The sequence below is a fragment of the Patagioenas fasciata genome, chromosome 12, assembly GCF_037038585.1.
Source record: "Patagioenas fasciata isolate bPatFas1 chromosome 12, bPatFas1.hap1, whole genome shotgun sequence".
Taxonomy (NCBI): Eukaryota; Metazoa; Chordata; class Aves; order Columbiformes; family Columbidae; genus Patagioenas; species Patagioenas fasciata.
The window spans coordinates 18,056,739-18,178,634 of NC_092531.1; the positions used below are offsets into that span (position 1 = coordinate 18,056,739).

Consider the following 121,896-nt stretch of genomic DNA (forward strand, 5'->3'; position numbering starts at 1 on the left):
CTGTTCTAACTGGTATGGATGTCCCCACCTCTGTCCCCCTAATTCTCACCATAGGACCAAAGCACCTGCTCCAGAAATATTTCCCTGGAAGACGCTTTTATAGCAAAAACAGTACGTCTATATGACTACGTGGAAAGTACTAAACCATACATACCATGACATTAAGGAAGGTGTTTTTTTCATCTAGAAAGCAAAATGTTTTCTTTCATTCTTCAAATCGTAAGTCATAAATAGTAGATTGAATAGATGTTTATTAATTATTCCCTTTCCAAATGTCCACCAGTGGAGTAAACTGAAACTGATGGATTTATTTGAGGGAATATTTTTTAATATTCTTTTACATTTGTTGGTTTTAATAAAGTTTAATTTCAAAATTGCTTTAGATTAAAGACGGAAAATAATGCTCTATAACAGATTTCAATCTGTGCAGGATTTTTGAAGTATCCTAACAAACAAAGAAATTTCAATCTTCCAAAATACATTTTTGTAACAACACAGAGCAGATCATTTTTCCAGATGTTGTGTTTTACATGGCTTTAATTCAAACAAGCAAGACTGCTGCAGGTACTCACATGAAGAGTATATAGAACACAGCCAACTCCCAGCCTCACTTACCATTTATGAATGTTATTATCACAAAGGTGTTGGGAGATGAGCCACAGCCCTGTTCTTCCATGGGGTTTAGTGAGGAACTGCCATGTGGTGGAAGATGTTGTTTATATTTTTATGGTTTGGTGCTGTTTGGTGGCCTATGCAAAATGCACTGCTCAGTCCATTTTGTAGAAATCAATGACTGGACACACTGGGGATATCACACATAAAAATTAATTCTCCTGTGCACACTGTTAAAATGATAGTAGGATATTTTACTGTAACATATACTGTAATCACACTAAAAAATTCTGACATGAGATGTTACAAATAGAGTTTGAGCTCCAGATTGTCAAAGCTAACAATAATTTCTGTAATTATTTTCTATTAATTATAGGTCATCTACTAATATCTTTAATTAATTAATGATGTGATACGATTATGTAATTTATAGTCACTGTTGAAAAAGGTTAATTTGTCAAGAAAGAAACAAGATAAACAGAAATGTTTTTAAAGCCCCATATAAACACTCAGTTCAAAGCTTGAACTAAATATAAAGAAACATTATAAAGAAATAAATGCCTAAACATATATGTATTCACACGCATGTATCTACTGCAAGTTCATAAAATAGTTGGATTTCTAATAGGTTGTTTACTCACAAATGAGACAACTGCAATTTTTTTTGTTTGTTTCAATGAGAACTTTAAGCTAAAAAAAATAATTTTCTGGTCTCTTGGAGGAAATCATTCCTTTCTGCAATATTATAGCAAAAGGAATTATCTTTAGTTATGTTTAAATTATTACTGCGATTTGAGATACATGGAAAATTGTTCTCATTGAGGACAAATATAAATTAAAAGATAAATAGTTCCACAAACACATCAGTAACATTTTTATAAACACAGTTTATAATTAAAGTGTTCAAAATGTAAGCAACTTTTTCTTTAAATCATGTATGTTTTCAAAGATTTTTCAATTTGCTTTGTTATCAGCCCTTAAGAAGTATATTTACAACTTCCTTGGCTGAATTTCCTAATGTCACAGGGCTTAGAAAGCAAGAGTTACCTTCAGCAAGACTCAGGGTTGATTCACAGAGCTCCTCTCCATGCTTGGGCTGGGCAAAGGGGGCTTCAAGCCTCCAAAATCCTTCAGATCCCGGCTCTCCCAGGGCACCTTAGAGCAACTGTCAGGTTTCTTACATCTCTACTTGCTGCTGGATCTCACAGACTATTTTATGCCTGAGAAACTTTGTTCAGCAGAGTATTTTTTTTTTCCTGAATTCACTGGAATTGCTCTTCTTTATCAAAGAGCTGACAGTTGCTGAAGTTCTTGGTGGTTCCTTGAGGCACGTTGTGTTTGTGCAGAACCAAGGGCTTTTTTGAGTTGGAATCATCATCTAAACCATGATGAACGGGGCAAATAACTGACAAAAATCATGTAATGGAAAGCCACAATGTTAAAGAGGTGTAGTGAGATCAGAATCCATCCCTAGTGCTCATCACTGGCATATGCTATAATAGTATGAAATTATTTCAGCAACCTGATGTGAGAATGGGTGTGGGGTAGAAATTTGCAGATGGTAACAAGGGTAACAAATGCAGAATGAATTTTAAATCTGTGCAGCATAACATTTTAGAATCAAAGTGAGCATTTAGTACCAAATACCATTAATTAACATTTCCATGGGCTTTTTATTAAATGCTTGCTCAGCAAGTCAAGTGTCTTTCAAGCTTGGAACAGCTGTGAATGTATAAAAATATATTGACACAGATATATTCATGCATGCAAATAAATGGATTTCTTTCATTTGTTGTGAATGATTGTTATTATATTACAGGTTTTTAACAAGTTGGAAACTAATTTGCATTATCAACTTGAGCAGCTGAAAAGGGGTCACACGTTACTACCTGCCTACCTGTTTGTAATCACTCTGTAGCATCTGGTCCCAGCTAATCCTCTGTTTCTTACTTGTTAGCAACTCACTCCAAGGAAAGGGGTACAGACCCTAACTCACATTTCACTTCCAGCATCTCCTTTAAGGCTACTCAGGTACTCGGTGGCTTTAAACCCAGAAAAAAGGCGATCAATGCCAAACAACAAAGGTATAAATTAAGTTTAAAATAATGCATTGCAATAAATGTTTCTGCAACTCTGCAGGTTTACAGCTTAATCATCATATAGCTTGCTAATTGCCAGAGCCAGTTAGCAGTCACCTGATAGCTTTTGTTTTTACCCTGTGCTAGCAACTAAATTAATTTGTTTCCTAATAAAATAATTCAGGATGTTGAGAAAATACAGATAAGTAGAGAGAATCCTTATTAGGATCATCAGTATTATCATAAAATCCTTTTGTGCTCATTAAAGAAAATACAGTCAATTTAATTAATACACATTAATCCCTAGATGACATTAAAATCAGCTAAAAAACAACACTGATATAGATTATTAAAATGAGACCAAAAAAAGTGTACAAGGTGGCCCCTATAAGAAGAAAATCATTACTGAGGACCTACGTTTCCTATATTTTTTTAATGGAAATCGTAATCCATCTGGAGCCACAGTTGCCTGCCCATCACTCTAAGGAAAGTTTGCACCTACCAGTCATTTGCCTGTGGGACTCAGGAGCAGAAAAGTACAATGGAAATGAAAATGTGTTCCATGTAGTAGTGATGTGGGGAAGCCCTGGTCATTCCTACACTAGTCCTTGTTGGAAGCAAAGTGATAAGTTTTGCACAGGACACTGTGCTGCGTTATTTTTGAGGCTATTGCTAAGCTTGAGAAACTGCTCTTCACCCTCTTTACCCCATGCTTGCTTTTTGCACTTACATTGCCTTGTCCATGATTTGGCAGCATGTTAAGACATTGCATGATCTCTAAGTGGGTGAGTGATCTCATCCCTGTTCAGAAAAGCCCTCCATCTCATATTTTATTTTAGATACAAAATGTCTCAATGAAATCTATGAGATCCCCCATATGGCACCAGTTAAGCAGGTGCTTAAGAGTAGCATTATAAAAAAATGCCTGAGTGATTCAGGCACGCAAGACTTATTTTCCAAAGCATTGCAGGTGTTTAGGCACCCAAATCCTGTAAGCCTTATATTTGAGTTCAAATGTGTCCTATGTGTGCACATCAAATGCACTTGCTTTGGGAACAATGCAGGTATTTGAGCCCCACATGATTAGGAGCTGTTTGCTGGCACAGGGCTGTGCTGGCGTGACCGTACCAACCATGGGATGGGAGTTCTTGTTTGCTCAGGGACTTCTAAACTCAGCCCTGTGGAAAAGCTATGCCAAGATTAGGCTTCCCTGGGTGAATTTCCAGTCCATCCTTGGGAATCTACCCTGCTGCCCAACATGCAGTGGGAATCAAGAAGGGAATCAACAGCCTGTCTCCTTCCCTTATAAGCTGAAACATCAGAAATTGCAGAGTTTAGAGACTGGGTGCCTGACACCAGAGGTGATCCTGGATTTACCAAGTTCACCCAAGAGCTACATTTCCTCCTCTGCTTCTCTGGTCCCTGCTCTAGCCACAGAGATACAGAGCAATGCTCGTACTTGCACGTTCTCTCTGGCACAATTTTACTGCAAAATGGAACCACTTGAGGAGGAACTGATGAAAACATGGTCCATTTCTCCCGTTTATCTCCCAGCAGAGTTGGGGCAGGGGTTAGGACCTCTCAGGTGGAGGAGGACCTTGAGCACAGATCACCATCCCTTTGGGGCTACTCTAATCCCTGGAGGGTTGATGGAAGGGCAGGGAAAGCAGACTTTCCAGGAGGGAAAAGACAACAGGTCAGTCCTCTTTCTTCACCCAGTTCATTTTCTCTTTTAAAGCCCTGGGAATTCCCTCTCGATAAGACCCCTTGAGCAAGCACAGAGGCCTCACTTGTGAAGGTATCAGAGAAAAAGCAGAAAACACCAAGCTGTTCAGCACTGCCAAGGGACAGACAACCCTTGACCTGCCCACAGGCAAATTCTAGGCTCTTGCCAGGCACCAAGGAGAAAAGCTGCAGTACTTACAAACTCTGGGCTAATTTTGACCTGCAGCTGCACAGACATTTTGAGAAATCACATTTTGGACATAGGTGTGTAAGTGCCTTTGTACACCTACCCTAAGTCACCTTTGAAAATTGGTTTTAGATGGCTCTGCAAATATTATCTTACTATTACTTTGTTGAATGGGGACTGAAATCATTCGCTTGTGGAAGGTGTGTGTTGACGAGAGATTGATCTTCAATGTGTAGCTTAGATTTCAACTGAAGATGGCAGAAATGTTTCCTGAAAGAAAAATGTAATAAGTTCTGATTTAGAATTCTTGTGTATATAGCAAAAACCAATTCATTTTTATAGAATGTAGGATCAATAATATGTATCTGAGCTCCTGGACACCAGTATTTCTAAAATACCATTCAAGTCACGGCAGGTCTTATTTAAGTTAATGAGAGTTTTGCCATTGATTGTTTGGTTACATTTCACTTTATATTTCTTCATCGCTACCTGGTGTTTTTATTTTGCACAGATTTTAACGCCAGAGTGACTTTTTTTTCTTTTCCTCCACGATTTCTGTCCTCTGTTAAAATCCTGTGTAGTCCCTTCACTATTGATTACACTCACAGGCTCTTATCTTCAGCTTATAACTTATTTGATTCACTATTTAGAAAGTGAAGATAGAATAATAAAAAATGAAAAAGGGAGTTGTGTAATTATCCCATTAATAGCGTGAGGTATTTGAGAACATATCTAGTTGCTAACAAAATAGATTTTTTTTTTCTTTTAATGGCATGACATGTTCCAAACTATGATAAGGTTTGGGGCTAATTAAATAAGAGGTAAGGTTTGTTAATGTACAGTTTTTATGATAGATGTTAGCATGTCAAGTCTTTGCTCTTTTTTTTCTTCATATTTTAAAGTTTCCTTTTATGTGTGTGAAAAATGAGTAAAAATGTCAAGTCTTATCACACCTGACCTTGCTTTTTGGCTAGCCTCTTTCCCTTATCTATCAAACACATTACTCTCCCCATCATAACGTGGCAGTGCAAACATCGCAACTGGCCAGCAAACATGACCAAAGCTACCTTTAAACTACCTCTAGACTCTTTAAACTCAACTAAAAGGCTGATTAGGTTCCACCTCTTTGGTCATTATCTCATTTCGATAGCCACGCAATGAAAAAGCAATCTAGTAAAAAGCTGTCTCATAGGAAAACTAGTTAAAGTGTGTGCTTGCCTAGGACGGTGTACTTAAAGAAAACAATTTATTCGTTCGTCAAAACCAACTGTGTAAACTAGTTTAGCTGTTTGCCGAGGCTTGGAATGAACAAACGTTGTTGTTTTCCTCCCAGAGCTCCTCGGGGAGGGGCGGGGGGAACCACCGGGTGCTCGGCGGGTCAGGCCCTGCGCAGCCCCGGCGCTCCCGGAGCACCGGGAACCGGCTCGGCACCTCGCCAAGGGCAAAATCCACATCCAGCCCCGCCACAGCCCACCAGCGGGATGTCTTATCCCCTTCCCTGGGCAGGTAGAAACAGCCCCTCAACGGGAAAAGCGATGGGAACACCCGATCGCGCTCCATCTCTTGATTACGGCAAGGGGACCCCTGCACCGCGATTGCCTGGGAGGTGTATTAAACACCCCCACCTCCCTTGTTGTTTGATCCATTCTCCCTGCCCACCTTCCTTGCAATTATTTTTTACTCCCCCCTTATCCAAACAAATTTAAAAGACAGAGATTAGGAAGGGGAGGGAGCGGCTGGCTGCGAGGGGCAGGGTGGGGTACGAGGCTGCAGCCGGCATGTGGAGGAAAACCGCAAACCTCTCTCGGGTGGTGTTTGCTCGAGTTTCTTTTGCAAGCGCGGCACAATGGCAACAATTCAGGAATCAGTCGATATGACCTGGCACTAGCAAGCCCTAAAAACATATATGCTTCATTCGCACAGAGCCCAGGAATCATGTTTTTAAGTGAGATTAACTTCACTTTGTCAACACAACAGGTAATGTGGGGAGTCCCTGTTGTGTAGAGTCAAAGCGTTCACCGTCCCTTCCTCCAAAACAGACTTTTGGACCATAAACCCAACTTTCCCGGACAGCTAAAGAGGTTCCAGTACAGGTCGCCCCTAAGTAACAGGATTTCCCCAGAGCAAAAATAAGCAGGAAAGGAGAAATGTCCTGGAAAATGCCAAGGCGAATCAGCCGGACTCCCTCGGGAAGTGAGGGGAGGGGATTCGCGCTGGGCATCACCCGCCGGAGGCTTCCCAAAGGGTGAGTGGGGCGGGAGGATGGGCAGGTAGAGGGGGTGCTGGCCATGAAAGGGTTATGAGCAACTGAAGCTATTTGTCAGCGACACCCAACAGGAAAAAAAAAATTACTGATTAACGTGATCTGTCAATACGCCTTTGCCCCGCGGGACTGGAACCGATCTATTACCTGGCACCTCTTTTGCCATCTCCCTCACCTTGCTAAGCCTTTGCATCCCTCACCTGGCCCTGAGTCACGGGTAAACACCGCGGGGTGCCAGGCTGCGCCCGGGGTACCTGCCCGGGGCCGGGAGAACCTACCTGCCCCGGGCCCGAGTCACGGGCTCGGCCTCACATCGAGCGTGGGCTTTAGGTAGGGTTTGGAAGACAGAAGGGCAGCTTTCAGAGAGCAAATGACTGAGCTCCCCACCTCTCCAAAGCGCACATACGGGGCAGAGGGAAGGAAAAAAAAAGTCACCCCAGGCACGGAGAACCGGCTGCGGGGGTGAGAAGGGCGAGAACTTGCCCTGGAGCTCATTCCTGAATCTGCAGGAGGAAGCGGGGGGAGGATAAAAATAATAATAATATCTTAGAAAAAAAAGGCAGGTGGAAAAGTTTGTTCCCCGTAGCAGAGCGTGACTACACGAAGGGGAAACACGCAAAGTAATAATAAAAAAGTAGTACCTTAGTTAAACCTGCCCCAGATTAACGGCAGCGAGGCTGCACAGGGGGCTGGGGGCTGCAGCAACACGGACCCCGCCCGGGGCCGCCCCCCTCGCTACCGCCGCTCACGGGCTGCCCGGGATGGGACCAGCAGCCCTGCTGCGGGGAACAGCCGCCAGGAAACCGACCTCCTTGCGCAAATTAATTCATCACAGAGCTTGTTAAACAATTTGCAGGGCGGGAATGTAGTGGGCTGGGGTGATCTTTCTTTTTTTTTTTTTTTCTTTGGGGGGAGGGAATGTTTTTTACTCCCCTCTAGGGGCAAACAGCAGCTGGCAGCCAAAAGACTTTCTGAACTGTTTCATCTGGGGAAAGTGAGGAGAAAACTGACGTCTGACTCTCTCCGCCTTTTAAATATGCTTGAATATAATTGACGGAGCGTCGTTATTAAGCATTTGACGTGGCTGATGGTGCTGTAATCAGGTGTTTCAGAAGTCCCAGAAAATGCTCATTTGCAGGAAGAACTTGTTAAAAATAAAGGACTTGGATTAAATTAGGAGGGTAAAGGTATTTGTTTATGCGACCGTTCGCGTCATGCTTCTGTAGTCACTCCTCCAACTCTCCCCGTATTTCAAATTTTTAGTTCAGAAACGCCTAGTAGCTGTGCGGTACCAGTTCACAGAAACTCCTCACTGTAATTCCCGAAAACCTCGTCTGTGCTGTAGGACCTGCTGTGTTAAATTATGATCCAAAGGCTGTGGGGTGGGAACAATCAATCAGAATACCTGGGGTAGTGTGTAATGTGTGTGCTCTTGCCAGCGGGAGCAAGCGGCCCCTGAACACAGTCCCCCAGCAGGTTAAATAAATATGATACTATAGACAAACCGAGAGGATCACATGGCCGCATCAATCAGCTGTTGATAAAATACAATCTTCCTTTAATACACGCTGGGAAAGTTATTTAACACTTACAAAACCTGAATCCAGTGCTGTTTCTTTTAGCAAAGGGGGAGAAAAATATTCTTTGAAAGTGCAACTCTTCTTAAAAGGCGAGGAGAGGTGACAGTTGAATTTTCCTGCGGGATATAATAGAAAGCTTTTAATGAAGCCACAGACACTGTACAAAGTACATGAGCCACGATGCTGGAAAAATACAAAAGCTGTTAAAAGAACAAGTCTATGTACAAGTGGCCGGAGTCGATTCCAGGCTGCGCATTAGGATTTATTTCATTTTCGTTCATGATTTCACAACCCGGGTGGCCGAAAGGCTCCCAAGGACTGTTTCTTCTTGACATGAAGTGAGGAACGAGCACCTCCAAGGAGGAAGCGACCGGGGGCTCTTCCGTCCCAGTTCAGCTTTTGCCGAAGCTGCTGGACAGTTCGAGCATTTGAAAGAACAGAAGAGACACTGATGCTTTTTAGTTTTTTAAGAGTTTGTCATAGAAATAATAAAATATTAGAATTTCCTAAAATAAATCAGTTCTCCAATGTATTTGTTGAAACAAAAAGTTTTTGGTAGTGACTGATCGCGGGGGATTTGGGGTGGAATTTATTTTTTCACCTCCGGTAGGAAGGAGTGGGGTTATTGGGGTGCAATGAGCTTTCCCCGTCTCAGGCGAGGGAAAATGGAAGAAGTTTTGCCTACTGAAATAAAAAGGGTTGTCGTCCAAGCACGCTTTGGGATTCTCACCCGTTCGTTGTCTTCCCCTTTTCCACTCACTTAAACGCGCCCCTTTTTCAATTTTCATCCCGGTGCCTTGTGCCACTTTTACCCCGTGGCAGGCCCCGATCCTATCCGGTCACCCCGGTGGGTTGCAAAGCCCCCAACATGTTTGTGAGGATGTCGGCAGCAGTTCGGGGTTGAACACCTTTCCCCGGACATCGAATCTCTCTCCCGCCTACCTGAAGCTTCTCAAGATACACAAAGAGTCAGCGCCAAACCTCGGGGAGATAAGGCATAAATCACTAGGCAGCCGAGACCTCTAAGGGGAAAGGCGGGAGGAAATTCTGACAAAGCTTCCCCTAACAAATGAAGATCAATGCCCACTGTAAAAAAGGAAACGGTTGAAAATGATGTTCATACAAGTGAAATCCTGGAAATGAGGGAAAGAGGGGAAAATACAAGCCAGGGCGGCTGGCAGTGCCTGTATGATGTCATCCCAGGAGCTGAAATTTGGGGCTGATGAGCCAAAATAGGCGTTTGACCCCCTGTCCTTTCCAAGGTGCGGCCGCCAGTGCTTTGCAGCCGGGAAGGACCAGCGGGTCTGCCACGCCCGGCGCCGCGGGGATGCCCGGAGCTCCGCGGAGCGCTCGGGACACCGCGGGGAGGCACGAAAGCGCCGGGAAAGCGCGGCCGGGGACACGGACAATCCACGCGTGGGCGCTGGGACCGGGAGGGGGCGAGGAGAGGCAGCAGGGTCCCCGCAGCCGGCCCTGGAGGAGCTGCGGGTGCCTCCGCTCCTCTAATCTGTTTGGAAAGTTGCGCTAAAGAGGCTCTTTACCTGCAACAGACACCCTTAAGCACTCTCCAGGGGCTTGTTGGGCAGATGTAATGGCGAGGCCAGGGGGTCTTGTTTGGCTAGACGTAGGGACATTTGTCATGGCTGACCTGTGAACTTCAGCTTCTGAGCCCAGAACTGTAAGGAGAGGCTCGGGCTAATGTAATAAAGCGAGAGAGACAAGAGGAAAGGCCTATCTTGCCCCAGGGCCACCACATGTTCACTCCGTTTTACTGTCAGTGCTACATGGAAGCTGTGGCTTCATTTCATATTCCATTAATATTTACAGCGGCGATTGAATTTCCCATTACAAAGTTCAACGTACACACAGTGCTAATATGAAATATTAATAGTATTGTGCACATTATGAAAATTCTTACTATTAAAAAATATATCTACTGGGCAATTCGCACGGGTAAATTCATTTACTGCGTCCACCCGCATCAGAGGATCCGCAGCCCCGGCAGCGCAGGGGTGTGCGGGGGTTGCGCGGCGAACCGCGGGGCAGCGCAGGTGACACCGCAGGAAGCAACACGCCCCTCACAGTGCCACCTCCATCCACAGCGTTGGGTCGTTTGCTTTTGAAGGGTCACGTTTTCCATCTGGTCTGGGGCATCCTGAGGACAGGAGATGTTTTTTCCCGCAAAGGGATGGGGCTAGAGGCTTGTCGGGTGGATCCGATGGGGCCATGAGGAGCTGCAGATCTTTTACCCGTCTCCCCTCAGCTCGACTTTTCGAGCTGGTTTGAAGCACAAGCAAACCCTGTGCGTCTAAAAGATGAGTAATCGGGCATCAACTTACTTTGCAGACTGCAGCTGAGTCACTTCTTAGGGCTGATAGAGAAACCCTATCTCCTGTGAAAGGAAAATTGGCCGCCAGAGTCCCAAAAGTGCCCCGAGGATCAACTGAAATGAAAGTAAACCGATAATTTCCAGATCGCGTGGAAAACAGAGCAGTATTGAATTTAACCGGTGCAAACTTAGACCGACATGAGGAGCCTCTCTTGGAGCACTTTATGTGCTTCCATTTTAGAGAGGGGCTACCCAGCATCGTTCTGCTATTTTTTCTTTCTTATTCCGAGTACAAACAGCCCTTCCTTTTAATCTATCGCAAATCCACACGTCCTTGGAAAAATATAAATTTGCCACTTGTATGTGAGCAAGGTGCAGGGAGAGAAAGGAGCAGATTTGGGAGAAGCCGAGATGCAGCGCTGGCCAGGGTGGCTGTCGGCTCTTCACCCAAGTCCGAGTGCCTTAGGGACCCCGCATTTAACAGCTGCAGGTGTTAAATGATTAGGAAAAAAGCTGGCATGACCTGGGATTTTTATAGCTTCCCCCACCTCGTGTGTCCCCCCCTCACCCCGCCCGATAATTAATTACATAGATGCCGATCTGCAACTCAGATTCCTAAAAAAAAAAAAAAAAAAAAAGAAAGAAAAAAAAAAGAAAAATAGGAAAAAATCAACCTTGTTTTCCGTCAGGAACTATATTGACTACACGGGTATTTACTTTCTGCTGATTGCAGTAAGTAAAAGCCGCTGTAAAGTCACTCTCTTCACCTTGAATCTTTAGTGAAGGTTGTGTTTGAACTTCGCTGTGTGTTTCACCTCCCTGCTCGGCCAGATTTAACGGTTTCCTATAGTTCTGGGCCCTGGCTAAACTGTACCTAGAGCTGATTTTTCCCTGCCGTGTTTTGACTACGGAGAGTAATCAAAGCCAGAAGGAAGTCCCTGGCCAGCTATAGGTGCTGCAGATGTGGGTATAGATCGTGGTGGCTCCTCTGTTTTCCCAAAGCTTCCCCCACGCACAAGGAATAAACGCTATTCATGACTCGTAATAGATTTGGATTAAGGTAATTTACGAATCCTTAGGTTCGTCTCTCAGCTCGGGGAGATGACAGGCTCTAGGAGGTACGGATGGGTGACATTTCCACCATGAGATCCGTCCTTCCCCCCTCCCCGCTCCCCGCTCCGCGTCCCCTCCTTCCAGCCCTAAATGTGTCATGCTTTGTCACATCCTCTGCGTGTGTGTTTTTAGAGAACATTTGAATAAAAGGCTCTATGCCAGGTATTGGTGACACAGTGGGTGGAATTTGCAGCCTTTCCACAAAGAGTTGGAAGCCTCCATTTGCATAAGGTCAGGGTACAGCTTCTCACAGAACTTTAGCAGCATCTCTGTCTCTTAGCAACACTCTTGCACTCTTGGTCCCTGCATTAAATTGACTGGTCCTTTCCTTTTCTTCCTTTCATAGGGAGGCTTACAATAAAATGTCACCCTTCCAACCTGTGCCTGTCACCCAGTAGGTCATCTGTTTCTCTTACACCTCCTTCCCCCCCACACTTCATCTCCAATTAGGGGATGAGATTATTCATTTGGTGGATTCCCAAAACTGCTTCATTTTTTATTTTGTTAATTAATATTAATAACATTTCTCCTTTTGTATTAATAAAAAGGAGCCCTCATAAACAGCGAGGAGATAAGGAGCAAATTGCAGGCACCTGCAAAACAATGGGATTGGAGAGGGGTAATAAGGCGAGTGGAGATAGAGAGAGCAAGGCTTAGGTCATCCTCTCCACCCATTTAGTTGATGCAGGGTTGAACTCAGCATGGAAGCCTTCAATGTGCTCAGAATATTAGAGTCACCCCTCTTGGCTCCGGCATGGGAATTGGTGACAGAATACAGATGCTGATAGGTGGTGTTAATGGAGGGTCAGGCTTGGACAATAGTATCCATCACTTGCCTCATGGCTCTGCTGTCAGATGGAGTCATTTCTGACTGCTCTATCACCAAGATTTGGGAGAGATTCAATTATTACATTCAGCTTGGCAGCGGTAGATACAAATCTATGCCCAAAGGACCGGAAAAATCATCCCCTCTGTCTCTCTCCCAGAGTGGGTTTTTCCCCTTTCTAAATTAAAAATAAACAAATAAATAGATAAATAATAATCACACCTCACCACCACCCCCTCCCAGAGTGGGTTTTTTCCCATGTCTAAATTAAATATAAATAAATAAATGATAAAATATCCGTGCCATTCAATATGCCCCTCTGCAAGCAGTTCCTGGAAGAAAAGAAATCAGCCCCCGTACTGCCCGGCCTGTTACATGGGCACTGTGAAACTCTTGTAGAGAAAATTATCGCTGGTCCTCTGAACGTTGAAACCTGTAACGATAGTTTGTGCCTTTCCTCACAGGACTTCGGGCTCTGCATTCCTGCCAGGGAGGTGAATAATGTCTCTGGGTGTCGAAGGCTGAGCAGGACCCACTGCAGAGCTCTGCTTCACCCGGGGCGGATTGGGAGATTATTTGTCAAACGCCCAGAAAGTGCCCTCATTAACTTTAAGGACGAGGCTAAAGGACAAACTTTAACCACAAAAAGCTCTCCATTTCCCCCTTCCTACTTTTGAAAGTATTTAAGTGGAGATAGCCCTTTTAAATTCAGTTCGGATTTTATTCCCCGGCTCCCTGCGGCGAACTGATCCGCTTCTAAGGAGGAATGGCTTGTTTTCTCTAACACGTTATCCATCTCTTGAGTGGTGCAAATGCTAAGGTGAAACCTGGTGCTTTTCAGCGGCATTTCTTCAAAACTCTTATTCAAACGCCCCTCTCCCTCCTCGCTGCTCCTCCCAAAGCTTTCAGACACTGTAATTCCTGCAAGATAAATTCTCAGGTAATGGGTTCTGAGAAAAAGCAACAGAGGTTAGGAGTCAACTGCCTCCTCTTTAATAATTCACATGTCATATTTCTTCCACTTTGTCAAGTTGGCTAAAGAAGATGGGCAGGACTGAGACAGGCAGACACTTGAGTTTATTATTCGACGGATGGGGGGACCCAGAGAAGGGTAATTCCCTCTTTTCCTCTCGAAGAGGGGCAAATCCTGCTGCTTGGCTCCCGGGTTGCCATCTGCTCGCCCATCGCCCAGCCACTTCGCAAAGAAACCCTTGTTTTCCATCAGATGCACTCCTGCCCAGCTTTCCTCTTCCTAGGACGCCCCGTTCTCCTCTCCTATTTACCTTTAACGATGGTAATCGTCCCTTCGCTTCTTTTACTACCATTAATAAACGACAACTTGCAGATAAACTTGAGAGAGAGCTCATACCGTAGTTTATTATTATTTTTGTTTTATTTTATTTTTTTTTTTAACCAATGTAGCGTGATATGTTTCCCTGAGTTATAACACCCTTTCGCATGGGACGTTTCTCTGCTCGTGTGTAGAAGTTTTGAGGCTCCCTAGCTCAGATGTAAGCAGTTCTGAGTAACCGAAGGGAAGCTGGAGTTTGTCGGTCAGGTGAGGAAGCTCGGGGCTGGATTGTGTTCTCCAAAGCAGCAACGCAACAAAGTACCAGCGACTGAAAACGCAGGCAAAAACTTGTCGCTGAAGTGGAAGATGTAAACAGTTGAGTTCTCCGAAATTTGTCACCCTTCTTTACATGATACAGGTCCCTGAGAAGAGTATAAAATCAATAAATTATAATCCCAGGAGTCCCCGCTAATTTGTCTTTTCAGAGCGCTTTTAGAAAAAAACTTCCAGGATTTTCTACGTTTTCCACTTTCTTGCCCCATCCTTAACGCATATTTCCACCACATTCTCCCAAACCTATCTTCTAGTGTGAGTGCGGCATAATGCCGTGTACTTGTGAAGGTGTCGGTTGCATTTTGAAATAAAACACAAGAAAAAGAGAAGACAAGCGGCTCCCTGAGCCACACCGCATGCTCTAGAAAGCACAGATACAGGTGAAAACGCGAGTGACAGCAGAGCTGAGAATGTCTTTATTCTTCTGGGAGCTGCCTCTTTACTCTACTTACTTTATTATTATTTTCCTCATGCTGTGGTTTAAAGCAAAAACCTTTTTCAACAGTCTTTCATTGGAGCAGCAACACCGTTTAACTGATCTTTCGCAGTGTGGTTTCTTATGTGTGGCTACAGGTCTTATTCAGAAACAGTAAAGGCACACGTCTATATCTGTCAGATTTCGGTAACTTAATACATGAAACCGAAGAGCAAGCAACTTTGGGGGATTTAGTGAAAAAAAAAAAAAAAAAATCAGTGTAAGTAAGGATAAGAGTAAACCCTGAGGCCCATGTGAAGTTTGCCCTTGTGATACTGGCCAGGGTTTGTTACATTTTTGGTTAGAGGCTCATGACTTTCACCCTTTCTGCAAGCAGCATTTCCAGAAACAGGCAGCTCCAGTTCGCGGTGCAGATCGTTCTGGGACTTCGTTGGGGTTTGTTTTTCCTTCGGAGGAAACCTCTCATGTTACTGGGGGTTCAACACTTTAAAAATAATTATACACCCGGAATAAGAGCGTCAGATTTTGACAGTCACCTGACGGACATGCTGGGGAGGACTGGAAGGAGCATCATTTAGCGGGGAAAGGGATGCAGAGGTGCTGTGCGCTGTGACTTGTGCCGAGTGTTTCTGCCTTCAGTTCTTCCGATGGAATATTATGTGGCTCATGGCTTGACAGGGGTGACAGGCTTGCGCAGGGGTCACACTTGGGCTCATAAAGTACACGCCTGTCCTCATACTGTCTTTGCGACTGTCGCGTTTCTCCCTGCCCTGAGGAGGATGAGGGGCTCCCCGGGCGGTGCTTACCTGCCATAAGGCATAAAGTTATCCCGGCCGAAACTCTGAAATTTAGACTCTTTGACACTTCGAAACTACTTTAAAAAAAAAAAAAATCCAGACGGAACACCTTTTTTTTTCTTTTTCTTTTTTTCCTGGGCTCCCGAGATGTGAGTTTATTTTGCCGGTGCCAAACCGCTCCCAGAGACACCCGGCAGGCGCCGAGTGGGACTTGTAGGGAGAGACTGAGCCGTCCTCCGTTGGCAATCGGCAATGAAAAGCACTTGAAAAGTTGCCAGGGAGAATTAGGATGGTAGCCCTATCCCGCAAAATCAGATGGTTTAAAGTGTCCCTGAGCAGCTGTTAAGCTTGTTGGGTTTATTATTATTATTATTTTCCGGCATATTTCTTTTTTTAACACCTGCGAAGTTTGTCTAGGAGGATGCCACCAAAGACAGAAGTACTGAGTGCTTGACAGACTCCATAAAGTCCTTGGCATCCTTTTAACGACGTGACAGGTCCAAGGACCAGGATCCGGGAGCCGGGATGGGAGCCGCTCCCCGGGCCGGGCACGGCCTGGGCGCTGGCGGTGCCACATCTCTGCAGATGGGCAGCAGATGCCCTCCTGCCCTCAAATCCGAAAGAGATGGAGGATTTGGGGTGGGGAACCCGATTGCAGCTGGTTCCTCCTGCCTCAGTTACAACCAGCCTGTTCCGCACGGCGCAAACGGGGAGAAAAGCTCTCTAGATATTTATACAGCCTCTATTAAGTAGGAAAAAAAATAATCTGGAAGATCTGGTGTTTTCTCGTTCTTGTTTTCCGAGGAGGACATGGCGCTGGTACCTTGGTACCGGGACAGCCTCCCCGCAGCTCCCGCCGCTGCGGAGGATGCCCTGCGCCGGCGGCCGCCTATCGCATCCGGGTTTCTGCTCACACCGATCATTTGAAGTCATCTTCGCTCTGTCTTCCAAACATCTGGAGCATTTCTCTCCCCCCTGCCCCCCTCCTGCTTTGATTCCACTTGCTGTTTCTTCTTATTGAGTTCTCCACGTCTCTCTGCAACTTGTCATAACCTGTAATAAAATGCCCTTTTCGCCGGGAGTTAAAAGTCCAGAGGGCATCAGATCCATTTCCAGCTGACAGCAGAGAAGCGAGGCAGGACAGCGGCTGGAGGATCGCTTTTGTCTGCCTCCAGGGCTTTAACCATTTCACAGCGAGGCACCCCGAGGGCAGCCGGACCCCGGTGTCCCGACCTGGAACCCCCGCAGCCCCCCCGGGGCAGTACTTTGCAACCTGTCGTGGTCTCCCAGCATCACTGGGACCCGGGGTCCTGGGCAGCCTCTGCCCCAGTGGGGCCAGCAGGTCCCTCACAGGGAGGACATAAAACAGCAGAACGTCCTCATCTCCCCGTGGCCCAGCTCAGCTATGAGAATTCTTTCTCTTCTCCTTCTTCTTCTTCTTCTCCTTCTTCTTCTTCTTCTTTCTCTTCTCCCTCTTACCCTTATTCTTTATTACTATCACTATTACTAATATCATTAGCATACCCTGGAAAAAACATGGCTGCTATACGCTATATATACTGTTATATATTATATAGAAGGCAACATCAGACAAGTGTGATGAAAATGTGATCCTTTTATGTTTGCATTCACATGCATTGAGAATAGTGCACAACCGTAAATATGAAAATCTATAAATGTGTGCTATATATGTATGCTTATACACATATGCACATTTACAAACTGTATATATGTGTGTGTACACGCACAGAGTAAGTATATGTACATAGACAGATAAAGACAGGTTTTACATGTGTTATACTACACAAGAAACTGTGCATCCTGCCCAGTCTGTTACCTACTTTGTTTACAGAGGTTTGTGTAGGACCAGAAAACTACACCAGTGTATAAGACATGTGAGGTCAATGAGCCCTTAAGTGGATCCATGTGATTTAATATTTTTTTTAAAGACCAGGCACACAAATAACAACCAAGAGGTGGCTTAAAAATACTCCCAGCAAGGTGCACTGTAACCCCAGTGCTGCACGGCGTGTCCTGGCAAGGGGTCAGGCTGCAGGGCTGTGCCTCTGATCAAGTATTTATGGCCGCTGCATCTTTGCATAACATTTACTTTGCTTTCTTTAATGGTTTCCTCCACTCCGTTCCCCGCTCCTCACTGCAAACAGCCTCGGTTCAGCCCCAGCCCCTTGATGATATCAAGAAAGGTTTTTCTTTTTTTTTATGGTCAAGCCAAAGCGAGGTCATTCTAATAATACCCAAGGTCACTGGTGGGAGCCACGGAGTCTCCCAGTCATTTTTCATTTGCTTGCAACAGTTAATGACAGTCACAGGGATGGAGCTGGGAGCTGATGGCCATGTGATGTCACCAGCACATGCTAGGGGATTATAAGGGCAGGTACAGGGCAGGGTTGTGGATTAAAAACGATGGAAAAAAAAAAAAAGTCACGATTAACTGCTTCACTCGAGCGGCTTGGTGGAAGAAAAAAAAAAAAAAGAAAAAAAAAAGGTGCAGACAAAGGAGGGGTTTTTTCCTTCCTCCCTTCCAAATCAGTCCTCCAAAGTGCCAGCTCAAGTGCTCCATTTTTTTTCCTGGTTTAGTGACTCAGCTGGAAAAGATCTGCAAAGCGTGTGAGAGGAGGCACTGCCTACTGTACCAGCTGCTGGACAAGAGGTTGCAAAAGCAACTTTGCAATTACCCGGGGGCATTCCTCTCCCTCCCTCTCAAATCAAAGCTCTCACCCCTTTCCTCCTGCCACCAAGGGCAAAGCCTGTGGTAACACCAGCAGGAGTCAGACCTGGACAAGTTTTTTGACCTAGAAAGATATGTTATGGTGGTGATGGTTTAACTTAATATTTCTATTTTAACTGTCCACTTGGGGGAAAAAAAAAAAAAAAAGAAAAAAAAGGAGAAATGGAAGCAGACCTCCCAGTTAGATCAGTCCCTGCTCGGGCTGCTATGATCCTGGCTGGAGGAGCCCTAGGGAAGGTAGGTATTGATTTAACCACGTGCATCAGCTGCGAAGTTCACCCTGCAAAGTGCCCCTCACACAGCCACACTCACACCAGACCTGCCCCTCGCCTCAAGCAGCCACCGCAGAGATCCCAGTCCTCACATGTGACCCATCACTTAAATCCACGTGCTCAAACACAACACACCCAAAAAACCATGAATTTGTACCAGCCTGCAAGGACCAGAGGAAGAAGCTACAGAAACCAACTAGATTCCAAGTTTCCTTACAGTTTAAAAAATCAAATCATATTCTGCTCCAACAGATGCAGAAGTAACAAGTTTTTGACCTGTAGGATAACTAATAGTTTGGACAAAGTATTCTTTCTCACTGGGAAACAAACCAAAAGAAAGATAAATTGCATATTAATCTTCACTCAGTCTCTCATCATTGCACTATTTTGTCTAACTTGTCTCATCTTATTGCATTTATTTATGAAACATGCCCATCCCATAGCCTTTATTTCTGTGCTTTTCTGACATATTAACTGTGTAGTGACCGTCAGCTTCATTGTTCATCATTGTCATCACATATGTATTAGAAAAGGAATTACATGAAGAAAGTTGGATATCAGTTGAAATTGTTGTCCAATAACATGTTTTTTAATCATTCAATCTACAAAAGCAAAAAAGACCCATTGAAATGCGGCAGTCCAGAATAAAACAGGACAGAAAACAAGTGATGCTCTGGCTTATGTGAACACCTAAATACTAGGTTTGTTTCACAGTCTACAACCAGTTATGAAAGTTTTGCCATTGAGGTAATTTGACTTCAGATCAACTCCTATCTAAGACACCATGGATATATGTATAAAAAGACAAATTCAAACTGATATCATTGTCCCAAATACACTGGGATGTGTAAAACCTGTGCCTGGTTTTCTGTGTCTGTTTTCTTCCCTTAACGTTCATTCCTGCAGATAGCTTTTCCTTCAAATGCTGTGTCTCTTTTGAACGAAGAGGGAGAAACAGATGCAGATGGGAGCTGAATTTTTGAGCCAAATCACACTGTTGTAAACAGTCATGGCTGCAGTGAAGCCTTCTGAAGGATGCTGAGCTATGGCAGTCTGATTTTTGCTCTGAGACATCTTGTTAAGGATCTTAAGGTGTTACCTGGTATTTACTTCAGCAGTTCTGTCAGAATCAAAGACCAATTTATTTATTTTTTTCCCCTGAGAAGATGCAAACCTATGTGCTGCTCCACAGACAAAAAGAATGTGGTGTGTTCTTCCTATCTGCCTGTTTTTCACAAAACGTGAATGATGTCCCATTTACATTTAGGTCCAACTTTGATTTATCATAGTTAATAGGATTAGAGTGTCAGCCTCTCTCAAGAATACTCAAATGCACGGCAAGAGCGGTACCGAGTTGCTGGAGTCTTTCTTCTCCTCCTGTGATGGGCACAATGACACCTCCAAGCAGAGGGGATTTGTCTGGTGGGAGCAGGCAGATTATCTGTATCTCGTGAAACAAGGCGTGCATGGCAACCTTTGCCAAGGCTCAAAGCCAGAACCTACTCACTATAAAATAATTGTGTCACTACCTAACCAAGACACTCTTCATGTTTCATTTATCTTTTGACCGTAATTGAATGGTTGAAAAGCAAAAAATGTAGACAAATTCCAGCTGTATTGAGATCTGTTTCTTTCTCTGCTACCATGGCCCATCATTAGATAGTTTCCCTTTCTGTACAGAAGGTCAGAGAGTATAAATATAAATTGCATTTTGCATTACTTCTAGATGAGTGAAGCTGTCAAAGCAATAATATAAGCTTTCAGTCCCACATTCTACCACTTCTTTCCCATTTTTTGGCCAGGAGGTCATGTGCAAATTGAACGTGACAGCCCAGACGACATGTCCAACAGACTTATATTGTTAGACTGTTCTGCCATGGCACTCATCACAACATTAAACCCACATCAGACTTAGAGCTCTTCAGTAGCTGCTAACAGTAGCTCAGACTTCTTGCAAAAAAAAGTTTGTGTCTATGTCAAGCTTACATAAGAATAAAAACTCTTTTGGAGGATCTTGTTGAAAATACAGAAAACAGGAAAAAAAATCTCACAGGAAAACCTGAAAGAACTGATCATAACAATGCAAACTTTCATTTGTTTGAAATCTGGATACATTTATAGTCTGTATATATGTGTGTAATCTTCACTTTTGTAAAATCTTGCCCCTCCCTGAAGTTTAGGTGAACATTCTATTATCTTATAGGAAGCAATAGTTCAGTATTTAGTGGATATTTTTGCTACCAGTATTCAAAAGAGGGAGAACAATCCCCTAATTGTCAGCCTCGTTTCATGCTAACAAAGTTATCTTCATGTCTGCTGGAGAAAACTGTGTGTATGCCAGATAATAGCATTGAAGGTTTGGAAATAAATACATATTTATGGCATTAAAATCTGCATGGGCAGTCGCAACTATCAGCTACTTGAATGACGTAGTCTGAATTAATTTGTGAAAATAAATGCTACTGAATATTGTATTTTATATTAATTCAGAGCAAAGTCTGGCTACAGAACACCAAAAGAGCGAGACTGAAGTTGTTGTCATCAGCTGGGATAGAATCGAGTGTCAAAGTAACTTTAGAAAGTTCTTTGTGTGATGTACAGTGTTGGAGAAAAGATAATGCTGAATGACAGTGAAACAAGATCACTCTGGGGACAGAAAACCAGATTTCAAGCTCTTCACCTTTCAGTATCTAAAAATGCAGCACAGGTTGTGAACGACTGAAAATTCTCAGCATGTGGCAGCGGTCTGCTGGCCCAGTTAAAGAGCTGGTGGTCTTAGTCCAAATCTCAGCAGAAAGGAGTTACAAATGACATTATCTGGCAAATCTTTGCAATAGTCTGGGCAAAGAGGCCAAGAACTAACCTGGCACAGAACACCATGCTTTCCCTCATTGCAGAAATGTTCTCCCTAGATAAGGGAGGTATATATGCAGATCAAGAAAAGTCCCTGCTACTCTTGCTCTACTAGCTTTCCATGAATGAATATAGAACTTCGCTTTCAAGGACTATCAGGCTTTTGCCTCTTTTTTCTTTTTTTCCCTCAGAAGGACTCAGAGTGAGGAGTTTGAGTCCCATCTGGTACACATCAGTAGGGGCTTCGCAGACTCTAGTAGAGCTACACTGATTTTAAACCAGATGATGCTATTGGAGTACTAAACTATCCAACAATAATTATAAAAAATGTCTTTGATTATGCATGTGCAACAACAATTTGTGTTTACATAGCAGAGATTTACATGTAGCACAGTGGGGAGTATTTTATCTCTTCAAACATTGCACCAGCATAAATAATCTACTGACACTCAAATGCGCAAAGACATACTCGCTTTTTACCACAAGATGGACCATAAAGGTTTTTCTTCACACGTATTTTTCAAACAGATTTGTCAATAATCCTCAAATGCAAAGTTCATTCTAAAGAAAGAAATAAGGAAAAAGAAAAAAAGAAGTGTTGTTTTCCAGGTGGTTACATTATAGACCACTCTGAACAGCAAGTGCATCCAGATGCAACCAGATGACCCTGCACTTGAAAGAGAAGAGGATGAGGGAACCAGGGAAAAGTAGGACACCAGAAATGCCCCACAGATGTCAGTACCATACCTTGTTTGACAGCGTTCTAAGCAAATTTTCAAGGAATATGAACCAGTTCAAATCTAGAGTGAATACTTGAAGCAATTTGACACAAACCTACCAAAGGCAAAGATGGAGATTACTGTGTGAAAACTAGGAGATATTCTGTTGAAGTACCAACCTGGAAGAGCACAACAGAAATTACTGATGGGGGAATTACGCTGACATTTAAGCTTTCAAAATAGAAAATGGTTAAAATATGCATTAATATGTTGCACCTTTGACTCAGAAGAGGAAAAGGAGATGAAAGCACAGGTGATATTCCTTTGATGTTGGAACTACATATGCAGGTCTCCTGCTTTGACTTCTATTTTCTTTTTTTCGATCTAGTAATTGTGCTTTGGTGGTTCTTCGAAGGCATTACATTTCTCAAATGAAGACATGTTGTCCTACTCTAAATATAACTTTCATCTTGAGAACAAGGCAGAAGATAATTGTTGTCAGTATAAGTTTGGTGCTCAGCAGAGAAGTGGAAGATGCACAGACATCGTTTTCATTCCATTCACCTTTGCATCTTCCTTTGAATGCCCCAGATGCTGGTGAGAGTCACACAGATCTGGTGTAGCACCATGGTTGTGACTGCAGTGATAGCTCATCTTGGCATGCATCCTTGGATGAACTCACTCAGCCCAAACTCAAAAAGCCCTTGGAAGTCACTGGAAGAATGTTGCATCACTTTTATATCCAAAAGATCTTGCTGCCTTTGAGAGGAGTTTCCACTTTTGCCAAGGGTGTTGAGGCAACAGCGGGAAGTTTAATCAAAATATGAGGAGGAAGTAGAGACTCAAAGACTTGACAGCTCCGAGCTCTCAGCTGCTTCTTTTGCTGAACTCTGGAAGAAAAACTGGAGATACCACGGTGCCCCTCCATTATGCCCAACAGAAGTAAATTTTTCCCTATGTGGGAAACCACACAGCACTGAACTCACTTGGGTGGTTTGGGAAGACCTCTGGTCTGTTGTCCTACACAAATCCGTAGAACCATAGAATAGTTTGGGTTGGAAGGAACCTTTGAAGGTCACTTAACCCAACCCCCCTGCCATGAGCAGGGACATCTTCACCCAGCTCAGGCTGCTCAGAGCCCATCCCAGTCTGGCCTGGGATGTCTCCAGGGATGGAATATCTACCACTTCTCTGATCAACCAGTTCCGGTATTTTACTACCCTCATTGTAAAAAATTTCTTCCTCATGTCTAGCCTGAATCTCCCGTCTATTAGTTTAAAACCATTACCTCTTGTCCTGTCATATCATGTTGCCTCAGTTTCCCTATCAATGAAATGAGGAGGTGACAATGACAAGCTGTCTCTTGGGAGCACTCAGAACAGTAATTAGTGGTTTTATTAGCTCTTCCAAGATAAAATGTGTCACATAAATGGTCAGAGTTATTAAACTGAATTTAATTGGCAGGGGCTTGAGAAAAATTTCTAGCATAAAAGGATAGGTTTGAACAAGTGAAGGAGCTAGTGGACTTGATCCTGGCACAAGGATGCCCTTTTGCATGACAAAACAACGCTAGCTCAAGATGACAGAAGGAGAGGCATCCCACCCAACCCTCGGAGCCCTTTAACAGGAGCCCAGGATGAGAAGTTGTATCTGCTCAGGATCAGTAAGGCACTGAAACCCCACTTCGATTTCTGAAGTAAATAGGGTGAAAGTGAACTTCTCTAGAAAACCTATTTGCTCAAAGTAATGGAAGAACAGAGAAAACAAACAAACAAACAAAAAAAAAAAAAAAAAACCACCACAGGCCCAGACTCTAGCAGAGGAATTTAACAAGGGGAACACAGGTTTATTTGGGAGTTTTCAAATACTAGTCAGGATAACTGTTATTCTGTATCTTTGTGGATTTGTTTTTCTCTAAAAGCAGATATCTCTATTTTGATGTCTGTTTGGGGGAAAAAATATAAGCTACCATCTTTAAAACCCAGACTTTAATCCTAGCAAACTAGCCAAACCTCCAGGCACACTGCTCACCAGAATTCAGTATAAGAGGAATCTGTCACGTTATCACTACAAAACGGGGCCAAATTTTCAAAGACGTCTCTGCAACGAGACTCAGAAATCCTGTACTAAGCCATCAGAGGATTTGCATCCACAGTTTGGATTTCCAACATGACAATAGGAAGTCTAACTCCAAACACAATCGCCTTGCACAAGTGCATTAAAAAAAAACCCAGAAGTGAGAAAAGCCTCTTTTCATTTTCTGGGACAACCATGAGTAAACTAAAGTGACAACTGTATTTCTGTTTTGCTTGCAGGCTTCCTTTGATTTTGATGAGGTCTTGGACACCCAGAAGCTGTGTTTGTAGGAGCTAATCAGAAAAAAAAAAAAAAAAAAGTTTTAATAACTTCTCCTGTTTTGAAATCAATGAGCGTTGAGCACTGAAGACACCCAATAGCTATTAGTTTCATACTTCTGAAATTTATTCTGTTAATGATTGTAGAGCTGCATCTAGATCCTTAGAGAGGATATAGATGTCCAAGATATCACGAGTGTAGTGATAGGCCAAGGGGTAACAGTTTTAAACTCAGAGAGGGTAGATTTAAATTTGAAATTAGGAATAAATTCCTTTCTTTGTGGGTGGTGAGGCACTGGAACAGGCTGTCCAGAAAAGCTGTGGATGCTCCATCCCTGGAAGTGTTCAAGGCCAGGCTGGACAGGGCTTTGACCAACCTGGTCTAGTGGAAGGTGTTCCTAGTTGGACCTAGTTGGTCCTTCCCAACACAGACTGCCCTATGGTCCCATGGTTAGATGAAGATTAATCTGTTCTGAGAGCCTAAGTTGAGTCCCCTCTGTCAACAGGGTGAGCAAAGGTGGAGCTGTGTCCCCACTTGCTGCGGGAGTGGAGGTGGCTGAGAGACTCTGCAGTGTACAGATCTGTGTAGGACTGAGCAGAATTGGACAGTTTCAATGTGGTTATAGAGCGATCTTCCTTGGTGGCACCAGCTTTTGCTGCCAAATACATTGAGTGTGCTTCTAAATCTGGTGTTTATTTTTCAATCAATTTTACTTTCCATCATGATTTAACCAGCTGGGTAAGCAATGTTTCTCTTTCCAATTTTATCACTAACAGGTTTTTCCATGGCTTACTTTCTTCTATAGCTTATGCATTTTAAAATTGATAGCTGCTTTAATAATATTTGCAGCTAGTGTGTCTCTTCCCCAAACCATGTTCACCATACTTACAGCATTCTTTCACTTACCCATGTCAAGGCTACTGTGTCAGTAGTTTTCGTGTTTTCTCCCTGTCTAAAAGAGAAGTTTGGGATGGTCCATTGCACGTACTCTTGCCATACACTTCAGATCATTCATTTAAGTGTACTTCCTAAATTATCACATTAGTGCAGTCCCAAAGAAGAGTGTAGAATTACACAGTGGATGCTAGGCAAAATGCTGTTCTGGGGTAAAGGGGCAGAGTTGTGTGGTCTGACATAGTCTAAGATAAATTTTTGAGACTGGTCTCTGCTTTCTATTAGTCCAATATGGGTGCATGGTTATTTGTGTATTAATAGGTTTCTCATCATTTACTTGCGTATGAATTCATTACATGTACTTTCAGCTTGTGTGATAAAATACAACTTAAACAATTATACATTTATCAATCTAGCATCTTTTTCCTTCTCCTGTTTTTTCTTCTCCTGTTTTCCATTTACTGAATGACTAATAAATTACTGTTTAGAGAAATTTATTTATGATGCAAAGAAAAGTTGTGTTCAAGCCTTCTGTTTGTCCTTCTAGTTCACTCTGAATATCTTCACTGTGGGTCGATTTGTTATTCTGATATGAGGATGTCTACCTCAAAGGTTTTGACCAGAAAGTCATACCTAGATTTGAGAAATTTTAAAGTTTAACTGAAATGCATGTAACTTATTTTTAAACATTTACGTTTTCCAGCGGAAGGACTACATGCACATATGGAATTCAAGCTAAAAAAGTTTCAGGGTCCCTTCTGCCAGAAGAGCTTGTTAGGGCTATGGGTTGGATTAGTCAACTACAACCTCTTCCCTCTCCCAGGAACAGCATCGGTGAGGAGGCAGCACCTGAGGTGAGAGGAGAAACAGCCAGTGCTCTCAGCCAGGGCAAACTGACCCTTTAACCAATGCCTGTCATCATTTGTTTCCCATGTCATGTCATAATGCACAATTTTATATTGTCTTTTCTGGAGCCTTGATTTTTTGGTTGTTTGTTTGTTTGTTTGTTTGTTTGTTTTTGTTGTTGTTATTGAAGAGCTGCAGTCATTGGCGTTATTTTCCGCAGCTCTAAGATCAGCAGCAAACACATACCACCAATTTCTTACCCCAAGGCACTTACTTTTCAAATCCCCATTATCAGATACACTGTAATAAACTATCGTTGTTACTGGGATAGTTGAGGGCAAATAAAATATTATTTGAATGAAACAATACCTGATGTATAGGTGTGCATCAGCAGGAATAGCCAACATTCTCAGAGACTCCTATAAATACCCTTTGTTAGAGCAACTCAAAACACCAGTCCAAATTTTAATTCATGCGTCATGTCTGCGCTGAGCAAAGGAAGTGCAGGGAAGATGGGGTTGAAGAAACTGATCACTGCAAGTGTCTTTTGCCATACAGACATTGTGTCAGACGAGTTCTCACTCTCCTGCTTTGTCATCCACCTCAGGCTGTTGCTTTGGTGATGCCTGACATAGTGCAACCAGCCAAAAACAAACGTGGCCATCCCGAACATTTGCACCACGGTTCATATACTCAAAGCTGTTTAGGTGTCTACTCATTGTGATGTGGCAGGGTGACTCTACACCATCCGGCTGAGTGACACCACAGTGCCCAAAACCAGGCTCACCTGGCTCTGCAGGACTCCTGCAAACAGGGGGCACCAGGTGGTGCAAAGCCACTGTAGTGGATCCACTGCCATCTGCCCTCCTGGCCATCAACACGGAGGTTCTTGGATGTGCCAGCAAGTCCTGGCTGCCAGAGCAATCCCTCGGTGCCACTGACAGCTTGTACGAGGGACAGGACTGTGTCCAGATGGCCCCAGATTTTGAGGAACTGCACTGAGAGATCACAACTGAACTCACCCCTCCCACGTCAGCAGTGGGGGCTGACAGCGCTTTCTTCTCCCATATTCCCCATTCCCTACTCCCGTCATCTGCCATTCCTAACAATATCATCACTGACAATGCCACCCCATCACCACATGGGCTGGCAGCCATCCCCAGCTCCCCCCGACCTGTACTGCCTGTCATCTTCCCTCCACAACCCTTTTGAGGTCCAGCCTGGGCTGCTGTGTGCCCCTTTCTCCTCCTTTCTGTGTCTCCTTCTTCACCACACCCTCCCATCTGCCACTCATCCCAAAAAACAGGTGACAAATCACTTTTCTCTGCATCCTGTGCCTATCTTCCGGACATCCCTCACACTCCTTTTTCCATTCTACAGCAAGGTCATACTCCTTACCCTCACTTCCCAGGTCCCCAGATGCCTTTTTTTTTTTAATGTATGTATTTTTTATGTTCTTATTATGTCTCAATTTGTTTTCCACCAGCGATGCCAGCTTGGAACATGTGTTTAGCCACATCTTCTACAGCTGCCTGTTTTCCTCCATTCCCCCTGTTCTTCCTTCATGGCACTGCTGCAGCACAGGAGTGGCCAATAGTCCCTCTTTCCTATCACATAAGATATGTTCCCGAGGTGGGAACTTCAAAAAAAAAGTCAAGATCACAACAAATAGGCCAAATGTAGTAGACAATCTGTCTCACAAGTTGACAATTTAAAATGGACACTGGATGCAAAGCACGTAAGACTTGTGTATGGTGATGCACCCTTCCCTTCACCATTTGAAATTCATCCTCTTAACACTTTCAGCTTCAAGGAACACTTGCAATGGTGTGGATGGTCACCATTTAACAAGGTATATCTTATCACACAAAAAAAACCCACCCAAGCAAACAAAAAACAAACAAACAAAAAAAGAAAACAACAAAAAAGAAAACTTTACTAAGATTTGCTTTTACTGGGAATAGATTTTCTGGTAGGACTAAGGAGATTGCATCCCTCTTCCCTCACTAGCAAACAAACCATGGATTCCCAAGAGAAGGAATACAACCCCATCTCTAGAATAGTACTATTCAGGCCCGTTTGTGAAGAAAACCTGTTTTGTGCTGTAAAACCAGCCCTTCTCACCATTTAATCTCTTTACTCTGGAAAATATAAGAGTTTCTTCCTGGCTCTTCTTTTGTCTGCTCCAGGCACACCACGAGCTCTTGCTTATCATCTCCCTCCCCTTCTCACCAGTCTCCTCCTTGTCACCGTGATCACTGATAATCGCGTCAGGCAACATCTTGACCTTCATCCCAAAGTTTGAAATAGGCCAGGTTTTTTTTTCTTTTCACTCTCGTCATGTACGTTGGCGGTACCGTGCACCGACTGATCATCAGCTCAGTTTGCCTTGTCGCCCAGCTCGCTTGGAGTAGTGTCTCGTTGATTGGATTACATCTGAACAGCACTTTAGCTGTCTTAATATCAGGAAGTTCACCGGAGCCCTTATGATTGTTACCCTGTGTCTATCACTTAGAGAAGACCGAGGCTGTATTTCTTCTGCACTATGAAATAATGACTAACTGGAGCTCTGAACCCTGATCAGCAAAAACCCTTCAAATATTTGCAAGTATTCTGCTTTTTACCTCTCTCTGCATTCACTGTTCTTGGCTGAAAACATGGTTGATCTTGAGGGGGAAGGAGAAATCAATCTAACACAGCAGCCAGGACCACAGTCCTTCTCTGAGTGCTAGTTCTGAAGCAAAATCTGCTCTGCAAAATGTGGAGAGGAATCATGCTGTAGAAGAAAGAGCCACCCCCCTTTTACCAGGTGTGATTTCCAGAGAAACACATAAACCCCTTTTTCTATTTCTGTGTACATCAACATGTCTCTGTGTGGATACAGCCTGTCACATGTGCCTGTGTGGAGACACATTCAGATTGCAAAGATTTAAAAGATACAAGCGCCAGATACAAGGATTTCTTGTAGTAATTTAAGGGTCCAGAGCAACACAAAAATATCGGATTCAATCTAACTACTTCTGAAGAAAATCTAAAAATGCTGAAGATAAGAGAGGCACAAGGAAATGTTAATACTCTTCTTATTCTATGTAGGTTGGTGGTCCTCAGTCCACAGTCCTCTGATGTTCCCTGTGGCAAAGGAAAATTTAGAAAAAAAAAAAGTTGAAATTGAGACTGGCAGGTAGAGCAAAATAAAACATTGCACATGGTGTGTGTGAGTATTGTGCCAGGCCGATGACCCTGAGAGAGGCTCATTCTGCTCGTTCACATTCCTTCAAGCAGCAGTTTTCAACCTTTGGCCAGGAGAGACCTGGTGGTCCATGAGGCAACCTCCAAGTGACCAGGAGAGGTAACACCAGCTGGCAGGTCTGTGGTCAGTGAGAAAAATGGCAGGGACTGGAAAAATGAAATGGATTGAAAAATCCTGCCTTACGGGAATAAATCAATTTAGCTTGTTACTTCTAGTTCTATTGCTAAGCCAGACCAGGATGAAGCTATCAGACAGGCTGCTAAAAATACACCCAGAGAGATAGTTTGCCTAATAACGTAAAACCACCCAGAGTGCAGCCTAAGTTTTATAGCTGAGAAATTCATCTGGCAAATCTACAATTTATCCCATTAGTTCTAAATGCAATCAAGAAACCACAGTTAATAATTTTTCTCCTATGTTTTCTGGGGCACACAGACAAAGACCAGTTGGTGGGTCAGGACCAGTTGCTTCAATCCCATTCTCACTGGGAGCCTTGGGAAGCTGAACCACTTGTGTGCATCTGGATTGCCACGCATGGAGCAAAGAGAGGCACCAGAGGATTCCTCTCTTCAGTGGTGGAGTTAATGAAAAAGAACAGAGCTGGTTTCATTTGCCACAGGCTGGTTGACATGATAGTCCCTGACGAAACCCGTGACCAGGATGGACCAGGGGCAACACGCAGCTGGGGTCCGCAAGGAACATCATTTTAACGGAATAGATGAGAAACGGGATAATTTCATTCCTTGCCTCCAGCTTCTCCTTCTTTCCTTTTGGGTACATCTATTAAAAGTAAAACATGTTTTATGCATCTAAGTAGATGCCTGGCTGACATAAACCATCACAGGATTTTTGAGAAACTTATAATATTCCTTGGGACCTAGCCATCGAGTTCTTTGTAAAGCATTCAAACCAATACCTCATACAAATCTTCTTTCCAGTTTAATCCAGACTAGCTAAAACTAGGCTACATTCAAATTGGTGAAAATCTGATTGAAGAGCCATTCATCAAAGGTAAGCAATAAGACCAGCAAATTACCAAAATTGGGGCATGTGTCCCCCAAAGAGCATCTGGGGTCCCTGTGAGCTTCCTTTTAAAGGTTCATTTTGTGCAGGGGAAGGTTCTCACCTCCCGTAGTACCAGTTCTGTCACAAATTAATAGTCTCTTTCCATAGCAACACCTGATCCTTTCTTTCTCTTACTGTGATTATACATACATGTATACATACATACATACAAACATATATACATATACATATACACGTCTAGGGAAAGAATTGAGAGTTGACAGTTTTCTGTGGCATCATCACTATTTTAATGAAAAGAAGGCTTTAAAAAAAAAACCTGCGAGTGTTGGAATGCTACTTCTAAAAACAAAAATATGGGGAGTCACAGGCTCCACAACCCTGCCAATGGTACAACAAGCTGCTATCAGTAGCTTCAGATTGGATCCTGCTTCCAGAAGAGACTGTACTACAAGAAGTATTGAATAAATATGGGTGACAGCACTTTGGAAACAGACAGATGCAAGGATCTTGCAGGAACTGTCCAGGAAAAGACAGTTGTCTACTCGGAGACCATGGTCCTCTCACAGGCAATACTAGAAAGTTGGTCTGCAAGTGCCTGGCTAAAATCCCAACTATACTTGCACCATCACTGCTTTTCCAATGAAATGCACGTACTTTGTGTTAGAAGCGGAAAACTCCTTCAGGGCACTGCTCAACCCATGGTATGTAAGATGGCCTGAGTCAAGCTCAGCAAGGAGGAAAGTAAAAATAAAAGCAAAAGAGAGTGGCACCTACAACAAGCAAACAAACAAACAACAGTACCTGGGAACTGTGTAAATAAGATGTGAAGAGGAATTCCTTTCCAGAGAATAAATTGTATTTACAGGAAAAATAAGTTTGCACAAAGAACTGAAGAGTTCAGTTTGCAAGAACTGAATCTGTGCACAAAACCAACCTGTAACCCAAGGGGAAAATGTGATCAGGTCCATGAACATACCATAAAATGATTCAGAATCCACACAAAGCTGCTAATAAAAATCCCACGAAGCAAGCGATACATCTTTATAAAGCAACTAGCACATGGGGGTACCACCCAGCACTGAGCAGCAGACTATTGCAGGTAACGGGCAATACCGAGATGTTCTCCATGTGGGAAAGAACAAGTCCTGTAGGTCTGGTCCAGCAAATTTAAAGGGTCAGGAAACATTTGGAGGAGCTGAATCCTACAAGACAAGCTCAGGGTAAAAACAAATCCCCTGACTATGTTAACAGTGAAACAATATGGACTTTTAGCACTGGTAGAGCTGCTGAATTAAAAAACAATGTATTCGTCAGGAGGACAACATCGTATTTAGGAAATTCAGCACAGAATGGATCGGATCCACAGGCTAGAGATAAGGAAACTTGCAGGTAAATTGAAGGCTGGCAATGACCCAAAACCACTGAAGAGTGCACTGAAAAGCATCAAGTGCATGCTACTGATACTCCAGTGCTCTGATGTGAATAAAAGATAAAACGCAGGGAAAAAAAAAAAAAATCATTCCTAGGAGCCAGTAGATTAGGTAGCCTGTTTGTTCCAGCTGTGAGGAGCAGGAGGCCACCTATCAACATACCAAAATATCTTAGCATCTCTCATTAGAGCTGATGAATTTTTTTCCTTTTTTCCTCTTTTTTTTTTTTTTCCTGATGAAACAGATGTCCAGTTCATTGCATCTGAAACATCTTGTTTCATCCCCCAAGATCTGCGCTCCTCACCCTGGGGCGGTCCCCCACGGAGGCTGGTCCACAGCTCAGGGCCCTGTGAGCTCGGGGGCCTTGGGACCATCAATTGGGAAGAATTCCCAGGTTCACGGCCCCAGAGCAAAGCCAACAGGCATGTTTCAGGGGAAGCTGAAACAAAGGAGTTTGAAATTCCCAATTTGTTAACCTTATGAGCCTTCCGAGGCTGCTCACAGCTATAGGAGTTTAAAAGGACAGGGAGAGGGAAGAAAAAGTAAAAAAAGACAGTGCACTACTGCATTTCTTGCTCGATATTATTATCCGAGAGCCAGAGTGGGCTGGGAACAACTGGGGCAGAACAAAGAGTCAACGCAGACATCAATGTGCTCAGATGAAGGGTCCCGCTTGCTGAATGAACCAAAAATTTTTGACTTTTTAATGCCAAACTCAGTCAGAAGGTTATTAGACCAACGACTGCTGGGCCTAAACCAACAGTAAGACCCTGACTGCCAATTTCTACCAATTATGCAAATAAAATACAGGACTTCTTTGAAGCCAAAACATGTTTCTGCCCTTGCCATACACAAACCATCTTGGAGAACCACATGTGACGCTTTCCTAGCACCATTCCTCTGGCTTTCATGGGCATCTCTGATGAAATACGGTCCCACTAAATTCACAGCGAAATTGTGTTCAGCTGTGTTTGAGTAACACAAATATGCTTGCATGTATGTATAAAAAACTGCTTCCAAATCTAATGAAAACTAAAGAAACTCCCAGACAAAGATAACTTCTTTAAATAAGCCTGAAAGAGTGAAAGCCAGAAAAGTACTGTTAGCAACAAAGCTTAATGTAATAAAACTGTCAGCAGTGAGCCATATCTTTGCTCAGTGTTTACACTGAGCTCTGAACATTACAGCTGATTTAAGGGTAATACAGCTTCTAGAAAGATATCCAAACCTGATGTTAAAGATTGAAGTGACAATAAATTCTCAGGTCCTTCAAAATAACAATTAATATATTTTTTCCACTTTTAAAATTACGTTAATCATGACACTTTTAAAACTGGATGCTAGAAACCCAGGAGATCAAATTATAGTCCCCATGTCTGGCTCCAACTCTGATCCAGCGTTTCCTCTTCAAGTCACCTCACAGACAGACCTACCCAGTCTGCACTGGCCAGAGATTTTCATATTCTTTCTTTGTAGCAAGATGTGAATCAGTAACAGGAGAGCAAGAGAAATTCCCAGATAATCATCTTAAAAAGCAAAGTTGCTTTTTAATTTCCTGAAGATTTTATCTTGTTTATGTAAGTTATTGTCCTGAAAATCGGAAAGATTTGCCCACCTGGGTGTCAATAAACTTTTCTGGGGTCCAAATCAAGCTGGTTTATTCTCTCTTGGAGAAGACTTATTTGCAGGGAAGAGTATGTCCAAATTCACAGTACGGTAAATGAGGAGAAAATGTGGGTTCTCAACGAGGGTAAAATAAGCTTTATATAATCACTGAAATTGTTTTCAGCTCAGTCAAATGAACAAAGTTTTAATCATAAAGCGACTTCAATTTTGTTTACCATTTCCCATCACACCTATTAAGCAGCATCACCTCAGCTGAGAGCCAAAGAAAGCACTGATTGAAAAGAGAGAGATGCTGTGCAGGAATGCTGCATCCCACATCCATGGCGAAAAAACTGGTACCCCCTTAACGCCTCCATACGGCGCGGTTGTATGTCCGAGCCGCACTGGGCATATATAGGGCGTTGGGGTGTAAATTTCATTAATGCTATGCACAGCACAGGGCAGCGAAGGGCCCACAGAAGCCTGGAGACGAGAAACCACCGAGTCCGGGGATAAAACCGTGCCGGGGTGTGCGGGGAGAGGGCAGCGCTGCCCTCCGCGCCCCTCCGCGCAGCCGGAGCCCCGGCCTGAGTATGAGCGCTTTCCGCGTAAACCCTCCGGGCTCAGGTGCGGGTGTAAGCGGGAGCCCCGGAGGGTGACGGGTGCGGAGCGGGCGCGGATGCGGGACCTCCTGACAGGGCGTACAGGCGGGAGCCACGACACGGCCTAAGAGCGCAATTAGCATTATCTCGATGAATTTATAGCCAGCGAGTCCTTGCAGTGCCTTTCAGAAGTCGCAGGGCACTCTGTTCCCATCTGTTCCTTTATGATTATTACTTCACTTTTTTTTTTCTTCACTAGTAATCGTTGACCTAATATATATGACTGGGGGAAAGGCAGAAGATGTGGCTCCTACAACGTCAATCAAAACTCTTCCTCAGACTCTCCTCACATGAACACTTTCTATCTCCCAGCGGTACCGGCAAGATGTTCTTAGTCAAATACATGATTCTATTAATGAGCACTTATATTTGCTAAGGAATGCAAATTCTTTCTCTCCGTGTATTATTAGTTGTATCAGAATGTTTGTCCTTTCAGTCTTCTTTGAAGTTGAAGGAGGAAAGGCTGTTATATGGCACTGAGAAGAAGTGGGGAGGGGGGGAATGAGGGGGGAAAAAAACACTTCTAACTCCTCCGGGTTTTTGTTTGTTCTTTTGCCAAAAACGCCAAAGGTAGCAAAAGTTACAGAAATTATTTAAAATGTGCGGGTTTTTTTTCTCCGAATTAGATAGATTTTTTTTCCAACTAATCGTCCCCTTTTATTAATAATGGGATCTAATGAAGAGCCTGCTTTGAATTTGCTTTATAAAATAATCTCTCTGATGCTCTAGAGAATCTGTTACGAGTTGGAAGGGAATAAATCCAATTGTCTCCCCAAACATGAGAACGGTTGTTTTCAGCACTTTCAGCTGTAAGTGAGACCCCTCTCCCCTCTGTCCCTCCTCGCCGCACACAGAGTTTCTGGCTGATGCTGCGATGCGTCCAAGCAGCTCCGGGACGTTGGGGCTGAGGCCGGTGCCCGTTTCTGCCGGGCAGTCCCGGCGGGATGCGCGGGGGGGGCGACGCGCCGGTAGCTGCGGGGTTTGCAGAGGAGGGCGGGTGCGGGGAGGTTTCCGCACCCTTGCGCCGGGAGTGGATCTTCATCCACCCCCGGGGCAGACACGAGTGGGGATTCTCTGCGCTGAAGTTTTTATTCCACTTCAACGCGGGGGGGGGGATGAAAAAAAAAAAAAAAAGGAAAAAAAAAAAAAAACAAGGAGGCCTCTGCGTCAGCTCAACTTTTGTCATGTATCACTTTTCCTCTTGAAAGGTGTTATAACAGCAATTCAATTACAGTAAATAGTGTACATCATCTTCACAGCTGGAAAATTCTGTAACTAACTGTGACCAGACGTTGTAAAGGAATATAGCTTAACCAGTATTACTTTTTTTGTTGCTGACCACAGGTTAATTAATTTCAAGGAGCTTAGTATATCTAAACAGAAACACACTGAGATGCTGGCAAGAAATCATAAAATATAAAACGTGGAATTAGGAAGATCATGTGAAATCTCCACAGCAGTATTTGGTGCCTGGGAATAATTCCGGCGGTGCCACTCGGCCAGTCCCCCGGTTCCGCGCCCCCCAAACCAAGGGAGGGCACCCAGCCCTCTGCAAACACCCCCGGGCACACACTCTCGCCTAGGTGCCCACGCAGGGGTGGACACTCCCGTGGATGTGTGTGGGGAGAGCATACACCCGCGGTAGGGAACGAATAAGCCACGCACCGAGACTCGCATACACTTACTTTCAAAAAACCACGCTGCCACGACAAATGTACACGAAGCAATATATACATTACAGACCATACGTATAGACTTTATTAAGCAACCACTTTCAGCCCTGTATTAACTGTGGACACGAAGGGAAAGAGTCTTTCACCGCAAGGTGGGTGCGGAAAGCTGACGGGGTCTGAAAGTAACCCTAAATCACTCCTGTGAAAAACCCTAGTGAAACTCCCCAGAAGTCAAGCGCAGCTCTCATTTCAATGAATGGTAATATCATTTGCCGTCTCCAGTTGCAATTAAGAAGATTTAAGGAGGATTTCATTTATTTGGAGGGTATATGAAAAGGCGTTATGTACTGTAGGAGGTGTTTTCATTCGACACATGTAACTGATGCTGTTTCCCTCTCGGGCAGCCGGAGGAGCGCGATGCCCCTGCCCGAGCCCGCACCCCCACCCCCGCGCCGGGGGGGAGATCCTCATGGCTGGGGGTGGAATATGGGGTGATCTGTGGAAGGGGGGCAGGATCGGGCCCGGAGAGTCACATCCAGCGCCCAGAGCCAGCTGGGACTTGGTCCCGCTCCTGACACTGAGCTCTATCCCGCGCGGTCGTGGGGTAGCGAAAGGGGGAGGTAGGGTGCTGGGTGAGGGGAGATAAGGTGCTGCATGCCGATTTGGGGAGTTGAAGATACATTCTCCCACATACCCCCTCAAAAATAATATAGAGACCAGGGTGAGAGCCGGGAGGATTGTCTTGAGAAACGGAGACAGGATCGGGCCCTTTCGCCTGCTCCGGGTTAGGGACGCTCTCTCCAAGCGGGCTGGAGTCACCAGGAGGGTTTCCATTAATTTCCACATTCGTTAGAGAACTGTTGGTCACGCTTCAAAACAAACAAACAAACCAACAAACACCCTCGTTCTGTGAACTTTATTGAGCAAAACGTCTCCAGCCACGGATCGTCCCGCTTTTCTTTAGAAGAGGAAGAAAAACGTAAATCGACACCTCCAAATTTGCAGTCGCCAGCCCCAGAACAAAGGTCCAAGCCCTCACGTCTTGCAGTTGTCACGACAGTCTTGTCCATCTCTAGGGTGAAAGGAATACAAATTCCCTCCCTCGTCTGTTCCATCCTCAGCGAAAACCCGCAGAAGGGGGCATCACCACTTCAACCCAACGCCCATCGTCCTCCTCGCAAGACAGTTCTTTAATTTTTTTATTTTATTTTTTTTTTACTTTTCCCAAGTAAAAGTTTGAGAATTAAACTCCCGCCCTGCATCCTTGCCCGGAATGGCAACGATTCCCTCCTGCCAACTTCGTTTACTGCTTCTCCTCCCCTCTCTCCCCTCTGCCCAGGTACGAACTCCCCGCAGCGGGACGGGACTTTTGCAGAGATTAAAAACTATCAACGCGATACGAGCACAAACGTGCTGGTTCCCAAGGCATATTTAGGACTCGCATCAGTTTTTCTACTATTTTTCCCCTCAATTCAGTTTGTTCAGCTCAAAGCGGGAAATTCGACAGAAGCAGGAAAATTATATTGCACATGTACAAAAATACTTGTTTTTTTCCTAATAAGGAGGGCAACATTTATTATAAATTTCTGTCCTTCCCACTGCCCGCCGAAAGCCATTAGTCTTGAGTCTTTCCAACTCTGTTTCTCAGATTTTCTGACTTTATTTCCCTATTTCTTAAAGTTGCACCCGAAAACCCGAATTGCAAATATATCTCCATCCAGATATAGGCAGAAAAGCACAAAAGGGCGAATTATCCTAATTCTGATTTATCTTTTCTGGAGGGGAAAAAAAGTACCCCTCCCCAAAAGATGTTTCTGATCATCCTTCAAACCAACCCGCCACTGCATGTTCGAATTACTTTATTTTATTAAGTCTTGTTTATTATCTTCAGGAAATTGCTTCCATTACCGCATAGGTTCGTTTTTGTGACACAGCCCAGAAATATTCCCAGCAGCTGAAAATACACGGCAAAAGCATCTCTCAAAAGTTTTTTTCTTCACACCCTCAAGTTCGTCGTTAATTTTTCTTCTTAAAATTCCCATCCTTCGTTCAGAAAAAGGTGTGGTCCACGCAAAGTGGGGATTATTTGTTAATTAACTGATTGCTTCAAATGGCAAGGGAAAAAAAAATGTTTTGTTCATTATTGAGATGTCATTTGCCAGAGTTGCCACTGTCAGATTCGGAGGAGGGGAGGGAAACGGGGAACGGCCGGTTTTAAATACAAGCTTTCTTAATGCAACTTTAGCCACGCAAATCTCATCATTTTAGGATTTTTTTTAGAGGTTACTTTCTGCTTCTCAGCATGACAGGGTGATTATTTTTTATTTCGAGAGATATTGTGGAACTCCGGTTACTCAAAGGAGTCTGAATCCTTTTTTTATCCCTTCCAAGGGAAAAAAAATATCTTCATCTTTCCTGATAACATTTTTTCTTTAATTAAAAAAAATATATCTATATATATGGTCAACTACAAAAAGCACGTTTTCGCTGCTTCCCTGTCTTCTGTTTACCTGAGGAAGCGCTAGAGAAGTTAGCTAAAAATAAAACAATAAATAAATAAATATTTGGTTTATATCGATCAAACAAAAATCCAACTAGGATGTGAAATATGGGGGGGTGGGGGTGGGGAGGGAGGGTACTATTTGGCTGGCAGAAGATCCAGGAGTAAAATGCAGAGTGGGAAATTTTCGCTTGATCCGAGGTCCCCAAACGCTTCCCCGGAGCTAATTAGGAAAGAGTATCCCGGCAAGTTCCTATTTCCAAACCCAGCTCGTTCATTTCGCAACGTTACCCGCATCGTTTCTTTTAGAAACCACAATAATTAGACCTGAGCTGAGTTAACTACTCTTCCTCCTGGTCAACAAATCAATAGCAATTAATTTGAAATAGCCGAGATTATAAAACACTTCCTATTGCACCTGACCTTTTCAAAAGACTTATAAATAGAATATACTGACTATATGTTTTAACACAATTCCCGTTGGTTTAATCCGTCTTTTACCTTTTCTCGGCTCTTAGGAGGACACTTTTAAATTTACTATTATATTCTGTTACTCCAGGTTTTTTTTTTACACTTTAAACAAAAAAATTTAGAACGATTTAATGCTTTAAATAAAACAATAATGGCATGAGATATTTGTAGCAAAAATAATCTCTTTATATTAAGCTCGAGTAAAAATGCGGTATATTTCATATAAGCATAAATGATACAGTATTAGACATAAATACACATGTAGTCGATATTACATCACTTTGGCACACTGTTTCAGAGGACATGGACTGATCTAAAATTAAAATTGTAGAGGAGAAGAAGGTGATGTGTTGGGAGGACTGTAAAGGGAAGAGATCAGAAACGTTTAGGTGTGGAATATTAATTATAAAACACAGAACTCTATTCGCTTTTATTTGCTGATAAGAAAGCCTCGTCTTCCCCCCGCACCCCTTATTGCTCCCTCTTCCTCTCTTTTACTGGGAAGAAGATCCTAAATTCCTTTTGACTGATAGGAAGTTACAAGACAAGATGCTATTTTCTCTTTCTTTTCTGACAACTCTGTCATCCCAGGGATCATAGTCATGTCAGAGTGTCTGTCTGGGAGAAGAAGAAGGAAAAAAATCACTGAAGCCTGTGGCCATCTTTGCATCAAAATTTTCCAGACCTCTATTTCTGATTGTGATCCCGCTGATCTGAGTTTGAAATGCGAACGCAGCAAAGCCCCTAAGCCTTCAATCGTGTGAAATTTTCAAAAGATCTCTAGAAGCAATCTCAGGCTGTCTGACCCCTGACAGGCGGAGATCTCTTTATACCTCTCTCTGCCAGCACTTCATTTGTTGGAATATCTTTCAGATTTGCACCTCCAGATGACAACCTGAGTGTTTATTATGTGCATGAATCTGAAATCTTCACTGCAGTACAAAGGAGGCGTCTTAAACATCATATTTAATTTCAGATCATAATTACCTGCTCCTCTTTTGCTTCTAATTATCTATTCCTCCTTCCTCTCTGTGGCATGTTGATACTTTGTGGATTCTCCCTTTTAATCAGCCTTTCTTTCTTTCTTTCTTTCTTTCTTTCTTTCTTTCTTTCTTTCTTTCTTTCTTTCTTTCTTTTAATCGTATTAGTTTAGTCCACGGGGGAATTAAACATGTCACGGTGGACACACATCATGTCTACGTGGGGAGAGAAAATTCTAGCGACGAGTGTGCGCTCCCTATGGCTCCCGGTATACATGTATGTGCTCGGGAGAAATAATAACTATTCCTGCCGTTATAATCCAGGTTGTTAGTATGCTTCATCTCTCATTAATCTTTATACATCAATTTAAATTGGCAGCAGTGTTTGTGTTTTGTCCCGTGACGTAGCAGCAATGTCACTTGGTAGTAACCAAAGCAGCCGAAGCCCTTTAGCGTCTTTGCTTTCGAGGAAGCAGAGAGGGGAACGGGAAAAAATACGACTAATTTTTTAAACTCTAAACATTTCTAACTTTTCCCCCTTTTCTTTAAGGGAACTTAAATGTCTCCTTCCTGCCCTCCTGTTCAACTGTTTAAAAGAAACCGTCTGCTGTCCCAGACTCTTTAGAGAGGTATGGAGCTGGTAACGCCAATCCTGGTTATTTTATTTTATTGGCATTAATTTCTCAGGTGAAACAGTCGTCCATTTAATAGCATGATAGGTGTCATCCCAAGTGCCCGGCTCATTTGTACAGGCTATCTAAGGTAGGATTCCGGCTTGCTCTGCAGCTTAAAAAGGGGGGAAATAAATGGCTCTGGTGGGATGGCGAAAGCCCGCAGAGGTGAGAGGCTGGAGCGAGACCCCCAGCATCCACATCCGCGGCGACCTCCCATCACTGCCAAGGTGCTTAGGAGCTGGCGATAATTTATTTTTGTATAGAGATTTCACATCATTTGTCCCTACCCCTATGCTATAGATCCGTGATGTTGCTATGATTAACTTATTAAAATAACTCGCCATTAGTTTAATTTACCCCGAAAACGACTGCCTATGTGTTCTGATGTTTCTGTATTTATCTATTTTTTCCCATAAAACTTGTATTAAAACAAAATGTTACTTTTCTTTCTCTCAGGAGCTGTACATAGAGACCCTCCCTTTTTGAAATAGACCGCAGGGACTGTCATTAGATCAGATGGCAAGCCTTTATAGAAAGTGTTTTGCATAATTACATACCAAAGCCAGAATAGTCACCCTCACATTTTATGGGTCACAAACCATCAACAATTGGCACATTATTGTCCAAGAAACCCCAGTCCATTCACTGATAGAGAAAACTAGACTGCCTAATCTAGAACTGAAGAAGATTGAAATTTCTTCTAACAAGAACCCAGAGAAGATTATTTTCAAACTGACAACGTGTTTACATATAGTTATAAAGTTCAGAGGACCGGTGGGGAGAGAGAAAGGGTATAAACCACTAAACATGATTAAGAATCGCATAGTGGCCTAATATAGATGGTTCATCAAAAAGGAACAGACTGAAAGCTTCCCCCCCCCCGCCTCCCCCGACAGCCCCTCTCCTTTTCAGATCTGTTCCCTTTTCTACCGTTGTGATTCAGTAATTAAGATATTCTTATTTGGACAGACAGCTCCTCTGGTAACTGAATAATATTAGTTCTCTTTGATGTCAAACTTTTGACAGTTATCACACTAGCACTGGGCAATTTAGCACAAATACCCTTTTTTTTTTTTTTTTTTTTTTTTTAAAGGGGGAAAAAAGTCTTTGAAGAAAAGTAATAAGTGTGATCGCTATCAGCAAATGATGTAAATCTCTGTGGACAGGCATCCCTGGGTATAAATTACATTTTGTTCTATATAATGAAGCAAGTTTTGTTTTTACCTCATTCGGTTATCATTGTCCAAAATTAAGGCTATAATCCCACTTCCTTCACACCAATTCACCACAGTCCCTCTCCCCTTCTGATTATTTTGTTTCACAGGAAAATTGGAGGGTTTTCCAAGCCTTACCCGTCTCCCCCGTGTCCCCCCCGCACCACTTCCCACCCACCCGGCACTGCGGTGCGGGGGAGCGGCGGCAGCTGCGGGGCTGCGGCCCCGGCTCCACGCTTCACCTGATCCCTTGAAGCCTCGCCCTGAAGCCTCTCCTTTTGCCACGGCCAAAACAAAAAAAACCCCAACCTCACAGGCCTTTGCCTGTACCGCTTGGCAGCAGCGAAGACGCGGCATGGAGTAATAATAATAATAATAATAATAATAATAACAATAATAATAATAATAACAATAATAATAATAGAAGTAGTAGCATGAAGCAAGGTGCATCCTCGGGCTAGGTTTGCGAGGTATGTGGTACCCGGCAGGCTGGGAGTAGGAGAGCTGGTTTCTACGAGGGTTGGGGAAGGCGGAGTGGGGATTGAAAACATTGCAATACCCAGTTCGGGACGTGGAGGAAGGGGTCTGCTGGGGGCTGCTTGCTTCTCCCCAGCATCCTCATCCCCCAGTTTGGGGGTGCCACCTGGCCGGGAGATTTTCACTGCAAAGTTAGGGACGAGCCCTCACACCTGGTCCCGCTCCCCCCACCCCGCTCCGGGCAAGGTGCATCCAAGGTACCCTGTGGTGGTGGCACGGGGGACATTTATTTATTCTACTTTTTTCATCACAACTTTACTGTCGGGGCGGGGGAGAGAGGAGGGAAGAGCCAGCTCTCGCCAGGTCTGCCTTATCGCGAGATCTGGGCAATTTAAAATAAAATGAAATGAAATAAAATAAACCCACCCTTCAGCTCTTGTTGAAGTTGGATTTAGGGGGGATGTAGCTCCCCGGGTGCAATGCCCTCGCTAATCCTATGATCCCCGGGACAGTTCGGTGAAAGCGACGTGTCCCATGTGCCCCCCTCCCTCCCCCGCCCAAAACCTCCAAAGCCCGCCCCCCTTCCTGCATCCCTCTGCTCCTGCCCGCAGCGCCCGCAGGCACCGCCAGCGCAACGTGCCTCCCCGCCGGGGGCAAAGCATCGACCCCCGGCCCCTCCCCAGCCCTTGCCTCCGGGGGAATGGGTCGCAACCCATGCGCTTCTCCCGGAGAAGCATAGGCAGGGCAAAACTCGCGGCCGCGCTGCCCGTCGGCCCCTACCAGCCCTCCCTACATAATTAGCAACCGTGGGGAGCGCCCTTATTAATTTAAATGCTTTTTGTAACACTGTAAGGGCGAGAGATATGTCTGCGGCCGCAGACGGGTTATATTATTTTCGGGCTCACGTTTCGGCGGCGGGTCGCCCGGGAAGGGGGGAAGCCGCGGCTGGACCGCGGAGGATGCGCTTGTGCTTCCCGGGAGATAACGTCGCCCCCAGCATCGTCCCTCGCCCCCAGGGAAGTGGCCAGGCTTTTCTGGAAACTTTGCTCCAAAAGGCTGTCCTCGTGTTGTGTAACATTTTCCGAGGATTTTCATTACACATTCAGCCAAAGGTAACACAATCATAGAGGGGAAAGTTTCTTTCCGTGCCCTTTTCCCCGGTGCCGAGGCAGGGGACTCGCTCCGGCTCCAGCCGGCGGCGAGGGCATCTCTGGGTTGGTGGCCCAGGGGAGGAGCGGGGAGTTCAAGGGAAGCTGGTCCGAGGTCTCCCCCACAAACTCCTACCGTAAAAATAAATCTTCGCCTGCCGCTGCTTCCGCGTCTTCCATGTAAATAAACCCCGGGGAAATCTCCCCGGAGCGCCTGGAAAACACACGGGTGGTGGCGGTGAGGGAAACGCTTCTCCCCTCGCAGCCGAGCGTGGGGCAGGGGCCAGGCTGGGCCGCGCTGCCGGGACCCCCAGAATCCCCAAACCTCCTGGGGGGGCCACGCACGACCCGGGACCAGCACCCACGGACACCCCGTTGCAAATCGCTGCTTTTCTCGGGCAACGCCGTCAGCCGGTTCACTTCGACCCCAGCCTTAGTCCTCAGACACCAGCTGATGTTTTAAACTTCGAGGGGAAGGGGAGTTAGTGGGGGGAACTGCACTCAGATACTTGCAACAGGTATGGAAGTATTTAACCTTCCTTCCAAACTATTCTCTAAAGGGACAGTTTGTTTGTTTGTTTTTTCCGAGAGAAAGAACTTCATGCAGAAGGATCGTGGGTTGTTTGGTTTTGGGTGTTTTTTTTTTTTTTTTCAAAAGGAAGAAAAACTTTTTTGCGTCTCAATCTTTTATTAAGGATAAAGAGACTTGAGAAGAGCAATGTAAGAGACCGGTTGAGCTTGAGAGAGAGTGTAGACAGCCAAATAACTTCAAATAAAGTCCTTGAGCGGTAAAAGAGAGAGAGGGGAAACTTTCCCAAAGGTCACCTTTAAAGTAGCAGAGAAACTTCTCTGCTTTTACATTTCTCTGGAGGTGAGGGCGCCGAGACTTGCCTAAAATCGATAACACTTTATAGAAGCAGACTGGATAACATTTGTCCCCCCCATCCCCTCCACAGCCCGTAGACCGAGGCGGGGCCGCAACCGCCCCACGCACAAGCTGCCACCGTCCGGGAAGCGCCGGGCTCGGATGGGCACCTCTGCTCTCCCCAGCTTTGGGGAGAAAATGCGAACACTAGAAAAACCACAAGTTAACAGTGCCGACAAACGAAGGCAAGCCTTCTTCAGGAAAGAAAAGATGAGGAGAAAAAAAAGCAATTAAAAATATACCTCGGCCCGCTATCGCGGACGTATTTCCCATCGTTTGTTGTTGGTTGTTTTTTTTTTTCTATTTACAACTCATTTAAAAACCATTTTGCGACCTCAAAAAATGGTTTAGAAAAATCCGAGAAGTATTTTTATCTCCCAAGAGCGAAGATAACCCCCCCCTAATCCCAAGCTCGGGTTCGTCCGGGGAGCGGGGCAGGAGTCCTGTGCCCCCAGCAGCCCCACGCAGGATGTGGGGAGGGCGCAGAGGAGGCCTGCAGGAGTGAGCCCTCCGCACGTGTAATCACAGTTGTTAATTCACTAACAATAATTCATTAGAAATGAGCGTTAATTACTTCCTCTGTAATATTTTGCGGGTTTCAGGCGAGCTCGGGAAGGGACAGGAGGGACCGGCGCTATCCTGCCCACTCCGAGCAAGGACAGAGGCTTCGTCAGCGAAAATCGTATTTTTTTCCCTGAAAAGAATCGACCTTTTTTCTCCTGTTATTCCTTCTGTTTTGCTTTTGCTTTGGTTTTGTTTTTTTCTTTTTTTTTTTTTTCCCCCCCCGAGTCTGTGAGTACGCAGGTAATAAACAATCCGATAAAAGAGAGGAAATGGCCCTTGGTTATTTTGAAAATGTTCCTGCATGCATTGCCTGGTGGAGGTGGTGAGATCAGTACTCGGATCTGTTTGGCCTTAAAAACCAGTAGCGCGACGGGACTTGTGCTCAGAAGGCCCCTAAAAATGAAGGAAAAAAAAAAAAAAAGCAGATGCCTTCCTTTCCTAGCTGGATGTTTGAGATCGTTTAAATACCCCTTTTTTTTCCCCTCGAGGGTCCGTAATAAAAGCGGTGAAATGACACTGGTTTCCGTAGAAGATGGAATATTTGCTGCTTTAAGGTTGTTATTTTTCGCGGCGGGGAGAGGCTGCAGCACACAACGCCGGCTCAGATCTTCGCAGCTCCGAATGCGACACTGTGTTAACTCCTAGTTAAGCCAGCAAATAATATTGTTCATTCATCTTTTTCAAAGTTGATTTATGGCAATCGACAGGTTAAAGCGTCATCTGACTTCATTACTTTTAAAAGCTGTCTATTTCAGAACTGTCACTTTTCATCACTTAAACCGAATAAAACGGTTGGAGAAATGAATTGAGAGAGACTTGGAGATCGTGTTTATAATTCTTTGTCTTCGACGTTAACATTCCTAATGACCTGACCTGCATAGGGAACCTGTGTGCCTAACGCAGAGATTAAAAACAATAATAAAAAGAAAATCAACACACCAGGCTCCAAAAGTTACAGAAAGGTGAGAAAGTGGCGAGGGACAGAAGAAGACCAGAACAGAGATGAAACACATGCGAAGTATCATACATGATCATACATGTACTGCCCACGCCCAGAAAGGTGAAAGTTAGCACTGGGTTAGCAGTAAATAATTCTCTTCTCTCCATTTCTTTCCCACACTCCTATCACAGCTATGATATGGGGAAATATGGGGGGGAAGGGGAGAGGAGAGGAGGAAGAAGAAGAAAAGAGAAGAAGAGGAAAAAAAAAAAGGAAATTATATATTGTATCCTTTTATCTCACTGAGTATATTTTATCATGAGGGAATTGGGTTTTTTTTCCAGTCTACAACCGATCGTTTCGGAGAAGGTTGTAGGTATTGTAGGGAAAAACTAGACACCTAAAATAGAAATTATTTTCTCTTTTAGATACGTTGAAACAGTAAACAAAAATCTAAATCACAGAAAAGCAATCTGAAATGCCAGTATTCGTCAGCGCGTTCAGGAACTTCCCTGACCACAGAAAAACTGACCAGTTTGCTTTTGCTCCCCATCCTGGGAATTCACCTTTGTAGGAGGTTTTATGCCTTGCACGTTTAGGTTTCCGTCGGGTGTTTTGCTTTGTAAAATTATTGCCAGTAACAGGCATTTATTAATAAACCCGCATCTGAAGTGCCACGGCAGCCGTTCGCTTTCAGGGAGCAAAGATGTGGGAGTGGAGGAGTTATTTTAAACAAACTACACAGGTTGTTCCCCTGCCTTTGCTTCCGCTTAATGCCGTGGGCGTCATCGCTTGCCTGCTAAAATCATAGTCCCCTCCGGTAAAACTGAGCAGAGGTGACCGACTTCACCCCGGGAGGAAACCAGCCCCCGGGGTCTTACGGTCCTGGGATCTTGCGGAGTTCCGCGGCCGCGCAAGGAGGGGGCGCAGGGGCCAGGGCTAAATTAGAGGGGTGGGGTGTCCGCAAATGCGGAAGGTGGGTACTCCGTTTAATGAGCCGCTCGTTTTCCGGCGGGGGGTTCAGACGCGGACTGCTGCCGCCGGTCCGGCCTTTTTTTTTTTTTTTATTAAAAAAAGAGTATTATCTATTGTGATGATTATTTTTTTGGCGCGGGTCGCCCTCCCGCTGCGCACCCGCGGGGCGCCGCGCAGCGTTCCCCGCGCGGGGCCGCGCTCACCATCGCCACCTCGCTGCGCAGCGCGTAACTGCAGGGCGTGAGGGGCCGCGCAGCCGGACCCACCGCCCACGCGCCGGCGGAACCTCCCGCGCGTGGGGAGGGCAGGGGGAAAGGCAAAACCGCGGGGTACAATTTCACGAGGTAACACAAGCTGCAAGGTTTCAGGGAAGCTGTAAAAAATAACAGATAGTTTTTCTCGCCCTCCCTGTGAGACCTTTCTTTTTTCTGAGGGCAGAACCTAACCTTTCAGGGAGATTGAACTCTGAAGTGTCCTGTAGCGCAATCAACTACGACAGACTTGTATATTCTGTTAAAAAGAGCAAAATCGAAGGATCACTTTCCACCGGCTCTGACACGGGCGCACAGGCAGCGCCTGCCGTAATTTCTGCACGGGCTAAAAAAAAGAGAAAAAAGGCATTTAGCTACTTTATTTTGGCTGATCAAAATGCTATCTATATGGAAAAGTCATTCCTTTAACTACACAGAACACGTATAACTATGACATTTCTCAGGATTCCTTTAAATTTTTAAATCTCTTTGTTTTCCACAGAAAAAAAAAATAAGGTGAAAAAAATCCATCAGCCTTAGCTGATACAGTCCGAAAATCCCGCATCGCTTGAAGGAATAATAACCAGCGAATAAGTTAATGTAAAGAAGAAGATGAAAACATAAAGCCTCGAAATAGTTTCAGCACTTAGAAGGCTGTTTTCGGTCTTGTTAAGGAGGAAGCAGTGGCACAGGCAGGGAGGAAAGGGGCGATGGAAAGTCCCCACTTCCCAGCGCTGGCTTTGGGGGACAACGGAGGGCAAACATCCCCCCGTTCCTCTTCACCCTCCTGTTTACAGAGAATTCCTGCCCACCAGCACGCATGGCAGTTGTTTAGCCTGAAACGTGCTATTAAGTATTGATTAAGAGCATCCACATGTCATTCCGAGAATATAAAGAGCTATTAAGAGCCTTTTGACTTTACCAGAAAGTAGTGAATATTAGTTAATGAGTAATGGAGAAAGTAGAGAGGTGCGGAGTGGCTGGGCCGGTGGTAGCACAATTGGATTCTTTCAAAGAAAGCAGAAAAGAAGAGAAAAAAAATGCTCTATTTTTTAATTCCAGCGAGAATTTCTACTGGGAACAATATAACCAAACAGCTGCGACAGGTGGAAGAGAGATAATTGAGCAAAGGCTGCTTTTGACAATTAATATTAAGAGGAGATAATGTCCCCGGTCCGAGTTTTTAAGAGTCGGGAGTGAGAGGCAGTGCGGGGGGATGCAGCAGTACCCAGAAATTATGGGAAACACTCGGAATTATGGAAAGCTAAAAAGGCGGGGGTGGGGGGAACAGAAGGCAGAAAGATTGAGAAGAAATTCTCCTTGCCCTGTGTGGACAGTGGATCCCACGGGTCCCCTTGTTCATCTTACCTTTTGTTTGTTTGTTTGTTTGTTTGATAAGAAAAGAGTATTTCAGGTAGAAAACTTAATGCCCGGAGTCTTTTAAAAAAATGCTTTTATTGCTATTGCACTTCCTACCACAAGATGCAGAGCAAGTCAGCGGAGTTTGTATTACAACTATGTCATAATGTTTCACTGATGCAAAACATGTAGCCAGAGGGGGTTGCTAATGATTCCTGGATTAGAGAGAGGGAGAGCGAGAAGTGAGAAAAAGAAAACCAGGTTTCTTTTTTTTTTTTTTTCTTTTTCTTTTTTTTTTTTTTTTTGTTAGCTACGTAAAACCTATCTATTAATACCCAGCATTTGCAACATCAGTATCTCGCACAGACAAGCGGGTCTGCCATGAGCCTTTTAAACACCGCAAACGTTTTGCATATTCCACCTATTAATTATGTTTGCAGCCTATTAATTTCATGAGGCTCTTTTCTAGACAAGATAACTTCCAACTTTATATGTGTGTGTGGAGCGGGATCCCCCAGGTACCGGGGATTTTCATCCGGGATGGAGACCGCCGCAAAGTTACCGTGTCCCAGCCCCCCCAAATTCTCTCTCCTCAGGACACACAAATCCTGTGCGAGGGGCACACCGGGCAGCGGGCTGGCTCCTCTCGGGGTGTGAGGAAGGAGGTGGGAGTGGGAGATGCTGCCGGGATTAAAGAGCATCCTGCAGAGATGACACAGGGCACTGAGGGGCTTTCCTCGCCCTCCTCCTGCTCTGGGCTTTAGGCCCAGTCGCCAAAGCTCCTCCGGGCAGGGTGGGAGGTTTGGGAGGAAAGATGTAACAGAAGAGGAGGGGAAGAGCCCTCCTGCATGATGAAACAGGGAGAGGAGCGGCGAGCGGGGTTCAACCCTGGCCCCAGGGGTGGCCGCCCCGGAGCGGAGCGGGGGCTGCGGGGCAGCCGGGCTCTAGGTACCCGCTCTTGGCCAACTCCCAGCCCCACGGCTGTTGTTCTCAGTGGCCTCTACGGCAAGGCTGGTTACAGCTGGAAAAGATTTCCCACTTTGACAAAACATTTTTCCTTTTTTTTTTTCTTTTTTTTTTTTTCTCTTCTCCTTCTGAGTGCGAACCTCAGGGAACGACGGGGTTCGCGAGGGGGCGGGCGGTGCCCAGAAGCGGAGGGACCCGGCATTGCCACCTCCTCTGTCCTGGCACCCGTGGTCTGGAGCGGGGTAAATCCCTCCCGCAGGCTCCGGGTGCCATGCCCTCCGTTACCTCCTCACTCCTCTCCTCCCGGGGCAGCCTCTGCTGCTCTGCCCCGCTCCCTGGTATGGCTCCTTTCCTCGTCGCATCCCTGCCCCCTTGGCCCGGCCTGGCATCATCCGTGCGGGACACAGGCGGGTGTCTGCGGGCAAAAGTGCTGCGGAGCCCGGGTGGGACCAAAGAGCCTGATAGCTGGAGCATCCTCGGGAAAAGGCAACGGGGGAGGAAAGGTTTCGGGTCGTGGTTACGACCCAGGCAATCTGCCGGCCAGAGCTGAGTTTTGCACCTAAATCCCGGCTAAGCAGAGCCCGCGGGAAGCCCCCAGCCCTGGAGCCCGACCCTGACTGCTGGGCTGCCACCAGCCCCGGGCACTCGGCAGGGATGGGCAGGCGGTGGTAGGAGATGTCCGGCCCTTTTATCTCCAAGATTTCGCTCAGAAGAGATGAAAAATTAAAAGTTTCAAATGTGACCTAGTTCCATCTCCCCCTCCCCCTTCCCTTTAGATATTCACGTCATCTATTAAGGGAGGCTGAGACGAAGTAGGGAGAAGCTAAATTTACGAGGTCTGGTGGGTTCTGGAGTCTGGGTGCTGGGAAACAGGTGTTGGCAGTTCGCTAGAGTGTCAGTCAACTTTTGGATATGAAGTCATTAGGGAGGTAGTCTCCTCGGAACAATCTGGTGGTTTCAGTCGGAGTTAATTTATACAAAAAAAAAAAAAAAGGAGCGGCGGGGGGGGGGGGGGGTGGGGGAAGAAAGAAAGGAACAAAAATACAGCCTGTAGAAACATTGAAGGGGACAAACATAACGAGAACAGATTCACACTCCTACAGATTATGCCACTTGAAAGTCACATCCTGAGAAAAATAGCCGGCTATTGCACAGCACCGGGGCGGTAGGAGACCTGCGGGCGGGGGGCTGGCCGGGCCCCCTCGCCCCGGAACGCCCGAGGGGCGCGGGGAAGAAGCTGCGAAGGGCAGACTCGGGGCGAGGGGAAGTTTTCGTTCGGTCCCCGGGTCGCCCCGCACCTCCACCTTCTCCGCTCCGGCTCCAGAGGTGACAACTGTCCGGGAGGGCGGCTGGCCAGGGTCATCTCTGCCTGTCCCCCCCCCCCGCTACCCCGCCGCCACCCTGGCTGGGTATTGCCAGTGACCCTGAACTGTTTCTCGGCTGTGTTTGAAAAGGGAGGCAATCCACAGGCCGAGACAAAAGGTTTCATGTGCACAAACACAATCTGCTTAAGGCCTAAGCCCGGCGCTCCTCCGAGCTGATGCCGCATGTCCGTGCCGAGGAGCCGGGGGACGGCGGCCGGGGGGGCCGGGGGCGAGGGGGAGCCGCTCCGACAGCATCGGGGTGGAAGAGCCCGGCAAAGGCGTGGTCTGAGGGAGGCATCATGGCATATCATTTGCTTCAAAGAGATGGGGTGTGTGTGGGGGGGAGAAAGGACTGATGCTCAGATCCAATCGCCCACCCCCCCGCTTTGGAGTTGGGTGACAAATCACCTCCGTTGTATCAACCACTTGTTTCTTTTAGTATCGCGGAGAAAGATTTCATTAATGCTCCTCCTGCACCCCCTTCCCACCCCCCACCCCCCCGCCTCCAAATCTATTCTCTTGCTCAGAGTGTGTCTTCTAATCATAATTAAAATCGTCTCATACACATCGGCGTCTCTTGTGTGCATATTGAATTGCAGGTGACTGGGCGGAATGTTATTTCACTCTAGTCTCTCATTTTTATATTTCCAAGGAAAAAAAAATACAAGACCAACCCCGACGCTACCTCCGCGGCCGCAGATAAGCTGTATTGTGAATATCGATAGAGAAAGGCGATATTCACAATCGATCGTTTAACAGGCAGCCGTCATGCATCATGTTCAATTCCATGGCAAGCCCGCTACTTCACTTAATATAATTAACATTAAAACTCAAGTGGTGGCGGAGGGAGCGGCTATCGATGATTTGCAAGGACAGTAGCCGGGATCTGATGCCCGAACTCAGACGGGCAAGGGTCATTTTTATATATCTAGTGATTTCCATATTTTAACGTATATACAGGTCGGTAGGTGTGGGCTACGCATATGCGCAGCGGTGCGCGTAGGTTCGGCTCTGGCACTGGGCAGAAAGTTCACTCAGATGACTCTTTTTATCTTAAAAGCAGAGAAAGATGATCGCGGCGCCGTTATTTACTGTCACATAATTAAACCAATGTGATGGGTTTGAACCAGAAACCGAGACCCACTCGCGGTGGAGCGAGAGGGGCTGAAGCCAAGTTTATTTTCTGTCATTTCATAGTGGGGGGGGGAGGTCATTTACGCTCTATTACTATTACTTCTGTGTGTCTGAGTCCACAAGCAAAGCACAAATCGAAGTGCTGGGTGTTTATTCCAGGCAACGTGACAGTCTGGGTGCAAGGCAAAGAATGACTGTGGGAGAGTTCAGGCGAGGGCTGAACCAGATTCGCAAGCAGGGCTGAAACCCGTGTTTTCTTCCAGGCTTAGATGAGGGGGTTAGCATTCGTTTCTCCCCACCCCCCCTCGCCCCCATTTATTTTTCTTTTTTAACAAACCGACGTGCTCGGCCCATTTTATTTCCCAACACTGTATTCAAGCCTCTGCGCCTTAAAGTCTAAGCGATAGATCGGCGTTTACCTCCTCTGGACCAAATGCAAAATACACTTCATCTTAAGGGCTGGAAAGAAATATTTTCCGAAAGCAGAAGCTCTGCTGAGCAGCCTGGTGCTGCTGATTATATAGAGCAACTTGAAATGATCTCAGCCGGTGGAATATTAATCAAATCAATCAGGGTTGACAAATGAGAAATATTTGAGGGAAGGTGGTAATTTACAACTTTGTTGTTAGTTAAGAATCTCCCGCCTTGTAAGAGTAATTAATAACTCCTGGACGGGAACAATTTGGAGACAGAAAGAAGACAGCGTCTTGAAATAACACAGGATAAAGAGAGGGGTTGAGAAGTGAACTGCGCCTCCGTGAAAGAGAAATTGCAAATGATTTTTAAAAAGATGTCTACAGGGGTGTTATATATATAATATGTATATAATGTATACACACGTATAAATATGGCATAATCACAGAGAGGGCGAGAGAGCGAGCGAGGGAGACTAGACAGGAAATAAGTACTGAAAAATAAATCAAAACATTGATTCGTGTGGTCACATCTACCATCCAAAGATCAGACACAACGTTGGATTTCAAAGTACTTCAAAGAAATGATAGCCAATATGCAAAAGTGCAAGTCGGAAACCAAAGGAGTGACTCCAAACTGATCTGAGAAATGTTTCCCCCCCTCTCATTCACCCACACACGTTCTCTCCAATGCCTGATAAATGTGAAGACCCCTTTTCTCCCGAAGTCCCGCTCAGATGGGAAAACTCAATTGTCTGTAATGTTTATAGTGTTAACTCTACTTATCTAGAGAGCCCTCCCCTCCCCACCCCTCCCTTTTCACTTTCCATAGACACACATTGATTATTAGACTGTATGGACCCCCCTCCTTTTCCACAACCCCACCCTCAACAACTGACCAAAATAATGACTTGTTGGAAAACTATAAATCATTTTCGTGTTTGAATCCCTGAAGACTCTATTTAAGTAAATAGGCTTACTGTGAAACAATGCATAGATCCAAGTCCTTCTCCGGATTGCTTCCAAACGCTGCCTTCTCCAAAACTTTTATTTACAAGAGAAGAAGAAGAAGAAGGGGAGGAAAAAAAAAAATAGGCAAACTTTGGCAAACTTTATCTCTTCTTTATTATAAGCTTCAGCCTTGCCTTGGTAAGCCCCAGCCTGTTCTACAAAAGGTGGCTAGAGATTGAGATTTATTGGTTTCCAAATGAAAAGATTCATTCGATATAAGAGGTTAACTCAAAGTTCCTTAAACCGTGACTAGCATTGGCAAGGAGCTTTGCCTAGTCAGCACAAAGGCAGTTCAAAGAAACCTTTAAAATACACACAGATATACATACACACAAACACACTCTCACACTTTAGCCTCAACTGCAATTTTCTTTTCATTTTTGTTTCTTTCTGCTATTACAAAGCCCTGAGCCCCTTTGTAGGTAGTTGGAGGGTTTTTTTTTTTCCAAGATGAACTTTGCCATTTTGGTGTTGACCAACCCCCTTTTCTTTTGCAACCGGTGAATGAAAAGAGTCCGGGAGGGGAAAAAAAAAAAAAAAGTAAAAAAAAAAGAAAAAAAAAAAAAGAAGAAGAAAAGATTAAGAAGTAAACGGGGTAAGGAGAAAAAAAATCCTTCTAATTTCTAGAGAGCAGAACAACGTTTGAAAAATAATAAAATAGTACAGCCCTAAAGAAAACCCCAAATCCATACGAAAATGGGTCAGACAAGGTGGTACAGGGGAGAGCGAGACAGCGAACCCGCCCTGTTCTTGTGGGGGTGCTTGGAGCGAGGCGTGAGGATTTGGGGGCGCTGCCATCACCCGTGTGTGTGTGTGTGAGCCCGGGCGGGAGCCGCACACGGTGGCAGCCGGGGCTGCGGGCTGGAGGGCTCGGTCCTGTGTGTGGAGCCTGAGCTATGGAAATGGTAATGAGGGAAAATTAACCCGGCCGTTTGTTACATTGCAGCGAGATCAATGCCTGACCCAGGGCTGAGGGATAGCTTACTTCTGTAGGAAAGATATGAGATAATCGCTCTGAAACACGCTGGTGGCGAAGACAAACAGGGACCCATTTGAATATCGTCTTTAATAATAATAATAATAACAATAATAATAATAATCCTCTCGCCAGAGCGGGCTGGGAGATAAAGAGCGGAAGGTGTTTACAGACACTGGCGGGGTGCGGGGACTCCGGCTGGGGATGCCCCGGGGGAGGCGAGCAGGCGGGGATGCGCGGGGGATGCGCGGGGTGCGGGGGGGAGCGGCCCCGCCGCTTCCCGGGGGCTGCCAGCTTCCAGCAGCCCCGCTCGGAACGGGAGGAGGGACAGGACCCCGGGGCTGCAAGCGGATCGCGGGAATATTAGAGGGGGGAGAAGCTGACCTTTCTGGGATTTAATGTTTTTTTTCAGCGAAACCTCGAAATAAAACATGAGAAGATGAAGGGGTTGGACAAATTCAGCTGGAGGAGAGAGAGCGAGCTGCTGTCTTAAAAGCAGCCAGCGGAGGCTAATGAGACCTTTGGGGTAGGAATAGTGTACTTTTTTTTTTTTTTTTTTTCCCTCCCTAAGTAAGACATCAGTAAAGCCACAAAACTGGAAATAGTGAGAGTGGAAAATGAGTCATCCTTCTATAAAGCGAATAGGAAATACAAAATAAGAGCGGGTAGGGGGGTGTCTATCAGACGTGGACCATAATAATAATAAATATATATATATATTTTTTAGGCAGCTGAAGAAGGTAGCAGGGTTCTCTCCGTATTTCAAGAGACAACATGGGCCATGTGATGTCCTCTGACCTGCCTCCTATTGTACAATTTCGCCGTTGGCTTCAGCGGGGGAAAGATCGAGTTTTATCTGAATAAAGTCCAGCAAACTTTGCTGGATGGCAGCCCTTCCTCTCCTTCCTCCTTTGAGTTTCATTCAGAATCGATGTCTGGATGTCAAATGTCTCTTTTAAAGCTTTTCCCACAAGCATATGCTTCTCTAAGAGTTGCTTAATAATAATAAAAATAATTAAAATATTTCGTGACTTCTTTTTTTTTTTTTTAAGTTTCTCTTTAAGGCTGAATGCAACTGTCAGCCGAGAGGATGAAATTTTAGGTCACTGTAGAGTTTATTTCCAGGGGTCGTTAATTAGTAATGTTGCAGAAGTGAAGGCAGAAACTTCTTGGCTGAGATTAGGTAATGTAGGAAGGAAAACCTGCCGGTGGACTCCATTACATCTATAACCGAGGACGACTTTCTTGTCCAGAAAAAGTGAAACGTTGCAAAGAATAGGGACAGACAATGATCTTCAAGGAAGAAACGGAGGGCGGTGGGACGGTTTGGGCTGCCCGGAACTGAGCCGACTTGAGCCCCGAGAAGTGTGGGGTGGAAAAGGCTCTGGGGCAAGGAAAAAACCCAAATGGGGAAGGGACGAAGATGACATTTAAGATAACTAACCAGTTTGTGATTAAGGGAAGAGAGCGGCCGATGAAGCCGCTTTCAAAATTAGGATTATCCTTCAACCTGGGAATGGAGAGGGGCTGAATTTGACTTCGTCCGCATGGCGGTGGTTTGTGTGTAGCGAAGGAAAGTTTTAACCCAAGTAACTGACAAGCAGCAATAATCACCGGAATGGTTAAAAAGACACTGGGAAGTATCAAAAAGGCGAAGGGAAAAAAAAAAAAAAAAGACAACACACACAAAAAAACCAACCAAAACAAAACCCCTCAAAAACACGAAGCTGCCAAAGGAGCCCGTAAGGGAACGAACGGGGGAACGCACAGAAAAAAAGAAAGAAAAATGATTCTATGATGCCTCTATATTCCGACAGGAATAAATGTAAAATGGGAAACCGGAGAAGCGAGACTGTTCAGCCTGTCTGGTCTATATAGCAGGGACTTAAAAAATCACATCTGGAGCAGACTTGTCCTTGGCTGGTCGTCTTTACTTCTTTTTATTTTATTTTATTTTTTAAATTTTAAATAATTTTTAGCAACAAGTATCCAGGGTTCTAAACTAATTGATTCTGGAGTTTCTTGGAATTTATCCAAAGAGTAATATAGATTTAATTGTATGTTGCTTAAAACTCCATTTCTTGAACAGTGTGAAACAAGTCATAAAAGTCATAAAGCGTATCACTGTTTTTTCCCCCACCCATAAATACTCAGCCGACACTCGCAATTCTCTCCTAAGTCTCCTAAGGGGTGCAAAAATAATTTCGAAGACATGTAACTACACCATAAACTTGGAAACTGTGAATCCGTTTTAACTGATTTAGAGGGCACTTCTGATTTTATTTTTTCGGGGGAAAAGACAAAAAAAAAATTAAGACGCTCTCTCAACTATTTCTACTTACCCACGAGCAAGAAAGATTTCGAAATCTAATTTTAAACCTGAACGCTAATGTTGCAGTCCAGCTAAGGGGGTAGCAGTGGGTTACTGTGCAAAGTATTTGCGTGGAGATAAAAAGGCCTGTGAAGTTTATATACATTTCTGTTTTCCTCATCCCTCACTTGGAAACTCAGCCAGCAGCATCCCTAGCTAATCAGCCAGAACCAACCTCAAAAAGCGAAGATTTTTTTTTTTTTTTTCCCCAATTAACAACAATATATGTTCATCGTTAGAGGCCACGACTATAAATATCTATTGCTCTTAAAAAAAAAGACGACAGAAGTCTCTACCTTCCCCTCCCTCTCCGCCCCCCTTTCCCTGCACACCCACACTTTTCGTGCCTAAAATTAGCAGGAAAAACTATGCACTGGAGAGAAAGTGCAATGTAGCTGAGGCAGGGAGGCTTCATTAGTCCCTGCAAAGGCTGGAGTTGGAGCTGGGGCCGGAGAAGGAGCCATCAAAGGAAACCAACTGCATCTTTGCAGATCATTTTGGCGCTTCAGAGAGCGATTCAGGCTGGAAATCTGTAAAATCCACGCAAACCTTTCTCGTCTCGCTACTAGGCACCCTTTGACACAGTTGTATTGAAGTTGGGGCTGGAAGGTCCTTGGAGGTCTCTGAGTGTGACAGTACTTAGAATAGCGGGTAGATGGCACAATTTTCTAACATTTAGAGAGAAGAACCCACGCTGGGAGCAATAAGTCCATTTAAAAGCCCTTTATTTAAAAGGAACAAAGATAACTGACAAACAAAGTACAGAGACATCTCAATGAAATTTCTAGAGAAGAATAAAAAACTCTCTGCAAAAGAAAAGACAAGTTCTCGGGTTTATTTATTGTTATTTTATGTACAGCAGCGAAATTAAATTAAAATATAGATATATCTAACAAGCTCCTAGAACTGTGGATGTTTAAATCGGAGATCCAGCATAGTAAAATACAAGCAGCTATTTGAAAGGAAGGAAATTCAGAAAATAGGGTTAATATTTCAGAATGAATACAGCTCTCGCAAGTCCGTTGTTTGAAGGACTCCATCAAATCAACACATGCTTTTTTTTTTTTTTTTTCCAAGGCGAATCGAAGAAAGTTGTGGTCAAGGGGGAAAATAAGACCAGGCAAAGGGGGTGGGGGAGAAATCTGAGGTTAGGAGCTACTTTCGAGGAAAGGGAAATAATCTTAGGGCGCTATGTGGTTGCATTTCAGGGTTGGTTGTTTTTGTTTGGTTCTTTTTCTTTCTTTCTTTCTTTCTTTCTTTTTATTTTTTTTTATAGTGCTTGAATTCAACAATGAATGGTGGTTCTTTCCGAGTTCATTCATTTTATTCGCATACAGGCTAATGGGTAGTGTTTAAAGCAAGGGCTAAGGAGAAGGAGAGAGAAATTTCAGCTGAGGTTGGGAGCATCTCTCCTCGGCGGTGGGAGCCGCTCGCAAGCGTTTAGGAAGAGACACACAGACAATTCAGGCATCATTTCCCCCCCCTTTCATCATCCATCTTGGACTCCGAAACCCGACGACTTTTGATACCGAATACACATATCGTCGACATTTTGGGGCTGAAGGAAAAGAAATGAATGAAAGAGGGGGAGAAGAGGGAGGGCGATGATGAGAAATTAGGCATTGATCCGGGTTTGATCGAGTCTGGGAGGTTCTGTTAGCAACAAGGAGGCAAACACTCCCAAAACAGAGAGAGACACACGCTCCCAGCTTCAATGATTGTGTTTAAAAGGGGGGAAATAAAAGGAGGATGGGGGGGGGGGTGTGGAGTTAAAAAAAAAAAAAAGGCAATAAGCGGTATGTTCCCTCGAATCTGTGGTGCTGTAAAGAAATCAGTTTCCGTATAAATGATTGTATTTGGGTGGGTGCTTTTCCGACTTATTTGTTGAGTAAATCTCTCTCACTGCGCTGAAGGCGAATCCCTGTTGATAAATCCATCATTACCGTTTGGATACAGGGAGACAGCAGCGCCACTAAATTTATCTTACATTTGTAGCGCTTTAATAGACATTTATTAAATGCTTTTAGAGAGAGACATGGGGCGCCTGATTACATCCTAGTTATAGACAGAACATAAAGACACACGTTAACAGCAATTTACAAGAAGAGGGGGAAGGAAGAATAAAGAAAAGAAAACAAAAGGAAAGGCAAAGTTTAGGAGTAAAGCTGCTGGGAAACAGTCAGTGTGAGCCTTTCCGTATGGCCGCTAAACACCAGCTTTTTCTCCAGCATTTCTCAGAATATTAATCGTGGCCTATATATGCGTGGGCATGTAGACATATAGAGAGTATATGACATACACCCACATACATACAGATGCGCGCGTATGGATCAAATAAGGCAACGCGCATTTCTGTTCCGTTCACCAACACATCAGAATACAGGAGGGCATTTACAATAGATTCATCACCCTCTTTCACACTCGCCCTCCACCCCCTAGCCCCCCCGCCAGCTTTTAACTCTAATTTCAATCTTCTTCAACTGGAGAATCTCCAGGGACCTGGGCAAACTTGTGTAAAATAGTTAAACCAAGCGTGTTTCAAAGAGGATTGCTGAGTTCCTCTTCCTGCCTTAATAAACCGAAAGGCCCAGTTCAAAGAAAACACACTGGAATCAAAATTCAAAATATCTCACGACTCACACGGATAGAGCAGGCTCCGAGCAACGTGTGCAGTTTCATGCGTTGATGGGCACGCAGTGATAAACACTTCGTCCTGTTTTTTTGTGTGTAGAAATAATTCCTTTGGGTTTATTATTATTATTATTATTATTATTATTATTATTATTATTACCACCTTTCTATTTTCCTGTCTCTCAGGTACATGTCTAAAGCCACCTCTCGCTTTGATAAAGTTAACCCGCTCCTGCAGAGATCTGATCAAATTGGGGTTAACGCCGCTTCTCGCCCATCGCTCCGCACCGCGGAGCCTCCGCCTTAGCAGCAATGATTTATTTTTTTTTTTGAGGGGGGGGTGTCTTGCGAGGATGGCCTCTGGGTTATCTTCCCACCATCCCAGTCATGCCAAGGACAGCATCGTCCGGATTTCACATCTAGTTCGGAGCTTATCCTCCTCTAATACCCCGTGCGTCGCCTTTCGCGGGGTCAGGGACACACACGCACATCCACACAGACACAAAGTTGATCCCCGCACCTCCAGAAAAAAAAAAAAAAAAAGATACCACGCGAAACCTTCCCCACACCTTTGCCCCTTTAAAAGAACGCTTCTTCTATCTAAAAGTTTTCTAAAGATAATAAATACAACTGACACTGTGCTGGGGGAAAGCTCATTAGTTCGTTGTCCAACTCTAATAAAAGAACAGAAGTGCAAATTATAGAGTTCAGCTTCAACACACGCTCTGTCAACTAAAATCAACCGAGTGCAGGCTTGATTCAAATAGCTGCGAAGTTGGTCCGCAATTCAAAACCACCTTCCCCCTCCTCCCTTCCCCTTCCCACCCCACCTCCACCCTCCGCCCTGCCGCAGGGACATTTGGTTGGAAAAATATTGTTCCAAGGAAGGTAATGATAAAGCTTAACATTAGGAAGAGAAGTGCGCAAACTCATTTCCCCATCGGTAATCCCAATAAAACGAGCGTGGTGCTTCGCTGGGAAGGGTTGGGATAGGGGCTGACTGTGCGTGTGGATGCGGGGGGAGGAGAGACAGGACTCCTGAAATAACATCTTCTTTCCAGCAAGGTAGAAGAAGAAACGGCCCCTTTGTTTTGATAATTAGCTAAGCCCAAACTAGGAAAGCAGATGTGTTTGCTTAGCTAATCATAAGACAAGTTTCTTTCAAAGAACTTCATTGAGCGATCGCAATTCTGAAGGAAGAAGGATCGCGTTTTCCTCTCCCTTGTCTCCCACCCCTCCCTCTATTTTCATTATTATCACCCCCCCTCCAAACTTCTTCTAATATGATATAAACGCTTCCGATTACCTAGATGGGGAGAAGGCAAACCCTCTTCAGCGAAGCTCCGGGCTCGCCCCCGGAGCCGCGCAGCCACCCCGAGCTCTCCCTGCCGCACGTTACCACGACAGATCTGTTGACATTTTACTTGGGGGGGGAGGGGGGGATGGGTAGAGAGAAGGAAAAAAAAAAAAAAAGAGAAGGAGGAAAAATAAAGTTTTAATGACATGTATGACATATTAAATTAGGCAGTTTTACAATTGGGTTTGAATGCGATGCTAACTGATTACAACTGTGTTATCAAAAGGGTGATAAGATTTATAACTTCGTGAGCACAAGCCTCTCCTCTTAATGACAATAGATTTTCAATAGCAGAAATCTGGTTCTTATTTTCCAAGAAGAGACGCTGTGTGTCTCCGTTGCCCCTTTATTACCGCAGGATTCAAGATCCTCTCTAAAACAGCTTGGCACTTGGAAATCCACAATCCACAGGCCAGGAATACCTTTATGGTCCCTATTAACTACTGTGTTATTTACACTTTCGCTGGTGCTTCTCACTCAATACCCGTATCACACACGATGGATAACACAGCCTCTCTTCTTGCCTTTCGCTGGGTGTTTTAGGTCTATATTTTACATTCCTTTGCCTGACAAAAGCAAAAAAAAAAAAAAAAAAAAAAAAGGAGGGGGGGGAAGGAAGGAAAAACACCCTTCACAGCTCTGTCTCTTACACCCCTCTCCTCCCCAAGCTCCCTAAACCAACACATTAAGCAAACTTTAAAAACTGGGTTCCTATTACAAAGCAGCGCCCAGGACTAACTGCTTTAAAATTACTGCATAATTAGATTTAGTTGAATTTCACCATTAATTAGGCAGCCGCACTGCGGGGAGCCTTTGAAATCTGAGAAAATGGGAAAAATCATCTGAAGCACGTTTTTTAAACCCAACTTCAATAAATCCTGACAAGGCCTGCATTTCTCCGTGTATCTCTTTCCATTCAACAAAGCAAAGAGAAGCGAGCGAGATCCCCAGGACCAACTAAAGTTTTAATCAAAAAAAATAAAATCCATCTCCATTTCCACATCCCGCTCGTTATCAGCGGCGGCGGTTACGGAGCGCCTCGAAACGTCCCCTGTTCTCATTCCCTTTTCCTCCCTCTTTCACTCTCCTTTTTTTTTTTTTTTTTTTTTTTCTTTTAAAGGCACCTTCCCGAGGATCCCGCTGTCCCTGCAGGCGCAAACCCTAAATATAACACCCCGGGGTAGGTCTGACTCCGCTTCAATGGCCATCGAGCCGCGCTCGCACGGGGGAGATGCTTCCACAGGTCATTTACATGCAGATGGGATACGAGCTCCGGAGGAAGATCTGCCCGCCGGCCCCGGCCGCCGGCCCGGCAACTCTTCCCGCCGGCCCGCCCGGTACCCCCCGACCGCTTCCCACCGCGGGGACCTTGCGCGGAGCGAGGATAACGCCGCCTCCCCCCTCCCCTCGCCCCATTCCCCGGCTCCGCACGGCGCGTAGCGAACGAGCAGGGCCGGGGCCGCCATGTTGGCTGAGCTCATCGGACCCCGCGGGCGGACTTTCCCACGCGTCGCCTTCCGCGGCCGCGCAGCGCTCCGCGCTTCCCCACCTCCCCTCCCACCCGCCCGCCTCTTCCTCGGCCGACGACGGCGCGGCCCCACGGGCGATCCCCCGCGGGCTTGCGGGCACTGCCCCGGCCCCGCCAGCCCCACAGGCGGGCTAGCACCGCCCGCCAAGCGCCTCCTCTCGCCCCAACCCTCCGCTTTTGTCTGAACTTAAGAGAGCCGCCTCCTCTCCGCGCCCCCTCCGCGCCCCGCGCACGCACAGCGCGGGCGGATCCCCCCCCCTTCCCATCCCCCGCCGCCGCTCTCCCAAACCTTCCCCGACCCTGCCGGGAGAGCGGCAGCGGGGAGGAAAGAGGAGGAGGAAGAAGGGGGGGTGAAGAAGACCTTTCCCGAGATGTGGTTTGCACCGCGGGCGGCTCTGCAGCTTTCGCTGTCGTTCCGGGTCGCCTTTGGGTCCCTTTCCCCGCCAGTCCCCGCGCCAGTAGCAGGGGTGGTGGGGAAGGGAAAAAGCGACCTAAGATCAGATTAAAGCAAAAAATAAAAGGGAGGGTTGGGAAGGGGGGGGGGGGGGACCGCAAGGAAAAAAAAGAAATATAGACTTAAAGGGAAAGAGTCGCCATGTTTAGCAGCCTTTTTGTTTTTGCTTTTTTTTTTTCCTAAAAAAAAAAAATCTCCTCAATTCCACGTAGAACAAGCTTCTCGATCCCAACCCTCCTCTTTTGTCCAATTCAATCTTTGGATAGACCTTTTGTTCTAACTCAGCATGAAAAGAAAAACTTTCTTTAAATGCTATAAACTTACAACTAACTGAAGTCTCTAAACAAATCCTCCTCTGAGCATTCCAAACATATATACATGGGCCTTCTGCGTGTGTGTGTGTGCGTGTGTGTGTTTTTATTTAACCCTGGTGCATTTTCTGTTTACTATTATTCTCTGTGAACCAAAGCTCGCTGCAAGAAACTTATAAATACAGAGATAGCTTACAGGCTTTAAAACATAAAAAGCAGAGAATGTTTTGGATTTGAAAATCATAAATTATAATTTAATGCCAATAACAATTTACAACAAATGGTTGTTTACAATAAACTAACACAAAACAAACAAGTCAAGATCCTGTGTTCTTAGTAAGCATAAAAACTTCACACACACACACTCACATGGATAGCACTTGCAATAGAAAAAGCTAAATCTAGAGGTCAGCAATCCCCTGCAATAATAGTATATATATATATTTATATATATTTATATATTTATAGAAAAGGAGCCATGATTCAGATGTAAAACTGCTCAATTTCACAGTCATACTCCCCTCAGCCCCCAGTACAGATGTGTCTAGCTGGAACACACTAAAGATCAGGGTTTAATCGACTTTACAGAATGATCTCTCTCCCTCCCTCTCTCTCTTTTTTTGTGAAACCACAACATGGTGTAGTTACGTGTGGTAAAAAGGGAGAGGGGGAAGCCTCAGACAAGAACAAAATTGCAAGCTTTCACATACAAAGCATCTGCTATAGACCAAAGGGAGGGTGGGTGGGGGGAGAGAAAAAAAAAAAACACACACACACACAAACCAAAATATCAACCCTTTGCAAAACCACATCGTCTTGCTTTCCTTCAGATTTGGGGGTTTTGTTGCCTGCTCAGGATAGCACTAAATTCACAAATGTTCTGTCCGGTCCTGAGCCACTGGCCCAGGCAGGTCCCCAGCGCATCAGTGGTGGCTACAAGAGAGGGCCCTGGTCTGCTCAGGAAAGCTGCGTTTGCGCCTCCGCATGTATGTATGCAAGTGTACATACAGACATACATCCCATATGTAAAATACATAGATGACCTGTGGTCATGCTTTCACAGTCTAAGGTAAAAAAAAAAATCCACTTGAGAGTATATATATACATTAAAACCCGACTCCTCAGTGCTAGAAGCTAAAGCCACTCCATTTGAAGACCTCTCAATGACAACGATAGATGGCAACTACGGAGTATTATAAAAAAATCACACATACTTAAAGAAAACTCATTGCAAACAACTGACCTATATTTACAATACTGCTATTACCTTGCTTGAATGATCTTGTGCGCGTATGTCACACATTTACGAAAGATTTTCGCCCAATTCTGATCATAAAATAGATACTGATCTCCGGATTTCTAAGACTTCTTTTTTTTTTTCACAATACCTTTCCTACGCAGGCACTTAAGTGTGACAAAAATAAGGGCCTTTTTTTTTTCTTTTTTTTTTTTCTTTTTTTTTTTTCCCCCAGAAAATCCATTTTTAATTAACAGGAGGATTAGATGAATGGGGTTTGATGGTTTACCATTTCAGCAGAGTGCTTCCTAAAACCAGAGATAAACCACGAACTTAAGTCCTCCACCCCCATCCCGGAATTAAACAGGTAAATACACTACAATACATCTGCTACAAACTTACTGTGACAAGTAAACAAATCAATCGCCTATGGACTCAAATGACTGCAAACTATAGAGAAGTAATGTGGTTTCTGAAAGACATTTATGACAGCCAAACAAGTTTCAGATATCAAATAATATTTTAATTTCTGAATACTTTCAATTTTCCTTGGAATATAACACACAAAGACTCGACCAAACAGTTCAGTTATTATAACTTTTACAGTATACAGAAATGTTGCACTTAAAAAAAAAAACCTTCAGTTTTTTTAAACACAAAACTGTAAACTCTAAGATACTGAATCAATCACGTTATCTATAAGTGCCAACAGTGTTATTTTGTCATGCTGATTTCAATGGTATTTTTTAAAAAGGGAAAATATCAACAATTATTATAATACAAAGGGCTTGCAAATATACAAACAGATCAAGGAGTTTAATAACAATTCATGATGAACTATGTGGAACCCAATTCAAGTTACAAAAGTTCACTTCGCTTGTTTGTTTGTTTTTTAAAATCAAAACTGAATCGTGTCTTGGACACAAACTCCTTCTACCTATAATAAATCCGCACAGTTCATTTTCTGTCCGAAATATCAAAAAAAAACTAGATTTGGGGGTAGTTATATGACATGTGTGGTTCATCCGGGTCTATATAATTATAGCTCTCTCAGCTTCAAGCTAGATTTTAGGTCACCACCTTAAGTGCGCTTCCATCATTGTGTTGTTGAGGGTTTTTGCTCTTTTCCTTTCTTCCTATGATACTTTCGTGGACTCAGTTTTAATTCTTTCAGAACATATATTTTAAGGATACACAGGGGTTTTTTATTTTTTTGAAGAAGCCAAGGTTATATCAAAAAATTATTACAGAACCACAGAATAAACTGGTTTGAAACCAGAAAAATACAAAAAAGAACAGCTATAGGTACATAGACACATAGGACAATTAATAATTTGGAAAAAAAAGACTTACTTTCTTCCATTCTGCTAATTTTCTTCAAATTTCCTTTAAATGCACTTTAAGCGAGATTTTTAAAAAAGTTTACCCCCAAAACAGAAAAAAAAAGAAGAAAAAAGAAAAAGCCCACCATCGTTCCTTTTCTTCTTCTTTCTCTTTTCTCTTTCTTTCCTTTTTCTTTCTCTCTTTTTTTTTCTATTTTTTACAAAAAAAAAAATGATAAGTAGCAAGTTGTTGTTTATTTATGTTTTTTTTTTTTTCTGAACGACACGGGAGTTTTGAATGCATTCTGTAAAAGTTCATTTGACAGTCTCTCTCTCTTTTTTTATTCACAGTCCATTAATTTTTTCCTGTCTTCTCTTAGCAAACTTGTAACATCCTTTTACATCCTTTCTTAGCAGAAGGAAATTTAAGAAACAACCAGAACCCAAATGTCATTTGCTTTCCTTTCACTCTCTTTCACCTCCCTTCTCAATTTTTTATTTTTATTTGATTTTTTTTCTCTCTCTCTTTCCAATATTTTATTGAATGGACATATAAGGCCAGTTAAAACTGCTGCCAGACAGTAACATATCCCTGATTAGGGTTTCTATGGGGGTTTTACCTACCAAACGGACGAAAAACAATTGCTCTATGACAGAAGAGGAGACAGTGCGAAGGGAGGGGAGACGTAGTAATAGCTTCCCGAATCGTGTTGGCTGGTTGGGATACTGGCTCCTAACATACTCTTCCAAAGCACACTGTGACTTCTCCTGTAAACTTTCAACATGGGCTACATCAGAGAGACCACAGGCATCTAGAAGAAAGTGTATTAAAAAACAAAAATAAATTAAAAAAAAAAAGAAAGAAAAAAGAAAACAATCATCAGATTAAAAAGTTTTGTGTGTTTTTCAAATTTTTATTTTTAAATGTGATTTTTTTTGTTGTTGTTTATTATTGCTAGACTTAAGTGTAGATGGTGCGCCATCACCTCGCCCCCCAGAGTTTAAGTAGGTTTTACCAAAAGGGACAATCTATGTGTGCGTGTTTGTATTTCTCTCTCTTCTGGAGGGTCTCCCTTAGGATCGGGATTCTCCAAGATTCGAGATTTCGAATGGCACGACAGACGTGAGGGGTTGACAAGGAGGTGCTGGCCAAGCGTAATTTCGTATATCTGTATTTTTAGGGAGAAAGGCTGGAGGGGCGGGGAAGGCTTGAGTCGAAAGGGGGGAAACGGAGCCACTACTTCTCCCCCACCTTGGAAAATAACTGGGGAGAGCCTAAGCATGTGATGAGAAGGCATGCTAATAAGAGTGATAGAAATCATAATAATAATAATAAAAAACTGGCCCAGCCAAAGATAATGGCGCCCCGGATCCAGCAACAGATTCTCCCCCAAAGAAGACAACGCGTTTTTCTTCAGTCTTTGAAACTGATTTAAGTGGCCCTTTAAAACTGATCTTGTCAGTTTAGCCTATTCAGAGGCAGCCATGCAAACTGTGATCTCTCTGTTCATTTGAGCTGTTTCTTTTCCCCCCTCTTTTCTCTTTCTTTCTGCCCCCCCCACTCCCTCCTCTTTTTTTTTCTTTTCTTTTTTTCTTCTTTTTTTTTTTTTTCCTCCTCTTCTTCTTTTTAAACCTAAAGGCCCTTACAAGAAGAAAACTCCCTGATAGGGTCTGGACATTTTTTTTCTCTCTCTCACTTTTTTTTTTTCCTGATACGCTAAAATACAATAAGTTCCCTTTAAATCAGAGACGTCTGTGCTGAAAGAGCACAGGTTGTGACCTGACCTCCCTGTGGCTTTCCTAGGCACAGGGCTAACACATGCATATTCTGCGAGTCATTAGAACCCAGATTTTTTTTTTTTTTTGCTCCTAAAAGAGGCTGCAGCAAACATTATACGCATCTATGTGCGCCTGCTTTGCATCAGGGAGTGCTACTGGGGTGCTGCAGAAGCTTCATGCATCACCCTATTTTTCTGCATGCGGCTATCTTCCCCTAGAATCAGATAACTAGAAACGTTTATCTAGTTGGGAGGCAATTTACACGCCAGGCCTCACATTTTGAAAATAGTAATAAATTAAACAGTTACGACAGGATCGGACGATTGTTTTCTCAGAAGGCTCAAAAAAGGGGAAAAAAAAAAAGAAAAAAAAAGAAAAAAATTACTTAGGAGAAAAGGCAGGATTGGAAATAAAGTCCTGGGTGTGGGTGTGAGCTGGTCAGGGGCTGGGGAGGGATGTGAGCATGTGTGGGATCCTCGCTGAGGGTTCGAGCGAGGGAGAGGAAAACGCATCCTGGAAAACCATAGAAAAATAAAATCAGCACCCCACGTACACTCCTTCCCACTCGGAATCCCTGTCCCCCTGTGGTGAGATGCGTCCTGCTCATTGATCACCTTAGGACTCTAGCACGAGTAATTTTGGGGGGGAGGAAAAAAGAAGAAAAAAAAAAAAGTTTTTTATGTGTAAAGCAATAATATATAAAAGGAAGTTTAGGTCACGACCCAGAACCTGGACAAAGTCCAGAAAATGACTTCGTTCCCCAGACCCCCTTTAACACAACAAGGAAAGGATTGTGAGCCCTTCTTTTCCCACATAAACTACATTTTTTTCCTGTTTCCTGATATCAGGCTTTAAAAAACTCCGATGAGTAATTATTTTACAGGTCCTGCTTCCATTCATATGTTTATCGCGTGGCCACTTTCCCAAGCTTTCAAATGAGTTACAGAAGGAATAGATGTATTTTTAAACTTAATCCCAAAACTTCCAGGGCTGCAGCACATTGGCTTGCCGATGCAGCCTTAAAGTTAGCAATCTGAGATAACGTATTGCACAAATTAGCGAACAGATTTTTTTTCCTCAAAAAAAAAAAAAAAAAAAAAAAAAAAAAAAAAATTAGCCTCCAGAGTTAATATCAGGTTTATTACTCACCCAGGTTAAACTCTAGTGCAAGCTAATTAGATTTCACAACGCACTCAATTATTGCTTTATAACTCATGCACTATTTCTAGGCAGCAAAAGTTGACACATTTTTCCCCCCTCTCTTTGATTATCTAAGAAACACCTCGAGGTCTTTTCCTCGGGAGAGCCATGCTTGTGCCACCCCGGGATTACACTGTGGAGCGGCAGCTTCAGTCTCCTCTTACTTTTCCATACTACTCCTCTCTACTTATGGTAATTATCTTTTCGCACCCGCTACTCGCTTTGGACTATGCAGTTCCTGCTGGGTACAAATGCAAACTTTTCCCCTCAGCTTAAATGACACAGAACTGCTCACTGCCACATTCTGTTTAAATCAGACATCTCTTTGGAAAGTTGATTTATTTTATTTTATGGGATGGCAGGGAACATATTTTAAACTCAGCTTTGTGCACTTAACTTCTTGTGTTTTTTTTTTTTTTTTTTTTAATTCAATTTTTAATCCTGCAGAGCTTTTTTCCCTTTCCTGGCTGCCCATAAAATGATCCTCTTTTTAAAGTGGTTTCACTGATAGGACGACTTGTATTTAACAACATCAAACAGATTTTTGCTGCTGTTCGGATGCGTGTCATTAAATGCAACAACCCAGAGCTATACTGTTAAATAAAATACTCTTTTTCAGTGAGAAAGCGCAGACTCTCATGGCGAATGGGTGCCTCTCCCCGAGCCCCCTCATTCTCTATCCCCAGTATTACTCAGCTAGGTTTGGGGTGTGTTTGGGTTGTCTTTTTGTGTGTGTATGTATATTTTATTTATTTATTTTAAAAAAGAAATCTTGCATTCCCTCAAAGACGGGATGCTCAGACCCGAGGCCCTGAAGGCAAGACCACAGGGTACCGTTTCCTAAAAGCAAACGAGACCGCGCTGGTTCTCGGGGAGGTGGGCAGAGAGCGGTGATGGGGTGCAGGCAATAACACTTTGCAAGAGCAAACAGTTCTCAGGGGGGATCGGAGCGGGGGGGCGGGGGCAGGGAAAGGAAGAGCAAAGAAATGTTGCCTACCTGAGGTGAAGAGGACTATGGCCTTTAAACAGCTATATTCTGCAGAGTCGACATGCAATGCTTTCAGTTTTTCTACTTGCTCTTGGAAGATTCGTATGTGGTCCATAAAGGCGACCACTCGGTCAGCAGACATTGGCGAAGCGTGGAGGCCGGCGGCTGCCAGGAGCGGGGCTACGTGGAGGGGCATGGAGCACTGGGCAGCGTTGAGGACAAACAACTCGCTCCAGGTCAGCCTCAGCAGGGCCACCTGGTCTGTGATCTGGAGATCTGGGAAGAAGGGGATATTCCTGGCCCACTCCACGGCGCTGAAGAGCATCCTAGCTGCCAGTTCACAAATGTTCTCGATGCCCATGATGTTGTTGGGTTGCATGCACTGACTGCCAAAGCGGGAGGTGGGGTAGGGCTCTGCTCTCAGAAGAAGGGAGATATATCCGGATAGATAGGAATGGCAGTTGAGAGGGTCCCCGTTTGTCAAGGCGAACTGACCATGAGTTGGCTGTGTGGGTGGCATTCTGCCTCTCTGGACCGCTGCAGTAAATAAAAAAGAAACTACAGCTATTAATATCTGAATTGCGACCATCGGTTCAAATACAGCCTGCTTTGTGTGCTGGTGCCTGCGTGTGTGACACCGCACCAAGGCAGCTTTAAGGGGGAACAGGCATTTTTCCAGTCAGAGTTCAGCCCGCACCCGGTTTTAAGGCTCCGCAGTTTCCCGGGTCAAGTAAAAGCAACAATAAAAGCTGAGCAATGCTGCCCGCTCGGCCAGGACTGCCTGGAGGAGCCCGAGATCCTCACTTCCCAAAACACACCACAATTCAGTTATTCCCTCCACTCTCCCCCCACCGCCATCACTCTTCTTCAAGAGATGCAGGATACATCTTTGTGTGCCCGGGCATTTTTTCTTCATTACACCTAAAACAGCTTATTGATTTGAGACTGGGGGAGCAGGATGGGGAGGGAGAAGGGGGAGAGGGAAGAAACACGTCAGTTCAAAATCCCCGGCGCTGGTCCCACACACGTTTCTCATCCACCGAATACATTGTTGCTGCTGTTATTATGTATTCCCCCCCTCCCCTTATTAAAAATATCAAAGGAGGCGAGATCACCCCACAACATCCCCGTCAGATCCCCCGGCGAGGCTGGGGGCATTATCCAAAGGCACCTTCCTCAGCTGCCCATGGAAAGTGGGCCTTTCATTTTGTTAATAAATTTACACGGTGACAGCGAGAGAAAAAGGAGAGAGAAAAGGGACTCAGAGGCAGAGAGACGGCAAGGAAGGAGAACGCCTAAAAATGTGCTTGATTTATATTTGTTATCGCATGTATTACAAGGTTAGTTACTCTTGCAGAAACACAAAGAGAGGAGCCCAGCAAGTCCCAAGCCCCCTAACCCTTAACCTACATAACAGCGTCCAGACACAGAGCACGCACTGGAAAACTGCAGGCTCACATTTCTCGTCTAATTTTATATCACAAAGACTCGACTTGCAGCGACCCGAGCACCCCACACTTACTTCTGGGCTGCTCCTTTCCCCCCTACCCGTCCCTTCTGCTCCCCCTCTGCCTCTCCCGGACAACAAAATAAGAGGAAGAAAAGTAAGATAATAACAATCGGGAAAGGCAGACACACAGAAATATATATATATATATATATATATGCATATATATATATACATATATACACACACACACACGCGGATGTGTGTGTGTGTGTATTTTTAAAGGAGGAAAAATCCGGCTGGGAATCCACAGTGGAGTGCTGTAGAGCCTCGGTAGGGTGAGTCCCATTGTAATAGTAATTTGAACCGCCTGTGTAAAATTGCAATCTAAGGCAGGGTGCTGGAGGATATATATATATGCGTGTGTGCATCTCGTGAGGCTCCGTGTGTGTGTACACACACGCACAGACACACACACAGGGTTGCTCGGGGGACGGGGGGTAGCGCTGAACATGCGGGAGGAAACATGAGGGAAAAGTAACCAGACGTCAGAATAATCATCTCGCTCCTAAGCAGCGTGAAACTAAAAATCCACTTCCAATAAACCTCCATCAGCAAAATCAAAACAAACACAAATCAATTACGACTGCAGGAGAAAGCATGCAAGAGCCCCTGCCTCCCCTGCCCACCCTCTCCAGCACCTCTTTCTTTCATTACGAGAAAGTTTCTGTCTGTTTATTCGGGGTGGGGGGTGGGGTGGGGAAAGAAAGGTTCTGGTTGGGTTTGGGGAGATAGTTTAAAAAGAATAATAACAATAATAATAATTTTAAAAAGAACCCAAAACGCAGCGAGTGAAAAAAAATTGCAAAACAAATGAAATCCCAATACCTTCCCGTCTCATGCCAACTTTGAGGCATTTTTTGAGGCGGCAGTACTGACACTGATTGCGGTGGTGCTGGTCAATGGGACAGTTCCTGTTGGCACGACAAGTGTAGCTGAGATTCCTCCTTACACTCCGCTTGAAGAAACTCTTGCAACCCTCGCAGGTAAACTGGCCATAATGTTTGCCACTAGACTTGTCCCCACAAACCACACATTCAATGTGCTGCTGCTGCTGCTGTTTGTCTCCTTGGTTCTGCTGGCTTGGCTGGTTGGTCTGGGCTGGCGTACTGGGAGGGCCCCCAGGCCCCGGGGTCTGTGGGGTGTGCGGGGCCCCGGCCGGAGGTCCCTGCACCGGCGGGGCTTGCGAAGGCTGCGTTCCCTGAGCTCCGGGCACATCGTCCTGGGGGTCTCGCCACGCACCGACTACCATTGCCATATCTATTGGACACCGTTGCCAAACTTCCTGTTCCCCCTTTATTTTCAAAGTTTGTTTGCTTTGCTTTTCAGATCAGCTTTGCAGCAGTCTTTTTTTTTTTTTTTCCCTCCCCTCTCTCTCTCTCTTCCCCCCTCTCTCTTTTGTTGTTTTGCCTTTTCTTTTTTTTTTTTTTTTTTTTTTCAGGAGGGTCGGGGTGGGGGGGATCTCCCGGTACCGGCGAAGGTGCAGAAGCACGGGGCGATGGAGGTGTGTGTGCGGGGGGGCGAGTTGCGAGTCGATTGTCTGGGCTCCAGGAGAGCAAAGTAAAGGGGTGGTGGGGGTGGGGGAGAGAGGGAGAGAGAGAGAGAGAGAGGAGGAAAAAAAAAATCTCTTCAAAGATCTCCCTCTCTCTCTCTTAGAGCTGATCTGCAGCAGAGTAGTTGAAGGAGGAGAGGCGGGTGTCTGGGGGCCAGGTCCAGGGAAGCTCGCAGTCAGCCATTCAGGAAAGCCATCAAAATAAGAATGAATAAAAGGTTAAAGATTACACACACAGCGGAAAAAAACACGCACAGCTGAGGAGACTTTTCTCGGCGCGGAGAGCGGACGGTCTCGCCGTAGTTTTTGGAAGTCCAGCTTGCAGCAGCAACATCAACTGCGATCGCTTTGTTTTTGTGGGCTTTTTTTTTTTCCTCCTCTCTCTCTCTCTGCTCTGTCTCTCCTCCCTCCTTCGCTCGCTTTAATTCTTCCTCTCCGCCGCTCCGCCCGGGCGCTGCTCTCTTTCTCTCTCTCTCCCTCTTTTTGGCTCGGGGGTGGGGGGTTGGCTGTTTGGTTGTTTTTTTTTTTTCCTCCTCCTCCTCTCCTCGCTTTATTATTATTATTGTTGTTATTATTATTAATTATTATTATGATTGTTTATTTGTTCCTCCTCTCCGTCCCCCGCCGCGCCGCGCTCCGCTCCTGCCCCGGGCTCAACCGCTTTCGCCGCTCCCGCCGCTCCGTGTCCCCACTGCCGCCGCTCCCGCCGCCGCCGCCGCTCGGGTGCTGCTGCTGTTGCTGCTGCCGCCGCCGCCGCTGCCGCTGCCGCCGCCGCGCTGCCTTATGCTGCTTCTGCCGCCTCGCAAGTGGGCTCTCGCCTCCGCGCCGCCGGTGCTCACGGCGCGGGCGGGGGGAGGGGGGCCGCGGGGCGGGGGGGAGGGAAGGAGTCAACTCGCCAGCGCAGCGCCCAGCCAGCCAGGATGATAAAAGAGGGGAGCGGGAGGAGGAGGAGGAGGAGAAGAGGAGGAGGAGGAGGAGGAGGAGGGAGAGAGGGAAGGATCATAACCCAGCGCGCAGCATCGCTCCTCAGCCGGGGGGGAAGAGGGGAAATTCACCACGGGGAGAGCGGGGGGAGAGCGCCAGCCCTTCCCACCCCCCCCCAAAAAAAAAAAAAAAAAAAAAAAGCGGGGGCTCCCCCCCCTCCCGGCGGTGAGGGGAGGGGCGGGGCGGGGCGCGGCGGCGTGTGGGCCCGAGTGGCGAGCGCGCTCCCCGCCGGCCGCTCGCCCCGCTGGCGGGAGAGTGAACTTTGACACGACTGCTGCAACTTAGCGCACGTTGCCATGGCGACCGCGCGCCTTATAAGGCAACCCGACCGGCGTTTGACTGGTCAAAAGCTCGCGCCCCGCCCCTCGGCCCTCATTGGGCCGCCAGGCGCCCTTGCGCGGCCTGCCATGGCCGCCGCCGCCGCCCGCGCGGTCCTAGAGGCAGGCGCCGCCCCGCTGCTGCCACCACCACGGGGGCCGGGGCGTCCCCCCGCGCACGCCGCTCCTGCTCCTCTCGCTCTTACTCCTCGCCCCGGCTTCCCCGTGTCGTGCCCTCGCCGCCGTCGGTGCGAGGGGTTAAGGCGAGCCCGGCGAGGCGAGCGGAGCGCCACCGCCTCACCTGGGGCCGCCCGCCGAGGCACGGCATCGGGGTCGGGAGGGGGGCTTGGGGACGGCGGGTGAGAATCAGAAAATTGACTCTAAAATGAGGCAAAATTCCACCGAATAAAATAAAAGTGAGACCCGCTTCCGCCTGGGGAGGGGAAGCGGCCGCCCGTCATGGGCAGCGCTGCGCAGGTACGCGAGCTCCCGCCCGCCGGAGGTCCCGCCGCGCGCTGGCCCGGCCGGCGTCGCTCTCCGTCCCGGCGGCCTCGCTCCGGGCTGACCGGCGGGAGACGAGGCCGGCGGTGGCGGCACCTGCGCTAGCCCCGGCCGCTCGCGGAACCGCGGGGCGCTGAGCGTCCCCCCGCCGCAGCGCTCCGGGACCAGCCGCCCCCACAGTCCCGTTCCCGGCGGAGTAACGGGGCACGGCCGCCTTTCCGGACCGCTCCTCCCCGTACGGGCCCCTCTTCCCCCGCCACCCCGGGCAGCCGGCGGGCTGGGCGACAGGACCGCGTCTCCACGCAAGACACCATCTACTCCTTCCCCTTAGCGCGATGGGGGAGAAAGAACACCCGCAACACCTCTCCGTAGAGTGTGACACTCGTGTCTTTTCCTTCTCAACCTCCGCGGCATCGCTATAACGCAGCTCATCTCAACCCCTTAAACTTTATTTCGGGGTTTGTGCTTTTTTAATTTTTTTTTTTTTTTAGATCACACGTACCCTGACACAGTAACACAACCTCTGTGCTATAGTAGGAACACTACTAAATAGGTAACCGATCTGAGTACACGGGGACAGTTGTTTATTTCCCTCTGAATATAGCGACCGGACAGCGGAACGGGGACTTTGAGTTCATCTCCTAGTGCAAATGGCCAAAAGACACTCGAACAGGCGAAAGGACGGAGAGATAAAAAAAGAAAACATGTTAAAATAGGCGGATAAATGCCCGGTCGGACAATTCTTCCTCTGCAAACATACGTGTCTACATGCGCTCACATTTGAGCTAGTCACCAAGTACGGACGTGGGGACACAGACCTGTGCCCAACTCTTTAAAGGATTAATTGCCTCTCACCTCCTCACACACACTTTTTCATGTTGCCACATGCACACCCCCTTCTGCCGCAGAAATAATATATGTGGCTCAAGCCGCAGGTGCTGAGATGATTGGAAAGTTGTAAAAAGCACCCAGACTTGACAATGTCCTGCTTAGAAACCTGGTGTATTAAGACCCCACGAACGAAGATGTAACTGCGGCTCAATTTCAAAGGCAAGGGTGCAGCGTTCCCATTGATCCTGACAGAGCAAAAATAGCCTTTCTCCGAAACAGGGACCAGAAGGGACTGAAAAGATAGAAGGGGGGTGGTGGTGGTGGAAGATTCCTTCCCCGCTAAAATGTGGGGAACTGCTTTATGATTTCCAAATAACCCAGAGTCGAGGACGTCACCTTTCAGGGAGGGTGGGAGAAGGTGTGGGTTCAAAATGCAGAATAGTCACAGATTGTTGCTGATGTTGAATTTCCTGAGGAAAAATAGGAAAAAACCCCAACCCAACACCAGCCTTTCCTGTCTCAAACCTGACAAAGTAAACAGGATTAATTCGCCATATGAAAAAACATTAATGCCGTCTTAACAAATGCAGAAATCAGAAGAGAAAGCGGTTTTAACAGGACGTACAATATTAATAGTTTGAACGTATGATCGTAAAAATGAAAAGCCATTGATATACGCTTAACAGCCGCCGTATACGCTGATTGCTCAAGCATTAATGAAGAATGCACCAGATTAACTATTTGCTCTTCGAGGGATGCAGCAATATAACTATCTATTAGCACCATTAGATGCTTTGCTATTTATTTGAAAACACTCCTGCGAGTGGTTTGAGGCAGAACAGATGAATGTAAAAATGAACTGCAGCTAATTTCGCTAGATAATACTCGAAACCTGAGCGCCTCGCAAAGAAGGAGATTCTCAACTGTCCTTCTCCGAGCCTAATGACAATAGAAACGCTCTGTTTTAAAAGTAAGACCGTATTGGTTTTCCAAATAAACAAATTCATCCCTCCTGCCATTTTACTGCAGATGTAAATTTATTTTAATGAGAGGGAGTGGAAGGATTTATTTTGCTAAAATAGAGTTGGGGATGAAGCCGGTGTAAATCTTCAGGTTTTAAAAAAGAGGAGGAAGGAGGGGGAAGCTGCTTTCCTGGCAGAAAGCTGCCTAACAGTCCTCTAATTCTTTCTAGATTAAATCGCAATATGAATACAGCATCGAACAAATACCGAGTTTCGCTCTGAACTCAGTGGAAAGCAGTTACGTCTAACAGAATTCAATGAATTCCTCTTCTCCCTCAATGTAGTATGTGTGTGTTTTTCTCTTCCACCACACTGAAGTTCCATGAATAGGGAAAGTGGCTCCTATTGTGTGCCTCTGAACTTCCAAGTCAATGCAATTTTTAACCACTGGCTTGTGGTACTTTGAAAATCACCAGGGGCTGTCAGAGTTGGGTCCTCTGAAAAATTTACAGTGCTAAATCAGAGCATATGCTGTGAGAGAGGAAAAAAAATTGCTTAAGATTGGAGCAAGTACAGTATCCGGCTGCCCCCTAGTGTAAGTCTCTTATCTGCCTAAAATTCAACTTTAAAAGAAAAGGATCTCTTAAAGGGAAACGACTTTTGGCTCACGTATGCATACGAGAATGAAACTTCTGTACATTTTAATCTGATTAATTCCTAAGGATTTAAAATTAATTGACTTGGGCACTCCTAGACCGGACTATAAGATTTCTGCATCAGGGTTTCTGCCAGCTCTACACCGAATAGGTATTTTTAAGGCATAGTGGAAGGGGATGGGGGGGGAATCCTGTTTTGTGATTTTTTTTTTTTTTTTTCAAACGAGAAACCGTGCCTCGCATGCTGTTGTCAGAGCAAAACACTTTTGCTGCTTAAAGTCAGATCTACGTCTTTCGCAATAATACTTAAAAAAAAAAAAAAAAAGGATAAATAATTGCCTTAAAGCCTCAGCCGAACTGCCAACCACACCTTCAGATGGTGAGTATATTCCAGCTTCTTTCCATTGTACTTGCTTAGCTGGGGAAGGGACCGGAGGGGAAGAGGGAAGAGGGGATCTCGGCGCTCTACCTTCGCCACCAACCTTTTTTTTTTTTTTCCTTTTTTTTTTTTCCTCCCTAAATAAATGCTGCAGCTGCACACAGCGACACAATTCCGTGCACTTTAATACCTATCACTTAAGTTAAGAGCTCTGTCCTCTCCTCCCCACCCTCCTGAGCAGGTCAGTCCGGCGCTCCCCCCCGAGCAGCCTGGAACCCAAGGCAGGGCAGGCTGCGACCGGGCTCTGCCTCCTGGACGCCGCTTTGAAAATGACTTTGAGGCGCTTTGCTTTGCCTCGGACCGACATGGAAAACCGATTCCCGGTCGTTGGGTTTGCTGGCTTGTTTGTTTGTTTGCTGCTTGCTTTATTTAGCTAAAGGACGTGCTAACTGATGGTGCTGCAATTACACAGACTTGGGTCTCCCCCCCTCCCCTCTTCCCCTCCTTAGAGCAACCCACGTAACCTTAGAAACGATCGTTTAAGACGTACGTTAGCTAACATTCGCTTTTTTGGATTTTTTGTTTTCCTTAAAAGAGAAACACAAGAATCACAACACATTGCCCGAAAAAAGTGTCAAAGAAGAAGAAAAAAACTATAAGTAAACATACCAAAACCATATTTGCTTTGTTCAAGGTCCCAAATCGCTTGCATCTTCCTTTTTCTACCTCTCCTTTAGTTTGGCAGGTGAAACAAACAAACAAAAAAAAATAATCAGACCGCTGTTTGCCCCCCAGAAAGATGTGCGTTGGGTAATTAAAGAGAAGTCTCCTTCTTGGTGTTTATCTAAGCGATTGTGCAAACTGATAAAAAAAAAAAAAGAGAGAGAGAAAAAAAAAGTAAAGTTACAGCCTTCAGGGAAAAAAAAAAGGAGGCAAGGTGAAGGGAATAGATTTCCCACAACCTAAAGGGAAGTGCTTTCGATATATTATTAGCGATCAGCCTTGGGAGAGAGAGGAAAAAAAAATCCTGAACACACTCTAACTTTACACAGACAAGATTTCAGGGGGGGCTTTGTACATAGCTGCTTAGGAATGTGCGCCTCGCCTTTAAGAAAAAATCCCCAAGCCCAAGGTAGGAGATGTCTTTGAGTGATCCTTGTCTCTCATTTCATTCCTTAGAAGGAAGAGCGGCTCACTACACCTTGTTTGGAGCTGGAAAGGCGAGACTAAAAAAAAAAAAAAAATCACAACCCACCCTTCCAATTGGGGAGGGAAAAAAAATATAAGAGAGGGAAATCTCCTAAGTTAATGACTGTGGGGGTAGAATGGATGCGACCGATTCCACTTCCCCCCCCCCCCGACTTCCCCCCTCCCCCCTCCCAGACACAGGGGGAAAAAAAGGAAGAAAAAGAAAAAAAAAGCCAACCGCAAACAACTACAGGCTGAACTATCAACACATGCACCGAAGGGGAAAAAATATATAGTGTCCTGTGTAGGGTCGGCAGGGAACGCAAGCACACGCTAAAGCAAGTTGGGAAAGAATCCGGGCTAATCAGCAATCTCTTTCTCTCTCTCTCCTTCTCTCCCTCTCCCCCTCTCTCTCTCTTTCACTGCCCCTGAGATCCCAGCTCGAAAGAGGTACTCCACATTTTTTCATTACCAAAAATCCGTTGCAATAATCATTTGTTGCTAATTGAAACCCTTGGAGACATTTTTCCCCACCCCCTTCACAAACATGGCAACTTTTAGACATGGGAAGCACGTTTAGTTTTATTTTATTAAAAGAGAAAATACGGTTAAGAGGAGGCTGAATCTTTCACCCACAAGAAATATCAGCTCTTCAGCCCCCTTCCCCGGGGTGGGGAGAACGGGACCCCAGTACAGTGAGGGCTTGGGAAAATTTGGAATACATTAGACCGCCTTTGGCAGGAGAATACTCTCCAACTAATGGATTCCTGCTCCTTTTTGTGTGTGTGTGTGTATCAGTGTGGGGGGTTTCTGGAAAGAGGGGTGGTGGTCGTGGTGGTGGGGAGCCGAGCTTTTATTTTAAGGAACTGTTAGGGTAAGGAGTGTGTCATACTTGACAAATGGAACAAACGCTCTTCCATTTCTTGCTTGTCCTTGCCTTAAAACAGGAATTAAGTTAACCACAGTGCTGCATGTTAATTGCATGTTTACTGGGCTAATGAAAATTACAAAAGGGTTTTGCCACCTCGATCGGTGATGAAAAAGTATGAAGGCGATTGTCATTGCAGCCTTCGGGGAGGGCCTGGGCGGGGAGGGAGGGGGCTGCTGGGCACGAACAATATTGATCAGAAGAAGGATAAATCTTTTAACTGCTCGTTAATACCATAAATATGGTCTACACAAGTTTCCACTCTTGTTAAGTCTAATCAGTACATGGAAGATGGAGGCATAGCCCACTTGAATGAATTTTTGTTGTTGCCAGAGGGGTACTTGCATCTGTGGGCTCTCTCCCCTCCTCACTTTACCCCCCGCCCCCAGCTCCAAAATCACCCCCTTGCTGAGGAGGATCGTGAAGGTGCGCAGAAAGCACAGGATACAAATTCAAGCTTTTCGTCCTTTCTCCCCATTTCCAAACACTAATTTTCTGTAAAGCTGGACGGGGTCTGGTGGGGAAAGCCTAAAGAGGACCCCCGACCCCTCCCCGGCTCCCCGTTCATTCTTGAGATCTGTGGCTGAAAGGATGACCCAGTAATTCAGTTTGATGATAACCATTTTCATTCTTGAAAATAAACTGCCAAATTAAACCTAAATGGAAAAAGCAGTGGGAAAGGTAGTGGGAACAGGGCATTTCGAGATTCCCCCCCACCTCTCCAAAAGGGATTGTTTGGCAAAAGGAGGAGGAAAAGGCAATTAAATAGACTAAAGATGATTTAAATCCCAAACAAAAATAATTCCAGGGAGAAGTTTCCCCCCTCCGGTGTTGCCCAGCCCTGGATTTGAAAACTTTGGCCCAACTTGTGGCGATAGCTACAACTTTGCTCTGCAGGGGTCAGAGGTGAGGGCTATTTTAACCCTAAAAGCCTGCGAGTGACCAAGGTTGAGGCTGGGCTCGCAGCACTAATAGCCATAATTACCTCCTCCCCTTCCAGGGACATTCCTCTGAGCAGCAATGTTAGATGCCGCATTGAAGAAAATCTTGGACTCGAACATATCGGGGCGGGGACGGGGGGGGGGGTGCAAATAACAGCAATATGAAAGAATTTCAGAGCTCTCCCTTTTGCTTGGGGGGGATTGAAGTCGTGTCCGTCCGTCCCCCCACCCCCCCTTTTTTTTCCCCCTCCTCCTTTTTTTTCCCCCTTGCCAGCATTCCCAAGGCGCTGGGTCTTTGTCTTAGAAGGAATGGAGTGTCTGAATGGTGTGAAAGGGACAGAGAGGGTCGCTTCAAATCGATTTTACTTGTCCTCTCTGTCTTTTCGGATCAACGCCCTTCAATGGACACATAGGTGCTCTTTCAACCAAAAACTTGTGCAACATTTTCTGCCTGTATTGGTGTTAAATACAATAAATGCTGGGCAGATTTTTTTTCTTTCTTTCCAAAGCAGAAAGCACCCTAATTAAATTGTTTTATATGGACAGTCAAGACAGACCAATTAAGTATGCATTAGTATAAAGATATATTTGAGAGATAAGCGCTCTATAGGAGCCCTGTCTAGGCAAGGTGTGTAAAGTGTCCTCTCGAAGAGAGGCTGTAAGCAGGGTTTCATATGAATTTTTCCCCTCCATTGCCTCCTATACTCGAGTAACGGACTGAATAAGTTAGCGAAAAGCCATTAGTGAAAGTGGTTTCTAAACAAAGTTAACAGGTGGATGTAGCTGGTTTTAGATTCGAATAACAGTCGCACATATATAATACACAGCCATATATTTATGCAGCACTTATGCACGCAATGTACATTTAGAGAGATAAATGCCTTCGACCTATAGCTGATGTGCAAATGCAGACACACGGGAATAAAATAAATAGCTGGGCACTTCTGTAGGCTGCGGCACATGATGTGAGCAAGCACACACACACATTACAGATAAAACTGGGTATCGGCAGTGTATAGGCGCTCAGCCTTGCATCAAAGGCAGACACAGGCACACAGAGCGTAGCTGTCTCTGCTGCACAGGCACCTAACCGGAGAGCAGCGGGCACACCGCAGCCACTCCTGGGGTAATTACAAGTGGAAATATTTCCTAACTGAGACATAGGCTTTCCCAGGAGTGAAATAACAGATCAGGATAAAACACACACATGCACACGAACTTCTCTTTCTGTCCATTTTATCACCCTGGAAAAGCCCTCGTGTATGGTTAACCACAGGAACCGGGCTTTAAGCTCCTCTCAATTTCCATTTTTTTTTTTTTTTTCCCTTCACTGCAGATTTTCCATGTCGGTACAAAAAAACAAAACCAAACCAAACCCAAACCCCAAACCCCAACCAAAACACAAACAAAACCAAACCAAGCAAACAGGCAAACTAAAAAAAGCCAGTCAGCTTCAGCCTGCTCCTGGGGCAGTCAGAGCCCGCGGGATGCGATGAGGAGGAGGAGGGAGGAAGGCTGGAAGTTGCTGGGACACCCTCCATCCCTGGGCACCTCGGTACCCAACCGCCGAGGCAGAGCTGTGGGAGCGAGTCCAGCGTCAGGAGATGCTGCTGAATGGGACCGGAGAATCGCCCCTTTATCGTGACATTCCACCGCAGAGACAGGGCGGGTTTTTGCTGGAGGGGCCGGGGAAGAGGTGACAGAGGGGTGCAGAGATGCGAAGCAACAGTAAGACGGCTGCTTGGGTTGATATTAGTTTTCTAGCAGCGTTAGAAAGCGTTAGCCCATCAAAGAGAGATGGGAGACGGCAAAGAATAAGCCATCCTTGCTTAGGTGCTTTAATATCACGGTAAACAGGTTAGAAACAGACGTTTTTAAAGCCTCGATTTCTCTTTACTGGTTACCTTCGAGGATAAATCATAACAGACTGTATGGGGGGCAAAGGATTCATCTAAAGGAGATCTCAGCAAGTCACTACCTGGACAACAGTCCACCTCCTGTTGGGTTGTGTATTGATCAGGAGAGGAGCTGAAGATGTCGCCACACTAAATATTTACTGATCACACACAAATAGCCGGGACTTGAACGATTTTCTCCTGTGAGGAGAGCAGAGAGAGAAGGGTAAATCATTTTATTAGTGTGTATAAAGCAAAGAGCACACTCTGGCTTGGAGTGTTTTAAGATGTGTCTTCAGCTGGATGAAAAGAGTTAGGGAAATCGATATGGAGTGATTAGACGAGCCAGTCGTGTCAAAGAGAGAGGCTGTGAATTTCATGGATTTGGTTATACCGGGAGGGGAAAAATATATCGAGAGATTAAAGGGAGGAACCCATTGTAGCAGAGCCAATGAAAAAATAATATCTAATCATCCCCGGCAAAGGTAAGGACGGGATAAGACCCACATTTCTAAAGAATCACATCAGCTGGAGAGGGATCAGGGGCACACATGAAAGAGGCAAACCGGGGGGAGAGCAGGCGAGTAGGAGCCTAGAAATGCTACCGAGCAAATCCAGGAGAGGCAGAGAAAAGTCGACTCTGTCGAGTAATGCTGAGATACTACGAAAATGGGGACAAGAGACCCAGCAGAGAGGGAAAAGGCGAGGGTTGCAGGAAACGGGCGCCTGGCTTCGAGGTGAAGTTGAGGGGTCTCCAGCCCCGTGTGCCACCAGGCAGGGAGGTCTCTTGCAGCAGATGCGAGGGGTTTAAATGCTTCTCCTACAAGTTCGTTCTCCCCTCTCCTTCCCACTCTCACCCTCCCCTTCCAAGCAAATGTGGTGAGTAAAATGGATTTTAGCGTTTAACCACCTCATTTTATCCACGTAATGACAAGGCTCGTAATATGTAATCTACAGATTACTGCCAGTCGAGGGTGACCACAAATGACATTAAAAAAAAAAATCAACATTTCTGCAAATGACAAAAAAACGACTAAAACCAGCTCGTGTTTTAAGCATTGAAGTTGAGGAGCTGCTGTTGCAGGATTTTGTCGGTCGTAGGGAGCAGTTCAGCCGTAGCTCAGGTACAGCCCTGGGGTGTCTCGGTGGATTAAAGGAAATTTTGCTGGAGACAAGCAAATGTCTAAGTGCCAAAGGGCAGAAAGCTGGGAGCAGGGCAGGGTTCTGCCAAGCGACGTTAAAATAGGTTCTTTAGGGATGCTCGGGATTTTTTTTTTTTTTTAAATTGTCTCGAATCACTGATGTTTGGGCCGTGTTCAAACGCTACCTTTTCTCTGTGTACTTTTCTTTAGCATAAAATAGGATGAGACTGCAGAGAACTAAGTCGAAGGAGCGAAAGTTTAAGCCGCGCTTTAGATGATGCTGATTGCTGCGAGGGAGGAAAGGCATCTAAAGCTAGGAACCGAGGAGTAAAACTGATGTGAAAACAGCTTTTCACTTTTCCTCCAAGTGCTAATTTTGCTACTGTAAACAAACACTGAAGTTAGAAACAGCTGCAAATAGTCTGTCGGGCACCCAGGGCTCAGGGACTAGGGGGGAAAAATGACTTTTGTTCGTCTCTCGGGCCGAATTTCACCCAACCTTTGCTTTCTCCCGAAACGAGTGGCTGATGCTGGTTTTAGTCGTGGAGAAGGGGAGCAAAAATATAGGCATATTAAGCGCATTTCATATGAGCCTGCAGAGTGCAGGCAGCTCGGCTGGATCACTAATGCAACAGGAAACCTCGGGATAGACTCAGCCTAATTAACAGTTTTCCATCGCTGAAGCGATTTTTAAGAATCCCAGTGGATTAGCCCAATATGTTCAGGTGTGAGGCTACGAGGGCCTATAACTCCTTTCACTATAATCTTATAACCTCCTTACTTAATTCCTTAGATTGCAGATAGGAAGAGTCTGACCCTGGAGGTCGAAAAGAGCTTGGTTTCATTAACCCTTCCCTCCCCAATGCTGCTCCAAGGTTAACTGCGCTGGGCTGGGGGTTTAGGGGAGGGAGGGAGGGCAGGAGAAAGGGATTTGCAAGAGGAGTCGATCCGACGGGGCAAGGCTTAACATGATTTCTGCTCCCTTCATTCCCTTCCCTTGATCCAAAGGCAAAATGGAAATGGAAAGAGAACTTTTCTCTTTCCCATGCACCGGGAGGTGCATAAATGTGCAGATATCTGTGAGATAATTCGTTCGCTTCACCCCATTTCAGATTTTTTTTTTTTCTTTTCAAATTTGTAGGAAATGAAGCATTCTAGAAACGTCAGGTATTGCAAAAAGCAAAGCAACCTTCATCTCTAAGACCAGCAGCAATCTCTTCAGCTTCTTGTCCATGGTAGAGCTGCAATCTTTAAAGAAAAAAAAAGATCTAGAAAAGCTTCTCAGACTGTATTTGCCTGGTAACACACCTGGTTTATATTTTAATAGGTAGTTACATTGTATTGATTCAGGGTACATCATTGATGTTGAAAGTTAATAACTCTCAAATTATATCTATCTGCCTACATACATAATTGCATACACAGTGTAACACTGTAAGATTTGCATTTTGCAGCACATTCTTTGTTCTTAAATCTTTTAACACATTGAATTGTTCCTTTGAAGAAAATGCTATTGAACCACATGTTTAAGGAAAAGATGCTTCTAAACTATATGTTTAAGCAATGAAATTGTTGAGTGAAATACAGGTTTCTTTGTATTTCACACAAACCTTGCCATACGCCAATCTTAACCTATACATCTGAACTGCTGCTTTTTTTTCCTTCCTCCTTCCCTCCCAGTCAGAAGGCAGAAATATGTGAACTGTTGAGAGAGGTGGGTACTTTTTGGTAAGTATGTTTAGATATGATCTTCAGATACATTTATTGTACTTTCAAATTCTTTGGATACTAATTGAGCTGGCAAACAATATCCAAGCAGAATGTCTCAGATCCTTCCCTATTTAATAAGCTCTTAATACAGAACTTCATTGTAGCCATCCTTATACTAAACAATATAGCTGAGGTGTCAGGAAAAAAGAATTTATAACCAAATTTTAATTGCAGCCTTATATCTGATTCCTCTTCCTTTCCACAGTCCTAACGAACTCTTTAAAGTATTTATTTTTTTTTTACATTTCTGAATGACAGATCAGAAATAATTAGCAGAATCAGAAGCAGCCAGAAAGCTTGAAATAATGTGTCTACATGTTTCATATTGCTACTTCTCATACTAGCCCACCAGTTGTAAAAAGGAACTATTCTGTATTTATTCTGTGGTAGTTTGTAAATACAGAAAGGTAGACCTCTTTTTTTTCCCAGGGCCTGACTCGAAGATGACATAAATAGGGATTGAAGTACCAGAAAAAAGAGTGAAAAAAACCTTCAAACAAAACAAAACCCTGGACAGGAATAGAGACAGGCAGATAGATATATAACTGCATCTGAACAATGTTACGTACGAGATTAAAGGATGGTAAAAAAAAAATAGAACGCATATTTATAACCTCATAATTAAAATACGTTCTTATCTCTCTCCTCTGAAAGGTTGCAGCTTTCTTGGAAATATTTTGAGTGCATATTTTAAACTCCATGTCCTGAATTGAATTAAGATGAGCTGTTTTACCCAAGAGTAAACTACTTGTTTGCAATTCGAGGTTTAAGTCTCAACTGCCTATCAATCGCCATATCATTTTCTTTATATTTTGTCTCCTTACGTTTGCAGATGTTAATTAATATAATTTAATGTTATACCAAATTCTAAATCCTGTTTGTAAGCCTTTAGTCAATATTATCCAAGCCCTGTGTTTGAATGAGGTAAAATGGATGAGAATTTTTCACATCCAAAGGGTTAAAGCTAAACTGAAAACTTTAAAGCAAGGGGATACCAGCAAACAGTGAAAAATAGCACGTCTGCTCTCTTTTGACAAGCTTGCATAATATCACATGTAAGGAAGCACACATTTTTGAATCTAAGACCAGTTTTAGTTTTTAATAGGAAATAATTACATGGAACTTTATTTCCAGAGAGAACGTCCCTTCCAGCTACAGTGTTTTGCTTTGATCTAAGCATTAACTGGTAATAAAATAACCGTATTTTGGATCCTAAGCATATTGATGCTTAAAGGAATGTTATGCTTTCAATCAAATTCTAACTTTAGATTATCCCAAGGTATTCATCCTTCTTTTGTCAGAAACCAATTTGCTCTTTTACTCCTGCAGCTACTCACATGTGTTTTAGTATACTTTGTTATTTTATAGTAGGACTTGTACTATCGAAGTGGAACACTGACTGATGGAGCGAGGTCTTATTCCAGCCTGGCAATTTGGGCAGTTTCTCATACAGATGCCCAGTCCAGCCCTTCTTTACATTTGTTGTACAGGAGCACCACCACTGAGGTCGACTACCGTAAATGTCTTCACAGCAGTATTTTGTTTAAAATCTCCATATTATGTATGTATGTATGTATGTATTTATTTATTTATTTACCTGGAAAATCAATCATTTGGACCCATCCTGAACAATTAACCTCCCCTTTATATTAGAGCCCCAAGTGCAGTTCGTCATAAAGACAGGAAAAGGGCATCCCAGACAGCAGGACCCGAGCCCAGGCTTGTCACAGAATATAAAAGGAGAGAGAAGGGGAGTTTTTATCTCTTAGCCCTGCCAGTTCTTCATAGTTCTAAGTTTCATTGTGACAATAAAACAGTTTTGATAACATAGCTCATGGGTTTCTCTGCCACATAAAGTTTTCTTAATAATAAAAAAGAGGAAACTTTATCCCTGCTAAATTAAAATAGGGCAGATGTTGGATATGGTTCATATTAGCCAGCCTTTCACCCCTTTGCCCCTGGCACTAAAGTTCTGACTTTTTCTTTCTACTATGTCTGTTTCTAACTGAAAGGTATTATTCCTGCCCCAGCTCTCTTCTTCTATTTATTTATTCAGCGTCTGAAATTAAACCTATTCATTTAGCAATATACATTCTATTTCAGATTGCTAAACCTGGTCAGAGAGGGTTTTCCAAAAAGTGATGCACCACTGACCTTAAAAGAAAACATGAGGCAGGGAAAGCTGTTCTTAAAAGGTTTCTAGAGAATTTTGTAGCTCTGTTGACATTATAGGGATAATATCTGTATTGCAATGGGCTTTCAAGGCCCATGAGGTTTATGTTTTCTTTTGACCATAAGTATAATAAAATTTTAAAGGTGCACAAAGTCTCGTCACTTTAGATATTTAAAACTAGATTGAAAAAACTCTTGGGAAACATACATTATAGCAGACAGCCCTGCTGAGAAAGCAGGGGATAGACAAAAAAAAAACCAACAAAAACCCCCAAACCCAAATAAAAAACTCTTTTTTTTCATGCTAGCTCTATGAAAATCCTGGCTATTAAACTCCCAAGGATAGTACAGCTCTTTTCTCCAGGGCTGTGAAGATAGAATTTATTGTCCATTTGGAACGATCAAGTTTAGGCTAATAAAAGGCCCTCTGTAAGCAGAAATGCCCGAGCTGATGTTTGGCAGAGTTTTCAATGCTCCAGTTTATATAGGATGGGGGCTCTGCACTATTTGAAATTACATATATCTCCGCAGCCGAAGACAATTTGACGTACAGAAGTAAACGCTAGCAGGCAACGGCTGAAGGTTAATCAGTGTTGCTTTCTGAACTGGACGGTTGAAAATAGGAACAAGTGAAAGCTGCTCTCTCTGCCCCTTTGCTTTGCTAAGGAGCTGCTAACTTTTATGATTTTTTTCTTTTTCTCTCTCTTCCTCTTCTACTATCTGTCTTTGTGCCTGAGGGCCAGTGAAAGAACACTGCAGATTCTAGATTGCTTTCAGAGTTTCCCTTTGCTGATGATGGATTACCATGTCAATTTAAACAGCATAGGATTAATTTGTTTCAATGATTTCTCTTTAGGCTGAATGCCAGTCTTTTTTCTATCTCTCTCCTTGGTAGTAATAATAATAATAATAATAATAATAATAATAATAATAATGATGATGATGATGATGATGATGATGATGATGATGATGATAACAATAATATCTTCCTTAAAAATCCCAAACACTTTTGATATCCCACATCAAAGAAACAATAATAGAAATAGACAAGTTAGGTATAATGTTGCAACACAGTTACAGGTTTGAGTGTTTTTATCTCATTCTAAGAGGCTGAAGCATATAGCCAGTCACATTAAAATGAAATTGGATCCAACGTTTATTCAATAAATACTTGTCTTGTAGGTAATCCAGAGCAGAGTGCTTTTGACACATAAGGACTTAATTTGTCTTGGATAACAAGTTATTAATATGGCACATTTAAACTTGCCACCTACAATAAGGTCATTTAGATCTATAATATGACTCGCAAGAGAACTTCATGAAGCCAGAAACGAAGTTTGAAACTGCCTCTGACTTGTGGAGCAGATGCAAGGCTCATGGTTTGTTTTTTTCAGAAGAAAGTTCAGAGCAGGAGGAGTCACCCAAACCAACCAGTGTGCATCTGCACTTCTTTGAAAGGCAAACATAAATGGAGCAAGGAGGAAAAAAAAAAATCCAAACAGCATTTTTGAGTAAGTTTTAAAGCTGGATTGCATCTGCTAGCAGACTCACTGTGCCTTTGAAACGGAAAAAAGCAATGTTTAGTTCCGAGTGGAAATTCGCCCTCATTTGTACCCTACCTCTTCCACGTGCTTTGCAATCTACTTGCTTTTAATAATAAGTGAGGAAGTTGGAACATAATCCGCCCATAAATGTTATTGCTGTAATTTGACTGCGCTGTGTTTGTTCATGCATTAGCTGTATATGTAAAGTGAAGTGGGGATGTATGTCGGTGATCCCCGCACAGCCTGAACAAACAGAGATGTTTTGGTACACGCTACATTCCCCCCGCAAATACTCTACAACTGTGTTAAAATTTGGGGAGCTCAAGATGGGGTGTTTAGTTTCAGACCTGTCCTAACTGAACAATGCCTGCCAGAGGTGCATCAGGAGGGGAATATTGTGGCCACGCTACACGAGGAGTGTTTTGTGGCTGACGATTTGGTTTCTGCACTGTATATGTGAGCTTTATTATCCTGTTTTTATGTATTAAGTTCTTAGTTGCTCTTGTCCTGGCAGGTTCTTTCTCTTTAAGTAACTAAATCTCATTTTTAAGGTCTTCCTGGGAAAAGGATGTTACACATGAGTAGAAAAATGCAGGCAAGAAAGGCTAATTGAACGAAAAGAGAGAATTAGGTTAAAAATAGAGTACAATCTAGTATCACATTTTCACTAGTGTAACCTGAAATGAAGGTGTCTCCAAGTCCCTAGTGATGCCAGAGTGTTTAGATGTTGGGCACAGATGGAGACACCTATTGAAATGTGTCTGAAGAAGATTAATAGGACTTGTCAGTGTTGGGAAAGCACTGCTTTGCTGTAAATTTCTACTAGCACAAGATGAATTACCGATGAATGCTCAGTTATCAACCCCATCACTATCATTGGACACTAAATCAAATTGAGCAGTTATCTACAATCAGAACATTTCTTTTTAAAAATAGGCATACACCTTTAGGCTTAAACTCTTTAATAAGACAATATCCTCTATGGTATGTGTGTGTTCACGAAGGGATATGATTTAAAGTTTCAATACAAAAAGCTTCTGTTCGGAAACAAACTCCAAGTTTAGTGTGAAATCTGGGTTATTAAACAATAGAAGACATTCAGGAAATGCTGGTTATACAATCTAATGTTCTGCTGGGGGCCTGATCAAAAATGAATATTCATGTATGACATTAGATTTTGGATCGGTCTTTATTTGTGAGAAGTTTTTTCATTACTCCTCTCCCTTTATTTTTAGTGATGATAAAAAACTCTCTACCTTAAAGACTGAGCACCTGAAAGGCAAAATAGCTATCAAAAATGCAGTATATACTCAATAATAATATCACCCTCGACATATTTAAGATATTACAGCTTAATGTAATGGAACATGTGACAAAAGAATCAATGAATAATATTTTAACTGATAATATTTCCTTCTCTCTTCTATAAAATGAGAAACTTTCACAAGCAAAACTATCACAAGCATTTACCAGCCCACTGATAAAGTATATTAGCTGTATTTACCATGTGTTACTGCTGCTGCCAATGATAATAAACAAGCATTATATGTATATATATATATATATACACACTTTTGGTTTCTAGAATTTCTTTCTGTCTCACCCAGTCATTGTACTACTTTTTCCAAGGAGATTTATCATGGCATGTTTTGTGAAGTCAATTTTTCCCCCTTATTATAGACAAGGGCAGTCATTTACGTTTAGGGCGGGAGACAGGTACAGTGCCTTTATCTGATTGGTGTCCCCAGCCACAGCCACCTTCTTAATCGATGGCAAATTCCCACTCTGGAGGATCAGACCCTATCTGGGCTACTTCTCAGTCAAGAAATGTATCCTTCGCTTCATCTCCACGTATCTTACCTGTGATATATGCTACTTTTTGAGGAGGCAATAAAATGCTATTTACCACAAAGTGCAGCTTCAAAGCCTTTGTGTGCTTCTCATCTTCAGCCAAAGCTTCTTATTTACCACCTTAAAAATTTACCCAGCCAAGGGATAGTAGCAAGTTATTGTCTTCATTTTTACATCCCAATTTGCACACAGCAAATGCCCTGCATTAGGGTCAGATTCTCACTCAGATGGAAGTTATTAACTTTAAGCAGAACGGAGCCGATTTCAGCCAGCCACAGCCTGTGTCCTTCTAACACAGTTGCTTTACAGCTTCCCCTTGTTTATTTTTTTCTGTGGAGGGCATGATTCTTTAAACATGTTTGTTTTACACAGAGCAGTAGTTGATTCCTAACTTCTTTTTTTTTTTTTTTCCCCACAAACATGTAAAGAGAATATTAATAGGGAATATTAATAGAGCTGAGTGCAGCATGATGCTAGTTAGATTGTAGTAGCTGAGAAATATGAACTAGTGAACATAATCCATAAACTCCATTTGGTTACTATAATACTCCAATCTGTATTTATTACAACCCCACTCTGATGCTTATACAACTGCAATTGTTAGATTTATACACCCTAATGGTTTCACAATAGGAAAAACCTGTGTTCTTTATCTTTCTTTTCCTGTCCAAAATAACCCCTTCTACATATACTTCAGGCTTCTCCGGACCTTGTCTGGGTTTAATCACAGGCTGCGGGACAAAATGTGCATTATTAAGAAATATAAATATTTTCAGAAGCAATCAAAGGGTTGAAAGATTGATTCGGCATGTAGATTGGATTTAATTCGAAGCAGCTTTGTTCTAATGAGGACTACTGGGATACAAAGACGGCAGCCGCTTACGGCCACCAGTTGGGAACTTCGACTCTGCAGCAACCTGTCATGAATTTCAAGAAACTTCCAGGTATTAAAGAGCAAAGTGGTGGGGAAGCTGGTGATCTCTTGTTTTCAGCCTCCTTCCAAGGCTGGATTAGGATTTCATAGCCCCTGTTTTACCAAAATGACAATTAAGGTTATTTTTTTGCCACCCACAGGGACAAATCCGGCTGTCCTTCAGTCAGGGGAAACCCCTGTGGACTTTATGGGGGGTTTGGCAGAGCTTGGCTGAGCCCCAAGCCCGGTGAATTTGAAAGCCCTGTAGCAATTTGTACTGCTTTCAGACCTGGGGTGGTTGCTTTCACGGTGACTTTTTAGTGTTAAATTTTGCTACCTGTGCTCCTACATGCGATTGAACATTTTGGATAGGGAGGTGTTGTTGGTTTGTTTTTTTTTTTTTTTTTTTTTTTTCCATGTGGAGAAATACAGTTCTGTGTTGGCTTGGAAGCTCTTGTGTCCTTGTTGGGTGACCCAGCAGAACTACCAGACCCATCCTGCTTCCTGGGGAAGAGCCTGTAATGTCCAGGAAAATATCTTTGAGATGATGCTGAATGAAATGGGACAGATTTTCCCCTCAGTATTAAAAAAAACCAGTAAAATTTCAGTATGGACTCAGGGGGTAGTGGTGGTGAGGAAGGGATGGGGTGGGTGTCACATCACAGGTACTTGGGAAGTACAAGACCCTGACAGCTTTCCTAAATGTTGAGTGTATAGTTAGAATCACAGTATATACAGGATCAAACATTGACTAGTTTCTCTCTTCCCTTACTGCCCCCCCTACTTTTGTCCATAAAAGCAATAGAAAGAGAGAAAGCTTGAATTTTCTGAACTATTTCACCCATCCACAGCTGGAATTCCAAAGTGAAATGAAAATGCTTTTAAAATCAACCCTACATGGCAGCCTGAGAGAACAAGTTTTCCTTTGTTGTAGGGTATAGTATTATTTGCTGTAGGTTTTTGATATACATTCTAAATTAGGCCTGCAAAGGAATGCTTCATCTTTAATTCATCACTCTCAGCTGAAAGAGATTAGCAATGTCTAGCACGCACCCTTCGTATGGTGCTGACCTCATCAAGTATGGCCTGAAATTAATTAGCCTCATTCATTCCAAATGGAAAAGGATAATGGAGCTGCATTTTAGAGATGACCATCACAAATTGTATGCAGCATATTTAAAATCCCTCCCCCCTCACTCCCCTCCCTATTTAAAAAAGAATATGTAGATTAAAATTCTTTCCAGAACTTGCAATATGTCAGAGTTATCGAGGCATTAGGAGCAGAAACCACTAGTTTTTATTTGTGGAACTGGGAGCCACATTTTGTGTGTGCGGCTGTAAAAGCAACAAGCCTGTCTTAATGGCAGAGCACCTGGAATTAATTTGATATTTCCAGGTGCTCTGGCAAACTGGGGCATCAAGCACTTGATGTTTAAACATTATTTCACTGCCTTGTTTAAATCAATATGAAAGTGGTGTCCCTTTGTCATTCATACATGCAAAGTGCTAGCACAAACTCCAGCTTGGCTTCTGAGTCCTACATCACTCATAATCTAATTAGAAATCAGAGCAGAGCTGAAGCAGCATTCTTTGTGGATTCTTGGGCAGTAAATAGGGATACTTGTCTTTTGTTTCCCTCCTCGATTGCATCGTTCACAAGCTTTCGCACCACATCTCTAAAGGTGGTTAGGTGCCTCAAGATGTTGACAGGCATGAAGGACAAGATTATTTAGGTATTTAGGTGCATATCCTGAGTGATTTCAAATGGAATTAAGCAACTGGATGTTACTGGGGGTAAAGGAGATGGGAAAAGAGAAAAGAAAAAAATGCTTCTAGCGCATATGAAAAGCTCTAATCTGGTATCATAAACTCTAGCAACGGGCCATGTTTTTCCAGGGTAAAATTGCCTGCAGGGTAAATTTACTGAAGTGTGCTAATTTTTACTGAGGTGAGCGGATACTTCATTTTGGGCAGTGCAGCCCAGCCGAGTGACTCAGCTGGGCACAGTTGTGGTGTGTGATCCTGTTGTTTCCCAGGAGACAGGGAAAATAATAAAGAATTCGGGACTTCCTGCAGAAATTTGGAAGATGCCTGTGTCTAAGACAACGGCAAGGATTGGGTCAAAATCCAGATCCAGTCTGCATTCCTCCATCTGGGTAGTCCTGTCTCGACCTATGACTGCTGACGGATCACAACGATGTGGACCCTTCTCTCCTTTCTCCCCGGCATCAGATCACCAAGAGGGCCTGAGATAATACTGTGAGTAAGAGACGAGCTTTTCCTCACACCAAATAAGTAATTGTGAAACTTCAGATTTTGAAATAACAAGGTTAAAGTGGCCTGTAGCTGCAATGCTGGAGCCTGGGGAATGTTCTTGCAGTTTGTCTGCCCAAGGCTGGATTCATAGGGGAAAACATTTTGTGCTTTGTGCTGTAATCACCTGACACCCAGGAAGATTCAGAATTAATGATTTCTCTTTAACACATAAAAAAATTGTCTTCCAAAAATCCCATTCATTAAGACTGCCATTGAATCGAAGATTGAAGCTATTGTTATTAATCCTAAATGAATTCAAGTTTGTCTACCATGAACAAAGCTGCTCGCTATCTGATAACCCAAATTTGCTCAGGAAAAAAGAATGAGCAAATGTTAGAAGCAGCAGGTGAAGTCATATCACAGTTATTAAGCCTTCTTTCAGTGGAAGCACAGGATAGATTAAATTGTTATGTTAGGCCATGTTGTGAGTCCATGTCAATTTTGTTTGAGATCTTATCTTAGCTCAGAACTGTTTCCTTCTAAATTAAACTAAATGCTGAAGACATGAGAAGCATATTGACCCAAAGATTCAAAACTTTGGACTCAGCAGCCTTCTGATCTTTTGTCCACAGAGTATCAAGTTATAAAGATGTGGAATATTAAATAATCATGATTATCTTCGACTTGCCTGAGTTCATTTGTCATACTGAAACACTGGTACGGATTTTCTGTACATTTTTTCAGAACAAGACATTGATTCTGCCTGCAAGCTGGTTTCATTTGCCACTTATCTTACAGACTGTGGTCCTGTACCACTATTAAATCTCATGCACTAACTGTGGTCCATAATTCAGTCTCTGGTGCTCTTAATTTCTCTTTTGCAAGCACCCTTGTCCAATAAAGCAACAAACAAAAATCTTATAATCAAAACGATCGAACTGTGCTGGTACTTTGATCAGCTGTTATCAGGCACAAGCAGTTCTTGAGATTCAGAAATGCAGTGTAACTCACCTGGGATAAGAAATCATATTTAAAAATGAGCTGAACAGACATTTTTAGGAATAAGTAAGTTTCTAAATACACCAGCTTTTTAATTCTGCCTTTTCTATATTAGTACTGTAAATCAATATGGTCTACACTTGGAGAAACCAGATGAGTTTGAATTGTCATAATTAAATATCACCCTGTTTCTTGCAGCACAGCCAAACAAGGAGGTTTGCTCCTTACACTGGAGCTTTCTTAAGTAGAGACAACTTACTAACTTATTACAGCAATAACTTAAGCTCCAAGTGGTTCTATAATTTTTTAGAAAACAAATCTCTACCAAAATGCATAGTGCAATTCATCCCTGGTGTCACAGCACTGAAGTGATGGAGTTATAGAAGAAAAAAAATATTGTTTAGATGCTTTTAAAATACAAACATAATGATGATACATTAATTCATGTGATCTACTCAGCCAGACTTCTAATTATCTACATGCAAACTGTGTGTTCATTCATCACTTCATTCACCTCAGCTGTAATGCTGGTTGGTGGCAGACATTAACACTAAGCCATAAGTTCAAATGGAAAGAAAACCAAGGAGGGTGCAAAGCTGTATATTAGCTTAGACAAGTAGGATGTCATTGCCAGCCTGAATTTGTTGATGACACCAGGCATTAAGCAAGTAAATCTTTAGCCACTGAAGCAACAGCTCACTTACTTTCAGTAATGACATCCAGGAGGCAATGCAGTGGATTTACAACAGTGAGTACCTGTGTACTGGTTATGGCCACTTAGCCCGAACCACAAAATAATGATTCAAAATGGAGGTTCACCTTTCCGGGGAACAAAATTGTTTTTTTATTATTCTCTCACTTCAGATGTTCAAGAGTCTGGCTTTGATCTTTTTGGTGGTGGGAAAGGATTTTTGTTCATGAAGTATTGAGCTCATGGAGTCATTTGGTCATTTTCCATTCTTACCTAGCAAAGACTATGGAGATGTTCAATGGTACAAAAAGGCACCCAGCTCCCAATCTGGGCTTTTTCTGTGTGAGGTCAGGCCTTTCTGTGGGCTGTGGTTTGTTCTCATCTGTACCAGACATCAGTACTTATAGTGGTTTTTCCTAAATTGTTGAACATTGCAGGTCCACACACACAGGGCGAGCTCATGTGCTGAAAACAGAAGTGTGTTGAGCAGCTGTCGTAGCTCTTTGTCCCAGCTAAATTATTTGGCTCCCCTTCTTCAGGATTATCTTTCTGTACATCCTAATTCTACAATCCTTTTCCCCTAATAACAACAAAAATGAGTACTCTGTAAGTGTAATTAGGATGATAGTTCTTCTACTGCAAATACTAGAAGACTGTAACCTGTAATTCACTTTTTCTGATACTCTTCTAACACTAGACGTCATTTTAAAATGTCTAGGACCTGAAAGCTAAATTTATATAGTGATATATAATAGCAATGGAAACTAAGCCTCCTCCTTAGCTCATGCTTTAGAGCTATGTTGCATCTCTTTTCCAATTGATGCCTTATGCACCTACAAATATCATACCCACCACTCCCATAATAGTTCCAATACCAGAGTTAAACTGGAGGAAGAAAGATATGTTTCCATCTGCTTAATTTAAGGTAAAAGTCTGTAAAACCTCAAGACATACTCACATGCAATGTCTTCTCTTGCACTATTCCACGGTAATTTCAGGGACAATAAAGACATTTGATTCTCTACAGTGAATCTGCCTTATCTCTTGTAACATCAGATATTCTTATTTTCTAGGGATGAACCATCACAAGACTGTGCTCAGAAAGTGTGGGGACAAGCACACAGAGAGATGGTTGGTGCAGCTGATTCCCTGGTTGTTGCTGTGCAGCGGTTCATCTTCTAATTGTGGCACAAGGTATCAGAGGCTAGAGGCACATTGCATAGACTGTTCTTGTTCTGGATCCTCCTCATCAGTGCTTTGAACTGTATGAAGCCTTGAGAACCAAGCCAATGGGAGTGCATGACCAGGTATTTGTTTCTTTCATGGTCTATACCTGAAGAGCAGCAAAAGTTTCATCCTTTGCTTCTGCAGATAGGAGCTCAATATAGTTTGCAGATTTAGTGCTAGTGATGAGCAAGACAAGAATGCTAAAATAACCCATGTGACTCTTTGCCGTCTTCTAGAACTGACATGGTTTCATAATTTTCTCTCCATTTTCTGGATGAAGCAGCTAGCATGAGGAAGACATGCTGGCACACATCCCGCTTGATAGTTGGAAAGAACAACCTGCAAACATTTTTTAGATGCTGCAGCTTATCAACATCCTGGTGGATAGTATTTTCCATTGGTTATTCATAGATGTATGTGGATGTGTTGATAAACTGTCCAGAGACTGGACAGAAATATATCACTAGATAAAATACAATGCTTCTAGCAAAAACCTTTATGGAACATGCTCCTGCCCCAAATCCTCCTGGAATAGGCACAGTCATGCTCCCTGAGACCTGGCAGCCCTTCTGAGTGAGCATATGGTCTGCTCAGGTCTTGCACTACTCGTGCACAGTGCATAAACACACAGCAATGTCGGAGCAAACAGGAGGTTGTTTAATAGCAAGAAATTCTGTGTCTACTTCAAACTTCATCAGTACTTCAGAAATGGATTCACTTTCTTTGCTGGAACACACACAATTTGCAGAACAAAAGTGAGACAAACTCTTTGGAGGTGGATGGTGTCTGTAGCCACCTCCCATAAATACACTGCTGCTGTGGAAGTGTTCTGGAATGTCAGAAGCATTCTGGTGATGCTACATTGTAGTCTTCATTTTTCAGAGATCATAGAATAGTTTGGGTTGGAAGGGACCTTCCAAGCTCATCCAGTGCCACCCCTGCCATGAGCAGGGACATCTTCACCCAGATCAGGTTGCTCAGAGCCCGTCCAACCTGGTCTGGGATGTCCCCAGGAACGGGGCATCCACCACCTCTCTGGGCAACCTGGGCCAGGCTCTCACCACCCTCACTGTATAAAAAGCTCTTTCTCATATCTAGCCTGAATGTGGTGCAACGTGACTTGTACAGTAAGTGCAACAGAGAGAGGGGACTGAAGGTAAAAATCCCACTGTTAATCAAGGCTGGCAAAGGGCAGAACATTAGCTGCAGTAATTGGATTTTGGAGGGAGTAAACAAAGTCAGGCTCGTCAAGGCTAGGAAACAGATCTGGTCCTGCCTCTGTGCTTCTCGTGCTGGCAGAACATTGCACTGAAATCACTGGAGTAGGGATTGGGCCAGGAATGAGTGGCTGAGTTGCAAAGCAAATTAATTCCTGCCAAAAAAGTTCAGCTATGCTCAGAAGTATGTAAAGTGTCTGATTTGAGAAGTGTCAAGTAGCATTTGTGACCAATTATCCAAGATGAAGGGGGCAGAGCTATGTTTACATGTACTAATCTTCAGCCAAAGTTTGAAAACTCCAATTCATTGACACGCATCAAATTTCCTTTCCAGGCTTGGCATTTGCCTGTACGCACGCATGCACATTGCTCGGGGATGACAGGAAAACATGAGTACGACTTGCAAATAATACAAATAATAAAAAAAAAAAAGTGAGGGGAGCTGCCATGCAGCAGCAGCATGGTAATTAAGTCTATACTGTGATATGCAAAAAAAAACCATGGGCCACTGTAGGAGTAAAATAGCTTTATCAGCTGAGCTGAAATATGATGTGTGGTGTGTCTGTATTGTTATTTTTCCACAACCTATGAAGCCCTGGGAAATGATCTACACAAAAGAATAAGAAGTAAAAGCTGCCGCTGCTGTCTTCTGTTTAATTAACAAAGGTATGCCAATTGAATGCAATTAATCAAGATAGGGATTAAACAGTAACTCAGAGTTGACAGCGACAATGTTATCATTACTATGGCATAGAAGGGCTAGAAAATGATAGTGGTTACTAGAAACTTTCTAAGAACAAGCCGGCTGGAGTTTTGGGTGGATTTCAGAGGTTTATGTAGATCTATTGAAGTTTAGGGGCATCTGATTTTTCATGCGGCCAAGTGTTTATCTGCCCCTGCCCTTTCCTTCCCCTCTTGGACTGTCCAGGGTAACCTCCAGAGCGGCAACAACTTTTAAAGTGATTCCTCTTTCTTATAACAGGTTCCTGATGCTGAAGGTCTGACCTTAAAATGAGCAGTGCATAGGGCAAGTGAGCTTCTGGCCTTCAACCCTTCCGAATGCAGCTATTTTGGTAACTAGAACAGTATATTCATGACGGGTGAGGGAACGGAGCCTTCCAGTGAAGGATTTCTCAGCATATTAACACTATCAGTGCTGGATGCTGTGTCTCTCCACAGGTTGCCTGTGTCTGTTTAAGGCCCTAAATGAAGATTTGCAGAAGTCTGCACCTTTCTGTAACTTCATGACCATGTTTCAGTGCCTGCTGCACCCACAAACTGAACCATTCTTCCCAGGAATTTCCATGTAGATCTGAGGAGAACTGCAATCCCGTGCAGCTGTGAGAAGTTCAGACTTGGATTTCTTGTCCTCAGGAGAGGCACAGCCTGGTTTGCTACAATGCAACTGTCCTCATTAAGGTACTTCAAGCCCTGATGTATTGGGACCACCATGGTTGGGTAAGAATATGGTTGAGTTTTCTGGGCTCATTCTCTCGGCTTAAGAATGTTAAATTGGGTGATAATGAGTAGTAACTGGGTCCCTTTTTATGGTGAAGTTGACACTTGCCTTCTAGTAAACAGACACTGGGATGACCCTTCTCATTTCGCACAGGTCACCAAACAGCCCCTGGGATGGGAAGGGTTATTGGCCATTTACCAAACTCTGTTTGACTCGGGTTCATGGGTGAGAGATGAAAGGCACTATATTGCATTACCAATCCCTGCGGTCTCCATGAAGAAGCGTTTCATTTAGCAAGGAAACTGTTGGCCCATGGGAATTGGAGAGTTAAGAAAAAAAGGATGCAGTTTCAATTGCAAATGCTTCCTCAGGGTAGACATCGTAAAGCTGCACTGAAACTCACTGTTTCAGTCGTGCAATAGTTGCTCCAGGACATTTAATGTTCAGCAGATTATTCTCATCATTAATCTCCCCTTCTTCCCACAAAAAAATCCATTAGGTTACTCATGGGGCTTCTGCTTCTGCCCTATTCTGTTTTTCTCTATCTCCCTGGGGAGATACCCCATACCTGGGGCAAACCCAATACAACAGGTGTGAACTGGTATGAAAAGGTAACAACCACTTCTAAGAGCTTCAAGGTCTAGGTGGCATGTGCCTTCTCTGCCTCCCAGATGAAATCAGCAGCCCTGGTGTCACACTTGGAGCTGTCAGGAGCTCAGGGTGAGAGAAGCTTTCTCCTGAACTTCCAAAATATTTTCAATATTCTAGAGCCGAGATGCTGATATTTTTTGCTATAGTGGAGTTGTCCTTGCTATCAGGGTAGTTCAAGTACTGCTTTTTTACAGATGATGGATGCAGTGCTTAATACTGCAATGGTTACAGGAAGGAGAACGTGTGCTGCTCAGACAGACCAAGAATTGAGCACAGACCCATCCCAAATTTCTTGTGATCTCAAAATCCAGTGTTGTTACAAATTTATTAGCACTGGTCAAAATCCTCCATCTCTTTTTCCCTTGTTGTTTGTGGTATGAATCATTAGATGTCCGGAAGTTGCAATTGTTGTTTGATAGCTTTACATTGATGTTGTAATAGTGCATCTGCTGAGTCAGCTGTTCTTTCTGTGTTTATTTATTTAATAATCCATTTCCAGCAAGTTCTTGTTAACCGGTTCCTGTTGACAACCAGGGAACAGGCACAAGTCAGCTCAGAAAATGAACGACTAGAAGGTAAGTGAAAAGAATAGTAAATGCAGGCCATTCATGTGATGGGATCTGATTCATTTTTATGTCAGGGAGGTTTTTTAAATGGGACTTCTCCCAGTGGAGAACTCACAATGCTCGAAGCCTGCTTCACTATAAGTACTATACATAATTATTCAGAACTTATTATTATTTTTTATCCCTCGTTTTCCAGTCACACAGAGCAAGGGCACAGATGAGATCAGGACCCAGTTTATTGCCATGCACTGTACAGGTTGTACAGTACACTGTACTGTAAGAGCCCTATAAAAGGTGTTAACTATCTGCTTTATGGAGGCAGACAAGTACACCCAGGTTGAAGGCTTCAGTGACAGGTCTGAGATGGCAGAACCCACCAGCAGCAAAAACGGGGACTCAGCCTGAGACCCTCTGTCCTGGGATTTTGCTGCTTGTTGCTTTAGATATCTTTTATTTTACATTTATTTTGAATCACTGAAATGACAAATTGTATAAATGTCATGTCCTTTGAAGCACTATTTATTTTATCTATAGAAAACAGATTATCTGTTCTCTCAGGATAGTGGAGATTATTAAGAGTGATAAACTCATCAGGAAAAAAAGTAGTTGGGTGTGATGGAGAAATTTGTGTTCTATTCTGCAGTGCCATCTGAACTTCTGGTTGTAGTATGACAGATTCTGTGGTCTTGGTGACCCTGTGCCATCCTGTTCTCTGCTGTCAGGGTTTGGAAGAAGCAATTTTCATGCAGATATGTGACTGGAATATGAACACTACTCCAAGGTAAGTGGATTTTTGTTCAGTTTGGGTTTTATACAGTGTATAAAGTCCATGCAAAGTTTGTTGTTAATCCCAGCCTAGTTGTGAAACTGTGTTTAACCGCCACTTACTCAATCCAATAAAGCATACCTGCATATCATGGCAACACCTGCTCTATTTATATATTACAATTATTTTACCAGGTCAGCCTTTTGCGATTTAATGTTTCATTCACAAAGGATTCTATAACACACATTGGTTGTGCTATCTCTCTACTTTCTGATGAACTGGGTTGTTTTCTTAAGACTATTCATATTTTATTTTCTTCTAACATTTCTTTGCTCATTTGAATAACTGAGACAAAAATAATGACAGCTAAGAAATAATTCTCAAAGATCAAATGTATACTCATTATAATTTTCTCTTTAGTACTTGCAAGTCTTGGCTTATCTTCTGCAACTTTTCCACCTTGACTAGTTTTTTACTCTTTGGTAGTTTTGCTCAGACACAGAAGGTAGTGATAACAGATGTGATAAATATATATATATATATATATATTTAATGAAATCGATGACATACTGAAGTCTAGTAATTACTTAATATCAGCAACTTATGCCCTCTGTGCTACTGCTGTTGCTTTGAAACAATTTAGTCATTTGGACTTAAACTACTCAGAAGCATTCCTTCCTGCTGCAACAGCAGTGATACAGGAAGGTGTGTTTTAAACCATGCAGTCATTTCCATCCTGGATTTCATGAGAAGTTATTCTTGTCTCAGATATGAATCATTCAAATATCCTTCTACAGATTCCAGGTGAGTTACTCACATTTAGATGCTTCCAAGTAATACATAGAAAGGTACTGAGAAAAAGACAAGTCTCTACCTAGTAAAAAAAACCCAACAAAACAAAAACCAAAACTCAGAAAAAGTAGATATGAGCACAATACTTGTACTAATGTTCAAAATCTTTCTAAGGAGACCAGGGGCCAAAGGGCTTCTGCCTTCAAAGATGTGTGGTCAACAGGGATGCATGGTACTTGCTTTACTCACTGATCTCTCAGCTTCTCTCTGTCCCTAAAAACAGTTCAGGAAATGACTGAAAGTATCTGAAGATATAAAAAGGATAATTAAGTTTCATTGTGGGAATAAGAGAGTAATCTGTCCAGACAAATCTGGGACCTAATATTGAAAACTGTAGTGTCTGAATATTAAAAAAAATGAGTAATTTTGAATAAAGATGTCTATCAGGACTGTAAATTCAGAAAGTAAAAAAGTAGCTTTGCTCAATAGTCCATCTCTCTCTCCATCTTCCTCTAACTCATTTTCTTGTTCTCTTTCTTCTTTTTGTGTTATTGCAAAAAAAAAAAAAAATACATGGCAAAATCTGATATTAAGAATGCTTTAGCTTCATTTCAGTCTTCTCAAAATGTTTTGTTTTGCTGGGAAGATTCCCCCTACAAGATAACCTTAGCCATGATCACATTGGGCTTGTGGGATCATTTATCTGCAGAGAGAACAGCTATATTTTGAAGAGTCTCTGAGGTAGCCAGCTCCCCACTCTTCTGAGGCTCTTGAAGGGGTTTTTGAGCTGGCATGAAAAATCACCTGGGACTCAGAGCAGATCACAAGGCGCTTAGGACAATGTTTTCTCTGCATCTTGTTTTACTGAACAGAATTGCTGTGCTATAAGCAAATGTGAGTTTTGCCTCATTCTTAGGTACTGTGAATTATGAAAGACCACTCTAGATGTAATGAATGTATAGATCATTTTGACCAGATCATAATCTACAAGTAAATAATGTTTCCTGAAAATGTATAGGTGAAATAAAGAACTTCTTGTGACTATTGCTGTGGTGATACCAGGGATTACTGATGAGACCAACATGATCCTATAGCTTTGTGATACTGGGGTTTAAATACAATGCAGAACTAACTACAGGATTTGGTGAGAAAAGTTCTCTGGATTAGAAAATTCAGGGTTTATACTACTGGAAACAAAACCTGAAACTATACAAAACTTACTTGTCCCTAGATTTTATTACAAGCCCCAAAATTCTGTTCACTGACATGCTCACTAACACTTGTGAAATTTTTCCCTTAGGCTTCCCTGACTTTGGTAGCGACATTAAAAAGCAAATCACACAGCAGTTTTCAGAATGAGTCGGTCTTATAGCAAACCCCTATAACACCTATGGCTCTTCTTCACTGTCCATGGAGGAAGCCCAAGGATGTCAGGCTAAGACCTCGGGCCAATTGTCAGCATAGTCTCTAGGCCCTCAAAAGGTTAATTTTAAAGAAGAGGACACTTAAGGAACATCTGTGTGACACACACTACAGTGTCCAGAGATTGGAGTCTATGTATTTTGCTCTAAATCTAGAGAGGAAGTCACTAGAATTGAAAAAAAAAAAAAAAAAAAAAAAAAAAAAGGAAAGAAGCACAGGGGAATAAAAGTACTTTTGAAAGAGAAGAAATCTACATTTCAATGAAAATCCTTTCAAGGCATTTCAAATAAGAGTCTGAGAGAAATAATTACAAAGTTTGGAGAGAAAGAACGTTAGCTTTGATATCTTTTTCTTCTATGAAGCAATTAAAATAAGCAATTTTTCAAATACTAAGCAGAAAATTACTAATGGCTGAATCCAAAAGCTTTCATTTCCTTCTTGGGGCCTTTATTCTTCTAAAAAAAGACAAAAAAAAAAAGTGAAGGTGGTTTTCCAGATAGATTAATGCATAAAGCAGTCGCTAGTTGGATGTCATAAAAACTACAGCAGCATAGAATAGCTGAGATTAAGAGCTAGATTTAAATCATGCAACAGTCCAGTTAATATCAATGTCTAATTAAGAAATGCATAAGAAGTCTGTAATGTTGATTTGATGGAGAAAAACTCTAATAGGGGTTCTTTTGGAATTTTCCATTTCAATTGCTGTGTAGACTTTTAATGGATGTTCTATCCAGTCTTTGGTATTAGCAGGAATCATTCTCAAATTAAAATCAAGGCCTAAAATGGAACACAGGTAGACAAATTAGCTTGTCTGGGAAGCAGTCTGGGTAGAACGACGATGTGAGCTCAAGCCGAAATTTTAGTACAAATAAAAGAGAACAAAAGTCTCAAATCTTGTGTGGAAACCCTATCTGCTTATCATTTTAAACAATTTAAACACTTGTAATTTTAAACAACACAGTGTTAACTCATTTCCCCACCTCCCGAAGCCCACCAAAATCCCTGACAATTCATACTTGCAAATCTAGACCACTAAGCATTATTAATTAGTCTTTTTAAACAGGAAGACTTTCTTTAGTTATGGATATTAGCAGTATGTAGAGGTAGGCTCCTCTTTGCTTGCAGTGGGATTTAGAGCGCACAGTTCCCTATCACTGTCAATGAACACCATTAATCTCCCACTCCTCTCTGGGTAACTAAAGATCCTAAACTCTGAGCAAAATAAAACCTGTGGCATCTGCCGTGTCTCACATCCAGGACATTTGGTCTCCAGGAATGAAAGGGGAACTGGTTTTGTGCTGCCTGTCACTAATGCCCTAAAGTTGTTAAACTAGGAGTAGTGTAACTGTTAGGATGCAAAAATCCACATCGCAAAGAGGGAGACAGCATAGCACTGGATTAAAGCATCAGTGTACTTGTTATCACCACTCTGTTGTTGACCCAACAAATCCGGAGGGAATTATCTCAAGAATCCAGGAAAACAGCAAACTCAAAACAACCCCTCTGACCCAGGCAGCAAGCACACTGGGGAGTAATTTTTAAGTTCATTAGAACACATTAAAATACAATACATTCACCATGGTAAAGCAAGGCATATGATTCCATCTGTCTACATATTTCTTTTCAGTACTAAATCTATCCAGAGACCTTTCAGATCTATATCATTAAGTCTTGCCACTTTACTTAGCAAACAGAGTGGGAAAGACTGGGCATAAAAACCAGAATAACAGTGAAAGTTCATCACTGCCAAGTCACTGTCATTACCTGAAATGTCACGGTCCAAATTCATGTCTGACATTACTCCATTGATCAAACAGACACAAATACATCATATTAAATAGTGATACCATGACCCTGGAGGAGGGCCCAAGGATTTTTCTCCTAAAAAGAGATGGGAACCAGAATGTTCTCAGTGAGGTATCCACCTGCTGAAGGATGCAGAAGGTCTAACATGGGGACATTCAGGTCATCACAGGAATCAGATTTTTTTTCTACCCCTCTGTTGACTGTGTGACTGGGGAGGTATCATGGGTAAAGATGCTTCTAGATGTTTGTTCAAATGGAGCGCTGCTTTAGCAGGGTACTTTGTCTGCAACTTTTGTTGGATTTATGCAATACTTGAGGAAAAAAAAAAGTATGAAGCAGGCTGTCTACTGCAAAAACATGCAACAGACAAATATAAACAAATCTTAACTTGTCCAACACACTTGAGAGCAACGAATTCTGTCACAGTTTTGCTAAATGAGAGGAAAATTTCTCCTTTCCTCCATAAAACCATCCTTTTAGACATTACTGCAGTCATGACATCACCACTGCATTTCCTGGATAATTTCTGAAAAGTTTAAAAATAAATAATACACCAGTGATCTCATCACAGTGTAAAGGACATCTCACACAGGGGAGGAAAAAATAAAATTCAGGAGAACTTCAGTGCTTCATTTGCATCAAGAGCAGGAAAAACACCATAACATCGTTGTAGAGAAACACTAAACATACAATGCCAGAGAGGCATTTTTCCATCTTCTTATAAACTATTTGGATTTGTCCAACCTGATCCTGCATGTCACACCTGTCATCCTTCTAGCTGTCTCCACATCTATTCTCTTCCCTTTTTTCCTACCTTTATCTATACCTTCCCTTGTCTCTTCTGTGCCCTTCCTAGGTATTTTAATGTACTCTATTCCTTTGAATCGTATACACTACCATTCTCAACTACATCCAAAATACATTTTGCAGAGTATATACATACAATCACATTACACAAAATTATTCATGCATACTTCACCTATAGCTTACATTATTCTGGATAAGAACACCTTTCCTACATGTATATACAGTTCTCAGGCCAAGGGTTCACAGATTATGACAGCTCTCATCTGCTTTAGAGCTGTCATATCTTTTAAGAGAAATAAGGAGGGTGAGTAGGGAGATACACTTTGTTTTCTTTAGTAGGAGAACCTATACATTAATATTCATGTAACCAAGAATCCCACCATATTTTTAATGTATCACATTCTGAGGTTAGAAACTCCAATATCTTCAGAACACAATGGGTATAGTGTTAACAATGTAATCTTATCTCTTGCACCCACAGGTACACCTCAACTCGGGCTTCAGATCACACCATTAAGCAATGAAGTGACAAACCAGTTTCCTTTCTCAAGCCAATTCTCATGTAACTGCCCAGGGGCCCCTTTTGGTCGTGGCAGCATCCCCTGATTTTTCAATAAGAGATGTACCTGTGCAATCCATTCCTACCCTGTATGCTTGGCAGGAGGAGATAAAACTGCTCATTTCCATTTGGGACATTTCTAAGCCAGGAAGAAAGGCACAAGGCATCAGAGCAGCCACCTGTTAGGCATTGACTAAGAAACCTCCCAAAACCATTAAGTGGAGATGATTTCCCAGGCTTACTATAAACCAGTATAAAGGGTGATGGTAACTTTCTACCCACCAACAAGTTTTGTTACTCCTAGATGGGGCAGCAAACATATTCAACCCCATATACTCTGCAGTTAACAAATATGCTTTAATGAAGAAAGCCCTGATCAGTGGAGTATTATAGGATAATACATGCTACAGCATTAGTAGAAGTCCAAATGGCCCAAGGAGCATCTGTTACCAACACAAAAATAGCAGGTAAAAGCTATTGTAATTCCTGAACCCAGGAACCTGTCTGGAGGCACAGACTTCCCAAGGCAGAGGGGACTTAGAGAACTTGGGATGTTCAGCAAGATCTCATCCCCCCATGGGTTTACCACATCAGCTCAATCCAGGCCAAATGAGCAGGACAAGGTCCTCAGCTACACTCCAAGTTAATTTCTCTATTGATCCTGAAGATGTATTTATAGTAGAACAGAATCTTGAACCAGAACTGGCCTACCAGCTGAAGCCGTATGAACTAAATTGTGGATTCCCCAACTACAGATAGAAGCAATGGACAATTTTAGCCTAGTCATCACTTCTGCCAGAGGAAAGAGAAACTCTCTGAGGTAAGTTCCCTTGGATATAATTCTTTCTTTCCAGGTTAAAGAAGGGCTGGAGCTAATACATATCCTGAGTGATAATGTGGATTTGCACCTTTCTTGTTAAATATAGCTGGTTCATATCCAAAGCATCACTTCTATTCCTAATGTCCACTTACATCGTTACAACTTCTACATTAGTTGCAGGTGTGAAATGCCAACTGATTCACAGTTCTCTTGCTGTCAGCAGAATAGTAATATACGTCGAAGATATGATTCTCAGAGGGGAGGTCACCAGGATCTCCATTTGCACATCTGTTTTGCTAAACACAAAACTCTGGAGATTTGCGAAGCTCCAATAGACACAAAATGGGATGACTTCATGGGGGGTGATACATAAAAAACTGTGCTTCTCACTTAGTAGGCCTGTGACAAAATTTGCTCTCTATACAAAATGTCTGCTGTTTTACAACAGGCAGCATTTCGCTAGTCTTCATATGTAGGTACTTGAGTGTTTTCTATTAATAAAGAAAAAAGCTACACTTCTCTACATTTCATTCTACAAGAAAAGCCAGGATATCAACAGGTTAAAAAAGGGCCTAATTGATTAAAAAACTTCTGAAAGTTGTCAGTATTCAATGTATCCCAGCTCGAACTGTGCAGATGTTGAAGTCAGGAGAATGCCTGATCGAAGCTCCTGCAGGCACGATGCTCCTGGAACCTGCTTCACACAGAGGCACCCAGGTTGGTTTTTGAGGGCTTCAAGAGAGACATCCAAATATTTCTGCTTCCTCCTGTTAGTGGATTTTTTTTCATACCTCAGAAAAATTCTTGTGATTGCAATGTGTTTTGCACTTGATGCCTAGACAATGGCTCTTGCTCATGGACCTCTAATAGATGATATTTTCTGCCTTCTTCATTTTACATGAAATCGAAGACTAATCGTACATATCTGTGTCTAATTGTTTTTTGACATTTGAGTATAGTTTGCTCTGCATTTTTAAAGAAAGTTTAAAGAAACTTTTTAAAATAAACTTTTTCTGAGTGCATGCCTGTCAGGTTTATTTTCATTTTTGCCACGTATAATTGTGAGAAACTTACAGACAAATAGTAAGATTTTTAGTTTCTGTTGAGAATTGCCTTTTCCAAGACAATTCTGTATGCTATTACTTCAGCCCACCGGTATCATGTAGGTAAGGTGTAAGATTCTGCATATGAATATTTGTCTGCTACTTATGTGTGCTGAGATAATATCAACTTCTATATTGTCTTGTTGTTGGTCCTTATTCCATAGAAGATATTCCTAATTACCAACAAGACGATTTGGTAATATAATGTAAAGTGTTACAGCATCATTTATGTGGTGACTCATACCTGGTAAGGATCTGATAGTTGAATTTTAAACCACATTTGAAGGTCATAAGATAGAGAATATTTTTTTCTACAGGATGTTGTTTCTATTTTTAATAGAAATACTCTCTTTTGTTTAATTTATTGGCACAGTTCTTCTAAATGATACAGAGCTTTGCAACATGAAGAAGACATCATTTTTGCACATTTGCACAGCCCTTCTATACTGGCTTAAATCAACTGAATTCTAATTACCTAAATGTGATTTTTCAACAACTGCACATGAGGGACATATCTTTACAGGTAATCTAAAGAATACAAAACTAAAAACATCTCAATTGTGGAGCAAATTCACTGTATTCCTTCCTTTACTTAGTGAATATGTTTATATATATATATTTTTTAGCCCTTGTATGTTTATTCCTCAGTCCGTCGGAAATGGTGGAAATTATTCCATCGACTCCAAGACTTTCTGCTTCCTACTGGATCAAGGAAGACATTCGTACACCAGTTTTGCTGGTGATGTCCCAATAATGAAGTGGAGTGTCTTATAAATGCATAAGAGAGGGTAAGTGCCCAATAGAAAAGATGTCAGATAGAGATCCAGAAATTATAGTCTGCTTGTAACAGAAATAAAACAAGGAACGCTTACTAATGAGTCATGAATTTCTCTATAATTGCTTTCACATTTGGGGCAAATTCTTCCTAAATCATCTACAGAAACCCTGCAATTCATGGGACTTTTGATAGTGGTTATGACATGAACAACACATCTCATATATGATAAAAAATACTTATGTTAAGAAGCATTTTTTGCTCTGCAAGCTACTTTTCTGAGGCTTTATTTCAGTCTCCAGTCACATCCTTATCCTTATTCTCATCCTTATTTTCTATTCTAATATAAAAGCAGGAGTTCTTAGTGATGTAGAAGAGAAATAAAACTAAAGAAAATTTAGGCGAACTGTAAAGTATAATCTATTTAAATTTCCAACTCAGATAAGAATCTGTTTTGTGCTGTGCTTCTCTCATGAACTCAGTTTTCCACAGTGCATTCAGTGTTGTAATAATGCAAATCAAATACAATTTTAATAACTCCTTCCATTAAAATGATCTATTAATGTTTTAAGACTCCAACACTTATGAGCATGATTCTAATTGCATGATTTTGCTTCAGGCAGGTTTTATAGATCTGCCTGATCTTTGGATATTTGCACGGTAAGGATTATTTTAAATAAATTAATTTTTGGAAGAGTTTCAGTCTCAGTAACAACAGTTGAGTTTGATAGTGATTGTCTTTTGGGTAACCATATGTATCTGCTTCCACAAAAGGACAAACTAGGTAAATTTAAAACAATTTGAAAGGAGATGGCTGAGGTTTATACAATGAAAAATGTTATGAAGAATGTTCTGAAGAGGGGAATATCCATTCAGTATGTTAGCACAAGGAGCAAAAGAGGTTTAAAGTGATCAGCATTTAATATTTGTTATGCAGCACAATTAAATTGGGGGACCTTCTACCACAGAATACCAAAAGTATAATCAGATTCTAAATGGGCTAGAAATTCATGGAAAAGAATTCTTTTGATATCATTAGACACTATTTTATCCAGCTTCTACTGTCAGTCTCTGTAATGCACCGAGTGATAGCAACAAGGAAAACACATCAGGAGAAGAATTACTGTATGTTTGACATCTGACATTTTTCTGTATATCTGCTAGGGGCTTCTGTCACAGACAAGGTGAGGAGCTAGCTGGACCTTTGGTCTAACCCAACACAGATACATCTAGGCAAGACAAATTGTTGTTTGAAAGTTTGTTCCTCTCTCCAGAAATGTGTGAAAACCCTCAGGTTTTCTTGTCATTCTACAGAGCACGATGAGGAGAGCAAAGAGGATGGGCCTTGGGAAGAAGGTAAGCAGGGCAACAAGAGTTGCAAAGAAAGCATTTGCTGAGTGCTTTGTGAGGGCCCTTACCTTGACACAGTCCCCAGGCTTTATCTCTAGTGGTAGGTTCTTGGTCACCGGCATGCTGGCTCTCCTCCTCGTACGTGCTGTTCTTCTCCCTGAGCATCACTTGAGACCTACAGCGAAAGGTTCCCTCCTTCAAGATGAACTGAAATGTCAACACAATCTTACATTCTTGATTCAACATTTCTTCCATAGAATTTACACCAACTTTGTTCATCACAAATGCCTACATAAGCCTTGAAAAAAATGACCCTTAAAGCTAGAAGTGGTAATATTCTTTGAGGGTTAAAGAATTACTATTTACCAAATGTTGTTAATTGTGTACTGAGAAGTGATTCCTTGTCTGCAAAAAATAACATGTGCTTTACTGAATGTGGTTTTACCCACTCCAAAATGCTAGTTCTTCTGCCTGTTGTTTGAACATTTCTTTCCTCTGGTGTATCAAATGTGCATTTTTCTTGCAGGATTTAGTCCTAACAGAAAGACTTGCTGAAGAGTTTACATGCTGGCAAAGAAATAGGGTACAAGTTGTGCAAAACCTATGACAAATTTTTGCTTCAGCATGAACAATTCAGATCAGTCCTATTGGAGTGTAATGAAAAGGACAACAGGCCAAAAGTATACAGGCCTTGAGAAATACAGACTTTTACATGAATAGATACTCAGAAGTATGGATCATTTTAGCAGTACTTGAAATTTTCAGTGTTGGATCAACTCACAGCATGAAGTTCTCAATTGTTCCTCCTCAGAAGCCATCCCAAGCAAGAACACCCTGAGATACCGAACTGATGTTAAAAGTGGATTATGTCTGGGGTTTTCCATGAAAACTTTGTAATGGAAAATGCCAAACAAGCAAAAAGGTTAGGAGGGAACAATGTGGTTTTCATGAGGCTTCCCACCTGAATAAAAGATGTTAAAGACATTTCAAAATTATTGCAAGCATCCCAATAGATATTTTTCTAAACGAACATTTATTTGCTTTGAAATACATTTTGGTTTTAATTTTTGATTTATAAAGTAAAGCAAAATATGAAATATTTTTAAATTACTGAAGCAAATGACAGGCTTTTATTTTTTTTTTTTTTTAGCAGCTTATTGGTTAGCCAGAGAATTAGTTGAAAAAATGAAATATTGAAAACTCCCAAAGGGCAGAAAAAAGCGCTTCTCTGACAGATATAAAATGAGAGAAAAATATAATGACGTTTTCATTTAACACAGAAATTTAGTAAAATATCCAGATTTTCATAGAAGCTGCAAAGATGAACTCTGACACACTTTGGGTTTCTTTCCAAGTGTGATGCTTACATATGGCAACTGCTAATGTTTTTACTAGACCTGGTCATGTACACTCCTAGATAAATAACTGGAGGTACTCCATCCTCTGCAGGGGTTGTAGTCCCCGTTTCATATGCTGTCAAAAGAAGTATGAGCAGGAATTCCACAGTTTTAGTCTAAATTTCTGTGTTTAAACATAATATTATTATTAAACCTCAAATAATTTAAAAGTGGCCTGTCCAAGGAGAAAGAGCCCTGGATGCCAGGAAGGGTTAAGGTTTGCAGTAGATGGCCTGTATAGTTACTCTGCGCCATGCCAATAGTGGAAGGCAAGAACATCCTTAGATGCCTTCTCAATTTGTCAGGAATTTCTCTTCTGAACTATTACCTCCAGCTTTATCCAGAACACCGTCAGTGCTTTTATCTGTGAGGTATCTCAGAGTTTACTGTCTGCCTATCGCCTCAGCTGAACCACACTAATAGTTAGCTAATTACATGTGAACACTCTAATTTGCCCTATGTCTTTCTCAAAAGAAACTGTACATGTGTAGGCATGCACGTGAGTAAACTTTTACTCATGCTAAAAAATTGCAGCACCATATAGAATCTTTGCACCAGCCAAAGCATGATAAAATATGTTGCCCGCTTGCTGCCCTCTCTGTTGCTTTTCCCTACCAGGCCACCTCTAGTGCTTGTCATTCCTGATTTGCAACATCACCTGTTGCTCCAACACCAGGCTTCTCTAGACCAGAAACTGGAGCAAAGAACAGAAATACGTGTTTGTCATTGAACTGAACTGGGAAGAAGGAAGAGGAGAACGATAAGATCATAGCCTGCAGCGCTTTGTTTATGAGAACATCCTTCCAGTGATATATGTCTGCACCAGGTGAAAGTATTGTGTCACCCCTAACATATTTTAAATGCCAGGGCTGTCATGCAAGAAGACAATGATGAACAAGTTTAAACAGAATATGGTGTTGTAGCCATGTACAGAGTGTTACCCTTTGAAGGTTTTCACTGGTAGTGCTTAGCAAAATGTTTCTGAAGTCTTTTATACTACATTATAGAACCTTTCTCACACAGAATTTAAACTAAATAAAAATATTTCTATTGCAGATAAACTGACAGGGTTATACACAAACATGTGCATTTTCTCATGCAGGTTTTCCAGGCTATTTCACGTGGCTTTCCTGACATAGTATCTGAGCTTCTCATAACTCCTTGAACAGGAACCCTGCTTCGCTTAGCAAATAGGCAAATAAAGGTATGTCTATACTGTGCACGAAAGAGCAGAGACTGGCCCCAGGTCACTGCGTGTTGGAGGTTTGCTCGAACGAGCTCCAACATGCTCCTGTGGACTGAATTCCCGTTAGCTGTGAAGCTCCCAGACCACATCATCTGGTTTAATTTCATGCAAAAGAATTTCATCTGTGTGCTCCAAAACTGCCTAGCATTGTGAAGTAGGGTAAGAGGGGTCATTTGGAGGATTCACTTTAAAAGTACACTTCTGGGCCAAAGTGAAATGCCAATGTAGAAGCACCTTTTGTCACAAAGCAGTTATGCCCAGAGCTATCATCATATGGCAGTTTGCTTCCCAGATATTTATCTTGAGCCCGACTGCATGAACACCATCACAGTGTTATAACACCATTGCACAACAGGAGTCATTTGCTCAGACTGACAGCTCTAATTGAGCCTTGGGAAAGCCAGCATCCAACACATGATATTGAATATGGGCATGACCATATCCACCTTGGATTCAGGTGAAAGAGCTTTAGCCATGTATGCCACATGGGAATGAAGACAACCGTGACACCACAGAGCTTTAAGTCTTTGAGGCAAGCTAAGGTCAGAGCCACTCCATGAACCATCCAGGACAGCATTAATAACACTTTACAAGAGAGGGAAGGGAGCTTCTGATTGCCTGAAAAAAAAAAAAATAAGTCAAGGAGCTAGGATTTCTGAAGCACTTACCGAGGTCCTGTGTGGGCTTGTGTAACACGTTCAGCATCTCCTCATCAGTTTTCCTTTCTGTAAAACAGAGATACCTTATTTTTCTCACAAGGTTATTAGGAGGATTTTCCAATTAAGGTTCTTTATAAATGAAAGTGTCTTGCAAACACAGTATTTAATCACCTGACTAAAAATGGTCTCCAACTTCTTTAGGCAGAACATTAGTTTTCATAGGGACTAGTCACGGTGCCCAGCTTAACATAAGGCTGAAGGATCATACACTACATCTTTAAGACATAGTTTACTTCTGAATCAGTAAACGTACTAGACAAAGCAGCCATTATTTATGCATTCCTGCATACATGGCAAGGTGAAAATAATAGAATAAACATCATATACTTCATTATGATATCGGTTTACACTTCCAGGGTACACAAAAAGAGGCCATTTCATCAAGCTAATTGCCTGAAAGTAAAAGAGAGAGAACTTTAGCTATTAGTCTATTATGGGGCTTTTTTCTTAATCACAAATAGGGGCCGTGTGTCCCCAGGGGGATGTGTATTCTAATTTACAATTGAACTACAGATCAGAGCAATCAATCTTGTGCAGCACTTTTACAGTGTAATTGCTGCAACATAACAAATAAAAAAAAAAAGCAGCCTAAGTCGAGTTTCAGCTTGAGGTGGAGATATTTACCAGGCATTGGTTCGGGGTGGGAGGGAGGCAGAGAGAGAAGAGAGGCGCCAAATCCATGAATATGCAATGAGGGCTCATTAGTGCCCCAGTGTTGCCATGACGAATGGCATTATCCCCAGACTGGTGCAGCCTAAACATGAATTTTATAACGACCAATTTATCATGACTTGTCACGGGTTTCTTTACTGTACTTTCTACTAACTCTCACATTTTCCACCATTATCACCTCAGAATCCTTTCCTTTTGTTACTTGATCTTATTATAGCTTAGTTTTTAGTAATGGTTCTCAACTGATAAGGAGGACTGCAAATAGCGATATGTTGAGCTTCAAGAACTTAGAGCTTCCTAAGCTGAAGACCCACTGCCAAATGTGTAGGTGGTCCTCAGTCCACTTACTAGTGGATAAGTGTCCTCTTTGTCACAAATATCTGCAATCTGTCAGTTGACTCAGTAGAAAGGTCTCGGCTTGACTGAGCATCGAGACAACTATCTTTCCATTCTGGCAGATGTGATGGATGAATCTGTTTTGTTGACCTAGGCCTGTCTAAAAGTGCTCTTCTTCAGTCCGCTCCAGTGATGTATAAAAATCCACCCCTCTAATGTGAAGGTACTAAATCAGAGAAACAGACAAAAACTACTTTCTCCTCAGCTTCAGTTAAACTAAAAAAATGTGCTAGATGCAAAACCTAAGTGATAGGAAAAGCATTTGGCTTCCAGGAGTGAGAGATTAGTCAACTCTAAAGTAAAACAGAATTACTGCAAAGTAATTAGTGTCTGGCTTTAGCTCATTTTTGGTCACTGCATGTTGTCTCTCTTTTACTGCTGTCCCTTTGGCCTACCTGATTCTACATTTACTATACCACTGCTTATAAAGAAATCCCTGTGGCTCAGAAGGCTGAATTGCCACTGCTGAGCTAAGGCCTGCTTTCTAGTATATAGAGGCTTTCATTTCCCAAGTTATGAATCTGACATCTCATGGCCAAATCCATGCCAGTTGATTTCTGAGAAGTCTGTCCTCATTATTTACCCCAAATAGCTTCACTGCCAGTACGCTTTTTTTCCACTATGAACTGGCTGGAGTATCTGAAAATATCAAGCCTCTCTTTGTTGGATTTTACACTTTTGCTATTACAAGAATTTGTCTTTGGGGATAGAAAAATCAAGCAACTTATTTCCAGCTATTACTTGGATAGGACTTCATGTTCTTAAACAAGTTGTGAGCTCCCACGATCTCTGAAAACAACTCTCCCGAGGTCTTAATTCAGGATAGTCCTACAGTTCTTTCATTACTCTACTGGATGTTTGAAAATATTAAAAGGCATCTAACATCCCAGTACAGCAATTTATAGACTCTGAGTCTGGTGCTGTAGCCCTCAAAGCCTCTATTTCTTCCACAAAATCCACACTTCGCTGTTATTGTCACTAAGACACGGACGTGTTTCAGTAGAGGAGTAGTTTGTCAAAGCAACAGTCCATTATCCAAAGATTCATCACAGGTTCCCACTTCAGTATGTGATGGAAGAGAATCTGGAGGTCAGAAAGTGAGGAGACAGGAAAGCCTCCTCTCAAAAAGGTGCGTTAAACAAATGACACACCTTGATTAAGCTGGGCACAGATGATTAAGTCAGCACATGCTGATGTGTTCTTGCCATTTTAAATTTTTTTTTCTTTTTCAAACCCATCAGCATTCCTTTGGAATATGTACATGGAGTGTTTTAAAACTGTAGACAGCACCTTGCACAAGTCCCTAACCTTTCATCAAGAACCCCAGCAACCCCAGCTCCCCCTGCAATACAAACAATGTTCTGCTAATCATCAGAAGACAAAAGACAAAAAGAAACAAGTCAGAAATTACTGCTAATATTGCAGGGAATGTCCACTGCCTTCTCAAGGATTCAGGACACAGAAAATATAGTAGTTATTCCTAAGAAAAAAAATGTTTGCTCCATGACCCAGGTGATCTGGATCATCTGTTGAGTGGAGAGAAAGGAAAGTTGTCAGAAACAATACGGCATAATTACATTGTTCTTTTAAAACTCCTATTAGGACTTCTGAAACTTATTCTAGTCAGTCCATAAAGTTGGATTGATATGCCTGATTTGCAGTTTACATGATGGAATAAGCAGATTCTTGTTTGAGTTTGGTTTAGTAATTCACAGGTCCCATCCAGGGAGCTTATTCTGTTATTTTATACCAATACTTGCAGGTCCCTCAGGGAAAAAAGCTCATCTTTCTTCCAGGGAAACAAGCTCATCTTTCTTCCACTCACCTCATCAAAAAGATAGACGTTGAAACAAAGATTATTAAAGGCCAGCCAATGCAGATGTCATCTAGATCTATGTCACCTTAACATCCAGTACCACTACAATCACGTCAGAAATTTCTAGGTTGAGATCAACCACCATATGGAGGGCAGCTGCCTAAGACAGAAACGCATTCACTCTTCCTCAGTTAATCCACAAATGGCAATCATTAAAATAAAATAATTGCAATCCTTAAAATATTAAGTCCTTGTTTCTAAACCAATAGGCCTCTAATGATAGAAAACATCCACATTTCAGGAGGAAAAACACGGTTTTTATTGTCACGTGAATCCAGATTCCAATATAAATGCTGGCTGTGAAATTGTTTCAAAGAGAAATTAAGAAATACAGACAAGATTTTTAAAATGGAAGACAAGCCTATAAGGTGGGAATAGTTGTTTAACCCAAATTCAAGAGAAGTTAAACAACCGACCTTGAGGTCAGCTTTAGGATCAGAAGTGGGCTGTGAGCAAACTCACATGAAAATTCTGCTTCAAATGTATATTTTACTGCAATCTAGTCCTGACTACATAGTAATAGTATGCCAACTTACATTCAGTAGTTTGCTATGTTTGCAGATAGAATTCAGAAACTTAAGATGCAAAAGAACCCCAAAACTAAAACAGAAAGAAATCCTGGAAAAGAAAAGCAGGTGTGATTACTATAGAATGGTGTTCAATATCTGTTCAACTGATGTATTTACAAGAACACCTAAAAAAAATCACATACTATTCCCCTGTATAAAACAATACACTCTTAAATACACAATAAAATACTAATCCTGAATACAAAACTCTTTCTGAGTGAATACTTAAGTATTTGAACATGTAGGTAGTGTTAGGAAGGTGTCTTTCTGTGCTTGTAAAGACTCCTGGTTGAGCCACATAAACACAACCAGTCTTTTTGCTGTTTCTTTTTCTGTGGAGAAATCCATTCCTTCTTTCTCCATTATGTTTCAAATATGGCCTCATATTATTTTTCTCCCTTCAAAGCTTAGCTTTAGTCATCCTAATGATCTTTTCCTCTGGATAGACTTCAGTTTTGTCTTTAAGCTTCCTCCGCCTTTCTCTACGTGGAGTCAATGGCTCTCCACTTCCCACTTTTAAACAAACAAACAAAATGTCCTTCTTCCCCCTCCTCCTCACTCTCTTTAATGACATCTTCAGTCATTAATGAGTTAATAAAAATCTCAAAGTCATCTGGGAATAGATAAGGGAAAAGAAAGAAGAGTATTGTACACATAATGACAGGCTCCCCGCTGGCCCTAAGATGTCATGGGTCAGCCATGTCAAGAATGTGTGTGCCCAATCATCTGCTGATTTTTATCAGCAAGGCCTCAAGCAGAATCTGACACGGCCAGTTTGGGAGTTACAATGAATAAACAATGACTTCTTGGATTGTTGGCGGCTGTATGATAGAGTGAGAGGGTTTATATATACTAAAACATGATGACATTAGCAATCAATATACCAATTACTGGACAAGTTATTGGACAAAGAATGCATATGTCTTGAGCTTTGTGCACTTTGAACATACGACCAGTGACGGAGACCACAGAAATAATGTTACTTAACCCTTCACAAGCTAGATATGCTAATACCTGATGATGCCTTGAAGTTCCTGAGAGCATGTGGTAAAAGAAAACCTCATCTGATTTACTATATTAAGCCTTCAAAATAAAAGATGTAAACCTGACAAATTTCTTTTTCATTAGGACTTGAAGGAAGAAAGGAACAGATTTTTCAAGTGAGCAGTTGGATGTTAGAACAATGGATTCTAACAAATGTAAATTGTTCTCCATAAAATTTCAGAGGAAATCAATTTCTTTTCACCCAAACACCAGTAGCATGCTACACAAATTTCACTGCTGAGGAGTTAGAACATATCTTTTATAGGATGGTTCGACAAATATCCCAACAGTTCTCACCTGTCTATTTGGCAATAGAGAAAGGAAAATAAAACTCTAGCATTTTTCACTTATTCCTGTGCTACTAGAAATGCATTTCTGCATCTGATCATCCTCTTACTTCCTTTGGTTAGCTCTAAATATTCAGCGTTTCTGAGTTTGTCTTCTATTATTCTGGAAGTGATGGTGAAGATTCAATACCAGTGTTACAATTGAAGCCAGAATAAAATGCAGTTAAATAAGTCATCTAATTGAAAGTACAAATATAGAAGACAGCTGAGGTAGGGTTCAATGTGGCAGGAAGACCTGTTGTACCTGGGCCATAGCAGAAGTGTTGTCTAGGTTGAAGCTAAATGGGGTCAGCTCTCAGTTGTCCATTAAGATGGACAAGTCCATGATCTAATGGAAAGCTCATGGATTTTGCCCTGAGACCCATAATTCAAATGATGGGGGAAAGACAGATTTTATGATGGTTCTCCATCCTTTTGCTGTGTAGCCTATGAATGACAACTTTCACTGCAATTTAGGACATAGCAATGCCACATACCCTCTAACTTTTGGTGAGGTGGGAGCAAACAAGGCAGGGCATACATACAAAATTTAACCTTGTCTGCCAGAGCATCAGCCAATGTAGTAATAATTGTGCAAAAGTAGGGAGGTAGAGGAGTTTAGACATCAGACAGGCACTGTGTACTTACTGTGTATCAGGGACTGAACAAAATCTCAAGATACATCTCCTGCAGATCACTTTTGTGTTTTAAGGGCTGAAGTGTTACTCTAAATTACAATCAAATCTGCTCCTGCTTCTCAGAGCACTAAGCACTTCTTGGGGTTGTGTTGGACAGTAATGGTAGAGGGACCAGACCCAGATGAAGTGAAAAAAAAAATTAGATGAGCCTGCATCTGTTTTTAACTGCGATGGTTATGAAATGTTCAGCTGGATCCCTTCAAACAGCTCTTCTTTTCCTGTTGAGTAAGTTCTTGAAAAGTTTGGAAGTGAATTTGTCCAGTACATCTGATACAAATAACAAAATGCTTTTAAATGTAAACATTTCATAAAATAGCACCATTACCATACATTACAGTGAATACAGTTAAAAAAAAAAAAAAACCTCAATAATCCCTCCTCTGTAATTTACAATTAACTTTTTGCCTCAAGGTAACAGCTACATTCACAAAAATAATGGTAATAGATTGACCTTGTTATGAATGGATAACAAGCTGGAAACAATATAGTTTGTCACAGAGCATTAACTGTTACTGTTGAAATTGTAAATAATGTGTATAGAACTTACAATGTAAATGGCTACCTTTAAAAATATTAATTATGTCGATTAAACACTCGATGCATAATGGATTATTCTAAAACCTATTTAAGTCCATGTCAGACTGAGTACACCATTTTCTAAGATCCTATTCCCAGACTACTAGAAAAAAATATCTCTGGCTATACTCCAAGTGCTCGAGGTGGACAAAGGGCTTACAATGGAATATCACCTTAAATTAAAGATGTACTGCTGGTTCTTTTATTTGGATTGCTTGGATTTTTTTTTTCACTGAGTACAGCATCAGAAGATTAGACTGTCTAGAGACACCAGGCTCTTCTGAGACGCTTTTAGGCTGCTTTGGAAACTAATGAAAAGCAACTGTCTTCCAACAGTGCTGGCCACTCACTGGAGGATCTCTATGGGATACAGAGCACTCTTCTGGCTTTTATGCCACTTTGTAATCACTGGTAATGGGACCAAAGAATACAGATAACTTTTTTACACCTGGCTGGTTTCTCACACAAAAGTGATGGAACTCATCACCCAGAAGGCAGTGAAATCTATGAGGGCTGATGAGACTCAGCTGACCTTCTCTTTGGATGTCCTTTGGAGCCAGGGCTGTGCTCATCCGGGAGGAGCAGATTACTATCACATGGCTTTAGAGAGTGATCCAAAACTGGTATATAACACATGGCATAGAAAAAGATTAGACTTTTTTCTCAGTGCCTGGGGTCTACTAATTCATGAAGAAGAGACTAAGCCATATTTTTGTGCTTCCCAGCCACAATAATTGCTCCTCAGCTGCAGCTCAAGACTGGACTTAACAGTACAATACTTCAGTGTTCTGGCCAATTACCATGTATAGAATGTTGCATTATAAAGGAGGGATTCCCGCTAGATTATCCATGCAGAGAAAGTGATATTAAAATGACAAGCCACCAAGAGGTCAAATAACCAGTTGCCAGAAGTTAGAATAACTAGAGTGTGGAGCAGCAATATCTGAGAAGTTGGCATGTGTCCCAGGAATGGTTGTCACACAAACGAAAGAAAAGACAGCTGGAATCTTTTTGGGTTGACTGTTATTTTCTCTAACATAGTGTAAATCTATCACTTTGGTTTTTCAGCTGAACGCCTGAACTGGGAGCTGGGAAACTGAATTGGTAGAATATAAGGTCTCTTTATACCTCATTTTTTAGTGTGTGAGCTTCATCTACTTTATCTAACTTTATCCTTTGGGATCAAGGACTGTTGAGACAGTCCGAGCATAAAGAGTCTGATAATATTATAGTTAGGCCTCTTTAGCACTCCTGTAATCCAGGTAAATGCATTACATCCCCTCTTGCCAAAAGGTGTGTTCTCCCATCTGGGCAGAAACAAAGTCACTACACATATATAACTGAGCAGGCACCTCTTCCCTCATGATAGGATCAAAATCCCGGCACGAGGCTGGGTAAGCAACACTCAGATTTCCCTCCACTCAATGCTTTTCTCTGGGCAGCTCTTGTTTCACCTTCAGTTAAAGTTTAGCTGTTTGCTGTACATTCGGTGCCATCTCTTTAAAGATGTACATCTGAATGGGCAAGAAAGTTGGGGATTAGCAATGGGCAGAGGTCAAGTCCGTCAAGACTTTAAGCATGCCGTTGGTTGTAAAAAAGATTACATTACTGGCAGCTCTTTGCCAGATCAGTACTTCGATGCCAAATGTTAATC

At 43.2% G+C, this 121,896-nt stretch overlaps 1 protein-coding gene and 3 long non-coding RNA genes across 37 annotated transcripts in view; 2 read left to right on the plus strand and 2 right to left on the minus strand.

Annotated features, from left to right (window-relative positions):
• LOC139828955 (uncharacterized) overlaps positions 1-798 on the minus strand; it is a 2,774-nt gene extending 1,976 nt beyond the window's left edge. The window contains exon 1 of the long non-coding RNA XR_011741104.1: positions 616-798. This is a non-coding gene — a long non-coding RNA (uncharacterized lncRNA). The remainder of the gene's footprint in view (positions 1-615) is intronic.
• A 53,173-nt stretch (positions 799-53,971) lies between these two features.
• LOC136107058 (uncharacterized) lies at positions 53,972-55,269 on the plus strand. Its single transcript, XR_010652220.2, has 3 exons — positions 53,972-54,175; positions 54,659-54,772; positions 54,974-55,269. It is a non-coding gene; the product is annotated as an uncharacterized lncRNA (long non-coding RNA).
• Positions 55,270-63,123: 7,854 nt separating this feature from the next.
• On the minus strand, positions 63,124-78,386 carry NR2F2 (nuclear receptor subfamily 2 group F member 2). 4 transcript variants are annotated; one of them, XM_071813999.1, is made up of 3 exons: positions 77,783-78,386; positions 69,434-69,982; positions 63,124-66,269 (listed from the first exon to the last, which is right to left on the minus strand). In XM_071813999.1, exons 1-3 carry the CDS (start codon positions 77,823-77,825, stop codon positions 65,995-65,997), a joined length of 867 nt encoding a protein of 288 aa, XP_071670100.1. In that variant the 5' UTR covers positions 77,826-78,386; the 3' UTR covers positions 63,124-65,994. The 4 variants fall into 4 exon arrangements, with proteins under 4 accessions (XP_071670100.1, XP_065703064.1, XP_071670099.1 ...); XM_065846992.2 differs by having other exon boundaries at positions 69,434-69,961; positions 77,783-78,383; XM_071813998.1 differs by lacking the exon at positions 77,783-78,386 and adding an exon at positions 71,760-73,562.
• LOC136106607 (uncharacterized) lies at positions 76,183-120,434 on the plus strand. 31 transcript variants are annotated; one of them, XR_011741088.1, is made up of 15 exons: positions 76,226-77,113; positions 84,349-84,534; positions 84,888-84,935; positions 88,544-88,660; positions 91,242-91,488; positions 93,534-93,716; positions 96,477-96,710; positions 98,830-98,920; positions 99,027-99,266; positions 100,457-100,532; positions 101,167-101,304; positions 106,598-107,495; positions 108,972-109,121; positions 109,225-109,386; positions 110,688-113,185. It is a non-coding gene; the product is annotated as an uncharacterized lncRNA (long non-coding RNA). The 31 variants fall into 31 exon arrangements; XR_011741089.1 differs by having other exon boundaries at positions 84,349-84,506; XR_011741090.1 differs by having other exon boundaries at positions 76,227-77,113; positions 84,349-84,506; positions 84,888-84,921.
• Positions 120,435-121,896: the final 1,462 nt, after the last annotated feature.

Excerpts from the sequence above, each read along its gene's own strand:
- NR2F2 (XM_071813998.1), bottom strand. The coding sequence starts at position 72,189 with ATGGCAATGGTAGTCGGTGCGTGGCGAGACCCCCAGGACGATGTGCCC. Across the intron at positions 69,983-71,759 it reads AGTTGGCATGAGACGGGAAG|TTTCTTTTTTATTTACTGCA; the intron begins GTATTGGGATTT and ends TAATAGCTGTAG. Across the intron at positions 66,270-69,433 it reads CATAGTCCTCTTCACCTCAG|ATGCCTGTGGTCTCTCTGAT; the intron begins GTAGGCAACATT and ends ACTTTCTTCTAG.